The 144,179-nt window shown below is 40.0% G+C and overlaps 6 protein-coding genes, 2 long non-coding RNA genes, 2 other non-coding genes and 5 pseudogenes across 17 annotated transcripts in view; 6 read left to right on the top strand and 9 right to left on the bottom strand.

Moving 5' to 3' along the window:
- Positions 1-13,846: 13,846 nt before the first annotated feature.
- Positions 13,847-15,872, top strand: LOC149111290 (uncharacterized; annotated as a pseudogene).
- Positions 15,873-16,458: 586 nt separating this feature from the next.
- LOC149111291 (uncharacterized) lies at positions 16,459-27,298 on the bottom strand (annotated as a pseudogene). Its single transcript, XR_016208086.1, has 6 exons — positions 27,245-27,298; positions 20,125-20,297; positions 18,957-20,017; positions 17,764-18,004; positions 17,374-17,470; positions 16,459-17,059 (listed from the first exon to the last, which is right to left on the bottom strand). The product of XR_016208086.1 is annotated as an uncharacterized LOC149111291 (transcript).
- Positions 24,367-57,173, top strand: LOC110065020 (uncharacterized). Of its 2 annotated transcripts, XM_089290911.1 has the most exons (29): positions 24,367-24,429; positions 28,327-28,546; positions 31,003-31,056; positions 31,130-31,186; positions 31,654-31,899; positions 32,269-32,419; positions 32,647-32,757; positions 33,204-33,298; positions 34,858-34,914; positions 35,272-35,332; positions 35,740-35,784; positions 36,180-36,379; positions 42,823-42,879; positions 43,174-43,240; positions 44,908-44,952; positions 45,405-45,598; positions 47,028-47,084; positions 47,424-47,490; positions 48,037-48,221; positions 50,276-50,335; positions 50,707-50,773; positions 51,106-51,253; positions 51,580-51,800; positions 52,515-52,699; positions 53,036-53,257; positions 53,927-54,141; positions 54,233-54,273; positions 54,526-54,622; positions 54,960-57,173. In XM_089290911.1, exons 2-29 carry the CDS (start codon positions 28,388-28,390, stop codon positions 55,441-55,443), a joined length of 3,648 nt encoding a protein of 1,215 aa, XP_089147037.1. In that variant the 5' UTR covers positions 24,367-24,429; positions 28,327-28,387; the 3' UTR covers positions 55,444-57,173. The 2 variants fall into 2 exon arrangements, with proteins under 2 accessions (XP_089147037.1, XP_089147036.1); XM_089290910.1 differs by lacking the exon at positions 24,367-24,429 and having other exon boundaries at positions 28,290-28,546.
- On the top strand, positions 36,395-40,599 carry LOC149111292 (uncharacterized; annotated as a pseudogene). Its single transcript, XR_016207841.1, has 2 exons — positions 36,395-39,505; positions 39,899-40,599. The product of XR_016207841.1 is annotated as an uncharacterized LOC149111292 (transcript).
- A 140-nt stretch (positions 57,174-57,313) lies between the features above and the next one.
- Positions 57,314-60,200, bottom strand: LOC149111293 (uncharacterized; annotated as a pseudogene).
- A 1,882-nt stretch (positions 60,201-62,082) lies between these two features.
- On the bottom strand, positions 62,083-75,792 carry LOC149111294 (uncharacterized). The gene is made up of 2 exons (XR_016207702.1): positions 75,676-75,792; positions 62,083-62,279 (listed from the first exon to the last, which is right to left on the bottom strand). It is a non-coding gene; the product is annotated as an uncharacterized LOC149111294 (long non-coding RNA).
- On the bottom strand, positions 65,469-77,646 carry LOC110065055 (uncharacterized). Of its 2 annotated transcripts, XM_020772166.2 has the most exons (5): positions 77,533-77,646; positions 76,803-76,842; positions 70,422-70,535; positions 67,281-67,638; positions 65,469-66,781 (listed from the first exon to the last, which is right to left on the bottom strand). In XM_020772166.2, the coding sequence occupies exons 3-5, from the start codon at positions 70,490-70,492 to the stop codon at positions 65,984-65,986; spliced, it is 1,227 nt and encodes a 408-aa protein (XP_020627825.1). In that variant the 5' UTR covers positions 70,493-70,535; positions 76,803-76,842; positions 77,533-77,646; the 3' UTR covers positions 65,469-65,983. The 2 variants fall into 2 exon arrangements, with proteins under 2 accessions (XP_020627825.1, XP_020627824.1); XM_020772165.2 differs by lacking the exon at positions 77,533-77,646 and having other exon boundaries at positions 76,803-76,876.
- A 2,732-nt stretch (positions 77,647-80,378) lies between these two features.
- On the top strand, positions 80,379-83,544 carry LOC110065058 (uncharacterized). The gene is made up of 4 exons (XR_002298383.2): positions 80,379-80,468; positions 80,606-80,739; positions 80,903-80,968; positions 83,409-83,544. It is a non-coding gene; the product is annotated as an uncharacterized LOC110065058 (long non-coding RNA).
- Positions 83,545-85,123: 1,579 nt separating this feature from the next.
- Positions 85,124-95,972, top strand: LOC110064953 (uncharacterized). Of its 4 annotated transcripts, none has more exons than XM_020772058.2 (2): positions 85,124-85,425; positions 93,327-95,972. In XM_020772058.2, the coding sequence occupies exon 2, from the start codon at positions 93,395-93,397 to the stop codon at positions 94,760-94,762; it is 1,368 nt and encodes a 455-aa protein (XP_020627717.2). In that variant the 5' UTR covers positions 85,124-85,425; positions 93,327-93,394; the 3' UTR covers positions 94,763-95,972. The 4 variants fall into 4 exon arrangements, with proteins under 4 accessions (XP_020627717.2, XP_089147050.1, XP_020627718.2 ...); XM_089290924.1 differs by lacking the exon at positions 85,124-85,425 and adding an exon at positions 88,249-88,407; XM_020772059.2 differs by lacking the exon at positions 85,124-85,425 and adding an exon at positions 89,628-89,827.
- Positions 95,973-109,407: 13,435 nt separating this feature from the next.
- Trnal-uaa (transfer RNA leucine (anticodon UAA)) lies at positions 109,408-109,491 on the bottom strand. The gene has a single exon. It is a non-coding gene; the product is annotated as a tRNA-Leu (tRNA).
- Positions 109,492-111,983: 2,492 nt separating this feature from the next.
- On the bottom strand, positions 111,984-113,690 carry LOC149111295 (uncharacterized; annotated as a pseudogene).
- Positions 113,691-117,695: 4,005 nt separating this feature from the next.
- LOC110064960 (uncharacterized) overlaps positions 117,696-144,179 on the bottom strand; it is a 27,803-nt gene continuing 1,319 nt past the window's right edge. Inside the window, exons 4-5 of the mRNA XM_020772064.2 lie at positions 118,948-119,064; positions 117,696-118,412 (exon numbers count right to left, since the gene is read on the bottom strand). Of these exons, the coding sequence (XP_020627723.2) occupies positions 117,937-118,412; positions 118,948-119,064 (593 nt within the window). The 3' untranslated portion in view covers positions 117,696-117,936. The remainder of the gene's footprint in view (positions 118,413-118,947; positions 119,065-144,179) is intronic.
- Positions 119,750-120,226, bottom strand: LOC149111296 (uncharacterized). Its single transcript, XM_089290949.1, has 2 exons — positions 120,123-120,226; positions 119,750-120,046 (listed from the first exon to the last, which is right to left on the bottom strand). Exons 1-2 carry the CDS (start codon positions 120,150-120,152, stop codon positions 119,750-119,752), a joined length of 327 nt encoding a protein of 108 aa, XP_089147075.1. The 5' UTR covers positions 120,153-120,226.
- On the bottom strand, positions 121,878-121,949 carry Trnam-cau (transfer RNA methionine (anticodon CAU)). The gene has a single exon. It is a non-coding gene; the product is annotated as a tRNA-Met (tRNA).
- LOC149111298 (uncharacterized protein F54H12.2-like) lies at positions 128,983-130,907 on the top strand. The gene has a single exon (XM_089290929.1). The coding sequence runs from the start codon at positions 129,460-129,462 to the stop codon at positions 130,840-130,842; it is 1,383 nt and encodes a 460-aa protein (XP_089147055.1). The 5' UTR covers positions 128,983-129,459; the 3' UTR covers positions 130,843-130,907.

Raw genomic sequence — 144,179 nt, forward strand, 5'->3', positions numbered from 1 at the left:
ATGACTGGATTTTTTCAACGGAACTCTGGCCAACAGAAACGAAAAACCGATTAAACTCATCTGCAACAGTTTTGTTGTCCTTGCTGAAGATTCGCTGGGATTTGGATTTTCTAGGAATTATTTGGCGGATTGCTTTCAAGAATAACATGCAAGAATAACATGATTAAAAATGATTAAAACTTTCGCACGAATTGAATCTGACTGTACATTGAGAGGTTGAAACGTCGCGCGCTTTTACCGGTAGTTTTCACTTCAAACTGTTCATGTTCAGCAGCATAAACATATCAAGGTGAGTATTTGCACTAACCAGGAGTTGTTATAATAATAGAGGTCCAATCCGGTAACGGAATACCATCCGGGAACTTTGGTCTGATCTGTAGAAACAAAATGCACGGCAATAAATCAGAATTGCTTTAAACTAAAATTGGAGAATCGGGGAAAAAAGTATCTAAAGGAGTGCAAAAGCGACTGAATTTATTTTTTTTCCGGTTAACCAGGAACCAGCATTTATGGATTTACCCTAAAGAGGAGATTAATTCTATATCATTCTATTATTTTGTAGCCACTTACTTGCCGTTACTGAGAGTAAATCGTTACCAATGTTTTACGCTTCAACGGAAAATAAATTACCCTAATTTTGTAGGACGTTCCAGACAACAGATTTTTTATTGTGTCACGATTAACAACCTGCAAAAATAATAGCACATGAAATTATTAGAAAGTAACCCACTGAGATACAGACACGGTCGTAATGACTGCTTGAGCAGATGGTCCTGAGATGTACAGTAAAAAAAGGGACCCCGGTTTGACATTCTAAAAAACACTCATCATCGGCACCGTGAACGTCATCATCGTCATTGCCATCACCATCAGTATCATCATCATATCATAGTAACAATGACGTCAGTTTCCGGTTAGGTTTTAATGACATCATGTCGGTACCATTCGCGAACTCCCCTTCTTTTGTCTAATTTGAACATGGTTGTGCGTTATAACGCCCCGTTCACAATACGCGGGAGGAATTTAAAACGCAGCTTTATTTCTACGGTTAGGGCTACCGTCCACACTAGCCCCCCACGAAAACAGAGCTTTTCGAAAACGCTCTTCGAACCGGAGAAATTTGAAAAGTCTCGCTTTGCGTTAATTGTGGTTGTTGCGTTTTCAAATTTCTTCCGCGTAATGTGGACGGGGCCTAAAATAAAAATAATTTGCAACTTTTCAATTCACTTTCGATTGTGCTACATAATGTTTTTCGTAACTTAAGGTACGTACAAAATTTAGAGAGAGATTATAGCACCTATATTGTTCATTTATTTCATCAGTTTAGAGATAACATTTTCTTTAAAATGAATAAGAACAGGTATCTGAAATACCTATCACTGAAAACTTGCGGTAGAGACAACTGAGTCGCCATTGTCGCACAACAAAAGTGGTAATATATTGTGGAGGACATCTAATAAAATCTCATTGCAAGGAATCATAGTTAAAAGAGGGAAATGATTAGGAAGGCTTATGTTAGGAATTATTATGATGGAAGGTTTTCGACACTACACATCTTTTGTTTTATGCTCATAGAATATGCATGAAATACATAATCGCAATGCTTCTATTGGCCATTTGTATGGGCACACTAACCACCTTTTGTATTTTGCCAGGTTTTGTACATGGGCAATCCCCAAAATAGGCAACAAAAACATAAAACAAAGATTTTTGCAAGGTTTTCTCACCATTTCCCTATATTAACTATGGAAGAATCAAACATTTTAGATATAAATTGGTCGAGATAACGGTGTCCATCGTATTTGATCAGCATTTGGTGTTGTGACGTCATCACTTGGTTGACTGTTTTACAACATTGCCAATAAAAATGGCGGGGCGAAGTTAACTTTGCTCGCGGCGTAAGCAAAAAAGTAATGATTGTTAAATGGAAAAATATATTATGCCAAAAAAATATTTCACTTACAGACGAAAAAAGGCCAGCAAATTGGAACTCCATCGGTTTAAGGCTGTTTTCTTTGAACCATTTCACAAGGTACGAGGAGGGTGTCTTGTACGGGTAAACTGGGGGGTTCCACGTCACAGTAGCTGTAAAGTGATAGTCCTCTTGCGCTGTCATATTTCCCTCGATTCTCACATTACTGACCATTACATCTTCTGATGGGGCATAGGGAGGATCAACTGTACAAAGCCAGAGATTAAAAACGACAAGAATAAGGTTTGAATGGGAGGCTTAATCAAAGCGCGCGACTGTAAATAAAGCTGTGGGCGTATGAAAATGCCCGTAAAGAGAGCTTTGTCTCTTCGGTCAAGACATTTATATGTCAGCTGCTGGGTTTGATCAAGCATTATTCAGGACTGAGACGAAGGTTGACAATATAAAACAATTACATTTGGTGTACAAAGAATGTTCATTTGATTAAATTTGTACCAACACTTTTCAAAATGGATGATCTACTAGGCCTGGATAATTATAGCCGTCATGTGAAGTACCTCACTGACCTAGACCCAGTAATATACCCAACAGGCTCTCTCAAAGGTTCCTTCACAAAGCATCTCCTTTTGTACGTGTGAGAAAGAGGAAAGCTGAGTTTGCACATGTGGCTTCAATCTTTCAAAAGAGATTGCTTGAAAAATTGAAATAAGTTTGCATACTTACACTTATAGCATTCACTTGCAGGAAAGTTTGTGATGTTTTGACAACCTGAAAGTTTCACAGATGCACACTGTATGTATCATTAAGTTCAGCTTCTAAATTTAAGGTAAAAGCCATAGCCAAGTTATATCAAGTTATGTAATAAACCGGTATTTGTCACCCCTATCTGGGCAACCTTGCTTATGCTTAGTTAGTATATGCAATCAGCATTAACACAAAAACGTGCCTTCTTTTTTATTGTACAGTAAAGCGACAACGTCAACGGTGAGAAAAAGACGGTATTTGCTTTTGTGTAATGCCACAAGCAAGATAAATTTAATTTAACTTGTGAGCAAAATCATTCTTGGTCTTTTCCTGTTTTCAAATGTGACTAAAGTTTCTTTTTCTTTTTTACAGTTGAATACCATTACAAAAACAATGAAACCAACAGTCGTATACGGTTAGTTGTTTGAGGTGATGTTCATGTACTGTATTTTACCTGGATATGTGTAGTTGAACACTGTCGGATCACTCACACTACAGCCAACTATCGAATAAATCTAAAGACAAAGCACTCAGTGTACAAATACCTTTCAAAATTGAATAACCATAATAATACATTTTACAAATTAAATCGGAAGCAATCTAAGTGTTTAAAATTACATAGGAAGATAGTCTACCAGGAAAATGTATTGGCTTTTCCTGCCAAAGAATACCTCTTGGAGGTCAGCTGTCAACATTCATACGTCAACAAGAACATCTCGAAAACGTTTTCGTTACTTCCGACAAGTATTCATTAACGACAAACCAGATTAAATTTTATAGGAACGAATATCGGCCATACATTTTTTTTTTCTACCTTAACTCTTACCTCCACTGTGTGGATGCATTTCAAGGACTCGTGAAAAATGTGCATTGATAAAGTTGCCTCTGCCTGCCAAATAATAATAATGAGGAAAATGACCACTTTCTTGTGAGTAGTACTCCTGGAAGGGAATTCGAAATGCAGGTAAGTGAGCAATAAGGTTTTATCTATATATTATGTTATTGAATTATTGTTATGAACTGCAAGTGTGAAGGCTGTATAGGTAAAAGCATACCAAAGTAAACATATATATTTTTCAGAAATCCCAGGAGGGTGTAGAAGTTGGCAATCGTATGACTTACCGATTGTACTCAGTGGACAGCTGGCGTGCCCAAGGGGCGTTACGAATGGATGCCGTATATATTTATGCGGGAAAAACTCGTTAGAGAAGGATGACCTTGGTAATAAGGAGATTTACTCTCCATTTCCAGAAATGGAAATGTATCTGGCGATCTACTAAATTCCAAATTACCAAGTTACTATCGTCTGAGTATGAAATGTTCGAAAATAAGTAAAATTTGTATGGAAGAAGGCAACCCTTGCCATTTCCAGAATCTTTCTTCAAAATCAGTGTTTAAAACGCCACCCTGGTAATACGTGTAATGGTTGGCCAGACCGAAACAAAACGTCTTAATCACACCACCCTTTATTACAAATTGTCTATTTGCTCTCTCCTGGGCCTGGACCCACTTAATTTTAATAACTTCTTACTCAGGAAATATTTTATACTAACCCCATTGGAATCTGCTGTACGAGGCAAAGAGTTATATTTACACGACGAATCGGCATAAAAGAGTGCTCCGTAGTGTGAAATGAGATCCTTCTGATCTGAATACAGAAATTGGACAAAACAACTGGCAGTAGGTTTTATATTCCCCATTAACCTTAGCTACAAGGCACACTAAGCAATCAAACCTTATCTAGAAAATGACTCTTAGTTTTGTCTCAGCCACATATCGAAACACTCTCATAGTGTCGATATTTGATCTCTCTTATAAAAGTCACTATCGTAAGAAAGATTTACACCAAGCGTTTTTTTAATTTTTAATTATTTTTTTCAAATCTTTTTATTTCCTTTTCATCGCAACGTTTCATGTTAATATTCTTTATAGTCCTTACTCTGTTTTAGACAAATTGGCTTTCATCTAGAGTCTAGAACCAATGGTTGTATCTGGAACGAGGACCAAAGTTTAGTTGTGGATTGCGGAGCATCAGTGAGGAAAGAACTGCATCTTGGCATCTTCATGCACTCATGCTGTTTTTTTTTTTTTGTTTCTTTGTTTGTTTTGTTTTGTTTTGTTTTGTTTTGTTTTTTTTTTCGTTCTTTTTCTTGTCACCTACCTTCAGGTGGAATCCAAGAAACTGTCAACTTTATTTTATCCCCAGGACTGGCGCTGTCATATACTAGACTATGCAATGTCACATTAGTCACAGAATCCGGCTTTGTAAGGGCTGAAAGAAAATGTCAATTAATGAAGCTAAAACGGCTTAAGAAAAAAAAAAAAGAAAACTTAAACAAACCATCACGTCGACATCGAAGTGTTATAAAATTAAAGTATTGTAAAATTACTCGAGGATTTAGTTTTGAGCGGCAGTCTTAAAAAGCTAACACAGTTAAATGGATGAATTCTGATCATAATGATAATAATAATAATAGTAATAATAATAATAATAATATTATAATAAATGTAGAATTGATTTTCACTACTCACTTATTTGCGATGTTTGCGGTCCATAGCTTACAGAAGAATTTTCTGTTAATACAGCAATTCTGAATCCGAAAAATATATCTGTGTATTCCGACGGTGAAGTGTACGCACAGGGATGTTCAAAGTTGACTGTAGCTTGTGAGCTGACGTAGACCTAATTAAGAAGTAAGCAAAGTGGCGCATTAATGCAAGTAAGACAAGAACGAGACCATGGTACAGAAGAAAGCAAAAAACAATGAAAGAAACCTTAAAAAAATTAGGTGGGAAACGAAAACGTGAAACAGAAAAGGTGCTAGAACTTAGAGACGAACGCGAGTGCGAAACCAGAAAGAGAAAAGAAGTCTTCGTTAGATAGACGAAACGCTTCGGAGAAATAAACGAGTTTTACAACTGCAGTTCGTAGAGCGCTTCTCACTGTTTAGTAAAAACAAAAGTTGTTAAAAAAGTGTCTTAACGTGTCTTACTGCTAGACCAAAACAACACAATAAAGAAATACTCTTGAATGAGATATCTGGATGGTTTACCTCCGACAAGTACTTAGGAGAAAATCTAGATTGCTCTCCGGTAAACGTCATTTCGACTAAGTACACAACCGCACCACTCGTGTTCTGCACAGGATCCCACTTCAGTGAGACTGAGGTGAAATTCCTGCTTGTTACTGTTGGTATGCTAGGTTTTGGTGGAAAGGAACCATCTCCAGCTAATATGGAGTGAAAGTTCTGTAACTGCGACAAAAACGCACAACTTTCCTCACAGCTGCTTGCGTTATTCTGAAAGAGAAAACAACTCCAGTCTTTTAAAATGGCACAAGAAAGAAAAAAGGAAAGTTCAATCGCTAAAGTTCTTGGTTAGAGATGGTTTTTATATTTTATTTGTTTCTGTTATTTTGTTTTCTTAGACAAAGCAAGATTAAAAGATCGCATTGCTTAGGATTAGTAACTTGAACGACAGTTAAGGAATAAATTCTTGCCCTATCCGAGGGCTCAATTAGAAGCTTATCCAACATAAAACAGTTTCCAGTTCAATAATTAAGGAGACCGTCATTCGCCTTGATTGGGAATAGACAGATAAATTAGCTAGGGACAATTGTAAATCTACTTACACAAATTTGCTTGCATGTTTCTTCATTAATAAAAGGGGTTCCACACGGGATGAGGCACTGTAGAAAAATGGATATTTGTATCGACATCCTCACTTTTGTAAAGTAAGAGGTCCATTTCGAAGAAACCTACCTCTTGGCAGTTAAATGTGTCGCAATTCATTGCTCTGTTATTGGCAGCTGGGCTCTAAGAAAATGACAGAAACGGATAAAATTCCTAAGTTGTACTCCTTCCTGATGTCGATTAATTAGACATTCCAATTTTGCCAAAGTAGTTACACGCCTAGAATTCAAACTTACACAAAATTAACTGTTAGTAGAATAGTTGTAAACTTATTCAATTACTGCAATCTGATTGGCTCTCATAAGTGTTCAGTTTTTGAGTGGGTTTTCCCACACTTTGTCAACGCCAGCGATATCTATTAATTAATTAATTAATTTATTAATTTATTTATTTATTTTTTGTCCACGGGAGCAAAGCGTTTGTCACGTGGTTTTTACTTGGCGTGTAGACTGGGTTCCACTGGCAAAAGGTTGAGTGCTTTTATGCGGCGGCCATTAGTTTGACTACTCCTAGCGGGTGTTGTTTTTTTGGCGAATTTTGACTTGTTTTTGAGATTCGGAGGGAGTCTTAGGCCTTAGGTCCTAGTGTTTTTCAGGTACTCGCTGCCGTATTTATTTTCGACGCGCCATTTATTATAAGGTGGGTAAACATTCGCTTTCTGTATATGCGCGAAATTCTTGGATGAATAAGGAACAATCAGTCAATCATTCAACAATCATACGCAGTTCCAGTTCTCTGCAATTACATATTTGAATTATGTCGCATTGAAATTCCTTCGATCAGATGAAAATCTCGACAATTTCTGCGGAAATGAAATTCTAGTCGTATGTTCTAGTAAAGATTGTACATGTCGCGCCGCGACATGCACAAGCGGAAGAAAATTTTCGCTTGATTGATTTCATTACTTTCAACTCCCGTGTATTACTAAAATCAGCATTTTTATATCAACAACCGAAGTTTTACGGACAGATATAACATGATGACAAAGCTCAGTATTTTCCTGTGTATTTATGGTTAGCAAGTTGAGGTCCTCTCGACTGATAAACTATGATTTCTTGATACGTTGCGTGACGGTGCAGTTTCCTTAGACTCACAAGTTTAATAGGACTAAATATTTCCATTTGCCTTCAAGCTTCACGCTAAACATTTTCTGGTCATGTTTAAGCACAAAAGCTAAGAAGCTAAGAGTATAATTTACATACAGTTTTCTCAGCTGGAAGCACGAATATTAGCTGACATTTGCAATCGGAGCTGATTTCTTGTAAACAAACTCCGTGCAACCAGCGACCGATTCTAATATTTCAGCTGACGAATAAAAGTAGCCAACATTTCTGATGCCGTTCCATGTACTTTTGGTGGGGGGGGGGGGGGGGGGCGGGGGGGGGGAGGAGCGTCTGCGTAAGAGCTGAGGCTAACTGAACTATTTGTCTCCACTGGAACTAATCAACACATCCCAGGACAAATGTAGCCCATGAAATAAAGCTGTTCCCACAGTAAACATCCCCAAGCCAACGCGATTCAAAAGTTGTGTTCGTGAAACCATTCTTCCTTTTCGGTTGCATATTAATGACAAACGGAGAAACGTGATTTGCTTGTAATACCTTGGACATCAAAACATCAATGCAACTTACTACATTAAATGTCAAGGGCGCTCCATTTGATCTTTGTGATGTGTCCATGGGTATTAACCACGGGAAATTTACCTCCGGAAATGTTGGTCATACTCACTAGATGCAGTTTCCCCGTGGTGAAAGGGTCATTTACCACGGTAAAGAGTTCCGAGTAACCGAACCCTAAGGGAGCTAATTTCCTGGAAACTAAAGTCCAAACATATTTCTCATGCAACCGTTTTTTCGTCTGCAGCTTGGGATCTTATAACCAGGACTCTACAGTATCTTTGCTCGACGTTCATCACTACAAAACGACAAAATGTATAAATATTCACCGCATGTATTTGTCCCCTAAGCATCCCATAATAGCTATTTGAAACAATAGGTTCAAAATGGCGCCGTGTAGGTAAAAAGGTGTATTAGATTCCAAAGGAGGCTATAAAGGAAGGAAATGTAACGTTTCTTGAATTTAAAGCTAAAAATTGCTGAAAAGAGACGTATCAGAATTTGATCAGTGTCAAATAATACTTTAGTAACGCACGATTTTTCCAAATGGTGAAGCTTAGAACTACGTTAAAAATATTCATAGAAATATTTACAAGTCTTTATTTGAACAACATTTGTTTCGAATTCTGCTAAAACAACAAGGCTATTCGCTCTTAGTTGATAGCTCTAAGTCTGTCGTAAATTAAACTGAATCACTAAAGAATTTACAGTTTTGGATTAAATTCTTATATATTTCGTTAAGTCAAATGAACGAATTTCATTGCGTTTCAACACAAATGAAAACCCATATCCCTTCTCTAGTTAAGAGAAATAGCTCAAACTAAATAAATATTGTTCCGAATTCGCGTTATTTGCAGTTAATTTATTTTATCTTGTTTTATTTTTAACAAATGGCAGGTGTTGCAGTAAACGAGAAAAAGACCCGAGAGCTTATTCATGTACCAAACTCACAAGGGACATCCTAATCTTTGAATTTCGCTTTCTTTCATTTATTTTAGAGTTATTATGTAAAAACAGCCCAGGTTTGGAATTAGAAATGAGTGAAGCACCTAGGCACGGTTCGTGTATCACGTCCGAAAATCATCAAGATATTTCAATTTCGTTATCGCTGTGAATTTTATCAGACAGTAACAAACTTCAAAAGTACAATACCTGTACGTAATAATATCATGAACAAAAATAAATCAACAGGGAAATTCGTGAATGCTTCAATTTTGAAATAGCAACGTCAATTGCTTGTTAATGCACATGTATTGTCATATCGAATGAAACGATTGCATAAAGGTTTAACTCGAGAAAGTGCCTTAGTAATCAGTGACAACAGCTGGGAAAGAAGAAAGAAGAAAGAAGAAAAACATTTCCCGTCTGCGATTCTGCCTGGATACGGATCGATATCTAGCTATCTATCTATCTGGATATCTGGCAGGGCGATAACTGCCATAACTTGGTGACGAAATAATAACTGGTTTGGCAGCTAAAAAATTTTTTTAAATATATCCATAAGATTTAGATTCTCTGGCATTACTTTGAAAAGATTAAAGATTTTGAGATTATCTGTAATCTGTGATATTAAATTACTTAAAGATAATCTTTATTTCGTAAGTCGCCTATCGAGATAGAAATAAGAAATTAAAGTTGCTGTAGCAAATTCTCGATCTAAAACTTGATCAACATCCGAAGACTAGTTAGACTGTAATGATAATTAAAGTTACTACCTGTAAGAGTACACATTACAACTTCTCGACAAAGTATATTGGAAGGCAGTCTTACCTCTCTGAGGCAGTTTGCGTAGCATCGAGCCTTTCTGACAATTTCCGAATCGACTGGGGCTCCTTTAACGTCATAACAGAAAGTGAAAATCCATAGAATCAGCAAAAGATGGCAAGATTTTTGCCAGTAGACCTTCCAAAACATCGCGCACGATTGCATGTTCGCTACATTTTAAACTGCATACAATCCAATATATTGCACTTAAGCAGCAGCTCAATCTCTGTCAAAGAAATGCCAAGTTTGAATATTGTGGCATTATGTTAACCTACAAAGCTAATTGACACTTTCGCTAAACGGGTTCTGTTTGGCTGACGTGGTGACGTGATTATGACATTACATCAAGACTTGGTGAATGGCCTTTTAACCACAGGGAGCCCTCACATCCGTTTAGAGCACGAATAAAAGATGAACCTACCTTTATCGCGCGTGTTTTGTGTTTTGTGGCGGCCATTTTGAATTTTTAATACGCGCGCGGTATGCTAGTGTGAGGTCTGGAACCGAAATTACGGAAAATCGCTCGGAGCCTGCTGGGAGCTCTAAGTAAATGACAAGGGAAGAAACTGAAATGATAGCGTTCTAAATTTGCATTAGTTCAGAGGAGAAATTTACTTCGTAATTTAACGAAAATTACTCTGTGGGAAGAAGAAGCATTAAACTAAATATATCTACGCTCATTTAGCCCAAACATCTAAAAGGTCTGCGATAATTTGGCGTTGTTTTAAACAACTCGCTTTCGCACTATGTTTCTGCCAGGTGGGGGCCACGGAAGTGAGAAATGCGAAACGTTGATTGACAGAATCGAAGCGGAAGTGATAGTGTCGCTTGTTCTGATTGGTCAGTTCTAATTCCGGAAGTTGGATGATTTTATTCCGGAAATAGAATGCTGCCACAAGGCCAAGGCCAGATATTCCCGATTTATGACGCCACACTGGCGGGAAGAATTCGAAAGAGTTCTCATTTATTTGGAAGAATTTAGGAATTTCATGACTGTTATGTTAGGAAATTTCTTCCACCTGACAACATGAGGTAAGTATTAATAGTAGAAGAAGATTTTGCCAATGTCAATCAACTCTAAGGTAATTTTGTGATTTGAGACGGCGAGATTCACGTTAATTGGCGACCTTTTCGGTACTGCGATTCAGATCAGCTTAAAAATTATGTTGCTGTTCGTTTGCCTCTATCGGTTTGACTGACTGTCAAAAGAAAGTGCTGGATGTCGTTTTGGCTGGCCACAATACTTTTATTGCTGGGGCCGCCGGTAGTGGGAAGTCCTTCCTCATGAAGCAAATTTGTGAGCGTACGGAGAAAACGGTTTGCGTAACAAGCACGACTGGACGTGCAGCGAAGGTTTTAAAAAACAAAGCCAAAACAATCCATTCATTTGCGGGAATTGGTGACTGCCACGAACCTAAAGAGGTATGTTGTGTCTTTCATGTTTATCTGGCTGTTTTTTTTTTGTTTGTTTGTTTTTGGTTTCAGAGAAATAACTGATATGTTTGAATATATGGGTGCACGCTGCTGGTACACGAACATAACAATGCAATGCACGAAATTCGTATTATTGTAGAATTTCAATAATTTTTTTATGAAGTATAATCGGTGAAAAGAGCCTGGTAAATTGTCCTGATCAAAAGGCTAGACTGAAATCCTACTGTGTGTTTATGCTGAAAAACAGCGCGTCGCTTTTAATTGTTTGTGTGCGGCTGTTATAGTTGGGGTTACTTTTGCATTTGCTGCAAAATTATTCCTTAATTTCGTTATGTCATTGAAGCACAATATCTAAAGTTACATTGGTCACAAATTATCCGGCTGAATATGGGCTCTGAAAACAGATCATTGAAACAGTTGAAGTTAAGGAGGAATCTTAAGCCGGTCTGTCGGCTTTCCCAATGATCAAACTTTTTCATACAATGTGCACGTCATGATGGATGAAACCCGCTAAACCATTAAAGCTTCTTTTTTGCAATACACATTTAGTGTAGAATTTTTAACTCAAACATTTTCATTCAGCTTCTTGCTTTAGTGACTTCAACTGCCGAGGATGACGGATGAAAATGTTCATCGTTTAAAAGTGGCCGGTGGTTCCACGGGGCCTTGAAAAAAGATTAAACATTCACAAATACATTCATTACAAGCGATAAATCGTTCGCTCTTTCATACAAAACCCGTTTTATTCAAGTTTTCCTTGGATTAACTAGATTGGGCCGACTTTTCCGTGCAATTTTCTTTTACTGGAGTAAATCCGAATCATTTTTTTTTTCACTGTACCGCGCGCCAAATCATCTGACATGAAATGGCTCTTTATTCCACTCTACTCTTAGTCCGATTTCTATTTAAATGCTTGTGAAGCCATAAAACGTAGCCAGTCCAAATTATGATATGTCGATTTAAATCTGTTAGGTGATTCACGAGTGCTATAAACATGTACATATAGATCTCAAACACAGCCCTCTTTTTGAACTGAATACTAAGCCGTGACCTGAGGTCAAGGTCACCGCGGCCGTAGAACATACAAGGTCAACTAATATTTATGACCAGGAGTCCAAATTGTTTTAATTTTAATTTTTGTAAATCAAAACAACTTTGCCATTAAAAACCACGATATGCCGATTGAGAAGTGCTAAGCTACCTGTGGATCTCACATCTCTCTTTGTTAACACTGGGCATGGAATACAAAGCGCACTGGAGGAAAAGCCACGAGTTCGTGACATCATGCCTTGGTCACATTTAATGTTCGAGGCAAACCACAGTGTCTTAGTAGATCTTCACCGGAAAAGGCACTGCTTTTTTCAAAATACTTTTAGTTCACCATGTTCAGAAGTAGAGAGAGCTCCTAGATGCCGGTTCCACGGAAATTCGTTTACGTGACAACTCCTGCGTTACAGTATTGTCATCGGCTCTCGCTTCCGAAAATAGACTGTAAGCAGTCTCTTTTGTTTTCCTAGAGTGACACCATGAATAGTAGAAGACGCGACATCGCAAACGCGAATGTGAATCGAGATTGATCAGTTAATGAAAAAACAAAGAATTCCGAAAGAGTTTAGAGTCCTAAAAAGATCATTCAAAAAGAACTAAAACACAAGTAGTTGAACTGATTATACGAAAAAAATATTTTTATCGCGAACGCTGTGGTTATTTCGGTCCACAAAAGGCAAAAACGTGTAATTATAAGTTCCGCGCTCTGCTTGAAAATACAGTACATCGCTCAACTTCGAAACATCTACGATTGCCTTCCAGTCATGCAGTCCTAGCCTGAGAAAAAGTCAGAATACACTTCAGCCCTTGTTTCGACAGGTCTCAGCACTTGCTCTCAATTACACCGGCTGCAAAGTAATAAAAATCCTTCCACAGGATATTCTAAACTTATGACCAGATTTTGAAAAATTTTTCTAGAGCAGTTTGCAGCCAAAATTAGCTAAATGTACTACGGTTGTGATCACCAGTAGCGTGTGCCAGGCCATATCACTTTATCCACACTTTATTTAATTGTCGGAGTGTTGTCGACGTCTCAAATAACCCGTTTGGATGGTGATTCGTTTGCACAGAGGGTTCGTAAACGTTTTAATGGTTATTTTAACTTTTATCATTACTCAGGTGATCTTGGAAAAAGTCCTAAGAAGTGAGAGAGTAGTCAAGAGGTGGCGCGATACGGAAATTCTCATAATAGACGAAGTTTCAATGCTAAGTTTGCGAACCTTTGAGATAATTCATTTCATTGCTCAAGGAGTTAGAAAATCAAAGCAGGCTTTCGGGGGTGTACAAATAGTTGCGAGTGGGGACTTCAAGCAGTTACCACCTGTCTCCAGTAGTATCGATCCTGGTCGATACTGTTTCGAAAGTCTCATCTGGGAGAAATGCTTTCCCCATCTTCTCTATCTTGACAGAGTCATGAGGCAAACAGACATTAAGCATCTCGATATGCTGAATGAAATAGCAGAAGGAGAATGTTGCGCTGCAACTGAAGCGTTTATCAAAGAATTAAGCCGACCTATTGACAAAGAGAAGTTAGGTGTAACTGGGCATATTCCTGAAGTTTATTCTCATAATGAGGACGTTTACTTCGTCAACACCCAGTACCTCAACAAGATTGAGAATCAAGTTCGTGTGTTCGTTTCGCAAGATACTGGAAGTAAATGTCTGCTAGATAACCAAGTTCAGGCTACACACACCCAGCCGCTTAAAGTGGGTGCCCGTGTAATGTTAATTTGTAACATAAACGAATCGTTAACAAATGGCGAAATTGGAGAGATAATTAAGTTTGCGGCTGAGGACGGCCTTCCTATTGTCAATTTTCCGGAAGTAGGTCTAACGCAAAAGGTCGAGAAAGTTGTGTGGAAGCTATATGACAAGGATGACTTTACGAAGGTGAAGGCCGAAAGGTACCAAGTGCCGCTGAAGTTGGCGTGGGCCTTCACAGTGCACAAAGCTCAGGGCATGACCCTTGATGCTGTCAAGGTAAATGTCTCGGGTATTTTCGCTCCGGGACATCTTTATGTGGCCCTATCCAGGGTAAGGTGCCGAGAAGCGATTCAAGTCGTGGGCTTCCGTAAGAGCAAGATAATTGCACTTCCGCAGTGCGTTAAAGACTTTTCGACCCGCCTTTTAGCTTTAGACAATGGCACACACCTTGAGGTAAACAATCTCGCCTGTTGCCAGGAGGAAACAATAAATTTGATGTATTCCAAGAATGAGGAAACCCTGTTGGATGACGTTGATGACCTTTGTGATGACGTATTTTCAGAGGAGGATATCCGGGAGTTGGATCAAATTGTGAATGGATTTTTTGATCAAGAGATAGAGCAACGTGGCACCGAGGAAGAAGTAGACCTTCGTGAGGTACTTGAAAATTTAAGTTTCGAAGAAGAGCTAAGTAAGCCACCAGAAACTTTCTACTTCCTTTCGTTTATATCTGCTCTTAAAAACACTAGCTTCCTTGCAAACCAACCGCATTCGCTTGCATATCGCAAAAACACTCTATTTGATGCAATGCTAACGCCCGACTGCATTGATGCTGGAGAGTGCTTTGTCAAAATTCTCTGGAATCGACTGCATAACTGCATTAGGAAAGCTTTAGAGCCACACAGAAACGAGACTTTAAAAAGAAAGTACTTTAGAGCGCACTTTTCCGACGTGCATCTTTTAATTTTGAGTTCTGAACTGGAGAAAGAATTTCTTACTATTTTTGGAATTCCTCAAAGCCAAAAAAAGAAGGAACATTGGTCATGTTTGACGGACATCGCCTTCGCCATCAATGCTGCGATCATTCACGAAGCCTCCAAGGCAACATCAGATCACATTCCTACCCAGGCGCCAGTTTTTGTTGATGTAAATAGTTTGCCCGTCGAAATGCAAGGGAAAATTAGATACTGTGGAGGTTGGGCGCTGGCGAAAACGCGTGATAATTTCCGAAGGTACATCAAAGAAAATTTGTTTTCCAGTAAAGAATCCTTGCAAGGAAGAGTGAAGGAGTGCTATGTGAAAAAGAAAGCAGTTGATAGTCTGTCATCACCATCATCATCGATACACAGTTCTTCTGCGTTTCCAGAAACTTTAACAATTACCGACCGGAGGGAATACAGTAAAGGAGGACTTACACATATCACTGATTCTGCCCACAAGTTTTTCTTGGCTTTGGAAGAAAAAAGAATTCAACTCATGAACAGCGAGCGACTCAAACTTTGTAAGTCAAACTTGGTATCATCTGCGATGAATATCGCACAAGCCGACAGCAGACTGCTCGAAACATGGAACGGTTGCCTTAGTGTATCGTGCGACGAAGACACAACACAGGCGTTGACTGCAGACCTCAGAAAGGATATCTTTGATGACGTAGTGGAAAGATATTTTAAGATGGGTGCAGGCCAATTTCTGCGCGATTTTAGACGTGACAATCAAATACAACGCACGGAGGCACATAGAAAACGAGTGGCAGAAAAAGCAAAGAAGCTGCAGGCAAGGAAGCAGCTGCAGGCACTTTGCACAAAACACCCTAAAGTATTTGAGAGTTGACTGTACAGTAAAAATGAACTTGCACGCTTCTTCGCGGCGTACGGTATTATTTTCCGCAGCAGTTTCTCATGGATTTTAAGGGACGGGTTATTCTGGTCCCATTTGTAGGCTTCTTTGAGATGAGACCAGTACACCGGCTTTCCATGGAGCAACAAATTTCGTGATGTCCCACTTGTGGAGCTCTTCTCAATGTTATTTCGTAATTTCTTGAAGTTGTGCTATTGCAGGAGACAAGTAGTCTTCATTAAAAAGTTATAATGACTTAACTTTATGCTTCATACCCAGGGGGGGGGGGGGAGGGGGGTGAGGCACCCAGAAAAATTGGGTGAGGGTGTGCAGCACGCTTCCCAAAACCCTTACCCTATTGATGACCTAAATCAGCAATTTCCCTCCCCTATTTATGACCTGATAAAAAATCTGATACCCTGTTTGTTACCTGACCCTTACTAATCAATACCCAGTTTCAGACCTTTTTAATATACTTAGTTCCCTAGTTCAGACCAATGTTAAAGATAATTTGTGAAGGGCTTTTGTTGATGGTCTTTTCGATAATGATGAAAAGGTAGCTTCTTTTTAAAAACATACGTCCGATATCAAGACTAGATTGAAAAAGCCATGCCCTATTTAAGCCTAAGAGGGCTCAAAAACCCTACCCTTTGGGGCAGGACATTCAAGTTGTTTTGACATTTCGTAAAAAATTGATTTGAAATATTATGGCAAAGGAAAGTAATTTAATTAATAATTTGGAATTTATGAACTTGTCTCTATTAAATATTGAGTAATAAGCAAATAAAGAACATTAAACACTCTTGAATGCAGAGGTTCTTATAACTTTCATTATGTCCTTTTTCAAAGCTGTGAAGTACATACTGTAGTATATAATTGAAGATAATTTTATTATTGCAATTGTACACACTTCACAAATTAGAGCACTGCTTAATGTAAAGAATTGTTACTGTTGTTAAAACACTTTGTTAAACTTACTGAAGAACCTAGAAAAAATACAAGAGGTTGTCCAGTCTGGATATTTGTTGTGGTGTATTTCTCCTTTACAGCATCCTTTCCTTTGAAGTGCATTTGTATGAATGAACGGTTTGCCTGACCTCCATCACAGCAGCCATAGATGACACTAAATCCTGCCATTTCCAACCACCCAACAGTCTCCCAGAATTTGATGTAAAGAGTTGATGGGTCAACTTCACGAGTTGGATAATGAACAATTGGGAAACGAAAACCAGTGTTTCCCAGGTAAACAAATTGGAGAACATGCGTTGCTGTTTGCAGTTTAGTCTCACCTGCAATAGGCATAGTACTACCAATTAACACACAATAATTAATGCATCATTACAGTGTTTCCCATTCGCTGATAAATTAGAAGTATAAGAAATGTAGAAATTTTGTGATGTATAATTCTGAATCAATTTTCACTTTAATAGCTGTCTGCTGTACTTGAATTAAATTATATTGGGATACATGTAGGAACATGCATAGCTCTGAAATTATGTTCAGTGAATAGAGCGAAATTGCTTCACATACATGCTAAATTTTATTGACTTAATGCAAATGAGCAACAATAAAGTTCTGTGAAAAGGGCTATTAAATTTCTTACCTGTTTGAATCAAGTTCATGTCATCATATTCAGATCCAAGCTCAACAAGCCCAACCAACTGCCACTTGCCATTAAAAGACTTCATCTGAAGGTCCTCCTAATGACAACAGAATATGAAATGCTTAAAACTTAATAACAATACCTTTGTTTACTTATTCATAACTTCAATTAGCACTTAAGAACAACATTCTTAATTGAGTTTTGAAAGTATAATCAGGCAAATTAATACATACTTGGTGGTTTGGTTTTGGTTTTACGACACTCAATTGAAAACCACTTTTATTACTTATTTATTGCCAATAAATCATGGTTAGTAAAGAACATTTCAGTAACATCAGAAACAATATAACTGTGATCACGATAATTGCAAAAATTGCCAGGAAATAGCACCTGTATTGCCATTTCATCTAGTATAACACCTCCAGTTTTCCCTGCTGCGCCAATATTTTTCTTCTCTGCCTCATGAACCATCCACTGGAGAACATCTTCATTACAACCAGGTTCTTGACTGGTTATATTTTCGTGGTACTGCAACAGCCTTCCAGAAGGAAGCTTCAACATTCCACTTCTTTGGAGTTCTTCATAGGCTTTGGGACTTCTGCGCCATATTGAGAGACACAAACTGATGACTCTGCAAGAAAGATTAACAGCTTGCTATTTGCCAAATTATATTGAGCTACATCTAGGGTGAGTTTACAGTCAAACCTTGCTTGTTACAGTTTTGTTAAGATGGATGGGTCAAAATAATAGATTGATTAAATAAACTTAGAGGAATAGAAAAATCATTCTTATAAAATTTCCAAGGAAATAATTATGAGAAAATGGATGTTTCACTGCTTTCTAGAAGTCAAGGGAATGGATCAGGCAACCAGAAGCAGCTTTCTTTAGCTCTGTCACATGAGTTGTGACTTAATCCTCTATGTACATACTCAATGCGGAATGCAATATTTCTAACACATTATTTGGTACTTTTATAATGTGCATGTTCAGGGTTTCAGAATTCTTAGCTGCCAGTTTAATTTAAATTTGCAAAATTGAAACATCTCCTGAAAAGCCCCATTGGGGATAAGTGTTCAATTAAGATGTTTTAATTAATTTTGGTAATCACACTACGGCTGCAATTTGGAAAAATTCCAAATATCACAAGTAGTGTAATAAAATTACTTATTAATTGCTTTAGCCTTCATAACTAACAAAATTTTGATTGTATCAGAGCATTAATTTGCACTGCAGTACAAATTGAAAATTAACAATAAATTGGTCTGCTCTCAGCCAATCACAAATATATGACGTAATTTTCTCACTCGTATAATAAATCTGTTTATGTAGTAAATTATTTAATTGATTATTTCGAGCAGTTTTCAACTGAGTGTCAAAAGTAATCAGGTAATTATTCTGTTTGTGGTTTTGGTTTTACTACAGTTTGATATTCATTGTTTATTCTAATCAGTAAGTAATTATTTTGGTTTTGATTTCACAACCCTCAATTGAAAACTGCTGTATTTATTTACTTATTTATTTATTTATTTATTTATTTGTTTATTTATTTACAATATCTCAGACTTTACATATTTCAGACTTACTTTGGATGCCATCGGTGACCTGTCGGGCCTTTGTTGTGAAGAGCATCAGCTTGCGCTTCCCAAAATATGCGCATTCCCTCAGGTAACTCTTCTTTTACTACATTGTTAAACAAGGAAACAAAGTCCTTGTGGTCAGACTCTTCAAATTCTTTCATTTCTAATTCAATTCTACGATACTTCTCTCTCCTTTCCAAGTTGACACGTTTTTTCTTCTCGTCGTGGAGTTTTTCAATTAGTTCTTCCCTTGACATAAGGGTCTCAGGTTTCCTGCTCTTTTCCTTCTCTACTTGACCATGACTTTGCTCCTTAGCAGCTGCCCTAGTTGATCTCTTTAAACCATAGCATTTTTCACACATTGCACATTTGGATGTTGGAGCATAGACAAGGCTGCATTCTGGAGACCTCACCCTAAACTCCACAATCTCCCTGTTGTCCAAGATCCACTTCTCAGTTACTAGTTCTACAGAACTTCTCTTAAGAATTCCCCATTCGAGCAAGGAAATGCTTTACAAATGTCTACTTTAGAAAGCACAGAAAAAAGAATATCGAGAGAACTCTTCTTTGAAAGCTCTGATACAATGTTGTCGATATTCTCTTTGGAAACTATCTTTCCCACAACTTTCAGTTCGAAGGACCAATCTTTAAAAATAGCAACTTCTTGCAGAACTTTACGGTCATTACATAGTAAAGGAACAACTCTAATGAACTCTACTGCATTCGCACTGACATTTGATTTCAACCACTCAGGGTGACTGTAGCTGAGGGCAAAAGAAGACCACGATGGAATGTCAGGTGGACAAGAGTCGCAGACAAGGGGATAATTATTCTTCTTTAGCCCAAGATAGACACGAGTAGCTGGCTTCCCTCGTTCAGTTCTTCGTTTGATTTTCGTGACATTTGGGAAGACCTTTCTAATTACACGACCAAATGCACTCGCATCTACTGGCTTCAAATCCGGACAGTTTTCTTTCGCCTGCCAACCATTCGCCAAATATCTTTCGTACAACTCCGCACAGGGCACATAATTTCTTTCATTCGCCTCACTGTAGTTTTCAACCAGCCTAGTTTAAGTCGAGAAAAAATTTTTCACTACCTGACTGACGCGTACACCATCGATCTTCATTAAAATTCGAGTAGTGAACTAAGCCTCTTGAACTTTTGTACTCACCATTCCGTTATTTTAAGTTTGTTTCTCGGCTCAATGTTGATTCCTTCACATTCCACAGCGCTGGCTGAATTATTTTTCAAAACATTTGCAACATTAAGAGGAGGCCATTGGTCCGCCGTGTTGCAACACTTTGAACGCACGTCACGAAACTCGCGTTTTGACTTCCGGTCTCTCTTTCACATCCTATTTCCGTTCCCCCCAACTGGCAGAGACATACGACGAAAGCTAGTCAGAAGTTTCATCCCTTGTCACTTTATTATCCTCGGTGAGCGATCGGCTACCTCCGAGAATTTGCGAATTTTCCCGCCCGTCCCAGACTTCCGTAATTTCGGCTCCAGACCTCGCACTAGCACACCGCGCGCGTATTAAAAATTCAAAATGGCCGCCACAAAACACAAAACACGCGCGATAAAGGTAGGTTCATCTTTTATTCATGTTCTAAACGGATGTGAGAGCTCCCTGTGTTTAACTTGCTTTTTTCAGCACCTTCACCCATTAACTTACTTAATTAAATGATGCTATTACATCTAAATCAGTCTATTGTGGTCGTAAGTAGCATATTTTTAGTTGTTCCGTTGTCAGTAATACCGTAGGTAGTTTCGGCGGGAGAGCTCCTCGATCTCAATGTCTGCGTGGTATTAAAATAGATATTGGGAGCAAACATAAAGTAGAACTCAACAACTTTGTCACCTTAAACACATATTTACAAAAAGCTGTTTAAATAAATTTCAATTATGTTCGTTTTTAAGAATCTTTCTCGCATTTACTGCTTCAACACTTCATCTTCGGAATCAGCTGTCCAAAAGGAGGCAGGTTCACATGCAGATTTTTGAAATGTCGACAATTGAAATGTCAGTTATTTGCTTTCAAGTTGAGTATTACAACTTAATTTTTAGATTTATTCCCTTCTTTTAAGTTTACAGTACCAACAAAGAATTGTCGCCAAAATAAAGACGATAATTCGGCTTTTCTCATTGAGTTTCCTTTATTGATTAAGGATCATCACTTTGAATTATCAGACTGGGCGAACTCAGAAAGGCGATCTTGTTGTTGTCTCGACACGTCAGTTTACAGAGAACCTGATGGCCGCCTTACCACCAGTGTCTACAGGAAACCAACACATACTGATCAGTACCTAGCGAATGATTCACACCACCCTCGTTCAGTAAAGCGCGGTATTGTGAAGTGTCTGTACGACCGGGCTAAATGTCTCGTCACCAAACCATCAGTAATCGCTGGAGAGAAGAAACATCTGTCATCTGTACTTGTTTCTAACGGATATCCCTCCTCTTTTGTACAGAAGATCACAAAGGCACGAACAATCCCAAGAAGAGAGCCTGTCGCGGAATTTAAATCCACCGCCGTTTTACCTTATGTCCAAGGAGTTTCGGAGTCTCTCCGCCGCTACCTAGAACAACAAGGCATTCGCACCGTCTTTAAGTCCGACACGATACTTCGGTCACACTTAGTGCGACCAAAGGACACCGTCAACCCGGCTAAACAAGATGGTGTTGTCTACAGGATTCCCTGTGAGTGCGGCAAAGTCTACATCGGGGAAACAGGGAGATCTATGCAGGAGAGGATCAAAGAACACGACAGGGATATACGACTCGCCCGAACCCAGACCTCCGCCGTTTCTGAACACACCCACGAGACCGGCCACTATACTATCTGGAATGAGGTCAAGTTTATTGATCGAGATCCTCACTGGTACACACGTAGGGTCAAGGAAGCTATACACATAAGACTTCACCCTAACAACATCAACAGGGATAGTGGAATTGAAATTCCTGAAGCATGGATACCCACGATCAAGAAACACAACAACAGGAGAACGGTACAACAGCGGACCACTGAGGGAACAGCTACTCGCCGGAATAATGGAACAATAGGAGGATCGAAATGCACCAATCACAGCCGACCTTTGTGATATAAATGATACCGTGCAATCAGTCGACCTTATCGCCTGAAGAAGACTAGCAGTAAGCAGTCGAAACGTCGCGATCTACATCTCAAGTGACTACATCGTGAGACAAACGATAATACACTTTATTATTGCATCTACCACGATGAATAACAACAACCTTTTCCTCGACAAATATTTAATTGTTTCCATTGCTCATATTGCTCTCCTGTCAGATAATATCTTTCTGCGGAATATATTTTCCGGATACTAATAAATAGGAAAAATAAAATAAAAAAAAGTAATAAAATTAGAAAATTATTGTTGATCAGCAAAAGAGTGGTTTAGCAAAAACCACTTCATGAAATTGTGATTACTCAGCCATAGGCATGGGGGGCTGGCAGCAAGGCCTGGAACCGAGTTTTTATGATCGCCCCAGTTAAGAAATTTGACCGAGCGTGGGAAAGAAACATTTCGGGCTTCCATAAGCGGACACCGTTTGTTACGTTTTGTGAACGTTTTGCTTGTTTCACGTTCAAGCATCTAAGGAAAAGTTCCAGTTGTCCTAGAATGTTGTTTAAATAGAGGAATCACGGAAAATTAGGAAGAAGAGATCACAGGCTTGTATTTGGAATAAACTAATTGACTGATACATTACATTATTGTTTCACTTTTACATCTCAACTTCCGGGTCAACCTTTCGGAATGCTCCACTGAGGTGATTAGCGAATCTGTACTAAATGGAAATTCGTAGTCTCACCCCACAAGTTCTCTATAGTCAATGATTTAACGGTTAGATCATATATGACTCAGACGTGGCAAAAACGAGAAACGCATTGAACACAACTGTAATAGAAACAAACGTTAATAAGAGCCGAGACGACACATTTCAAGATAGAAAATTTCAGCCATGTATTATTCAGGACATGGCAAAATTATTCATTTATACTTAGAAATGTATGAGCTCCTCACATCAAAATTCTTGGTGCAAACGTTGGAGCAGAGTGTAAATTGTTGTCACCTTCTTACGGTAAAATATACACTTTTTGGAGTAAAAGTTAAAAATTGCTCAAGCAATATTATGGCGATTAAGGATTTTACAGACCAGAGCTTTAGTAAAATTATCAAAAAAGATAAGTTATTTAAAGTTTACAAAACACTTCAATTCTGGATTATGATTGACTGAAAGACAACAGGAACTTTTCTAAGAAAATGATTCACGTAAAATGATGACGAAAATTTCGTGCTGAAACTTTGAAAAAAGTTTTCTCAAATGAGAAAAAATGGCTTCAAGAAAGATCTTCCGGCACTTCCTCCGCGCGAATTTTTTCTTGTTTATATTATTAATAAATAATCATTCGGTTTTTCTCGTTAATATATGGAGTTAATTTGCACTTGAGTTTTTCGAAAAGCTGAAATTACACTCGCCGAAGCGGCTCGTGCAATTTCCAGCCTTTTGAAAAACTCACTCGTGCAAATTAATTCCAAATTGAACTCGAAATCGTATGATTACATATACTAACTGAAAAAAAAAAAAATGAATAAGTAAAAAACGTCAAGAAAAACGAATAAACCATAAACAATGAGACGAAACCAGCGAACTTATTCTAATTTCCGTCGAGATCAGCAGGCGGGCTATATAAGATTATTACTACCTTGGGTATTATATTGAAGAATGTAATTAACTTACTTTCCAAATACACACGAGCCATCTACAAAATACGTATTGGGTCAGTTTGCTTTCGTAAATGAAAGTGCCACTGCCATGAAAATAAAACCTTTCTTGTTATTGGTAAAATCATGGAAACCTCTGGCAGGATGTAATAAGAACGTGCTTAACTTGACGGAACGAGTCTTCATGGGTATGGTCTACCTGAGGCAACGCAACCGGGGAATTAAAAATTTTCGTCAGATAATTTTAAACAGACCTTTCCCGCGTGCTGGCCATTCAGTAACAACTGCGTTGGGGAAAACTCGTATAGAATTGCAGTGATACACTTCAAATTAAAGTAAACATGGAAACAATGAAATTTAATTACGACCAAATCGCAGATATTAGCGAAGACGTGGGCTAAGTGACTTTTTTGTGCAAGTAAATTAAAATACAAATGAAAATACTCAACTTTAAGTAAAGGAAAGATGGACTACGTGACATTATTACACAAATGCTCTTGTTCATGAAATTTGTTGTCTTATGAGTAAACCAAACGGGCTTGTTTAAAGACAACTATGTCAGCCACTAGCAGGTACTGAGCTGTAAGCCAAATACATAAAATATAACAGTTGACTTGTTTCCCATATATGAATAATTTAACGGTCCTCGCTCGACATCTGCACTAGAAATCATTTGACGTGGCTTGTAATTGCGAAGCGGACTTGCTGATCTCGTTCAACCCTTTCAGGTAAAAAAACATACCATTTACTTTTGTGGAATTATGAGTAATTCAGCTTAGACAACCACCCAGTCTATCTTTGTTACATGAATTAACGGACTTGAAAAATATAAGAATTTATTACGCATTATGTTCAGATTAGTTTATCATTTTATGTATAAAATTCACCGTTTATGATTTTCTGACTTATTATACAAGCTGAGCTGATCCGTTCTTATAATATGTGGATTTGGTGTTAAAAGACTTGCAATTCTTCTTGGGGAACATAAAGTACATTTTTACTTTTTGCGTGGGAGAAAAATTTCAATTTCAATATTTGTAGAACGTGGCATGTAATAAGTCAACAGTTAACACAAAATACTGGTCTTCAGATGTAAACTGTCTTATCACAGTTCAGTTGACGGTTATTCCAATTACCCATTGATACTTTGCTTTACTGCGTTGTATTTTCTTACTAGAGCTAGTAATAGACTCAAATATACGATCACGTCTAATTAGAAAGGCATTCTACGTTTCAAAAAATGATTGGGATGAAATTTAAAGGGAGGCTTATCCCCGAATGTGTTAAGGGGTATTTTAGAATACTATATATTACTTTTTTTTTTTGAAAATACAACCCGAATATGTAATTCTAAAGAAACTGTGCTGTATAGTAAGTGAACATTTTACGCCTCGAACATACTGTAACAAAATAAAATGGAAAAAAAGCCCAAAAATAACGATTTAAATATCGGAAATTGTTGGAGAGGACAAAATTACCTGCCTGTTTATCTCGTGGTGGAAAGGTTGAGGTGCACAACGGGTTTAAAATGATACACTTAAGTTTTTGCTGAATATGAAACAAAATTCAGAATTCAAAACGTTATATTCTTTAAGTTGACGTAAATATTTTAATTAAATGTTAGATTGAGATACTTATGGCAAGCTCATTTATTAGATTTCCAATCAATATTACTGCAAAAAAAAAAAAAAACAAAACAAAAAAAAAAATGGCGCCAAATTTGTGACCTCACCTCCCTAACAAAATGCTAAAGCTCTAAAACATGAAAACTATGAGGCGCCCTCTTTACTTAGGCGAAGTTCCAAGATAATTGCTGTAAAACTTAAAACGTCGCGAGTAAAGTACACCATGCATTTTTAGCTCCCACTGATCAAACCGACTATAAGACATGTATAGCACCCAAACACGGTTAAACTCTGTGAGAATCGCATACCAATCATGACTTCATGATACATCTGAACGACGTCATATGTCAGAATGCCCACCATTTTAGACCTCAGATTTCAAACATGTTTGGGAAAGATATAAAAAGCTCAAAATTTGATTTGAAAATTAAAGAACAAAAAATACATGAAGATATAAGAACTGTAAAACTTTAGAAAAAACATATAAAAGCAACCTTACGTACGGCGGCTGCGCCCGCAATACGAGCGGAGTTAAAGCTAAACTAGCCAACCGAAACGACACGATAATGGCCTTTTTCTTGGCAGCTAACAAAAGCACTGACAATGCTAACTCTTCTAATAGTTAACTTGAAAATTCCAAGTTTAATTTGAAGGAAGACAGCACTTTTTTTTTCAGAATAACACAACTGATATCTTAGGACACTGGCGACACTCGTCGAACTACGAGCGAGTTGCCGGTGACCCATTTTTGGAGCCAAATTAGAAGCTAAGCTTGGAGACACAAAATATTTCATATTTTCCACTTTTTGCAATCTGATATGTTTTTTTTTTAATTGTATATCCTTTTTGTGAATATTCAAAGCAATTCTAGCGAGAAAAGTTGCCCGATTTCAATGCCTTTCCTATTAATATACATTGACGTCAAGACAGCAAAGTTTTCCCGCCTGTCAAATGTCAGTCACTAACCGTATGCAATGAAGCGTCTCATAAAAAAAAAAACAAAAAAAAACAACAACAACAACAGAATTTTTGGTTATAAACACCAAAATTCAGTAAAAACCATTGAAAACATTCTCGCTATATAACAACGTCTGGTCATTTGAAAAATTCAGAAACACACCAAAATATTAGCTGAGAACATTACTGTTAACCCTCTAGCGTACAAGCTAGCTCCTACCCCCACCGTAGTACAGAGGGGAAGGGATTGGACTACGTCTCAGCGAAATAAATTAACATTGATTAGATAGCCCTAAGTTTGCTTCACAAAATGATACCATATTTGTTGGCTGTGACGTCATATGACGTCATTCAACCCGCCATCATGGAACCACCATCTTGGATTTAACTATTTTCTTAAAAAGTCACAAGAAATAACGGAAATTAATATAAAATCAAGCCAGAATGCTTATGAAATGCACACATTATTGAATTTCTATAATTGGATAAAGAAAATTGGAAACTTTGTTCGCCTTTGTACGTCTCAGAGTTACAAAAATCACCAAGTTTTATTACCACAGCTTAAATCCGGGAAAGAGTTTCAAATTAGCTTGGGCGCTTAAGCACCAGCTTCCTTCTCCCCTTTGTGCTAAACAGGGTTAAGTATGAAGTTTGACTACGATATATTAGTTTAACCTTTCTTTTTTTCAGTTTTAGTGATTCAGTTCAGCCCGGTATACAGTGAGACACGTAGATCCTTTTATACTAAGTTTCGTTCCTTGCCGGTATTCCTTGTCGTACTTATTATGTACAAGTTAAAGAAAAAATTAGCTCGGAAACGGATTCTGTTGCTGAAAATCACCCGGATGTGATATAAGATGCCCAAAGCCGTTTGTCAAGCAGGACATACCTGCTGTAAAAGCTATACCATGCACCGAATTACTAATCATTAGAGTGTAATTTCATAGTACTAACGCTGCACCTGAGCAAATAAGCCACAGAACGAGATGTTTCCCGATTGATCGCTATCAATCATGGCTCTCGTTCATCTCAAACGAGATCCACACAACATAGCGATTTTGATGATATTCAATTAGAATCACCAGACTCTTTTTCAAAATCCTGCAGTTTATCAGTCACAATATAATTAACGGTCAAAATAAAAGGATGTTTCAATTGCGAAACCACTCTTTTGCTGATCAACAATGATTTTACCAGTTTTTTATTATTTTTTTTTCTATTAATTAGTATCCGGAAAATATATTCCCCAAAGAGATATTGTCTGTCAGGAGATCTGTATGAGCAATGGAAACAATTATATCTAGTTTGTCTCTTTTGTCAATAAAAGTCAGTTTCTGAGACACGGTAATTTAAACTGATCACACTTTTAAATCCATAGAGGAAACTAGATGGGATAAACCGAACTATCGTCCTTATTTTGGCGACAATTCTTCGTTTTTGCTTTATCTACGAGTGTTGTCATAATACTCAACTTAAATGCAACTAACTGACATTTCATTGTCGACAAAAATCTACATATGAACCTCTTTCTTTTGGACAGTTGATTCCGAAGATAAAACGTTGAAGCAGTTAGCGCGAGCTTTTCATCAGCAGGAAAGATTCTTAAAAGCGAACATCCTTGAAATTTAATTAAATCGTTTTTTGTAAATATGTGTTTAAGGCGTTAAGTTTTATTCTAAGTTTGCTTCCATTATATATGTTAATACCAAGCAGACATTCAGACAAAGGAGCTCCCCACCGAAACTACCTATTGACAACAGAACAACTAAACATCAACAAAATATAATGTGCTATTTACGACCACGTTAGATTGATGTAGAGGCAACAGTATAACTTAAGCAGCTATCTGTTGGATTCAATAAGTTATGAGTGAAGATGCTGAAAAAAAAAGCAAGTAAAAAAGTAATTCACCAAGTCTTGACTTCATGACATTACTTCATGTCACTTCGTCAGCCAAACAGAACCCTTTTAGCGGAAGTGTCAATTAGCATTGTTGGTCAACATTTTTGCCACAATATTCAAACTCTGACGTTTCTTTAACAGAGACTGAATTGCTGCTCAACTGCAATATCTTGGATTGTGTCCAGTTTAAAATGCAGAGGACATGCGATCGTTAGTGATGTTTTGGAAGTTCTTCAGGCAAAACTCTTTCCGTCTTTTGCTGATTCTATGGATTTTCACGTTCTATTATAAAGTTAAAGGAGTCCCAATCGATTCAGCAATTGTCAGGAAGGCTCGATGCTACGCAAACTGCATCACACAGGTAAGACTGCTTTCCAATATACTTTGAGAAGAAGTGTTAACGTGTACTTTCAATAACTTATCATTACAGTGTAACTAGTCTTTGGATGTTAATCGAGTTTCAGATGGAAAATTTGCTGCAGCAATTTTAAATTGGTATTTCTTTCTCGATAGGCGACTTACGAATTAAAGATTAACTCTAGTATTTGAATGCCACGGGTTACTTATTACCGCAAAATCCTTAGTCTCTTCAAACTAATTCCACAGAATCTAAATCTTATTGATATATATAAAAAAAAGAATCATTTTTTTAGCTACCAAACCAATTATTATTTCGCCACCAAGTTATGACAGTTATCGCCCGGCTAGATAATCAAATAAGCCGATCAAATATGCGCTATTCGCCAAACGTGACGTCTCCAGGCAGAATCGAAGGCGCGGAAATATTTTATTCTTCCTGCTTTTCGCAGCTATTGTCAACGATCTTTGTGGCACTTTTTCAAGTTAAACCTTTATCCAATCGTTTAATTCAGAATGACAATGCATTTACTCGCATTTGACATTACTATTTCAAAATTGAAAGATTCACGAATTTCCCTATTGATTTATTTTTGTTCCTGATATTATTACGAACAGGTATTGTGCTTTAAAAGCTTGCTACTGGTTGATGAAATTCACAACGATAACGAAATTGAAATATCTTGATGATTTCCAGAGGTGATACACGAACCGAGCCTACGTGCCTCACTCATTTCCAAGTCCAAACCTGGGTTTTTATACATAATAACTCTACAATAAATGAAAGAAAACGAAATTGATTCAATTAAATATGTCCCGAGATAGTTTGCCACATGAATAAACTCTAGGGTTGTTTCCTCGCTTAGTGTTAACACACTGCTGCCGTAGAAAAATAAAATAAAGTAACTGCAAATAACGCGAATTTGGAAAAAAATATATTCATTTAGTTTGAGCTATTTCTCTTGAATAAACTGTCTTAAACTCGACCAAACTGCGTTACATAGAGAAGGGATACCACTTTTCAATTGCGTTGAAAGGTAATGAGATTTGTTCGTTTGGCTAAGTGTTTAAACGAAATATATAAGAACTAAAAAAACAGTAAGTTTTGTTGTGATTCAGCTTTTTGACAGACTTCACCACGCAGCAAAACACATTTTGTATGAGGTTCAAGAGTACGTGGGTGTGACTAACCATCTTTTGTTTAGTCATCATATAGAGCTTCAACTTACAACTCACTTGCCTAGATTATGAGCTCGAAATTTGACTAATATTATTAGAAAACTGATAAATATGAACCGAAGGCCCAACCAACTATCATTCTAACCAAATGTTCTTCAAATAAAGACTTTTAATTATTTTTCTGCATATTTAATTTTTTAATGTTGTACTACAGGCGGCCCAAGCGAAAGATAAGAGGAAATAATTAATGTAAATGAAACGTACGCGAACGTGACTCTTGCCTTCGAGCGGTGCGATTTACAAGGGTTTGTATGGGAACTTTACAGGTTTGCTTTAAATACCTAAAATTTAATGTTCTGTGAATAAAACTGACTTACCTTGCTTTCCTGTCGTATTCTTTGTTGTTTCACGGTGTTCGTTGAAAACGCTTCAAAACGGCCTCAAACACCGTGAAACAACAAAGATTACGACAGGAAAGCAAGGTAAGTCAGTTTCATTCACAGAACACTAAAGTTTAGGTATTTAAAGCAAACCCGTAAAGTTCCCTTACAAACCCTTGTAAATCGCATCTTAGTAACACAACACCGCTCGAAGGCAAGAGTCACGTTCGCGTACATTTCATTTACATATTTTATTTCCCCTCATCTCGCCCTTGGGCCGCCTGTGGTTGTACTAAACTTCACCCTTTGGCCAATTCGCGTGGAACTGAATTATCATTTGCAATTTATCAAGCTGAGCACGTGCACTGATCAGTTTCTTTTTCAGCAATTTTGAGTTTTATATTCAAGAAACGTTTAATGTTCTTCCTGTATAGCCTCCTTGGTAGTCTAAAACACCTTTTTACCTATACGGCAGCCATTTTAAATAAATTGTTTCAAATAGCTATTATCGGATGCTTAGGGGACAAATACATGCTAATTTGCCTCCTGAGCATCCCCATAATAGCCATTTGAAAACAATGGAATTCACAACGGCCGCCATATCGGTAAAAGAGGTTTATTGTAGCAATGTTTCTAAATCTTCCCCGAAGAGAGTCCCTGAACTTCGAAGAAACGACAAAGTCATCGCCATGCTGTGAACGATTAACTTATGAGAGATAGCTCAGCCAATCAATTGGCAGCAACTGAATAAGTGTACAAGTAGAATTCTATCCTGCTGACAATTAATTTTACATAAGTTTGAATTCTAGGCATGTGACTTCTATGGCAAAATTAAAATGTTTAATCGGCATCAGGACGGGATAGAGCTGATAAATTTTAACCGTTTCTGTCATTTTGTTAGAACCCAGCTGCCAATCACACAGCAACGAATTGCGACGCATCAAACTGCCAAGAGGTAGGTTCCTTCTAAATAGACCACTTACTTTAGAGAAGGGAGGATTTCGATACAAATATCATTCTTTTCACAGTGCCTCATCCCGTGTGGAACCCCTTTTTCTGATGAAGAAACGTGCAAGCAAAGTTGTGTAAGTAGATATACAATTGTTCCTAAATAAAATATCTGTCTATTCCCAATCAGTGCAAATGACCGTTTCCTTAATTATCCATTGACTGGAAACTGTTGGATAAGCTTATAATCGAGCCCTCGGATTCGGAAAGAATTTATCCCTTAACTGTAGTTCAAATTACTTCCTGAGCAATGCATTCTTTTAATCTTGCTTTGTCTAAGAAAAAAATAAAATAAAATAAAATAAAATAAAATAAGATAAGATAAAATAAAATAAAATAAAATAAAATAAAATAAAATAAAATAGAATAGAATAGAATAGAATAGAATAGAATAGAATAAAATAAAATAAAACAATAACAATAACAATAATAATAATAATAATAATAATAATAAATACTCTAGCCAAGGAAATTAGCAATTGAAACTTTCCTCTTTTAATTTCTCGAGCCATTTGAGAAGCCTAGAGTTGTTTTTCTCTTCCAGAATAACACAAGCAGCTGTGAGAAAAGCTGCGTGTTTTTGGCGCAGTTACAGAACGGTTCGTTCTTAATAACCGGAGATGGTTCCTTTCCACCAAAACCTGGTATACCAACAATAACAAGCAGGAATTTCACCTCAATCTCACTCAAGTGGGATCCTGTGCTTAACACGAGTGGTGCAGTTGTGTACTTAATCGAAATGACGTTTACTGGAGAGGAATCTAAAGTTTCTTATAAATACTTATCAGAGGTAAACTGTCCAGATATCACATTCAAGAGTACTTTTTTCGTTTTCGTTGTTTTGGTTTAGCACTAAGACGCGTTAAAGAGATTTTTTTTTACAATGTTTTCAACACTAAACTAGTACGCAGCATTCTACGAACTGTAGCGGTAAAACTTGTTTATTTCTCCAATGCGTTTCGTCTGTCTAGCGTAGACTTCTTCTCTTCTCTATCTCGTTTCCGTACTCGCGTTCGTCTCTAATTTCTAACAGCCTGTTTTGTTTCACGTTTTCGTTTCCCACCTCGTTTTTTTAACATTTACTTTATCCTCCTCTGCATCACGGACTGGTTCTTGTCTTACTTACATAAATGTGCCATTTTGCTTACTTCTTAATTAGGTCTACGTCAGCTCACGGGCTACAGTCAAGTTTGAACTTCCCTGTGCGAACACTACATGGTCGGAATACAAAGATATATTTTTCCGATTCAAAATTGCTGTATTAACAGGAAATTCTTCTGTAAGCTATGGACCGCAAACATCGCAAATAAGTGAGTAGTGAAAATCAATTCTACATTTATTATAATATTATTTTTTTGTTTTGTTATGATCAGAATTCATTTAACTGTGGTAGCTTCTTAAGGCTGTCGCTTAGAAGTAAATACTCGAGTAATTTTTATAATACTTTAATTGTCGATGTCGACATGATGGTTTGTTTAAATGTTCTTTTTTCATTCTTTCTTAAATGGTCTTTATTAATTGACATTCTTTCTTTCAGCCCTTACAAAGCCGGATTCTGTGACTAATGTGACATTGGATAGCCTAGTCTATGACAGCGCCAGTATTGCAGATAAAATAAAGTTGACAGTTTCTTGGAATCCACCTAAAGGTAGGTAGAAAAAAAAAAAACAAAAAGAAAAAAGAAAAAACAGCATGGGTGCATGAAGATGCCAAGGTGCAGTTCTTGTCTGACTGATGCTTCGCAATCCACCATTAAACTTTAGTCCTCGTTCCAGATACAACCATGGTTTCTAGACTCTCGATGAAAGCCAATTTTGTCTAAAAGAGTAAGGACTATGAGAAATATTACCAAAAAGGGTGCGAAGAAAAGGGAAAGATATTTAAAAGGCCATTGCCAAGTTGCCTTTTCCGTCTGTTTTCAAAAGAAAAAGTTTGGTGTAAATGTTTCTTACGATAGTGACTTTTATGAGAGAGATAAAGTTTGAAAGGTTTACCACTAAGCCTAGTGTGTAATTTCTAATAAGTAGCTATTAGGTTGCTGGGAAATATCAAGCCTACTACCTAACAGTTGTTCTGTCCAATTTCTGTATTCAGATCAGAAGGATCTCATTTCACACTACGGAGCACACTTTTCTGCCGATTCATCCTGTCAATATGAGTCTTTGCCTCGTGCAGAAGATTCTAATGGGGTTAGTAAATAATATTTACTGAGTAACAAGTTATTAAAATACGATCACCCTGGAACGAGCAAATGGACAATTTGCAACAAAGGATAATATGATGAAGACGTTTCGTTTCGTTCTGGCCAACCATTACACGTATTACCAGGGTAGCGTTTTAAAATACTGATTTTGAAGAAAATTACCAAGCTTTTCTGAAAATGGCAAGGGTTGTCTCTTTCCATACAAAGTTTACTTATTTTCGAATGTTGAAGAATTTTTAACATTTCATGCTCAAATGATAGTAACTTGGTAACTTGGAATTTAGTAGATTGCCATGCATTTCCATTTCTGGATAATCTCAGCAGAGAGAGGATGAAGGGTGGGAGTGTAAATCTCCTTACTACCAATGTGATCCTTCTCTAACGAGTTATAATTACATATAGTATTCATTCGCGACGTAGCTTGGGTACGCTGTCTGTCCATGTGAGTACAATCGGCAAGTCATATGATTGGCAACTTCTAGACCCTCCTGGACTTCTGAAGCCTATATGTGTGGGTAATTAACTCTCTTCCCTTTATCTTACCTTTTATCTTTTCCGGCAGCGTGTATCTTTTTTACTTTGAGCGGATTAATAGTACGTTTATGAAAAAGCGATGCGAAATGGGTTTCATTGCAAATCTTGTTTGCTATACGTTAGGGTACGGAATCTACTCACACGTAGGTTTCTATCAGAGATCTTGCTTGTTCACTGTGTGCCCAATTGCTCTATTTTTGACACGGCGTTATGGTAAATGACGAACAGTGAACAGCAGAGCGTCAATATTATTAGAGTTAACAACAGAGCAAATATTAAGCTGCCAGCTGCTTCCTCTGTTACTGGTCAATTTGACTTTAAGGATAGTGTACAATGTTGGGAGCTTGATATTGAAATTTATCATATATGACAAATTGGTTGTCGATGAAAAAGAGGATTCTGGTTGGTTCTCTACAGCTGAGCAGGCCCGCAGGTAGAGGAAAGAAAAAAGGCTGGCAATGGCAATGTTCATGAAAAATTATGATTAATGCAATGGGCATGGCCAAATTCTCTTCCTAAGTATTTATAGGGAGTTTATGATGACTATAAACCACAAAAATTTTTTAAAAAAGTAGTAATAAAAATGACTGAGAAAAGTGTCTCAGCATGAGTTGCCTATTGCAAGCTACGATCCTGCTGAGCGGTGCGAATTTTGTAAATGGACCGTTCAGAAATATTTTCGGGAATTGCTTTTCCAAAACATTGTACCAAAGAAGTCTGTTATAAAATATCAATCTCTTGTCCTTCATGTCTGAAGACAATTCCAGGCATACTACAAGTACTATACTATATATTAAGTAAAAAAGGCAAATAAACAGGATGAAAGAATGAAAAAAAATGTATATTCTTACTTTGGTATGCTTTTACCTATACAGCCTTTACACTTGCAGTTCATTAACAATAATTAATTAACATAATTTATAATCTTACTTACAGCTCACTTACCTGCCTTGCCCTTCCAGTAGTACTACACACAAGAAAGTGCTCATAACATTTTCCTCTTTGTTATAGGCAACTTTATCAATGCACATTTCTCACAAGTCCTTGAAATGCATCCACACACTGGAAGTAAGAGTTAAAGCAGGAATAAAAATATATATTTGCCATTGTTTCATCAAGCAAAGGAAAACTACGGCCGATTTATTTTCAATAAAATGTTAAAAGATCTTTGTTACTGAATACTTGTCGAATGTAGCGTAAACGCTGTTGAGATACTTTTGTGGACTTATGAATGTTGACAGCTGGCATTCTAAAAGTTATTCTTTGGTAGGAAAAGCCAAAACATTTTTCTGGTTGATATCTTCCTTTGTGATCTTAAACGCTGATCATGATGTTGGCTTCCGATTTAATTTGTATAGCGTATCATTACCTTGGTTACTCGATTTTGAAAGGTACTTATGATCATGCCGTGTGCTTTGTTACTAGATTTATTCTATAGTTGGCTGCAGTGTGAGTTATCCCACAGTATTTAACTACACATATCCAGGTAAATACGTCGCATATACACCACCCCAAACAATCGACTTGACTATACGAATCTTGGTTTTGTTGTCTTTGTAATGATATTCTACTGCCGGTAAGAAAAAGCTGTAGTCATATCTTAAAACTGGAAGAGACGCAGAATGATTAAATTAAATTCATCTTGTCTGTGTCATTACGCAAAAGCAAATACCGTCCTTTTTTTCACTATAGTTGCGTTGTAATAAAATAGAATGCACGTTTTTGTTTTAATGGTGATTGCAGACTAGCTGAGCGCATGGAAGTTTACCCATGTACTAGATAGAGGAGCCTAATGCCGTTTTATTACATGACATGATATATCTTGGCTGCAGCCTTTAACTTCAATTTAGGAGCTGAACTTAATGATGTAATGTATATCTGTGCAACTTTCAGGTTGTCAAAACATCACAAACTTTCCCACAAGTGAATGCTATAAGTGTAAGTATGCAAACTTATTTTCATCGGTCAAAAAAACATCTTTTGATAGTTTGAAGCCACCCGTGCAAAGCCCCGACAGATCTCGTTCTTTCACGTACAAACAGAGATGCTTTCTGAAGGAACCTTGTAAACCTTTGAGATACGATAGCCTGTTGGGTATATAACTGGGTCTAGGTTAGTGAGGTCCTTCCGCCTGACGGTTATAACTAACAAGGCCTAGTAGATCATCCATTTTGCAAAGTGTTTATACAAATTTGATCAAATGAACATTTTTTGTGTATTAAATTTAACTGTTTTATACGGACATCATACACACAGCTCTATTTACAGTCGCTTTGATTAAGCCTCACATTCAAATCTGATCGTTGTCGTTTTTAATCTTTGACTCTGTGCAGTTGACCCTCCTTACGCTCCATTAAAAGACAGAATGGTCAGTAATGTGAAAATCGAGGGCAATATGACAGGGCAACAGGACTATCGCTTTACAGCTAATGTGACGTGGAACCCCCCAGTTTACCCGTACAAGACACCGTTCCAGTACGACGTGAAATGGTCCAAGGAAGACAGCCTTGAACAAACGGGGTTCGAATTTGCTGTAAGTGAAATATTTTGTTTTTACACATAATACCTCTTTACATTTAATAATTATTATTTTTTACTCATGTCGCGTGTAAAGTCACCTTCGCCCCGCCATTTTCATTGGCGATGTTGTAAAACAGTTAATTCTACTTGTAGCTGTACACTTCATCGGGTTGTGATGCACCCCTGAAGTTTGGGGAGCACTTAAGGTGGCTGAACACAGTTTTTGATACCTGTGTTTCATTCACCTTTTTCTCTAAAACCCTTGATCCCTCGGTCGCCAAAAATGGCAGCGAGCAAGTTAACAACACAAACTTTGTTTTTTTTATGGTTAAGCCGCCGTATGTGCCGTTGCCATGGCAACATGAATAAATATAAACAGGCCTTTAAAATCGTGTTTGTTTATTTGCAGAAAATCTAGTCATTAGATTTTCTTTATAATTTGCATGTAACAAGCTTGTAACGATTCTCACAAGTTAACACCATTTTGTTAATAATTTAACAGAGAGATCTTTAATTATCCCTTGTTGAAGGTTCAATGGAATATCTAGAATTTCCTTTGTTAAAGTTCAATTATTTTCAATACTCCAGTTACTTATTTCCTAAAGTATTTTCGTGCCAAATTTCGTGAAATTCTAATGAGTGGTTCTCGAGAAATAGGCGTATTTCCGAGCGTGCAAGTTTTCATTCAATCGCAAGTTTTGACTTACTACGCATGCGCTGCATTTAATTGGGTTCTTTCGGTATCAAAGAAAAAGTTGACAATTGCTAGGTTCTTTGCATCATTACCTTTTCTAACATATCTTTGTAATAAAAGACTTAAGCCATCAATACACTGCGTTCAATTATAGAGAAGAATAACACAGATGGTGCGAGTGTTTATTGTTAAATAAAGCGATCGCTCTATTGACGGTATGTTTGTTTTTTTTGCAATCCTTGTGAGCGCGCTGAATTGCATCAGCAAAAGCGCGCGCGAAAACTGTGTTCGGCCACCTTAAAGTGCAACTATGATGAAATTCGCATTTGTCCTATCTAAGCTGTTAAAAAATAAATAAATAAATAAACATAATCAAATATCAAGCACTTTGTTCGAGGAGAAAATTGCTGTCAGGCTATCTCTTTTCGTTCCTGAGATATTCATGTATTTATAATGATTATGCAAGCTAGCCAGGTGATGACGTCATAAAATCAAGCTTTGATCAAATACGATGGACACTGTTATCTCGGGATAAAAAGTAGAGAGTAAATGTAAACTGCATTAGAATAAAGTGAGATGAAGGAAAAAAAAAATAATGCACATAACCAACAAAAACAAAATAATGTACATAATTTACAGAACTGTTTCGCTAGAATGGAGTCATTTGAGTGTTCAGAGTTGTTCTCTTTTTCCTTATTAAAAGCATCTCATAAACAAAGCAGTCAAAATTTCCGCTGCATTTCTTTAGGATGACATATTGCTCGTGAGGATTGCTCGTTTTTTGATTGTGTTCGTCGCTAAGATGTTTACTGGTGACGGAATATTTGTGGAGGTGACGGTTCGTCTAGCCTGTATAATTCGAATCACACGAATTACGTGTAAGTTCATATACAATACATTGTTGGTTTAACAGTGAGGGCTTTGTTTCCATGACTTTCAAATCTTTCAAGATTTTCCTGATAGTGAAAACTAGTTGTAATACACGATCGATTTTCTTTCCAAGGTCGCTTAGTTGTCTACGTATGGAGTCGGCGGATTTGTGGTCTTTGAAAGGCAAGATGATTAGTACAGGGTTGCCAACTGGCTCAATTCGGTTCTGGTTGGAAACGTTTGATTTTTTGCAATGATATCTTACTAGACGTGCTCCTATTGTTGTGCGACAATAGCGACTTAACATACATAACATATAACATATACTTTATTTAACCTCGAATTTACAGAGTAGCTTGTTAGCTAATATCTTCGAGAGAAATAAATATTAGAAAGAAAAAGTAAAAAGATAAAATAAAATAAAATGAAATACAATTACAATTCTATATCATTTATACACTATATATATTTACACTGTGGAAAGGCCTCATATTTAAGGATCTTTTGCTTGAATTGAAGAAAATCAGATGTCCTGTAAGTGTCCGGGAGAGAGTTCCATATTTTACTAGCTAAGTATGAAAAAGAGTGCAGACCATAAGTAATTGTTTTTGCTTTGGGAAGGTCCAGAATATAATTTAATTGACTGGTGGTTTTAACTTAATTGACTCTACCGTGAGTTTTGAGCCATAGCTATTTCAGATACCTACTATTTTTTTTTTTTTTTTTTTTTTTTTTTTCATTTGAAGAAAATGTTACCTCTAAAGGATAAAATAAATGAACGATATAAGTGATATAATCTCTGTCTAAATTTGTGTACGTACCTTAAGTTACGAGAAACATTATGTAACGAAATCGAACGTGAATTTACAAATTGTAGATTACTTGTTTTTAAGGCCCCGTCCACGCTACGCCGAAGAACGATTTGAAAACTCGAAACCACCAGTCATTTCGGATTTGTGTTTGAGGAAAACTCTGGAAGAAAAGAAAAGCACATTATTTTCGCGATGTCATCGTTTTGGAAAAGCTCCGTTTTCGATATTTTTCCGTACACAATTAACGCAGAGTCAGAGTTTTCAAATTCCTCCGGTTTGAAGAGCGTTTTCGAAAAGCCCCGTTTTCGTGGCGGACTAGCGTGGACGATAGCCCTAACCAATAGAGATAAAGCTGCGTTTTCAAATTTCTCCGGCGTAGCGTAAACAGGGCCTTATAATGCACAGCCATGCTCAAACTAGACAAAAGGAGAGTTCGCGAATGGTACTGGCATGACGTCATTAAACCCCAACCAGAAACTGACGTGATTCTTCTTATGATATAATGATGATACTGATGATGATGGCAACATAGTTATTAGAGGGGAATGGTTATGAAACTCGGAAAACTTCAAAGGGTTAAACAATGGCGCGGTCTCCGATGTTGAACAGACTCGTCACGTGACTCTGACCGTGCACAAGTTCATTCAAGATGGCAGACAGTACAGACAGTCTGTTCATGTGGGGAGACGATTTTGAGGCCATTTTGGACGTTTTGGAAGACACTGACGAGGTAGGGAAACAAGTTGCGGTCACAGCTCGAAATGTAAGTTGAAAAAATGGTAATTTTGAGTCGAAATTTCGCATTACTGTTCTTAAATTTGCTAGGCATAGTCTGCTCGACTCGTGTAAACAAACGAAATCCAACAAATGCTCACGCGAATATTAAGCTTATATATTGCTTTCCTTCGATGAAAATCTCCTGTAGGACTCTTTCGAAACAAGGAATACTTATATAAAAGCTTCGAGAAAGCTCAAAGCTCCGAGATGTAGTCATTTGTTTATATATTATTTTGAGGGGTAAACCTTGCAATTTATAGAGCTTCCTTCACAATACTCGAAAAAAGCGAACGTACAATTTCCCCATTGAATTTTTGATGTTTAAACTATTTAGTGGTCTATTTGTTATACATTTATCATTTTTTATGTCTCTGTAGAGGCACAGCTAAAAGAAGATAGAAATGAATTCTCTGCCATCAAAACAATCTATGAACGATATACAAGAAATGGAGACACAGAGAAGTTTTATGGCACATATTATGCAACAGTTGCTGCAAAGTCAACATAATTCTTCAGTGGACTTTCTAGGAATGCAGCAACACTACTGGCAACCAAAGTTGCTGACTGTTTGCTGGCATACTCTAAGCAACAAAAACACTCTACTGAAAGCAGTCATCTTTTAAAAACTGTTGTTTTATCGGAGAAGGAGAAGGCTGGGATGCAATATCTTGGTGGTTATGTTTTACACAACCTGCACCAAAAATATGTAAGAACAAATTCATTGGAGAGTGAACAAGCTATGGCATTACTGAAAGCTGAGAAACTGCAGAACATTACTGATTCTAGCCAGAAGCTTGTGTCAGCTTTGAACCGTGGTGGACTCTAGATAATCACTCAACCTACACAGCAGATATTTTTAAAGCAGAATGTCATTTCAGGCAATTTACATCAGAAACTGAGTTGCAAAGTTTGGATATTTCTGGTGTAACTCAAAAGCAACGAGTGAATTTTTAAACATGTGTAACAACATTCACATGTTACCAGTGAGGTCAATAATGAGAACTATTATGAATCTTAAACTATACTCCTTGTACCTATTTACAATGAATAAAATCACACTTAAGATACACTTAGAAACAACTATCCTTATTTCTCTGGAACCCTAAAGGGTGTCAGTTAAGAGGCTGTTTGGTATTTTTTTTTCCTGATCAGTAGACACTTAACCCCCGTGATCAACATAAAAATTCTCGCTAATGGTCTCTATGCCTTTCTTGGAGTACATGTGCATGTAAAATGCTTAAATTCATTTCGGCTTTCATGATACTGGCCCAGTGGCATATTCTGAGATAGACTTGATGTATTAATATCTGCAGCAGAAGTTTTATTTTGATCGATCTGGGACTAAGTGCTTAGTGTTTAAAATTAAAAACAAACTTTCCTGAAATGTATAAAAGCACACTGAAAATCAAGTCTTCATTAACCTCGACACAAGTTAACTCTGTTCTTACAATACCAAGTGTACACTTCACACTATGTAATTAATGGCCAACCATAAGGGGCCAAGTAAATTCATTCAAACCAAAGGTACCATTGTTTTGACGCAGTCCTTTAAATTCATACTCTTTTCGTTGTCACTAAAAACTCCTAACTATTGAAAAGTTAAATAAAACAATAAATTCAGTTACATCTTCAGTACAAATGGGTCAAATAATTTATGAATGGAATCTGGGCTGGGTTGATTGTTTGAAAGCTGACTAACACTAGATCAGGATTAAGCATTGCTTGAGGGGTCAGTTTCCCAGGAAAAAGACTGTTCTTATCAGTGAATATGTTTTATAGAATTTGAGACAAGTCAACTGGAAGTAAAAAAATGTAAACAGAAATATCTCTATTTCAGAATCAACAAGGTACATGCACATTAACTGACGAAAATACAATTATAACTGTTATCTGTATATCTTTATAAACTGAAAATATACATTGTAAAGCGGGTGAAGGCTAAAACACTGTGCAACTGGACTTCACAAAGTTCACAATATATCCTGATATAAAAACAGTCTTCAGATTAAAAAAAAATAATTTCAAATTCTGGAATGAGGAAAGGGTCCAGCATCTTTTTTACAACAAATCTGTCGCTCATTAACTTCATATTCCAGTCGTTTAAGCTCTTTAGCCCTGGGGTGCTTACCATTTACAAAAACCATCCGGTTGGAAATTTCAGGCATAAACATTAAACAATTAAATTCGACGTTGCGAGAGAGGGAATCACTATAAAGTATATCCACATCCGTTAGAGAGACTTAAAAGAGCAGAAAAATAGCATCAACTCAAATCACAGCCCATATTTTCTGAAGCTTCCCAAACGGTATGGGGCGAACCATTTGATTTTCCAACTGGAATTTCCGGTTTTCCCATGTAAATGGTAAGTACCCCTGATGTTCGTTGACACAGTTCTTTGAAGTTTTCTTGCACACGGCCTGTCGTGGCAAATGATCTTTCACTACAGAGCGTGGGGTTCTTTGTTTCGGTTTATGAGTATCGTGAGTTCTTTTCGGCATATTCAGCACAGGTAACGTGCCAAATCTTGAGTTTTTTTCGTCATTTTCTCTGAATGAACTGCAGAAGAAAACAAGGTAATTTACGTGAAGAAATACTGAAGAAAATCTGGAGCTAGCTTGCCTAAGAATGTTTCAAATGTTTATGTGTTATGCTCTACGCCTAAGACAGATCACCGTAAATTCGCAATGTATTTAACCAGAATTTGTTTTATTTTACTACTTAAATGTTCCAATATCTTCTGGATGAAAGTGTTTCTCGCATGTAAACACCTTGTCGTTTTCTACTTGTCTCTTAAAGTCGCGATCAACTTCTCTTGTCTTCGTTGGGGTCCTCGTCTTTTGCCTTCGGTAACTTCCATATTCCTACTCCTTTGGTCCTTCTACTTGTGCCACAGCCAAACACAGAACAATTATCTCCTGGTTTAACGATACTCGATTAATTAACAGCAAATTTAACAGCCAAAACCACAATTTTTGATTCGAACTTCAATTTCTACGAGACTCCGGACGCCATCTTGGCATTTCTGTTGTGCACGGTCGCGATCACGTGACCAAGCAAAAACCTAAACAAAGAGATCGTCCTTTGAAGTTTGCCGGGTTTCATAACCATTCCCCTCTACTAACTATGATGGCAATGGAAATGATGACGTTCGCAGTGACGATGATGAGTGTTTTTTAGCTTGTAAAACCGGGGGTCCCATTATTTACGGTACCTCTCAGGACTATCTGCTTAAGTAGTCATTACGACCTTGTCTGTATCTTGAGGGTCACTTTGTAATAATTGCATGTGTTATTATTTTTGCAGACTATTAATCGTCACACAATAACAAATCTACTGCCTGCAACGTCCTACAAAGTTGAGGTAATTTAATTCCGTTAGCGCGTAACACATCGGTAACGAGTTACTGTCAGTAAGGGGTGGTGAGGGACTACAAAATAAATTATTTCACATGTAGAATTAATCTCGTCTTGAGGGCAGAATGTCCGTTTCTAGTCATGGCAATAGAAACATTTTGCTCCTACACTCCATAAATGCTGGGCCCTGGTTATCCGAAAAACACCCTTTGAAATTCTGTCTACAATTTTTCCGGATTCTCTAATTTTAGTTTAAAGTACATGTGGTTCTGATTTATTGTCGTGCGTTTTAATTCTGTAGATAAAACCAACGTTCCCGGATGACAAGCCGTTTTCTGTTTGGACCTCTATTATTTTAACAACTCCTGGTTGGTGCAAATACTCACCTTGATATGAATATGCTAATGAACAGGAAGAGTGTTAAGCTACTGCATTTTTATTTGTTAATTAAAGTCTTAATTTTAAAGTACTGCCTTTTTTGTGGCCTCAACTTTTCTAGACTTTCAGACAATTACTTCCAAATTATTGTCATAGTGAATCTATGGCCCGGTTCAAACGTCGAACGTTTCATGAGCCGAACCCAATAGCCCCAATAACGTACATGACGAGATCGACATTTGAATCAATTAAGTTCGACAGATGTTATTTGGGTCGACCCGAGAATTAAGTTCGACCTGGCCAGTCGGTCAGTTCGACTACGGAGCGACTCCGATTCAAACGTCGAACTTTTCATGTACCGAACCTAATGCGTACATTACAAATACATTAAATTAATTAATTTTTACCCAGAGTTCTGCACGTTCCCTATTTTTGTCATGTGCACCCAGCTTGTTTTGATCTTTTTGGAACAAAATGGCAGGAAGAGCGGAAAGAGCGGGAAGATATGTGTTCCTCTTGTTTCGAGAGCACGAAATAAACTTGCTTGATGTGCATAAACCACTTTTGTATGCGGTGTTCCGTACTTGAAAACGATGAGAGTATAGCGGGTTGGAAAGCAAGCAGTTCGGTGGCGTACTGCGAGTCATGGTTTTGAGAGAAAGTGACAAAATAAATGAATCTTGAAGAAACCCACCACAGGAAGGAACTGGACGAGGAACTGTGATGTTCCTTTGGGAATAAGCAACAATAGAGGGCAAACCAAATTCAAAAATCGTCTTCGGCTGTGCTAACTGCATCTGGAGTCGCCTTCTTCGACTTCTGTCCTTCTTGATGGCACTTGGAAGAAAAGAAAGCTCATCCGTTTCTTCAATTTGTCTTTTGCCACATTTTCCCGCCATTTTGGTCAGCAATAACCGTCGTTTGCAATAGTGTCTCTTTTATTTTTGTAATTAAGTTCGACTAAATTAGGTTCGACGTTTGAATCAACTGCCGCACTTAATTATCTAGGTCGACCTAAATTGGTATTAGGTTCGGCACATGTAAAGTTCGACGTTTGAACCGGGCCTATATTACTCATCACAGTGCAGCAATATGGTGAAATAATTGTGCAACTTAAAGCACCAAAATGTGGCCTACAGATAGCATCTAGCTGTCCAGCTGAAAAAATATTTGATATTTACCTACTGGTCTAGCTATAAAGCTTTGGGCAATGTCTTCCGGCTTCCTATCATTTTGCTCTCTCAAATGTCAAATAAACTTTTGTCAAAGAATCGAACTGAAACAACACTGAACAAACAGTGTGACTCAATTCTAACTAAATCGTTTGTTTAGATCAGTTCTTTAAAAACATGTTAAAATTGTTTAATTGTCTTTTGGTTCCTTCTCAACTTCATAAATATTTTTATCGTTTTTCTTTACGTAATATTATTTTATTGCATTTTATCGTTCGCGACATTTTTTTTTTTTTATTTGGAATCATTCATAAACATATTTATGCCAATTTTGTATTCTTGACTCGAACTTGAAAATTACCTCAGAGAGGTCGAAACGTCGTGACTGTTTATCGTTAGTTTTCATTACGAAATCGATTTCTAAGAAATTACTAAATAAGATGAATTTATAATAATGATATGATGTACTTCTGTGGATCATTTAGGTTGTCTAAACATCCCAGACTTTCCTGCAAGCGAATGTTATCAGTGTAAGTATGAAAATTATTGTTGTAGTGAAGCAATTCTTTGATGATAGTTCGTAGCCAAAAGTGCAAATTTAGATCTTTTAATCGCTTTTCAATGACGGCGGAGGAAGACGGTCTTAGCAGTATCTTCCTTGCTAGAAAAAGGCAGAGCCCGTTAGGTATGACTGGGATAGGCCCCTCACATCCTTCAGTTGGAATGAGATCACTCATATTGCAAAGCTTTGAAGGGTTTATACAGGTTAAAATCAAGGATGATTATTTTTATGCCGAGTTAAATTGTTTTATATTGCCATTCTTTGCCTAAACAATATGCGAGCAACCTCACAGCATGCAGATTTTGACAGTGCAGTCACAGCCCTCTGGACAGGCGCTACAATACTCTGTATATACCATATTGGTTACCCTCAGTTTTTTTTTTTTTTTTTTTCTCATGTTTGATCTTTGACTCTGTACAGCTCACCCTCCTGACACCCCATTAGAGGATAGAATGGTCAGTAATGTGACACTCGAGGAACCTATGACAGCGCAACAGGACTATCGCTTTACAGTGATTGTGACGTGGAAACCTCCAGTTTACCCATACATCACACCGTTTATGTACCTTGTGAAATGGTCCAAAGAGGATAAACTCAACCTCTCTCATTCCGCTGTACGTAAAATGAGCTCTGGCTTATTATACCTCTTGACATTTAAGGGCGAAGTTGGAACCGGCTAGTTTATGAGAATTAAGAGAACCTGTCGGCCTACTGAATTAGATCAACTCTGGTCAGTCGGCCATTTTTGAAGATCCTGCCCGTTACCGTATTCCTTCCTTGTTTGGAATACCATGTTTTGTATACCTCAAGTGAGTTTGTGATTCCCTTGCAATCAACTCCGATATCGAGAGAGTTGAACTTTCCTGTTTAATTTACCAAAATGTACAAATGGAAGAATAGTTCACTTACAGTGCTTTTTCTACTCAGTCATGTATGTGACGAGATTAATAGCGGAGCTCCTGCGCGCCGAAGGCGCGCAAGCAAAGCCCCATACCTTAGAAAGTTTGGTAACCCATCGATCTGAAAAATTTTGGTTGTCACATGACTGTCCGTACGTACGTACCCGTACGCCAATACCTTGAAAGCTAAGAGAGGAGTACCGTTACTAAAGCTACATCTTTGATTTTGGGCGCCCACGCTATTCTTAATTGACAGCTGTCACAACAAGCTATCCGCTGACCAGTATTAGGTGACTATATCGCGGGCTCAGGTTTAGAGCCCATCGAGGTTTGCTGACCAGTTACTGGTCTACCGATTGAGTCGCGGGCTCAAGTCGCGTTATTTCTCTGGGGGAGAAGGAAGGAGTACTCGCAAAGGGAAAATTTCGGCGCAAATTAACCCCTGGCGCGTTGTTAACTTTTCTTCTAACATATTCCTTGTACAATCGTCTCTTGGAAAGTTCCTGATATATTGCGTACGTAATTTCTACAATTTTGGTTAGGCTTGTTAGGTATAGTTTGTTAAAATTTAACTGGAAAAAAAATAGCAGAACCAAACGCTGAACAATTACATGCTCACAATTGATCACTTTTTGAGTTTCTGATCCAAGAAGAAAATAAATCTCTTTTTCCTTTATCGTCGTTATTGCAATCAGGAGCTCCGTTTTTAGGCTTGGCTAAATCTAAATATTACACAGAGTTACAAACAGACACAAAAAAAACAACAAGAAGAAATGGTTGCGTATGATGACCAGAATACTAAATAGCTTCCAAGCCAGCACTATGGAGCTTAGCATATGTAAGCGTGGATCATGGCGTAGCAAAGTTAACTTCATTTCGCCATTTCCATTGAAAATGTTATAAAACAGTTGATTCATGTTTTTTTTTTTTTCCAGTGCATCATCGAGTTATGATGCACTTGGAAGATTTGGAGAGCACTCAAGAAGTTACAGTTGTTCTTGGCTGCGCCTCGAGCAACTCTAAAATGGACGCTTCTTAGGAGGTCTCTTAATTTGCTGTACTAGCTTGTCAGCACCATGTGCTCGAGCAGTCGTCACGACAGGGCCGATTTGTCATAATTTGATGTGTTTTTATTATTTTGCAGGATGTTAATCGTCAGAAAATAACAAACCTGCTTCCCGGGAGGTCTTACAAACTTAAGGTAATTGATTTTCCGTCGTGGACATAAAGAATCGGTAAAGGATTTAAGGAACGGTGAGGAGCTAAAAAATAAGTGTTTTTATATGGAGAAACATTACGCTCCTTCTCTCTAGAATTGCTGAGCCCTAGCAACACGAAACTTCGAATTAAACACCTTTTGCCCACTTTTGGACTTTCTGGTTCAGAAATATCAGTCGTGAAATCTTACACAGACTCTGGCATTTTCTTTTTTCGTTGGTTTGATTTTGTTTTTGTTTGTTTAGTGTTTGTTCACTTTTTTTCGGATTCTCCAATTTTAGTAAACTAGTTTTGATTTGTGTCCGTGAATTTTCCTCTATAGATCAGACCAGTGTTTCCGGATGACAAACCGTTTACAAATTGGACCTTTGTTATGTTAACTACTCCTGGTTGGTTAAAATACTCACCTAGATATGTATATCCTAATGTATACAAACAGTGTTTAATTTATGCCCCTTAATTTATTATTTAAAGCCTTCATTTTTACGTGCAGCCTTTTTCGTGGCCTTTGCTAGACCTAAAACAATTACTTTCAAATCACTATTATAATGAATTTTTATTTTTTGTTAATGATTATCGAGATTCCGCTGTAACGTGATTAGTAATTGGCAAATTATCAATTAAAAGCGGTCATGGCACACGTCCAAGCAAATTATTACCCCATTAGGTTGACTCCTTTACCTTAAGCGCTGTAGGAAACATATCTTGACTGTTGGCTTAAAACATTTTTGAAGCTAGTGTTATGTTTAATTGCCAACCATTCCAGAAAGGGTGATAAACGAGGTGAGAGCGCAGTTTTGAAACTGATAGCTTTAATTACACGAGATTAAAATATGCTTCAGTCAATTTAACTGCTTGGTGAAGCAGAGTATTATTTCAATAGTTGCGTGTACTTGCCTATAAAAATAAGTTTGTTATTTCGTTTCGTTTAACAGGTGTAGATCCAGACCAAGTAAAAGTGCGTTATTTGACATCCGGACCATTTTCTCCGTCATCTGACTGCGAGAGCTTTAGCGTGAAAATCTCGTGGGAAAAGCCAACTTTTAACTACAGCACGCTGGTTTCCTACAAGATCTCTTACCTCACTGGAAGGAGCAATGGCACGAAAGTCGAGTTACCAGTAAGCTGTACAGTCTCTATCTTATCTATAGAGTAATTAATCCTTATCTATTCATGGCGCTTATTAATAATTTAAAATTGTGGTCATTACAGGCCCTTTTACGGTGGAAGACATATTAAATAGTTTCCGCGATAACGTTAAACGTAAAATTAAAGTATCGTGTATCTTCAGTGGAAAAAAAAAACGCTTTTCATTTTTCTCCATAAAAATAACCTTTGAACTATGAGCTTTCGGAAAGAAAGGAGAAAATTCTAAAAGAGTAAGCCGTTTTTCACAAGAAGTAAAAATTTCTTATTGATTGACAGATAATTGACGTTTCTCAAAACATCATCTCTGTGTGGGGACTCTTCGATTTCAGACAAATTTTGTCAATTTTGACAACCTTTTGGGGAGCTTGGTAGTTCTAGCTAAAACTTGTTCCTTTGAAAGTCGTTTTTTTTTTTGTGGAAAACAGTTCTGTAACTTTTTACAGCAATTTTGAAAATTTTCTGTTCCTTTTTAATGCAATCGAACGAAAGAAAACCCCATCACGCTTTTTAAGCGTTTAGTTTCCTGACCTCATTGAAAATAAATAAAATACTCTCAATATAAAATCTCGTTAAGTTGGAACTTTAGAGAGATGATTTTATCTTTCCAGTTTAGATTTCGTGGAAAATTTGGTGATTCATTTTTCGGAAAACCTAATAAAATCCTTGAATAGCCATATCCGCAAAACTTAATTTGACATGGGCTTTAGGGTATTTGTGATTTGATCGTGAGGCGCTACTACTTACCGTTTCGTAAACATTTTTACCCGTCGTTGCCATCATTGGCAACCAAGCCTTTCAGAATAAACGATGTCATATCTGCTTTAATTTAGGCCTGGACAGGTTAGAAACTGGTTATAATTTGTTTATGGAGTAAAACGCACTCACCAAATGCTTAATTGTTCATATTAATACTGGTTTGCTTGCGGTTAGCTTTCATTTGATGGTTGGGGCATCTCTGCCATTAATATTTAAGAGAGTCACGTTTCATAATTAAATTTTGCGGAGTTTTGGCGAATCAACCTGGTAGTGTAGTAGTATGAGGGATATTAGGAAACACAGGTTTCGGGTTCAATACTGGGTGGTTACCCACAAATTTTCTTTTTTCTTTTATTTAGTAGAGAAAAAGTCATTAGTGTCGCGAAAATGTCATCGACCGTTTCCTAAGCGGACAACTGCTGAGGCGCTACGTCCAATGCACTGGAGACTCCGCTGAAGGGACACGGTCACCATCAAGTAGTTTGAAACTAAGTTGTATTTCTTGACAAATTAAACAATAACAAAACGTAGGTCGGTTTCAAAGTTGAAAAAATTGGGCGTGGGACGATGGTATATGAGCGTTTGTTATATTCTTCAAATCGAAGTTACTGGTTAATAGAAACACCTTAACCCCAACCAAAGAAAATGAATCAAATTGTCAAAGAAGCGAATTACAAAGACTATCAGGCACTGCAATCTTTTTTTATAAGAACAAATTTTATAAGAATATCGAGAATGAAATTTGCGGTGTTTAAAGAATAAACCCGAGGCTAAGGTTTTGAAAAAAGAATTATTTTGTGTGTGGAAAATTTGTGAATACAAAACTAAACCAGCTAACTAACTAAATTGGGTGGAATCCGTCCTCCTCTAAAAAATAGCCAAAAAACACTAAAACAACAACAACAACAACAACAACAACAACTAAAACAGTCTAGCAGGTATGTTTGATACTGATAACATTTCTTCAAGAAGTTGTGCGTGTCAAATCAGGCTTTACAAAAAATACGATATAATTTAAGAATGTGCATAAAAATAGTTTTCGTCCTAAAATCACAGGTCAATGAAAATATTCTGGCTGTGCAGAAAATAAAACCAACACTCTTATAAAAAAAAAAAAAAGAAAACGAAAGCGGCCTTTTCTTTGATGTCATGTTGTTGCTCATAATTCACAACCAAAGTCTTTTAAATTTCAGTCATAGTTATTAAGGATTATGTTATCGATCGGTTCACAGTGCAGCTTAAATATTTTACTTTATGTTTACTGCCCAGCCGTCTTCACCCCACTTCATCATATCCGGCATATTGCATGGCGAGGGAGTTGGCTATCGGGTAAGCGAGTGAGAGTACGTCTCAGAATAGTTTTGGAAACAATGGTATAGATATTACAACCTTTATCTCTTTACTAATTTTTATTTTGCCTTTAAACAGCTAATAAATTATACTTTGTTACATTCATCCTTTCCATAACATTTTGTATACGTTGTTTTATCCTTCTTTCTCGTGTTTGAATTTTTGTCTTTTCTAATTATTGCGCCCAACCGGGTACTGTCTCGCCGTCTCAATGATTTGTAATTTGCCAACATCAATCAAAAAAAATTTGAAAGTTTGTAAATATATTTCCAAATATAATTTTGCGTTGTCACAAACTTTGCTTAAAATATCTGAAAGATTAAAACCTTTCTTTTCGTGTTTCTTTCAAGGTTATTCCCATATACCAACATGACTGGATCCAAGGAATTGCAGTTCCTGGAAATGCGACTGCACCTGGTAAGGATACAAGTCAATAAAAGTAATATCACAGACAGATTGAGTAACTCGTTAACTAAGTTCATGCGTAGACTCGGTCTAATATCAACTTGGATGTCGTTTGTCAAGAGAAATTGCCCGTAAGATCTGTTTAAACAATCTTTGTTCTTATTTTAGTTTTACATTAACTTTGCGCTTCTTTTTCAGTCTTAGTAAACTAAAACATTTTCAAGCGCTTCTTCCAATTTTTATTTCACCAAAAAGAGTGAAGCGAACAAACAAACTAAGGAAATCATTATGAACAGAATATGCAAATAAGTTTTTTTCCTGATCAATCCATTTATTATTTTCAGACAAAGAGCGTCCCGCTGATCCGCTATCCACCGCAGAGTTGGCTGTGCTTGTTGCAGGAATCTTGTTAGCTGTACTGATTGTCATATGTGTTAGTTTATGGTGCTACAGAGGGAGACAAAGACAGAGGAAGGCAGAGCGTGTCTCCGGGTAAGGTGTTAATCATGATACCATTAGTACATTTGAGGTCTCCTTGATAAATGTTAAATTAATCTTTCATTCGATAAGATAACATTTTCAATATTATTCACCTTAGTAATCCTAGTAAACCATCATTGGCCCTAGGATGTACATGTGTCTCTTTTTTTTAACTATGCTGTGTACAAAATATTGGATTCGTGCTGCGGGAGTAGCCAACGTATGCAAGACTACATACACAAATAAACGCCTAAAGTAGAGCATTGTGGGAGTGTTTTTTAACTTAATTAGCAGTATCGAAGTAATAAAAACACAATTATCTACGTTACTTCCTGCAGCAAGAACGCGTTAATGATTGATCATTGGGAAGTAGATGGAGACCTACTGACTCTGGAGGAAGAGATCGGAGAGGGTGCCTTTGGTAAGGTGTATAAGGGAGTCCTCAAAGCGCTAACTACGCCCTCACGGAAAATGTTCATGAAGTTTCCAATAAATGCGATTCGTAAAAATGAAGTCAGGCAGACTGACGGATTGACTGTGGCGGTGAAAATGTTACACGGTGAGTTACATTGTTTATTCAGATTTGGGAACCTGAAGAAACGTCTCGAGTTGATGAACAAAAGTCAACCAATGCAATTTTTACTGACACTGTGAGGAGAAGAACGTGGCCGTTGGCTTTTTACGGCAAAATGCCATTATTATTCTTTTTTATAAGCAGCTACTTGTGTAGGGTTAAAAATTAAAGTAGTGTGTAGCTTGGTTCTGCAAGATCCGTATTGACCTTTGTTTAAGAAGAGAACTCTAACTGTGGAGACCTGCCGCAATTAAAAGCTACTATTTCTCCTGCAAATCGCAAACAAAGTTACACTGTCAACCAAAAAAAATTAACCATTTCTATGCCATCTGAGATGATTTCATTGCTGTAGACAAACTCAGCAAGGGAACTAATTGTTATACAAAAGAAAATAAGGTATTTTTGTGAAGGACAGATTAGCTTTTGTCAGTAAGTCGTTGCCCGTCACTTTCAAGAGAGTTTACATCAGTGGGGAACTTAAGCTTTGGACGGCTTAACAACACATAGATTGCAATGCAGGTGCTTTATTGACAGCACTCTTCTTCAATCGAACTCAGCTCTTCTTCTCCCGAGTAATTCTCAGCATGGTGTTTTACAAAAACTGTCAATTATTTCTCGAGCCAAGAAAATTAAATTAAATTTAAAAAAAAATTAAAAGTACCATGAAAGTATTTTTTATTCTTATTTTTGTTTTTGTAGATATGGCAGACGGTGACCAAAGAAGAGAATTTCTTAAGGAAATTCAACTCATGAAGAACATGAGATCACACAAGAATATTGTTAACATGCTGGGATGCTGTACTGTGCAAGAACCAATGTTCTTACTAGTTGAATATATTCCGTACGGTGATCTTTTACATTACCTCCGAAAACGACGGGGAAAGGTAAAACGTAACACATGTCTATTAAATATATTTAATTCACTTGACTAGCCCTTTTTAGAAGTTGTGTTTTGAGCCACGCTCTTTGGCAAGTCCATGGGACTCCCAATGAAATTTCAAACTGGCTTCCTTATTTGGTCTTCTTGGCAATTTTCGTTATCATAATTTAAGAAATCGGTTTTACTATTTTCAAATTTCAAGAGAAAGTGATGGCAAATATAATGAACAACAAGATACAATTAAACCGTGATTAGCGCTAAACGAAATGTTTGAAATTCAAGGTTCAAAGGTTCAAACTTTCTTAAACACGCTGAAAACAAGGTTTGCTTTTTTTTACAGGCTCGGCGAAACGACGAAATTTATGTCGATGGCACTAAGGCAGAAATCGTTCACAATCGAAATACTCAGATTGTTTCATTTGCGCAGTCTTCGGACGAATCTGGAGTACAAAACAAAGGAATGACCAAAGAAGATGAAGCTGATGACCAGGAGGATGAAAGGGAGGAGTTACTTACTCCAGGAGATCTTATGGCTTTTGCCTGGCAAATAAGTCAAGGAATGGTGAGATATTTTGAGCGTTACAGTACATTACTCTGAACATTACAGCGCAAGTCCCGTGTTTTGCCAGGTGCAGGTGCTTTAAAACTAACATCTTGAAAAAGTACGATGAACCAGTTTTTTCCAACCTTATTATTGTTGCAGTTGGTGTTGCTGGCATTTTTTTTTTTTTTAACGATTTCGATACCCTTGTGGTCTTTTTATTGCCATTAAATTTTAACTCGATTATGTAACTGTTGCAAATACCTCTGATGGCTGCCCGGTCTCTCTTTAGCCCATTACGGATATTTCGTATCTTCCAGCTGATCGGAGACGCACTATGATTAAGAGGTCCATACTTCACAGTGCGGCCCGCTAAAATGTGAAGCTGTTCTTGTTGCCAAAATTTCTCTGAATTTATCGCCAATTTTTCTAAACATGCTCCGTGTAAGTAAAAATGTAAATCGTTTCGTTTTTCTAAAATCTGCTGACGACTTAGCAATGATTTCGAATTATGGGCTGTAAATCGTAGGTATAAAGCCCAAACCGTAACATACCGTACGGCCCTCAAACTCGGTTTGTAGGCAGTATCTAATATAATGTTTTTGTGAAATGTAGTTCTTCAATAACTATGGGCGCAAATGAAGTTGTTGCAGTTGTTGTCAGTTGATGATTATCAAAATGCGTTCACAGGAGTACCTAGCAAGGAAAGGCTTCGTGCACCGTGATTTAGCAGCCCGAAACGTTCTCGTTGGTGAGCACAAGATGGCAAAAGTGGCGGATTTTGGCCTGACTCGCTATGTGTATGAAGAGAAAGTTTACCATTCAAAGAGAAACAAAAAGCTTCCACTGAAATGGATGTCAATTGAAGCCATCTTTGACCAAACGTTCACAACTCAAAGTGACGTGTAAGTAGAAACTGCTGTTGTAATTGACAGCCCTTGATTGTTTGTTAAAAATTTAAGAAGTTAACAACGCATTTTTTTGGTTACTTTATAGGTGGGCTTTCGGCGTTCTTTTATGGGAGTTGGTCACATTAGGTAAGAAAGACATTCTTCTAAAACGTCTTTTGGCGGGAACAAACGCATGTAACATACGAAGATTATTAATTTTTTGCAATTCGATTAGTTCCATGGAATCGAATCTTGCACAACAAAGATTAACCAAAGTAGCAGCTCTTCTGAAAGGCACTTGGTTACAGTATGCATTGTAAGCTGCAACATTTGTTGTTATTTTTCTCTTTCTCTCTTTTCTGCGTATCGCGAAGTAATTGGTGAATCTCTTTTATCCAGGTGGGACTCCATATCCTACAATAAACAACAGAGAGTTACTTCGTCTCCTAAAAGCTGGTTACCGAATGGAAAAACCAGATATTTGTAATGATGAAATGTAAGTCAGAGTCTATTTCTATAAGTGCTCTAGAATGCGTTAATAGCTTCTCTCAAGGAGCAAAGTAAATCTTGGTAGACATGTTAAGGCCATTTACTGTTTTTATGCTTGTGTTAACCTAATCCACGCGTGAGGAATTCCTAGTTGCGTCAATTCTTTTATGTTGTTGTTAAAAATAGGATTCGTGAAATAAAATTTGTATCATTCAAAGAAAATTTAGAACAATAAGCCCTGGTGTACCTGATCGAAAAAAATAATGCAAAAATCGAATATTAAATTACTATTACATAAAGTTTTTGCACTGATTAATAACAAACGCACATTGACATTGTATTAGGTTCAGTATGATGACGGATTGCTGGATGGAAAACCCAGACGACAGACCAGACTTCACCCAAATACGAGAGAGACTGGAGGAGATGATGCAGAAGGACAATCCGTATTTGGATTTCAGCGTTTTGGATGAATCCAGGGATTATTATAAAGTGCCTTCCTTCAACAGTTTAAATGAGGAATCTGCAGATGATGAACTGTTTGACACAGAAAGCGCTGAGCTTTTAAAGAATGGAAATGACAGCAATAGTCTTGGAGAGGGGAAAACTTCTGAAGATTCTTACAAAGATGGAACAGCTCCATTGTCAAATTCCAACCAGGGTCTAGAGATGGACCTGGAAATTGATCCTGTTGATGTGAACAAGATTGATTTTGACAACAGTTCTCCTCGTGATGAAGATTTCCGTGATCGTAAAAATGTAAAGGTGAATATTGAAGCACTTGAAATGGCTTTATACCGCCCAGGCAGAAGAGGGATTGTGCTCTAGGATGAAGCTACTGAAGCTGAATACAGAACCCAGGATAACAACTTACGAAATAGACAAACCGTGGAATGTACAAGCAGACTTGAATTAATAGCCGAACTAAACCAATTTCTCTAAATTCAGGGCAGCAAAAGCTACTCATAGAAGGTTCATTTCTCTTTTTACATTTATGGTGCAGTTTTATGATTGCTGGTTACTTGCTTATTATTTGGAATCAACTAACTTACTGATACATATACATTCTCACACACAGCTGGGAGCCATGCCAAGCCAGACCACGCAGCATGACTTTTATTAATATAACAACTATATATATAACTGTCTTACAACGGCACAAAAAAAGTGACAAGAGAAAAAATTCACTGCGATTTAAATAAATTCGCTGCAACTTAATAGACTTTTGAAATACTTCATGGGTGGGTTGGTGGGGCATGTCAGGCAATGGCGGATGGCAAAACAAAAACTGAACCTTGTACAAGCCCCGTGACCTGAACCCCCCACCCCCACCCCATACAGGTGTACTCAGACTCCCAGCTACGCGTGAGAAAAACGTTTTCCGTTTCCTTCGTTCCTCAGCCAGCAGAAGACTTTACTTTTTGTTTTACTTTTATATCTCAGCTTGTGGTCCAACCTTTCGTGAAGCTCCACTGATGTGATTAGTGAATCTATACTGAATGGAAGTTTGCAATCAAACCCCACAAGTTTTTTGTTAGTTAGTTAGTTTGTTTGTTTGTTTGGTTTGTTTGTTTCCTGTTTTGTTTTGTTTTGTTTCGTTTTATGTTTTTGGTTTGTTTGTTTTTTTATAGTCAATGGTGCAACGGTTTAACGATGTACTTACTCGATCAGATGTAATTAACACAAACAGGAAACACATGAAACACCTTTGTAACAAGATCAAATGTGCTTTGCGATTTCCACCAGAGGGAGCCCTGCTTCATTAATCATTATATACATCAAAGGGGTTATGGGCTTATAACACTAAATGTAGCTTTTATATTGAAGAAAGCGAACGAAGTCTTAATTGTATTTCATCGGAAAGAATTGTTTATTGTTTTCTCGTAGCCTGATGAACTAAGGTGTCTCGATAAAATTTTATTACTATTCAGTCTGGTTATTACATAGCATTTTCAATCAGCTTTTTACCAGCCTTTCGTCAATCGGTTGAAAATGTGAAAATTACAACGGCTAAGGAAAATCCCTTTTAAAAAAAATCGTTCGTGATCGCCATAAAGAAAATCAATAAAACTGTTAAGACATTTAAAAAACATCTTAGCTTCTAAACACATTTGGTATTATTTTGAAGCAAGTTTAGCAGAAAGTGTTCGTTTTCTTTTAGTAATTATTCGAAAGGAAAAATACATAATTTTTCTTTATTTTCTACTTGCCATTTTTATATCAAATCCATGGTCTATGGCAAATGGAAAATACCACAATAAACGGCTTTGAACCCCTTGCACAGAAAATTTTTTAGTTCATACTTTGCCATGTCTTTTGATACCATGATTGTAGCATCAACTGCTGATAAAGAGTTGTTATAATGACTCGTCAGCGACAACAGGGACGACCTTTTAGACATACCTGCAGAGTTTAGCGGCTTACGGTGAGGTTACCTCTAGCAAACTAGCGGTAAGCTGCAAAGAAGTAATTGCTGTTGGAAAAAATAAGTGAACATGGTGTTAATGAGAGTATATATCCCATAATGTAAAGTAAATAAACGAAAAAGGAACTTAAAGTACATGTAAGTTATATCATTGGTCACGACAGTTAAAACGAAGGTGAACTGACAAGAGAAATCAGCTGCTTCCGGTGTGGAAAGTTTCTTTTAACTTTGTATGGGAAGGGAACGTTGCGTAGATCGATAAGTCATACCCTATAGGCTGTACGCTGTAATCACAATTATAATAATACTCTCATGCCAATGAGTCATTATAATCGCTCACAGGCGAAGATTCTTTACAAGTCTTGCTTAACTCCGAACCAGTGCTGCATTGTCGAGTTAGGTGAGGAAGAACAGGGCTGATTAGTATTTATCTTCATACACCACCCGAAATTGTGTTCAGAACCATTTGTACCTGGAGTTCCATCAAATTGGCAGTTAAATAATCTGCTCTTGTAACTGTTTACTGTCCAAGATTGCCCAGGTAACTGTTTGGTCACAGCACTGCAGTTAGAGCACTCATTTCCCCGGATGTTTACGTATTCATACATCCGGCAAGTAAAATCCCAGCTGCCAAATATGTCGTGACCTTCCAGCTTGGCGCGTGCGTAGTCGGTATACTGCAGACCCTCCTTTGGGAAGTTACAGGTTGCTCGGAAGTGGGTTGACTGATTAGCAATGGACCGGATCTGTGGTAAGGCGCGGTGGCCTCATGGTTAGTGCGCTCGACTCCGGATCGAGCGGTCCGGGTTCGAGCCCTGGCTAAGGACATTGTGTTGTGTTCTGGGGCACGAAATTTTACTCTCACGGTGCCTCTCTCCACCCAGGTGTATAAATGGGTACCGGCGAACTTAATGCTGGGGGTAACCCTGCGATGGACTAGCATCCCATCCAGGGGGGAGTAGAAATACTCCTAGTCGCTTCATGCTACAGAAACCGGGATAAGCTCCGGCCTGATGGGCCACTTGGCTCGCATGCAGACTTTACCTTTACGTTCCAGCTTGGCGCGTGCGTAGTCGGTATACCGCAGACCCGCCGTTGGGAAGTTACAGGTTGCTTGGAAGTGGGTTGAGTGATTAGCAATGGACCGGATCTGTGGTAAGGACAGGCGGTAAGAGCTCCAGCTCACATCATTGTCTTCGTGATTTACAGGCTAATCAGCGCCAAACATTTTGTCGTTAAACAGAGCTTTATTAGCCAAGGAAAATGATTGTATCAACGCCCAAACGAATCCCGATTCTGACTCCATGTTGCAGAAAACAGAAAACGCTTGGTTCGCAGAATCAAAGATGAGGTACTTTCCTGATTTCGAAGCTCCGTTCTTGGCAATATCTTCACAGGTTCTTGGATGTTTAATCTTTTCACATCGCCGGCCTGTGTGCGTATCAAGGCAGGTACAGTTAAACCTTGCGTTGTGAGGGTCACAAATCTCCCGACATACTCCTCCGTTGACACAAGGATTGTCGCTGCAGCATTTGTTCGTACAGCCATGTTTCCAAAGGATGTATTTCCCTCCACCCTAACAGAAAAAAGTGAATTATTTTTTTGTATCTTGTAAACATATTAGAGGCAAGCTAGAAGCATATATTTTTTAACAATGAAGTGTTTCTGTCGAGGTCTGATGGTTGGCCGCGAAAATTTTGTGTTCTAGAGTATTTTCCCTGGAACGAAATATAAATGTAGATTTTAAGAACATGAAATTCGAAGAGCAAATTTTAGCCCATGCAGGCCGACAGAGACATTAAGTCCTCAATTGTCTATATTTTTTCCATTAAATTCACAGGGAGCATTGACTGTTCAGCTAAATTCACCGTGCGATACAACGCGAAGTTGATATTGTTGATTCAAATCATTGTAGGTTTACATATTAAGCAGGAATGACCGTACTACATTTGCACCTTACTCATCGCCTAAAATAATGCACACGGGAGAAGCCAAAAGTGTTTGTCGCCCGCAGAGCGACGACCTCAGGAAGCGAAGCTTGCCGGATGAGGCACGTGTTTCAGAATACGTTCGTAGGAGAAGAATTAAGATTGGGTGAAGTAGCTGCAGAATTGTTACGTTTTAAGTACTGTGCATATCACCAAGCTGGGGTCGGAAAGCAAATCCTTTTCATGGTTTCCAACCGTAAAAGAAGAAGAAATTTTGGCAGTCTATGAAGCAGTTGTCAATACTGGCGCAACAAAAACCTCAGAACTCGCCTTGGCTGTATTTACAAATAGGTTTTATTATTTTTAGATTTGAAGTTATCGGGTAACCCGACACAAAACTATTTGTTTACAATTGCAATTTTCGACAATTTACAACAACGTCGGCAAAGCGAGTCAAGTGTTTATGTTTAGAAATTAGCGAAATTAAAACAGTGAAATTCATAAAACCTATCTCAGCATGGATTCGAAACAGCAAAACTTTACTACTCCTGTTGAAGATATCTCACTGAAGCAAATGACAATTTTAGGTAACACGACGCCAGTTTCTACAACGAAGGGTCGCTATCTGTGAATCGTCCGGTCAACAACTTATAGCAAAAGTTGTGCGGACTGAACTACACTAATCTTTTCAATAGCTCAACGAATCAACCACTTTTTCCGCAATGTTTCAGACCGTTTCGTAGTTTCTCTAAACTGACATGAAACACGTCGGATTTCTCTTGTTGATCACCTAATAAATCAAGTGATTTTTCTTGCCCAAAGAATTATCAAGTGTGATAAAACGCCAAGGTTTTCTAAGTTCTGGGTGAATTTTAGAGTTAAAGGCAGCATTTAAAACTTTTTTGTTATAGTTTCACGAGATGTCTTCCTACAAGCTAATTAATAATGCGGTTCCGCTCTCTCTGTAAAATATGAGATTTACAACGCTTTTGAACTTTGCCAAATGACAAGGAGCCAGCATCAGGACACAACTACTGCTTTGAATCGCCATTACTTAAACCACTGGTTGCTAACATCATAAAATGTGGTTAATTATGGTCATCACTTACCATTGTGGCATTTTCCTCTTTCCCAATAAGTAGTTTCTCTCTTACAAGATAGCAAGATATCTCTTTGTAGAGAGGAGGGCTTTGGTCTTGTGGCCGTTTCCGGGAAGGCAACCGTTTATTCATATATTTTTTTCTTCCGAAAACTGTGTTCTGAAAAGACAAATAAGAAAAGTTATTAGATTTCGAGTTAAAGTGACATTTCGGGAACAAGTTGTCTTCAAAAGCCATATTGTTACATAGAAATGATGTTGCTATGGAAACTATTTTTAGTCACCGCTCAAATAGTAAAAGGGGAGACTTTGAAATGGGAGTGAGCCATCAGCTACATTTTCGGGGGCGATTTTTCAATGCAATCCATTTTGCAGATATGAGTAAAAACTCCAGGTCTCGGTTGGCTTTCAGCCAAAACACTCGTTATTTCAAAGCTGAGAGTTAAGAGCAGCTTCGCCTAAATATCAACTAGACTTGGAAATAGCGAAAAAATCGAATTTCTTCAAACTCGCCCAGAATGAAGCCCTACGGGCACTAGTTACAAAAATATCGTTTTAAGTTCGATAAATCAAAAATTATTTTTTTCTGCAATTTTTTCGTTTCGATGCCCCAAATCGGCCAAAATCCATCGAAAATGAGCGGCATATTCAGAGGCTCGTAAACTCAAAAGTAAAAATCTTCATTACAAACTGACTGCACGTCGTATTTGTACTTCCTTTTTTGTCTATTTAGAGCTAAATAGATCGTGATTTGATTAGAACTTAAATATTTGACGAATTTTCTAAATTAACGACCCAAGACAGCTTTACAAGAGGTCTACATTTAGCCTATTTTCAAATGCTAAAAAGGCGTTCTGGTACACGGCTTTTCCCAAAACGACTAGTTTGGTGTGAAAGAGCATTCTTTCTTCTTCAAATTAGTGAAATAAAATTTTTGGGTAAATAAAATCGCGAGCGCTGAGATAGCGAACTAAATGCAGCACTTCTTCCTGAAAACGTGACCTTTGACCCGAGCGTAACGAAACCGATTACTGCAAGAAAACCCGGAAGAAAAGCAAACGCTTCGTTATTTTGAAACAATTTCTAGTGATATCTCTCCGAAACCATGATTGCAAGAAACTATTTCCAGATATGAAATCTTACAGGGTCAAAAAAGGAGCTAAAGGGCGCATTTTGACACAATAACTTTGTTTGCTGAGAATTGAAGTCAATGACCGTTAACGAATTCCAGTGAAATTTGCAAACTTGAAGTATGTTAGTCGATACTTACCTGAATATTTGTATTAATAGAAGAGTCGTCTTCTTGGATTAACCTTCAAAAGAAGCAGGATCCAGATTTGAAAACCTCTAAAAGAAGAAATGTTTAATGTTCCGTGACCTGCCCGCTGCTATAAATTAGCTTAAATTCCATGCACATGCCGACCGCATGTTTGTCGTAAAACCAACTGAACTTCACTGACAGTTTCCACGGGCAACCCCAAAATAAACAATCCCCAAAAATGTAAAGTGAAATTGGCTGTCTTCATGAGCAGTTAGAAGCTAGAGTCAAGTTCCATTACCTTTAAAAAGTGCTTGAATTTATTTGTTTGCGTCGACTTTGTCTACTACTCTCACGTTCGAATGCCACGAATCGGTCACGCCAAAACAGTGCAGACCGTGCAGACTGCAGACTGCAGACACTTGTTTCGGCTTTTCATTGTGACTCCGTTTTTTGGGTCTAGTTACAAAATAGTGTTAAATATATCTGAAAGTTTGTCATTTATCCACAGGCTGCACAAGCGCAGTATTTGACTTTTGATTCAATAGACAAACGCGTACAAGACTTTGTATGGGAAACTTACTCAGTCTGCACGGTCTGCAGTGTTTTGGCGTGACCGATACTACGCAGTATTCGAACGTGACTGTAATTACTGAGTGAACAAAGTAGAATCAAGCACTTTTAAAAGGTAATGGAACTTGACTTTAGCTTCTAACTGTTCATGAAGACAGCCAATTTCACTTTACATTTTTGGGGATTGTTTATTTTGGGGTTGCCCGTGGAAACTGTCAGTGGAGTTAAGTGAGTTTTACGACAAACATGCGGTCGGCATGTGCATGGAATTTAAGCTAATTTATAGCAGCGGGCAGGTCACGGAACATTAAACATTTCTTCTTTTAGAGGTTTTCAAATCTGGATCCTGCTTCTTTTGAAGGTTAATCCAAGAAGACGACTCTTCTATTGATATAAATATTCAGGTAAGTATCGGCTAACATACTTCAAGTTTGCAAATTTCACTGGAATTCGTTAACGGTCATTGACTTCAATTCTCAGCAAACAAAGTTATTGTGTCAAAATGCGCCCTTTAGCTCCTTTTTTGACCCTGTAAGATTTCATATCTGGAAATAGTTTCTTGCAATCATGGTTTCGGAGAGATATCACTAGAAATTGTTTCAAAATAACGAAGCGTTTGCTTTTCTTCCGGGTTTTCTTGCAGTAATCGGTTTCGTTACGCTCGGGTCAAAGGTCACGTTTTCAGGAAGAAGTGCTGCATTTAGTTCGCTATCTCAGCGCTCGCGATTTTATTTACCCAAAAATTTTATTTCACTAATTTGAAGAAGAAAGAATGCTCTTTCACACCAAACTAGTCGTTTTGGGAAAAGCCGTGTACCAGAACGCCTTTTTAGCATTTGAAAATAGGCTAAATGTAGACCTCTTGTAAAGCTGTCTTGGGTCGTTAATTTAGAAAATTCGTCAAATATTTAAGTTCTAATCAAATCACGATCTATTTAGCTCTAAATAGACAAAAAAGGAAGTACAAATACGACGTGCAGTCAGTTTGTAATGAAGATTTTTACTTTTGAGTTTACGAGCCTCTGAATATGCCGCTCATTTCGATGGATTTTGGCCGATTTGGGGCATCGAAACGAAAAAATTGCAGAAAAAAATAATTTTTGATTTATCGAACTTAAAACGATATTTTTGTAACTAGTGCCCGTAGGGCTTCATTCTGGGCGAGTTTGAAGAAATTCGATTTTTTCGCTATTTCCAAGTCTAGTTGATATTTAGGCGAAGCTGCTCTTAAATCTTTGTCTAACTTCTCAAATGAAACTGCTAAAATAAGCAAAACAGCTTATGTCAACTGACAGATCAAGTGGAGACAACAAATTTCAAAACAGAAAATTGCAACATCTATTATTCAGGACGCGTCAAAAATTCCTCACCTATAGTTAATAATATTTCATTAGCTCCTCAAATCGACATTCCTGGTGCAATAGATGCAGCAGTGTAAATTGTTGTCATCTTCCTCCCGTAAAATACACGAGAGGTTCCTGAGCAAGAAGTAGAAATTGCCCAGGCATTATTGTGGCTGTTGAGGACTCTACTGACCAGAGCTTTGGTAAAGTAATCACAAATATAAGTTTTCAAAACGCCTCAATTATGTTGGTGGCACATAAGGTAAAAGAAGTTCATGAAAAATCAACCGATGATTTCCACGATGCGGTGTATTGTTTTCTTAATCATTATATACCTAACTAAAAAAAAAAACGTTCTCGAGAGAAAAGAAATAAACCATAAACGATACGACTCGGTGAGTTTGTGGGAAAGTTTCGATGTAATACTAATTTTCATTCTTACACACCTTTTAGATGCATTAAAACGATTTACGAGATCAGGAGAACTGTATGAATTTACTACCTTAAGAATATTGAAAAAACAGCAGGACTGTTCGCATCGTCTGTAAATGTAAATTGTCCTTTGTTTTTTACGTTGGCTACTGTAAATAACACTCCTGTACGTTTCGAATTCGTCTTTAATTCTAAAGATTCACTTAAAACCAAAATAACAAATACAGAAATTAATAAATACGAACTTAAACTTAAATAAACTGAAAATACAACAATACGAAAAACAGCAAAAAATAGAAAGGAAAAACGAGATTGCTTACAAGATCTGTACGGCACTACGGAACTGACAACGACTGAATACAACTAAAAAAGTACAACGCTTTTAAACGGAATTTTGAACTACAAGAATAAACTTAACGAGGTTACGTGATAAACAATAGACCATTACATAACACGACGTGAAAAAACTAATTTGCATTTAAAACTGCACAAAAAAAGTACGCAAAAAATTAACCTTTAACAACAAAGACAAAACAAAAAAGAAAAGGCGACCAAAAACGGAAAAATGTAACTCTCGTGGCTACAGCTACCTTTAGGAAGGCATGGGCAGTTTCCGTGTTTTTCTAAATCACAACGTCGGGCAGCTGACCTGTAATCATTTAAATGCCAGGAGGAAACAGTCTTGAATATCCATGATCTTGCACACGCTTCTTTAGTCTTAATTCGCAGGGTTCAATATTTGTTTTATCGTTCGTTCACCGAGTTCGAAAATTTAAAGTTTCTCAGCTGAACCCCGTGTACAGAATGGTTTATAGCGGAGCTCCAGTGAGCGAAGCGAGCCAGCGGAGCACCATTGATAAGGAATTTTGGTTTAAACCATCAAGGCGAGAAAACTTGGTTATGACGTCAAAGTACGAGCGGACGTCCGTTCGTACAGACTGTCTGGGGGAAGGGGAGGGGAGACTCAAGGTAACTCGAACGGGGAAGCTGAAGAGTGCAATCTTTTCTTGGCTGGAAATCGCGCGTATGTCGCTTCTGAACAGCCCGCGTTTTTCTGCCAGGAAATAGAATGAGAATAGCATTATTATTTTGGAAGAGAGAGCATTTTTTTTTAGCGAAATGGTTGTTCCCAAAAACAGAGGTTTTCCAAGATACAAAACTCATTTTCATTCAGTATGTCATCAAACGAAAGCGGAGTTGATTTTACGTTTTCAAGACAGGGTTTAACTGAAACAGAACGTGTCGAGTAGATGAGTACTATTTTTTCATTGTAGTTCGGCTTTTAGGCTTGGCTAAGTGTAGATATTACAATTTGCCAGTAGTTGCATCGTTTCCTGCTTATCAAAATTCGATAATAACATTGAATTTCACCGTGCCGTTTTTTAAATACAAGTACTTAAAGCTAAAATAAAGGGTATTTTAGTAGGTGACACTGTTGCTATGGTTACCTATTGTGTCACGTAAATGATGATAGCGTGTTCACCGATGATTGGGCAAGAGTGGTTATAATGGCCAATCAAAACATATGCTGGAAACCGTTTTGAGTCACTTTAAATCACTTTCTGACAGCTCGGAGAAGCGAACTGCCATTCTCTTTTATTTTTCACACAAGAACGTGGTTATAATTGCGCATGAGTAGTTCTTGATTTGTAGTTTTTGTGTATATTGTTTCCATTGAATTACTGATTACCCTAGCCTGTGTACATCCGCTGCTTACCCTACAAAAAATCGGGTTGGGGGGGGGGGGGGGACGCTTTACACAGGCTATAATTAATCAGAAGTAAGAAAAAATGTAAAAAAAAATAGTTTAATAGGTGTTCGAAAAACAATATAATTACCAACTGCATTGGGATAAATATATTGCGTGAATTGATTTCTCAACATAAATAAGAATGACCTTCCGGACATACCGTACCCACCGAGTCTTCAATGTGTCTACCTGGTAAACTGGCGGTATAGTGTAAGTCACAAAACAGCCTTAATTTCTGAAGGAAGAAATAGTTGAACGTAGGGTTCATGCGAGCATCCCACAATGCAAAAACTAAAAACCAAAATGGAACTTGCAGCACAGTTTATATTATTGGTCACGGCAAACAAAACGAAGGTGACTTAACAAGTGAAATCAACTGCTTCCGGCGTGGAAAGGTCGTTTGACTTTGTATGGAAATAATCGACATTACACAGAAAGTAACATAGATTGATAAGTTATGCCATATGGGCTGTATGCTATGATATCTTTTATTACTTTCACAATTGTAGTAATAAGTTAATGCTGATGGGACATTATAATCGCTAACAAACGACTATCCTTTACAAGGTATGCTTAACTCCAAACCAGTGCTGCGTTGTCGACTTAGGCGATGAAGAACAGCGGTGATTAGTATTTATGGAAATATACCGCCCGAAATTCTGTTCGTCACCGTTTGCACCTGGACTTCCGTCAAATTGGCAGCCCTTTAGCTTGCTTTGGTAACTATTCATGGTCCAAGCTTTCCCAGATTGCTGTTTTGCATGAGCGGTACAGTTCGAGCACTCATTTCCCCGGATGTTTATGTATTCAAAAGGCAAACACATAGAGCTATAGGTTCCAAATATGTTGACAACTTTCAGCTTGACGCGTGCGTAGTCGGTATACTGCAGACCCTCTGTTGGGAAGTTACAGGTTGCTCGGAAGTGTGTTGACTGATTAGCAATGGACCGCATCTGTGATAAGGACAGGCGGTACGAGCTCCAATCCACATCATTGTTAGCGTGATTCACTGGGAAATCAGCGCCAAACCCTTTGTTTTTAAACAGAGCGTTATTAGCCAAGGAAAACGATTGTATCAACGCCCAAACAAATTCTGACTCTGAATCCATGTCGCAGAAAACAGAAAACACTTGGTTCGCAGAATCAAAGATGATGTATTTTCCTGATTTCGAAGCTCCGTTCTTAGCAATATCTTTACAGGTTCTTGGATGTTTAATCTTTTCACGGGGGTAGGTACAGTTAAACCGTTTGCTGTGAGAGTCACAAATCTCCTGACATACCCCTCCGTTGACACAAGGATTGTCGCGGCAGCATCTGTTCGTACAGCCATGTTTTCCTGGAATGTATTTCCCTCCACCCTAACATACAAAACATGTATTGTTTATGTTTTTCGATACTGTTAGACTGCAAACTTCGAGGCTGCTTTTGTAACAATAGAATGTTTCTGTCGAGGGCCTACTGATGGGCTGAAGAGTTTCAGCGGAAATTTTGTTACCTCAAATATTCAGTCCGGATGCGGAGTTCAAAGGACTTTTAGAGCATGAAATATCCAAGGGCAAATTTCAGCCCATCAGGCAATATTAAATCCTCTGTTGTCTTCGTTATTCACCACTTAATTCACAGGGAGCAGAGGAGTCTTATTCGACCGTATGTCCAGCTAACTTCACCGCACGGAAGAGAGGTCGATCTTGATGAAGCACATCATTATACGTTAATAATCGTTAATAAACAAAGCCTAACGCGATCGTGTTACGTTAATCAAGTTTTGAAAATTTATCCACACAATTCTAACTCGAAGAATGCTGAGCCGAAAATGGTTGTCTCTGGCTGATAAATCGATAAACAATTACAGCTCACCTTTATAATATAGCTCCTCACTAAGTCATAATAATTAACTCCTTGTTTCCATTTCAACGCTGCTGGCTCCAATTCTTTGTTAATAGTGTTAAGTTCACAGTTATTTTCTTTAAAGACAGGAAAATAATTCATGGATATGCACAAACAGTCATCTTTACACATCATGTGGCATTGGGCGGCGCTGTGGACTGTTGACCTTCTAAACACGTGACCCTCAAGGATGTGGTTATAGACGACATCTTCATCGACAAAAAATTTGAAGTCCTGGCAAATTACGTCGCTGTGCGCTTCAGTGAAGAGAGTCAGCTGCGATACCAAAAAGATAATTTGTAGAAAACGCCTGGCTTTCATAGTGGATCTACCAGAAGAGGATACAAAATGAGTTTAAGTTATGTGAAAATGATTTCCTAACTGTATGGACGTTTTTAAATTTGCCTTCGATTAAACCCTTTAAATGGGTAAACAGTAATCAAGGTCCAACGGAATTGACCGTTACGCATCGAAAAAGAGGATGAATATTACAATGTTTTAGAGGATCATTGCAGTTTTACCTGGTGATATAATTTTAAGCTAGTAATGAAAATACTGCACTCTGATTGATTGGATTATTGTCGCACAGTATTCAATGCTTAGTCAGGTAATAGTTGATGAGGCCCTCGGTCTCATCAACTTAATAGCTCACACTCTTCTCCTTCAGACCTTTAGATGAACATAGAAAGAGGTCACCCTCCCTATGTGGATTTCAGAATCTAATACTTGGATAGATGATAGTTGATGAGGCGTTCGGCCTTATCTGAACTCATAGCTCTCACTCTTCTCCCTCAGACCTTTAGATGAAGATAAAAAGAGTTCACCCTCCCTGTATGGATTTCAGTATTTAATACTTGGATAGATGATGGTTGATGAGGCCTTCTAGAGATCGAAAATATTGTACATTCACTTCTCTAGGCACCACTAGTTGCTAATGTATCGGGCCCATGGGCTGATAGTTGCCCCTGGAACTTTTATGTTGTAAAAAGCTACATATAAGGCCTCCAACATTGTTCTTTAGCCAATACATTAAATTTCATATTTGAAGATCTAGAAATCTTGTACTCGCCTATAGCCACCAGATGTTGATGCGCCTGCGTTTGGCTTGGGAATAGCTCCTATTTTCCCCACATTCCTCCCCTCCCCTCCCCCACTTTTTGGTTTTCCTGTCAGTCAGTTGTATAATCATTAGAGCCTTATTTGCTTTGTTGCGTTTTGTTAGTGACTAGTATCTCGTTGAAGCCTGGTAACGCTACACGGATGGCATGAATATCAATAGGAACCGAAAATTTAAACTTGATCTCCAATATTATTATATTACTAACTCTCCGCCAAGAAATGTGCGCCTTATGCGCCATATATTTACATGTATGCGCATTCAGTGATAAGAGTGATGGCCTGTTGCTATCTAAACAGCAAAGTTAAGCGCGTTTTCAGTAGAATCTGGTCGTGCTCTTGTTTCAAATTACTTAAAGGTCAAATGAACCAAAACTGAGACATTTTTTCTTTTTAATTTGAGCCCAATGTGTTCAGTAAGTATAAAATAAACAGATTCTGAAGTTTCAACGAAATGGACGAAGCATTGCGGAGATATTGGAATGTTAAAATCACTGTTTTCTAGCCTTCATAATCGTGGAGCAGTCGGGTAAATTGTCGGATAATTGTCGAAAATAAAAGTTGTGACGTCACTGTTGGTGAGCTCAAGAAATGCGGCAAATTTGAAACTGTTTTGGTTTCAAGTTCACAGTGAACTTCAGAGGAAAACCACTCAAAATCCAAAGTTAGCACTTTCAAGCAAGCTCACCCAGGAACCAAAATTCAAAAGAGAATGGCTTATAAAAATGAATAGGGAATACTTCACGTCCTCGAAGCAATTGCGCGTTTGTGCAGAACATTTAACCGAAGACAACTTTGAACAAAATCTTGCGGTAAGGAGTTTGCTGGGACCCTCTTTCAAGCTTCGTCAACTTGTACTTAAGAAAGACGCGATACCGACGATTCTTAACTTCACTATGAATCGTTGCAACCCGGCAATTGGACACAAAACGACGAAAAACAAGCGAATAATGCCCGCAGAACATTGGGCGAGCACCTCGGCCATTTCGCAAGTAAAATAAGGTTTGTATTTAGATCCAAAACCTTCCCCACGAACGACTCACTGACGCAGAAACGTAGCAATTTTCAAGACAACAGTGACGTCACAAAGCAGTCCCAGCTCCATTCCTTCCGTTAGAGTGAGCGGTCATTTTGGAAACGTTTTGCGTGAAGCCATCGGCTGTCTTTGTGCTTTTAACTTTTTGACTTCTTTCCACTGCTCAGAGAGAAAATTTTCTGCATAAGTTTCATTTTTTTCATTTCATTTTTTTTTAACATTTAGTCGGTATAAAATGGCTGAAGAAAATATGTCTAAATTTTGGTTCATTTGACCTTTAACGTGTAACGTGTTAAGCCCGCTTTTTGTGTGATGGTTTTGGGATTCAAATTATTCCAAATAGGAGGATTTTTGAATTATTCAACTTTTTTTTCTTAATGACCATTTTGTGTGTCTCCAGAGCATTATTCATAATGTTGTTAGTCAAAATATAGATTGTGTTGACAAGATGCGAATTTTCAATTCGCGTCATCCCCTGCACCTCCAAATGGAATTCGCTACGCGAACTTTGTTCCTCAAATACAAAAGGAATGCTCTGAATTTTGTAATAATTTTTACTCTTACAAAAGATATATGTAAAATACACTATTGTGTTGAATTCGATAGTACAACTTCATGAACAGTACAAAATCCAAACACATAGAAATATTGTGTAAACTTCTCTACAGCTGGACCTCGCTCGCCCAAAGAAGTGTGATAAAACGCCAAGATTTTCTTTCTGGAGGCATTCAGGAGTTAAAACTAGCATTTAAACATGTTTTTGGCGTGTCGGTTTTCCAGTAGAAAAAACAATCTTTTTAGTACGGTTCGGCTCTCTCTTTAAAATATGATATTTGTAGCGTTATTGCACTTTCCGAAATGACAAGGAGTCAGCGTCAGGACTGAGCTATTGTTTTTGCTCGCCGTTAATTGCATCACTAGTTGATAACGTTATAAAAGTGGTTATCATTATCACTTACGATAGTTTTCCTAGTAAGCAGTTTCTCTTTAACAAGTAAGCTCTTTGTAGAGAATTGGGCTTCGGTTTCATAGCCGTGTCCTGAAAGGCAAACCGTTACTCTGCAACCTGTGTTCTAAAAAGACAAATAAAAAAATATTAAGTGTCAAGTTAAAGTGACGTTTGGGGGACCGTTTTCTTGAAAAGCCACATTGTTTCATAGAAGTGATGTTGCTATGGAAATTTTTTTTTTCACTGTTCAAGAGAGAGGTCCTAAATTGAGAGTGCTGAAATCCCATCTACCAGAGCAGATATATTTTCGGCGGCGATTTCTTGGTGAAGCCCATTCTCGCAGCTATGAGACCTCAAATCTCGGCAATCAGTCAAACACGCATCATTTTACCACCAACAGTTACAGCTTCGTCCAATTTTCAGATATCAGTTATGTTTATTCGATATCCAAACCCTCTTGTCGGAGTATTGCTGTTTATCCACGTAGGGGCCAAACCACCCCCTAATGTTTCATGAAGGCTACATTTGCTTGGTTTATATATTTCTGAACCAAGTTTAGCAGATGAGCTTTCTTTGTTCTCCAGTTTATTTCAATTTGGAAGTTGTGACAAAATGTCAGATTATGACGTCGTAATTGATGACGTCACCAAAACGTGCTATAATTTTTGTAAAATCTGATAAAAAAGATTATGTTATTGGAAAGGCCTTGACTTGAGGAGTAAAATGCCGGAAACTGTTTTTTGCTATGATGATTATTTTTCGAGATATGGTAAGTTAAATATTTTTTTGTTGTCCCCCCCGGAATTTGCTTAACCATACTGTCTTTCTTCAGTCAGTCTCTCTGGTTTATTTTTTTCAGTTTTATTCTAGGAGGGCTAATAATCTAGAAAAATAGAAAGCTTGATGTTGTCAACAATCGTATGGTTTTAGAAATTTGATTTTCGGCTTTGTTAGGATAGTATTAACAGTAAAAAACGGGTGACGTCACAGGTTATGACGTAACAAAACTAATTTTAACGCAATAACACTACAGGGATAATTTTTTATTCCGACTTTCTTCTTTAATTTTGCTATAGTCATCTGGCACATCATGTGCAACATAGCTGCATTCGCCTGAACAAAATTACGGCTCCAATTTGGGGATTTTTCTCAAGGGGGGACCCCATATTTTGCAGAGTTATTTTTCATATTTAAAAATGCCATATTTGATTTAATTTTTGTGATATGGACAAAATTTTTTCACGTTTCGACTCCCCTTGATGTGCTCTTTCGAACACATTGTAAAAAATATGCATATTAAAAACTTCAAAAGTGGCAAAAAACATGACGTCATCACTGTGACGTCACAACTTTGACATTTACTGACATTTTTCACGTAAATATAATTGGCAATAGGTCTCCTGTTCATCTGCCAAGTTTAGTGTAGAAAGAGTCAATACTTTTTAAGTAATGTGAAATAATGCGAAATACCCAAGAACTGACGAAACATTTGGGGGGTGGTTTGGCCCCTACGTGATCGGAAATAGCCACTTTCTAACAATACATTAATGAATAACTTAAGTTCTCAGACTGAAGGTACTATTTGCTACTGCTCACAATTACTATTCAAGCTCTGCAGATGCATTACATGGATATTGCATGACGGTTAACTTTGCCAGTTGGCATTGTTTTATGAAATGTTGACAATTTTTTTACCGTTTTGACAACGTTTTTCATGGCTTTCAATTAAACAAACAAATCAATATGCAAGAACTGTAAAAGACGGAAATGTTATTTTTTTAAAGAGAGCAAATGTGAAGGTTTGACAACTCCGCCTCCCACAGCTTTTATATTTTGATTGGCCTTTTCAAACCGGGAAGATTTCAAAAAAAAGTTGTCAACAATATGTCAACTTTCTCACGTAGCAATTAAAAGTACTGTAGTCCTCACTGTAATAAGCGAGAAAAATAAGCAAAAAAAAAAAAAAAAAAAAGCAAAACAGCTTACGCCAACTGACGTGTCAAGAAAACAGTTTCTCCAGTACACTGTAGATGCAAAGTTGTGTGGAAATGGTGTCGTTCATATGCTATGCATGACTTGTTTACTCACCTTTAAATACGTAACGGAATGGCTTAATGGTTATTTGAAAAATGATCTTTGAGGAGGCTTCAGTGAAAAATGTCCCTTGCAAACCATTGCCATTAAAACACTTTAGAAGCCGAGGGAATTTCTATGCCTGTTTTTGCTCCCATCAAATAGCCGTAAATTTTCAATACACTCGTGGCAAGGAATTTTAATTTTTTAAAATGTTTATTCGCACAACCAAACAGTATCTTACCGAAATACCTCGGGATATTATATAACATGACAAGTGTAAATCTAGTTGTAAATTAAGTGCACGTCGTCAAAGCCCGACTCAAAATTAGCCTGACATGCTAGCGTTCGAACAGGTTAAAAACAGCGCACTACTAGTCTATATTAATTTAGCTAGGCAACCTTAATACTTTGTAGTTATTTACAAGAAATTTAGGTGCATCTTCACTTCTTGTGTGTGCATTATTTTAGGGCTGTACTGTACACAAAAAGCTTAAAATTATTACTTTTTAAAATTTTCAATAACCATATCATCGACGATAAGTCAATGATTAGCTAATGAGCGTGCGATTGCGGACCATTGTAGAATACAAGGCAAAAAAAAAAGTAATGATTTTCTACGAGAGAACTGGAAGCAGATTTTCTTTACTGGTCTTTGAATACGAAAATCAATTAGTAAACAAATAAAATGGAAATCTAGGGTGCCCGTAATTTTGTACGAAGCATTTTTTGTTAACGTTGTCCTTAAGATTGCCAGTTTAAGTTCATTGTTATAGTAACTATTAACGTACAGCTCAGTGTTCTTAAGCGAAGGAAGATAGGTAAAAGATCCGCAATTCAGTTTGGTGAATTTCAAAAGCACCTTAGGCGGTCGTTTTCTTTCTTTGGAATTATTCTTGGAAAGCTCTCGTGACAAATGAATATTTTATTGGCTTCTTTTCATCTATAAAATATCAATCTGCTCATCGATGAAAAGCCAAACGGCCACATTACTAGATCAAACTGACTTTAAATGCATTCCACGTTATGTCACTATGACGAAACTCCATCAACGATTTTGTGAAAGCTTTCAGTGTAAAAAATGTGTTATATATTATCGAAACATTACATCTAATCGCATGCTAGATGTCCACTAGTTAAGCTTTTAATTTCAGTATCAACAAACCAAAATTAAGAAAACTTTTAAAACCTTCCCTTCGCTGATGGTCAAGATAAATAATAGGACTAGTTGCTGTATCAATATAGCACCTGCCTTGGGGCTAAGAGGCTGAATTTCGCTAGTTGCTTCCATTAAAAATATCAAGGTCTGAGAATCAAACATTATTTCACTTACCCGTTGATAAAACCACAGAACAGTGCTCTATAAGATCTTTCGACAAATTTCACGGACAAAATTATTTTGACTTGTCACTTGGTTTGTTGAATACCTTCAGAAACGCACGCCTTTTCACATGGATCGACACACACCTTTTACGACGATAACAAACATTATCTTTTTCTCAACACGTGAGCGGGCAGAATTCAACAAATCCAGCAATCTGATCGGTTCCTGGGGCGGGCTGAATTTTCTCAAACGGACCGCCACAGCGGGCGGAATCCGTCATGTTGATCTATTGTTGTAAACGAATTAGCGGTAATCGTCAATCGTTCGGCCTTTTTATCCTTCCTTAGACGATTGATCAACGCAAGTTTATCCCTATTCACCTTTAAATGGCAAGGAAAGTCACTGTGAGTAAATTGAGTTTTTTGAAGTTGTGAGAGGTTGTTTGGCTGTTTGTTGTAGCTTTAGTTGTCCTCAAGATTGTCGATGTAGTTGTAGTTTTTTTGTTGTTAACGAAATACGTCACGATATTATATAAATAGCAGGCGTAAATTTAGCTGTAAATGAAGTGCCGTCAAAGCCCAGCTAAAAATTATCCCGATTTTCTAGCGTTAGAACAGTTTATAAACAGTGCATTCCTAGTCTGTATTAATTTAGCTAGAAAACCGTAATACTTTGTAGTTATTTAAAAAAAAAAAAATTAGGTGCAGCTACATTTATAGCACGTGCATTATTTTAGGACTGTACTGTACACAACAAGCTAAAAATTATCACTTTTTAAAATTTTCAATATCCATATCATCGACGAAAAATCAATGATTAGCTAATGAGCGTGCGACTGACGTGACGTGACGTGACGTGAGAGTTGTAGAGTTCAAGGCAAAAAAAAAGTAATGATTTTCTACGAGGGAACTGGACGCAGATTTTCTTTACTGGTCTTTGAATACGAAAATTAATTAGTAAACAAATAAAATGGAAAGCTAGGAAGCCCGTACTTTTGTACGAAGTATTTTTTGTCGTCCTTAAGATTGCCAGTTCGAGTTCATTGCCGTACTAACTATATACGTAGAGCTGTTCTCAAATGAAGGTAGAGAGGTAAAAGATTTGCAATTCAGTGTGGTGAATTTCAAAAGCTCCTTAGGAGGTCGTTTTCTTTTCCCAAGTAGTGTAATACTCTGCTTTACAGATTACTGATGACGATGCCGGTTCTGAAATTAACTTTCGAATGCTCTCATGACAAATGAATATTTTATGAGCGTCGATATTTTCCCCTTTAAAATAGTAATCTCCTCATAGATGAAATGCCAAACGACCACATTACTAATTCAAGCTGACTTTGAATGCATTCCACGTTAATCTCACTATGGCGAAACTTTTTCCATCAACGATTTTGTGAAAGCTTTCACTGTAAAAATGTGTTACACATCATCAAAACATTACATGTAATGGCAAATCCTTATAGAATCATTCTAGTACCTTCAACATGGTAGTCACCCACTAGTTAAGCTTGTAATTTCAGTATCAACAAACTAAAATTATACTGAGAAATTTCAATCTTTACATCGCCAAGGATCAAGATAAAAGGACTAGTGTCTAAAATTTGTCTACAAGTTAAGCTAAATTTTCTGATTCCAGAAATTCAAAACTTGCCGCCTGTTCCAGAGAATATCATAACGTAGTGTTATGGTGAATTTGTAGTTCCAGCTGGTTCGTAGAAGCTGGTCAAAAGACTAAAATCAAGAGGAATAAGGAAACCCAAACAAAGCACGATAAGCAACGAAAATGCGAAGGGTTCGCACTCTCATTTCAAATACCTCTCGGGCTCGCAATTAAAGAAAAAACATTAGCCTCGCATTTGCGTTTCGCTAACCTTCTATTAATATACCTCAGATGTTAGTAACGTTATAGTTGTGTTGTAAAGTCTTCGATACAGATGTTGATCGTTTTTGACTGAATATTGGGCGGATTTTAATAAAAAAGATTGCACCCGACTACCCAAAAAAAGACCTATTTCGATTATCAGTGCAGAGAAACCTGGCTAACGAATAATATGCTCGGCAGTTTTGTATGCCCTTACAAATACTATGTCACAAGCAGCTCGTATTATTTATTGATGTTATCACATCACATTGAAGCTTGCAACGATTATAAACCAGTAGGCGTCTAACTACACTAAGCAAACAATTAAATAAAACCATAACTGGTTTTCGTTTACGAGTACAACTTGCTTTTGTATTGCTTAGCTGAAATATGTGGCTTGTAATCTTTATCTGTTCATATTCGGACATTGAAGGATATATATCGAGAAAATTGAAGAAAAAAAAGAGTCATTTTATCCCACGATCAAGCCAGGCTTTTATGCCTACCCTATTGAATCCCTTTAAGAGTTTGGAGGAAATGTTGAGCGACAGGGAAGAAAACAAAAGCTAAAATACTGGCGAGGAAAAATTGCCTGATCGCAGGCCTTCGAAACACCTGCCGTCAAATGAAAAGGAGGCATGATAGAGGGAGGTTGAATGTTGTCGTTTTATGTCCAAGTCATGAACACGTCAAGCATGTTCTAGTTTCTAAAACGAATCACGGAAAGATATATTATAAGTAATATACAGTAAGCAGTTCTAACGTTTTTTGGGGAAATATGTCGTCTACCAAAGGAAATAATAATCCTTATAATCCCTTATTCGACAGAAGCTTTTATCATGGCCAATTACTCAGGAGTAATTCCCCAGCAATGCGAGTACAGACTAATGCAAATTGGCCTGATTTAGACTTACAGCTAAATCTGCTATCTACATGCAGCACATCCTTAGCCTTTAGTTTTATGGAAGCTGTTCTCAACTGGTATTTTATCTTGATGTGTTTCGATATCTATGCTTCCCAAAATTTCGGAGATCAAGAGCAATATATTGCTGGCGGGAAACATTTAATATGTCTTATTCGTGAATAAAATAAAACCAATAAGGACATGAATTTAGAACACTGATAGTATCAACTCACCAGCTTTACAGGCAATGGAACTCTAGAATGATATTATTTGCTGAAAAATTCAATAGAGATGATGTTAGAAACTTTCCAAACACTGCCTTTCAAAATGAAACAGGTATTAACAAACAATTAACATTCCTGAATAATAAGTTGTATTATTTACAGTTTAATGTTTTCTTTACGTCGTCACCATAGATTACAATGTTTCGCGCAAGAAAAAGTAAGCTGGCCAATAGCTTTTACATTTTGAAATCAAAATATCTTCTAAATAACACCAACTTAAAATATTTATCGTGAATAGCCTCACCTAGCAGTGACTAAACTGTTTGAATCATTCCCAATAAAAAAGACCCTGGGGATAGGAACCTATTAACACAGAGCTTTGGCAGTCAAAACAAGGAATTAGGTATTTTCGTTAACGCGCTCATCTTCTAAAAGTAATTATACAAAGGTTAGTACCCGCTTTACCTCATGGCAACCGTCGTTATTTTCAGTTATTCCACTATTGCTAAATCAGTTTTGTTTGAAATCACACACGTTGCTGCAGAAGCTCATATTATAAACGAATTAAATTGGAAAGAAAAGACATCAGTTTTGTTGATGGGTTAAATCCACCGATGTAAGAAAGGAAAAATGTGTCTTATAACTAAGCAAATACTGAAGCCTTAAGTTCGTCCTCGCTCTCCAAACCAAGCTTTCACTCCGTTTGATAGAAGCGTTTTACATGCGTATTAATCCTTACCTGTTCTTACTATATTTTAAGGAAAACGACCAATTTTTTAAGTTTGCAAGACATGTTTCGACAGAGCTTCTGTCATCTTCAGTTGAATGAATGATTACAAAGCAAGTTGAATAATAAGTAGGCAAAATTGCTAATTAAGACAAATAGTAACAACAGAACGTGAAAAGGTGTAAGTTAAAAGGATAATTTTAGATTTACATGGTGTAATTGCTGATTGAGGGAAGGTAGTTCTTTTTGAAGGTAGTTCTTCTGCTTTCATATTTTAGATCACGCCACTACCAGCTTTCAACTCAAGATAAAGGAGGCTATTCATATTCAAAAAGAACTACCTTCCCTCAATCAGCAATTACACCATGTAAATCTAAAATTATCCTTTTAACTTACACCTTTTCACGTTCTGTTGTTACTATTTGTCTTAATTAGCATTTTTGCCTACTTATTATTCAACTTGCTTTGTAATCATTCATTCAACTGAAGATGACAGAAGCTCTGTCGAAACATGTCTTGCAAACTTAAAAAATTGGTCGTTTTCCTTAAAATCTTTACATGTCTGCTGCTATCTAGATCTTACTATATTTGTTTTATAGCTTGAACAAATGGATGTTAAAAGTTATATACCTGTAAAAGACCGTAAGAAAGAAGTGATTTTTACCAGTCGCATGTTCTCTGCTAATCGGCACGTGCGTCTCAATTCTTTGTATCTGACAACACGTGATTTAAATGTGGTTTACATCTAAGTAGTCAAATCTCTTGACCGTTTATCGCGCGTTTGGTTTTCGGGCCCGAAAAGCCATTTGTGAACCTACCAACCGCTTGTTCAGGAAAGCCGATCTTTTAACATGTTTTGAAAATAACAAAAAGCAAACTGACCGTAAAGTTTGACGACTGAAATCCCCTCCGTTCTTGAGATACAGAGGGAATCGTGACACCCGAAAATAGCCCGTAAAGTTTCGGGACTTTCGAGAAACGGGGCCCCTGGACGTATACATCAAATCAAATTGAAACAAACATCTATCTTGCAATAAATACGTTGCAATTTATACGTAGCACTGATGTTAACGTATATTTTGAATCCGAGAACAACTAGAGCAGCTCGCGGGGATCATTAGATTTAGTTTTATAATTCTGAATACGTCACAGGAAAGCCGTAGATGTTACTAAAATGAGAGTGTGCTCTTGCCGAAATTATCAGCGATTAGGTTATTTCGAATGATCCTATGGTTCTATTTTTATCCCGATCTCAGTTAGGCTTTTTCTGACATGTTTATCGTAATTAAGTAAAATGTAATTTCCGTAATGCATTCCACAGACTTACTCTCATTGTTTAGTTTTTGTTTTAAATGCACCTAAAGTTTAGTGGTTCTTATTTTTCCCAGTAACTCGATGCATTTCTATATAAATCGTTTTTGATGGGGTTTATTTTCTTATTTCAACTGTTAACTGCGATTTAAGACATTACGCAATGATTACGATCACTTTTACATGTCGGGACGAAATTATGAATCTACTTGGATAAAGCGAACGGCAAATGATGGATGTGGTGACTACGTTAATCGAGGATAGCTGAAACATGCAAAATAACAAAGGTAGCTAAAGCTGGTGTGCATTCCAGCTAGCTGCCTGGTAGTCCAAAGATTAAATATCGTATTGGAATAAAACAACTGTATTCAAGAGCTAATAATACGAAAAACTTACATGAAAAATAATCGTTCACCTGACTTTTCTATAGTGTTTCACGTACTTTGTACGTCTGGTTACGGTACAAGTTATCTAGCGCTAGTTCACTTTTAGTGCATAATCTTTGTTTACGCTATTGCTTTTTTCCTTCACAACTTCACTCTTAGCAGTAAGGATATTCAAGCCACGCGCTTTGGATTCCTGTTCCCATGAACTTTATATCACAATCAATTTGTGTATTTGCTTCGCTGTCCCGTCTGTGTGCATAAGAAACAGAATTGCTCTCCCCTCGCTTGTTTTGCGTTCACTCCAGGAAGTTGTGGAAGCAAACAAACCCGCGATGGTGATTCTTCGAAAACAAGCCTTGTAAAAATACCTTCTTTTTATATAATAATAATTGCTTTGACTACAAATAAAAGCTTTGTTCGTCGACTTGTACAAGATAGAACGACAACAGTTAAATTATCTTTGAACGCGAGGCCCCGTCCACACAACGGAGGAGAAATTTAAAAATGCAGCTTTATTTCTACGGTAAGACGTACCGTCCACACTAATCCGTCACGAAAACGGAGCTTTTTGAAAACGTTCTTTACACCGGAGGAATTTGATAAACCCCGGGTATGCGTCTTCCTCCAACAGGAATTATAAAACGGACCAGTAATTCCCGTGTTCTGTGGACAGAAAATTTTTAATGCGTTTTAAAATGTTCGACAATTTAATTTTAAAATTACCAGAACTTTCTCGACACGTTTTGAAGATAATTAATATTGTTAAGAATATTCAACGCCGATCAAATTATCGATCACTGTCTTGTAATTATCAATAAAAACGTTTCTCATTTGACTAAGGGGCATCTCTTTATTCCTTGCGAAATCTTTGTTACACTTTGCGGCTTTTAGAAGAAGGATCAAATATATAAGAAAATACTTGGAATAGGAAACCGGGGATTTTATAACGTCTTATCTGTTAAGAGATGTAACTTAAAATATGCTTTTGGCCTGAGGGAGATAAGAAAATATTAGCGCACCAGACATTAAATGGTTTGGTAGTCAGTGAAACCATGTTAACGCACAGGAATGTTTATAGCGTGCATTGTCATTGATAATACAAAAGACGCTGGCCTCACGGAAATCCATGAAATACACGTGACCTACTGGGAATAAATAAGAGCACCAGCCTGCAGTCTTCGTCAGTACATGAAGAAAGTACTACATATCTCGCCAGGATCCGTCCTCACAAGTTCTAAGTTCCAAGGAAAGGTAGGACATCAAACAGTGCTTTTGGATTCCAAGTTACAAGATACCACGTGGGGTTGAGTCCTCATGGACTAAATCGCAAGTATTTTGCTCATTTTCTTTTTTCCCCCTCTCCTAAGTCTCCAAAGTTTCTCTCTTAGTAAAGCAAGCTATGGAAGCAAGCTTTGTTTGTGCCTGAGGTTGTTAATTTGGGGCACTCTTACCGTACAAGGACAAATTCCAAACAAATTCAAGAAGAACATTTTGGAAGTTGCTGCCAGGCAAATTCCTGCAGGTGAGTGTTCCTTTCATCCATTGCTTGACGACTGTTTGTTCTTATCATTTATTTCTTTAACTGAGTCGTTGGACATGGCAATTCAACAAACTGAAATTCTTAGTTTTTGAGTGGGATCGACACTTTGATGGCTGACAAACAAACATTGTTTTCTTGGTTACAGCCCTCGAAGATGCGCATGCGAAGTCTTCTGAGCGCGCTGCGAAACTGCCGTCCCCCTTGAATATAGGTATGAGTTTAGGGAATATATCCTCGTAGCATTCATGTCGATGGAATTATATATAAATCCTCAGTAACATTTCCCTATCTTCTTTAGAATGTACGGGTAAGGAATGGGGACGCAAAAGTACTCTCACGCATAGACCCTTTTCAAAAATGGCTGCCAATTTAACGTTCTTTTGCTTGCATTTAAGGTATCGTGGTAGGTGGATTGACAGTGTTTGGAAATCGCGCTCTTACGCTGGCGCTTTGAAAGAAAACCCCATCAACCTATACATTTTCTGAAAGCTTAATAGTTATAGAATACAAAGATATCTTTGAAATTTTCTAAAAAGTTATTGTCGCAGTGATATTAAAAGAAATACCCAGAAACACTGCTTCGCTTAAACTGGTTCGCTTCCGCGCGTGAATTATCGGAGTGGCGCGATTTACATCGGAAATGTTCTCTCACACATCACCCTCAAAAATCGTGTCTGCGATTTTCCAGATGTGGTTTGATTTTTTTCTACACCCTCCTAAACTTTGATATTTTTAATGCAGACGTTTCCTTCTACAAAAGAGGCCATAACTTTGAAACGGAAGCGAAATTGAAGAAAGCCCGACACAGTTTTTTGAAGGAGGTATCCTAGAACATACCTGCCGATTTTCAGCCAATTCCATCGGAAGACGCGCGTAAACGAACTAAACATGTTCATCCTTATATGCAGTTTTATTTTATCGAGAAAAACACTAAAAACCTTTTATGAGATTTGTATGAATTGGTGTTAATCTCCTCCTCGCATGGGTCAGTTTACCACAACAATGGGTTATGACAACTTGAAATAAACAGACGACTAATATTCTGGGGCGGAAACCCGCATCGCAGTGAAGTCGTCCGAGAAGGGACAAACTACAAGTTAAACTGCCGTGATCTTTACTTAAAAGATTTCGTCGGCGGCATTGGTATTATATTGCTTAAGTTTAGACTCCTCCGTTCCCCAGACATTTTTTGAAACCATGCCTCGTGAAGCCAAAAAGCATGAAAAAGAGGAAATCTCGAGGTCTACATTGTCGTCATCTACATCTGCGCTTGACTCTCTAGTTGTGGAAGATTCGGAATCGCGTCCGTTCTACAACAATTTCGTGCGACTAGCACTTGTTGTGTTTTGTCCTTTAACTTCATTGGCGGGACTAGTGTCCTCGAGTTCCTTCAACCATTCTTCTTGGTTACGTGCGACCCACGGTCACTCAGAGCCAAAGATCTTGTTCGACGCTGAACCTGTGGGTTCTACCAGATTTTCGCCTCTTCGGTCTCTTCGAAGACGAAAATGAGCAAGAATTTTTCGTCCTGACATACAGAAAATTTGATAAGAACGAAAGCCAACTTACGATGAAACAATCAGATCAAGAACAGTTCGCGTGCACAAATGAAATATCACACCGCAATTCGCGTTACTTGTGACACTGGCTGGCGGTGAATTTTAATTAGAGGTATCAACGCGCTGTAAGGGGTCAATAATATTCAAAAATAGTTTTTTTGCTTTAACTTAAAAAGTAAAAAAGCCCTTTCCCCCACTCTTTTTGCAAAATATTTATCTCAGTCTTCTCAATTTGAACAGCCAAAAAAAGATTTTTCGCATATTTGGTAAAAATCCACCTACCATGATATCTTAAATTAGCCTCACTAAACTCGTTTGGGAGTAAAAATTCTTTCGAATTATCAACTCAAAAACGAGGTTAGTCAGGCTAATTTTAATACTTACAAAAGAATTTATAATTAGCAGCCATTTATGAAAAGGGTCTATACTTGACTATGTTCTTTGCTCTCACAATGAAATTAAACATATTGTAAAACTACAACAGTGGCACGATACAAGGCTTACTACTTTGCTACTCATAGTATACTGTAGGAAAAAAGACGCATTTGAATTTAAGAAAAGAAAATCGATTAATCAATATGATTAACAAGAAACTGTTTAAAATTCGGTGATCTACACCGCTTACTAATTTACATACAATTTTTTTTAAATTTTGTATCGATTTTTATCGATTGTTATCGATTATCGTTTTTATCGATTTAACACACCGGGCGTACTGATGTAAGGCTGCAATGATTCTCAATGCTAAGCATCCTCGTGAAAGAAGGAGGTTTTGCCTTTAAACATGATTGCACACCCGTACCGTGTACTGGTTGGCGTGAAAAACGTATTCAACTGGGTATACAAATGACGTAAGTGGTAGCTTATATTTTATAAGCTACCACTTTATATTTTAAGACAAAGGTCGAATTTTAAATAGCCTTGTGCTCATGTTGCCACATAAAATTGCTTGTTATGTTTATCAAGAAGCCTACGAAATCCCGCATGCATAATCAGTATGATATCAGTACGACGGGGATCCTCAACAGAGTCGATTACATCACACTGGAGTCTAACCCTGGATAATTGCAAGTTCTCTTTTTTTTCTTCTAGCGAATGATGACGGCAATGATGTCTCAAAATGATTAGTTGGCACAATAAGTACTGAATAAGTAACTGAATAAAGCGGGTAATGGGTGCGGATATTGAATGTAACAATGGAATAAATAAAGGCTGAATCATTCAGAAACATTTTTTCCTGCCTCCATCATGTATGAAAACAGCAAGTAATAAAGTAAATCAAAGGGACCCCATGGGAATTTTGGAATGCCACGTTATTGAATTCTTTCCGAAAAAGAATAAACAAGTTTGATTGCATTAGGACATTATATGAAAGTTGACAAAATTAATTTAGACTTAGGAAATGTTTGGCTCTTTTCAAGTACTAGTTCAAGTCAGAAAGAAAAAAAAAACAGAAAAACAGAAGGTTTGAGAAGGAAGAAACCTTTCTTAAATTCGCACAAGGCAGACGCTATAATAGGGGACATAAAATGCGACAAAGAAGCATTTTTATGGACGAGATAGTTCCCCTGATATAAAGTTTGCTATGTTTAAACCAAATCGCGTCATCGTGTGTGGCACGCGTGCGTATTGCTGCAAGGGCGCCGCATGGATATGAATCGAGACAGAACATCGCTTTAGTGAATCTGACACTGATGTTTTTTTATGAGAAGTTTTCATTCCAAATTTAAATCGAACTCTCGTTGATTACGTATATACAGCTGTTTCGAGAAAGATTGTAGGAAGAAAGCGTAAACGTGCACGTGACAACCCCGAGAGTTAGTATGAATAGAAGTACGTAGTTGCTACACGCACAGTCACGTTCCGAGAGCCTGCGTGACCCTTGCCCAGCAGAACGGGAAACGAAGGACTCTGGGGTAGAGTGTTTTCAATCACATGGTTCTTCTTCCTCCGGCTAAATTACGCAGGCGTGAACGTGTAGTTCAGGATGGCATCTGACTCCTCGGCTGACTCGGAGACTTTCCACAAAGCTATCAAGTTTTCCTTAGAGAAACTATGTAAACCCGAACGAGAATTGAAGAGAGGACAGTATGATGCCACAAGGGACAATCAGGGATGGACTATTGGTAGCAAGGGCAGTCATTCAATTAAATGACTCATATGACATCTCAAAAGTCTGCAAAAATATGACTGACGTAATGTCCAATCCAATCCAATGCAAGCAAAAAAATATTTTGGATTATTTTGACCTTGATGTTCCCTTTAATCAACTCCCTGATGAGATATGCTAAGGCTTTCAATGGGTAATAATAATGGTGTAATAATTCTTTAATTAGAGTGACAAACTCTACTTAGCTAAAACGCTTCGTCGCAGGAAGCCCACTATTAAAATAACATAAATATACATTGATTAATAAACAAGTAAACAAAAAAAAAATACAAACTAGTTAAAATGTAAGTGCATAAAATGAAACAAAAGATACAAAATTTAACATTCTCAATAATGTGAGTAAATTCACAAATCCAAGAGTATGATGATTTAAACAGTTATATAAAAAAAATGTGTAATTAAATTTAAATTGAAAACCTCACTTGACGAATCCTTAAACGTTCCGGCCATGGCGCGTGTTATTTCTGACAGAGAGTTCCATATATTTTTGCCGCAAAGCAACGGGAATACTTCAGGCCATGCTTGGTGCTGCCCACCCTTGGTAAATAGAGCATATTTGTGCATATTTTTTTCCATTAAGACTAGTTAACTCTAGGGATAGGTACTCTTTTCTAAAAGCATCTAATTACTGTGATTAACATATCCTGGACGCGGCGATCTCCTAAAGTACCATGTAAACCAATTCAGTGGATCAGTTTTTTTCCGAGTACTACTTCAGTTTTAGGTTTTCTGCGGGATGCCTGAGGGCGTTCCGCATGATCAGGTTGTTCCATTCTCTCGAATTCTCTGTGAACCGTGTCTTAGAATGCACGCGACGTATAATCTCTTTCCCATAGATTCTCCGGCATTTAGTCATCCAGTTTTGTCGTCCATCGAGTGAACAATTTACACCTGGAGCCGATTACGGTACTGCATATGGTCATTTCATCTGCTCACAAGGTAAACTTTTAGCAGACAGTTGTACTTTTTTCTGACTTTCTTCGCGTTTATAGCATGTTAGGTGAAGTAAATCAACTGATCAATCATTGTCCACTGTCTACAGTCTGCTTTCGTTGTTTGCGTTCTTTGTCACCTTGCTGTATACGTAAGTTATCGAATTCTCGGTGTTTATCATATCTAGTTTAATACTCTGATCAAGTCTAGTTACAATAAACTTGAAAACGACTGGTAAACTGCTCATAATCAACCAATTATTATATATATTCCACATACAAACGGTGATAATAACATGGCGTTCGCATTTTAAAGTTCCATTTTTGTTCGCCATGATATGTCTTAAAAAAGTTCAAAACAATCCCGTGCTACATTTATTTATCGGCTTAATGTTCATAATTTCTTGTGTTGTCGAATTTGGAAACGACAGCTTGCGGTCTTACTGAGAGCCTGTCTAAGTTTTATTCAGGCTGCTCCAAGGCGTTACGCCCGATCAGTTTGTTCCATTCTCAGTACACGCTACTTGTAATGCCCTCCGACGTATAGATTCCCATCAAGTCAACCAGCTTCATCGTCAATCTAGTCCACAATTTTCACCGGGAGCCGATAAAGGTAGTGTTTGTTGCTTAGTTGATTTCTCTTTAAAAATTAGCGGGAAATTGTCCTTTTTTTGCCGGTTTCTTTACGTTTATACATGTTTGAGGAGTTAATCAACTGATTAGTCAATACTTACTGTTTATAGTCTGTTTTCGATGTTGTGGCTCTTGCAGAATCATTCCTTTGTCAATCTTGTTGTAAATGTATGTTATCGAATTCTCTGTAGTTAACGTATGTAGTTTCATCAAGATTAGTGTCAAATAATTTGAAAAAGACTCAGTGCTAGCTTCACATTTACCAAACGCTGTGGAATGCATGTTTTCACTAATGATATTATGCCGTTGAGACTTCGCTGGTTTCTCCATCAGTTGTGTTGAAGCAAAATTCGAATCAACAAAGTCGCTAAACGTGAACTAAGCAACAGTTTAGTTTAACAAGATAAACTATGGAAAATTTTCTATCCATTTTATCAAGCAGTTAGTAAGGTTTTCGCTTACCAAAACACTTCCACGTTTAATTTTACATAATTGTATTATATTGTTATACTAGAAGCGCCCTCTGAGGTTCAGAGATTTGTATCGAGCCTGGCTGGTGGAAAAGGGCACAGCTCTTGGTACAGATCTTTTATTTCAGACTATTATAATACTGGTATGGCCAGTTAGAAAATGTGTATAAATTTAAGAACAGTGAAAATCGGGACAAGAAATGCATGCTCATTTATTACCTTGAACAGAGAAGAAATTTAATGTTCAGTAATGAATGTCATCTATTTCTCGTGATAATATTTTACATTTTCTCCAAGAGAGACCTTACGCACTTTGTGGTAATCTACAGAAAGTCAAGAAAGTGGAGTAAGACCGCCAATTACGAGACTTCAGAAATTACTCAAAAATTTGACAACTTTCTCTGACTCACATATTGAGCTGGGTCGACTTTTTTCTGTAGGTGTATTTAGAAGACCGTCTGTTGAACACTAAAATATACGAATATCCAGTTCTGAGGTAGCTTCCGAGTGCTTTTATAGTAACGTGGGGAATTGAATCGAATTCGAATCTAGATCACTTGAACCGCAATTCTCAGTTGTCTTGTGTCAGACCGCTACAATTATCTCGCCATGTTTGTGGGAGGCCCATTGTTTCGATGGACACAACTGCTGGAGAGTATACTGTGATGAACAAAAATCAACTCCAGACGGAATAGCAATGCTTTCAGCTGCTTAATGCTACGGAAACTGTGATTAGTACTGGCAATGTGGACCAGTTTGGTCCAAGTGCGGCTTCAGTTTTAGGTTTTAAGCAGGATGCCTCGTAATCAGTTTCTTCCATTCTTTCGAATTCTCTTTGAACCGTTTCCTAGAATGCACGCGACGCATAATCTGCTTCCCATAGATTCCCCGATATTAAGTCATCCAGTTTTATCGTCCATCGAGTGAACAATTTACACCTGGAGCAGATCAAGGTACTTCATTCGCTCAGTTGATGTCTCATCGAGGTAAATTAGCAGACAATTGTGCTTTTTCCAGGTTTCTTTAGCTTTTTCGAGTTTTTATTTCTTTTAGAAAAGTCAGCAACGAAAAAAATAAAACAAGTTTTTTACTTTGATCATCAAAATTTAAATTTTATAGATAGCCATAGTTTTTACTTTTTCAAACTCCAAAGAGAAAACCCGTGTTTTAATTAAGCGAAAGGGCGTAACTCTTTCTACCAGGAGTAAAGGAAAATTTGAAGGTAGTATTACACTGTATACTGCTCTCCTCTCGCTCTTTGCGCATTTTATAATAAAATGACCTGGGACCATTCATGATCAGCTGACAGGGCAGTTATTAAAAATAAAAAAACCCGCAAATCCATAAAACACAAGAAAAAATACAAGCATAGTCCCAACCTTATAAACTACATGCAACTGTATAATTCAAAGTTGCGTTAAATATTTAAGATGTCGTAAAAAAGGTTGTATGTGTTTATCATGGTGAATATACAGATTGTATATAGATCATACTCTTGACCTCGTGCAATTCCTTTAAAAGCTACACCACTAGATTTACATGCATTTATTCGCAACTCCCTTCACTGCTATGTATTAGCACGTTTATCAGCATGACAGAAAGAAATTTGTATCTGGAAAAGTCGTTGACATTCGCACACATTGCGTGCCTATGCTTGCTTGCTAAAATATTCGTAATCAGTTCCATGTTGACGAATTTGCAGACGACGTCTTACTGGGAGCCTAAATATGTTTTATGCGGGATACCAGAAGGCGTTACGCGTCATCAGTTTGTTCCATTCTCTGTGCACCGTTTCGTAGAATACGCAACGGCGCAAAATCTACTTCCCATAGATATCAGTTTTATCAGTCGTCGAAGAGCACAATTTTCACCTGGAGCCGATTAAGGTAGAATATCTCGCTTAGTTGATGTCTCATAAAGTTAAATTAGTAGTCGATTTCCCGGGCCTTTTCCCGGGTTTTTAGCGCTTGCAAATTTAAGAGATTCGGAGTAAATCAACTGAGCAATCAATATTTAGTGTTTGCAGTCTGATCTTTATGGCGTTCTTACTAATCAGTCTTGTTGTAAATGTATGGTGTGAATTCTCCGTAGTTTTCCTATCTAGTCTAAAACTTTCATCAAGCTTACTGACAAACTGATAACTTCATAATCAACAAATACTGTGGAATGCGGGTTTAGGAATGCTCTCCATTGCTAATATTTTCCAATGATATTTCGCAGGTTTTTAAATCCGCCTCGAAGAGTAGAATTGGAATTCATAAATCTGGCAAACGTGATTGAGCAAAGGTTTAATTCAAGAATATAAACTGAGGAAAGCTCCCATCTGTTTCTCTTACCTTAGACGCTTTCACTTTTGATTTTACATAATTAAAATACATTTTTGCAAGAATTGTGCTGTGGGATCGGCGATTTGTGTCCAGCCTGGCTGGTTCAACAGCGAATAATTTAAGCGCACGTCCAATTTCAATGTAGAATCTAGATAACTTGAACAAGGCTAAGTTGTCTAGCGTCAGGCCATTGCGCTATTCTTCTAGCCATGTTTGTGGGAGGCACACTGTTTCGCTGGACATAACTGCTTCAGGTTATACTGTGATGAACAAAAATGCCTTCCAGAGGGAATAGCAATGCTTTCAGTTGATGAATGATACGGAAACTGCATAAGTACTGGCAATGTGGATCAGTTTGGTCCGAGTGCGACTTAAGTTTTAGGTTTTATGCAGTATGCCTGAAGGCGTTACATGTAATCAGTTTGTTCCATTCTCTAGAATTCTGTTGAAGCAACCTTTGGGGAAATTAGCTGATCACTCCAACACTCTTTGTTAGGTTGCTTCTCTTTTTATTCCCACTATTGATTACTTCGGTACAATACTCACAACGTCCTCTTCTGGTACTCTTGACTGGTTACAGCAAGTACTACAACTACAAGGAGCTAACTCGTCACGTTCCTTTTAAAGGGACAACCACGTCCTCCATCAAATCAATGTCGAACTGTCAATTAGGCTAACGTAATGTCATGCGCAGTTCGAATAAGGTTCTATTGCGACTGCGCACCAAGCTACTTAGCATATTTTCCTTCGAGGTTTGTTACGGTTTTGTATTTAGTTTTCCTTTCATTCCCGGTGTTTCCTCTGTTTTTCTTTTATTTATCTATTTCGCCGCGCTATGACTCTTGGGACATGTCACGTTCTTGCTTAGTTGTCGGACTTCTGTTAGAGGATCGTCGGTGTTATGTTGTTGTAGGAATCATCGTCGAATTTTATGGACCTTTATAAGCCAGCTAGAGGCATTACTGCGCGGAAAAGATATGTAAGTGTTTCATTGTTTTGTTTATTTTAGTTATATTCCATTAGGTTCGCTTTCCATCGATTATTAAGCTTTTAGTAAGTTTCTCGAGGGACCACGTGTTTAGGTTAGGAGCATTCCAGCGTGGCAAATGCTAGGATTTCGTGCATTTATTTCAAGTGTATTGGTCCCTAGCTGTTAGAAATTATTGTTCAGCATTTATACCTTGCATATTTTGTTAGATTTTTCTGTCGTTTATCGTGCGGAGCATGTATTTTCTTGTAGTATTGTTGTTATGTAACTAGCGGGTTCCGCCTCCAAATATGAATTCAGCATGCAAGTTTAACCTTTAAAATTGTTTTAGTTTCTTTATTTATACCTTATTTTTCGGTTATAGTTAGTGTAGTTTTTGGCTTTGTACGCTCACATTAGTTTATTTAGTTATATAATCATTATGTTCAGTTTACGAGAATCAACATACGTTGTGCAGAAATAAACGAGCATTAATCGGAACTTTCATCGCCTTCTGTGGTCGCATTCTCCGTAAAATACTTCTCTCCGAAGCCCGACACTTCTCGATTCGTCTGTGATTGTCGTAGCTTCAATTACAAGGTTATCGAGGTTGACTAAAACATTTTCTACCTTGATTTTAACCGACTCTTCCTAAGTGATTGACCTAAATAAGGTAACGTGAGCAATATAAAAGTTACAATCTTCGTTCTTACCGATTAAAAGTTTAGGGTAACACCAAGTTAAAAGATAAAAGTTGTTGTTAAATATTTCATACAACATAAGTGTTACAAGGAATGGGTTTTCAAACTCCTAGCTTCGTGGGCGGGATTTCCAGCTAAAACTATCGATCTCATTAACTGGACGTGCTCTTGGTACAAACATCCTCTAATGAGGTGCCGCTGCTATTGTTAGGAATCTTTTCTTTATTTGGGTAGAAGTGTGAACTAGGAATAAATTAATTAAACATCGCTATCAAACTCCCTGAAAAGGTCAGTAAAAAGGGCAAGGTTTGACTGAAAAATTGGACAGGAGACTGAAAATAAGTTAAGGAGTCTAACGCGACTAATTCCAAAAAGAGCGCTTCCAAAATCTAGATTTCAATTTTTATTTCATTTTCTTGATCGACACCCGCGAGTAAGCAAACGAGTTGCTGGACAACGCAGCTGAACCGAAAACATGCAGCGCAGCAACGGTGCTTGCAGAACATGAATGTACCAAGGCATCCTACCAAGAATCGGCTAACAAATTATTTAAGTAGATACTACATCTTCAAAATAGTTAGATTACATGGCACCATTTCCAGTGTAACAACAGTCAAGTAATTTACACATATTTCGCTGAAGAACTAGTTCCTAGGAAACGTAGCACCTGCGTACACATCAACAACGATAAGAAAGGCAACATTTTTTAAACACCTAAAATATTCCAATATTATATTTCGAATGACCCAACACTTATTTCTCAAAACATTACCATTAACTTTTCACCCATTATTACAACGAATAAATATGGTTGGGAATTTATATCTTGCTTGCATTTTTATTGTTTTACAATTCTCTGTGCACCCTTTCTTAGGACGTACGCCGAGACATAATCTGCTTCCCATAGATTCACCGACATTAAGTCATCCAGTTTTATAGTCCACCGAGTGAATAATTTAGACTTGGAGCAGATTAAGGTATATGTCATGTCTTGTTAAGGTAAATTGGCAGAGAATTTTACATTTTTTTAGGTTTCTTTACATTTATAGCTTGTTTAAGAGATGCGGAGTTAGTTAACTGATCAATTAACATGTACTGTTTACAGTCTGTTTTCAATGTTTGCGTTCTCTATCATCTTGTTGAAAATGTATGTATATTTATAAAATTCACTGTGGTTTCCTTATGTAGTTTAATACTTAACCGTTTCTTGGAATGCTCGCCAGCGCAAAATCTTCCTACTTTATCGTCCATTGGTTGAACAATTTAAACCTGGAATGCAATTTAGGTACTTCATTCGCCCAGTTGCTGTGTCATTGAGTTTAATTAGTAGACAGTTGTACTTTTTCTGGGTTTCTTTAGCTTTCTCCAGTTTTTATTTCTTTTAGAATAATCGGCGACGAAAAAAAGAAAATGAGTTCTTTACTTTGATCGTCAAAATGTAAATTCTCTTTGCTCGCATCATCATTACGTCAACAGCTCGCACTAGTTCTGTTTCCGTCGAGTTTTAGTTTAAATGTACTAGCGTTCTATCCCGAATGCCTTTCTCTAATTGGCTGCGTTACTCGCTATCCATTCTGTGACATAGCATTGACCTTCTTCCCTTCGGAGCGCACGTATTTGTAGCTTGCGTTCCTATGATGTCTCCATGCTTTCGCACTGCTTGCTGTTGAAACTTTCGTACTGTGGGATCGTCTTGATGTAGGAGAAAGTGGCGCGAACACTACTGTCACTGTAAGTTAAGTTTCCAAACGGCACCGCATGACCTCTATGAACTTTTCTTGATTTAGTCGGTTACTAAATAGACGATTCGACTGAGGCCTTAAGCTACTGTTCTTTTAATTCCAAGCTTTCGCCGATCAGATGTGTTCATATAACTCACCATTTCCTGATTTAAAATAACAGATCAAATCGGTTCAAAATATGTTACTTGTAGTTCGTTTCGTTTTAGAGCATTGAATTCTTGGACTTGTGTTGTATGTGTTCACCGTGGTGAATATACAGATTATATATAGATTATACTCTTAACCTCGTACAATTCCTTTAAAAGCTTCATCACTAGATTTGCATGCATTTATCCGCAACTCCTCCAGCTGTTATGTATTAGCACGTTTATTAGCACGACAAAAAGGAATTTATATCTGGGAAAGTCGTTGACATTCGCACACATTGCGTGCCTATGCTTTTTTGGTAAAATATTCATAATTTTCCGTGTTGTCGAATTTGGAGACGACGTCTTACTGGGAGCCTAAATACGTTTTCTGCGAGATACTAAAAGGCGTTACGCATCGTCAGTTTGTTACGTTCCCGAGAAATTGTTGCACAGCGTAATGTTATCAAAATATAAAAACAGCGAAACACAAACTTGGAGTAATTCCATCCTCTTATGCTCGATTTTTTCTGAGCGGCTTGTAGGGGGTTTTAAGTGAATGGTTTTAAGTGGATGGTTAATGGCGTAATTTCGTCGAATAATAATGTTAATGTAATGTTGAATGTTAATAGTGGTCGATGCACTCAGGCACAAATAGCTAGTTTTCAGGCATGACACTTAAACTGAATGAAAGAAATATTGGAAATAAACATAATAGGCTTTAAAATCCCAAATGGCGGGAGCCAGACCATTTGGCTAGCTGCAAGCATGACCGAGGATTTCAAGTAGGGTCCACCGAGAAAGAGGGGGCGACACTTAAGAGAGCGGGACTTGAACCCGTGACCACCGGATTTCAAGTCCCTCGCCCTAACCACTCGGCCACGCTGCCTACAAAAATAGATGATATGTGTAGATTCTAAAGATATTTTTATTCCAATACTAGATACTGACGAATCAGCTCTCAGACGTACACGCCAACTCAAAGCCTCACCGTGGTACAAGGTGGAAAAGATGGAACAGTCCCCCTTGCAGGGTACAAAAATATCACTATCCTGGCTTTCATTGAATAAATATTTTCTGAAACTATTTTTCCTGTTCTGTGGAACTACACTGGTCATTTGCGCCTTCTATCTACAAAGAACCAGTGTTGTAGACAAAGGAAACATACAAATCTACGATCGATCACTTACTCGGCACAGGGCAACTAACCAGTCTAGTAGTTCAGTTCCCCAAACAGAGAAAGAGGAAAGTGCGTGGCGGCCCGGGAAAAAGATTTTCATCGCTTTTGATTACTGGGAGCAACTGACAATGGCAACAAATAGCTTCCTTGATCTCACAGCCCTTGCTGCGTATGGTGGACGACAAGTTGTCCTTCCATTTGTAAAAGACTCGCGTTTTTACGGCGTACCCAAAAAGAAGGGTTTTCAAACACTCGCACTGTACTATAACGTGTCTGCGCTCAATCACACGCTTCGCTCTAGCGGCCATGGTACGCTTATAAGCTGGAAAGAGTTTCAAGACGTCTGTCAAGGAAAACTGGATGTACTGGTGCATTTTGATTACACGAACCTAACTAAAAGTCAAAAATATAATCGAACCACGCGGGCATTTTTTCCCTGCAACACTCGCCACGGAAACACATTTTGGGGTTTGAAAGCTAAAAGAACAATTTGCATGAATGTGTTTGCGGTTAATTCAGTTGAAAAATTCGAGACTGACGTCATAGAGGGGTTACCATGTGTTGGCTTGGCTCAATGGAGAGGAAGTACTAGAGCAAGATCGTATCGAGCACAATTTAATTTGGAAGCAGTTGTACCACATCGTATCTGCGTTTATGACGCTGCCATTTTCTTCAGTGCAAGACTCCTTCAAGTTGCACGAGATTTTATCGCAAAAAGTCTTGGCCCATTCTTTGTCTCTGCGCACGTTCGCGCGGAAAAGATGCTAAAGTTTGGAATTACTTTTAGCAATAGTGTAGCGGTCAAGAAGTGTATATCAAATTTGACGAGGCGAGTGCTAAGGTACAAGAATGCTAGTGGAGTTCCCATACCGCTTTTCTTAGCAACCGATTTCGGAGACTATGGAAGTTTGTCTGGACTTGCAATACGTGCCCGAAAAAACGCTAAGTCATTGATGAGTATTTTAGCGCCTCTAAAACCAATTATTTTTCAGCCTTCAACTTACAATCTTACTGATCATGGTGCTGTGGCCATTGTGGAAATGAATATTGTGTCGTCTGGAAAACGCTTATTTGTAGTTGGAGGGGGCTCATTTCAAAAGTGGCTAGTTAATATGTTCCACAATAAGATCAACATTGACCAAAAAGCGAAAGCTGAATGCCAAATAAGGAATTGTGTAACTGAAGATTGTGTACAATAAATTAACTTTTCAGAAGCACCATTACCATTTTATAAAGGCAACTCGCTATCATAATCTGACAACGTGATTAATAAATATGTCTTATTAGAAAAAAAAATGAATTATTCGACAATTAGGGAAATTAGCTGCTTATCGCTCAAGTCAAAGTTAAAGTCAGTAAATTTAGATCAAAAGTATTTTTAGTAGTATCTTATTGAAAAAACTTATTATTAGAATTATTAGTTTTGTAGCATTATTTTGGATAACTTGGAGGTGATTCATTAGATTAACATTGTTTTTGTCAATCCAAACACTGTCGGCGTAATAAAATAGCGGCAGAACGAGACTGTTATAAAAAGTTAATCTAGCGTATAGATATAAAAACTGTTTAATACGGCGATTAAAAGCAAGGTGTTAGCTGACATTATACTGTTTTTAAGGGGAATATATTCCGTCCAAGTCGTATTCTTATTGATTGTAACCAGGAGCCATAGTCGGGGACGGAGACCGTAAGCGCGCCATTTCTATGATATGGGACAATTTTTCAATTTTTAGAACAAATTGCGCCATCGTGTGCAAGGTGATGACACTTAGTCATAGTTAGAGAAATTTTTCGCACAATTCTGTCCAAGGGAGAAAGGTGCAATGAGGTTAACCCTATGTAAAGCACCAACCCGTGAGACAAGGTGAGACCACAACACTTGCCTTACTCTTTTCGATAAGTGTGTAGGTTCTTTAATATTCCCTGCTAACCACGTAACACTGAAGATGCAGGAGACGGGGCGTACGGTTTATAGTCTTTATCCGTGAAGACTTGAACGTCTGACCATTTGCAGTTGTAATTACAAAGGAAGCACATGTATATTTTTGCGCCTCTGGGGTGAGAGTAGAGCTCGACGTGCTTGAAAACGGCAGCACTCGAAAGAGGTTCATCTACTCAGCTCGAGCAACTAAGGATTTACACTGCTAGTAAAATTTGAAAATTCTTTCAAACTGCACTCGCCTGAAGGCGCGCGCAATTTTGCGGGGATTTTCAAATATCACGAGCAGAGTAAATCGTTAACTCCATTCGGTATAGCGGAGCCAAAAACGTCCGGCAAGTTTAACAAATCGTATTCTTTATTTAATATCTTGCCAAGTATTTACAGCAATGCAGTTTACTATATCTCATTTGAAAAGCACAAAATGTACTTTCCAGAAAAAAAAAAAAAAAAAAAAAAAAAAAAAAATATATATATATATATATATATATATATATATATATATATATAAAACGGTTATAAAATGCCTCAAGCCAACAAAGAATGCCACTGCGTCAGGAGGATCAATGAAGATTCACAGTCCAAGCCTCACCGCAAAAATGAATTTAAAAACGTTTGATAAAGCAAGGACGGACAACTTCTGACGGTAAAAAAAGTTAAAAAGTTAAAAATTTAATAGAAAAACGTTTCGGTCTTAGACCTTCATCAGTTACAAGAGAAAAAGGACGAAAACTAAGTTTAAATACGGTTACAGTGTGGGAGATTACGTAACGAAATGAAAAATACAATATTGTGCTATTAATACATCGTGATTAATACAATACAGGAAGAAAATGCAAAACGAGAAATACAATGCTGTACTATAAATTGCGTCATAGAGGGTGATAATTAATAGACCAAACGAAAAGAATACAATACTGTGCATAAATTACATTATAGAGCGTGATAATTGCAGAACTAGGTCAAATTCAATCTAAAAACTAAAAGAGTTAAAATAGATAAAACGGACTCTTGCAATGCGGTAAATATAACGGGAAAAATAGTTTGCAAACATAAGCAGTTGAAAAAAAAAAAAAAGAAAAAAAAAAAAAAAGAAGAAACCTACGTTTACGCTGGACAAGGTTAATAACAAAATCCCAAATCGAGGCCTTTGGAGCATTAAAGGGTTGACAAACAACAAAATCCCTGGAGGGGCCCTTAAACAATAAGCTGTAATAAGATCCCAGGCAGGGCCTTTGAGCATACCTAACACCCAAAAAGCTGACAAAATCCACGGAAGGGCCTTTGAACTGCCTTATGGCGCGAACGCATATTTACACAAGAGAAAGTTAATTATAACAAATTCTGTTTTTGGAGTGAAATTCTTTTCTTTTATTTAAGCCATGGAGAGCCAAAGAGAACAGTTGAGCACTCCAATAAGCCTCTTTCGTAATTAAAAACCTATCGATCTCGTCTGAGTCATTAGGGGCCTGCACCTGATCAATGAATTGGAATTCAAAATCGTCCAAGGAGTGTGGAATTTTATTGAAATGTACTGCTACCTCACAAGTGGTTTTGTTTGTGAGCATAGCAGACTTGTGATTCTAAAAACGTGATCTATTTAGTTTCCTGCAAGAAATGTCGTTTACAATACATAGGATCAGCTACCACCGATTTTCGGGTTAGGTTTCGTAACCACAAGTGTAAAATTTGATTTTCGTAGAACAGTGCTCAATACATCAGAGTAGAGCGAAGTATACAATGTGGGAGGAAAAACACAAATAAACTACAAGTTCATCCCTACAAGCCTGTTTCGTGGTTGCCCACTCATCTGGGGATTTAATAAGAATAATCTTTACCACCGTTTATATACAATATAATTTACATGATATATGCAGCGCGAAATTTAACGGGTTAGTTGTTTCGTAGGAGGGCTTTGTTTCTGTGGCGGCAAGATGATACGAGTTCATTATGTTTGTTAAGTGTTGATAGCTCGGGTTGGCAGATGATAAGGAATTTTTCTTTAAGGCAAAGGTTACATCTTTTGCTTGAGCTGTTATACGGCGAGTGTGAGGAGAGAATGCGCCAGGAAATAAAGTGTTCCATGTCATTGTCTTTGAGGCTCCAGATGTGCTTGCTGAGTTCGGTCGAGTTTCTGTGTTTAGCGTGGCGGAATGATGCGGTGTGGTTTCTGTATCCAATGTACGTTTCTGCCGTGTTGTTGTCTTTGCGTGTTACGGTGGCTTGGTAGATCACAGATGATTGTAGGCAGTTTCCGTCGAGCGGGCATGCGTTCTTTTGTCGGCAGTTACATGACTTTTTGTTGTTGATGGTAGCGGCGGCGGCGGTGTCATCAGTCGGCATAGATGCAGTTAGGATGCGTTTGTTATGGCTGTCGATTATTTGTTTTGTGTTGTTCATGCAGCTGTAGCTGATCTTAATGGTGTTTCGGTTAAAGATCTTTCTTAGCTTGTGATCTTTCGGAAAGTGCTTATCTATTAGGGCGAGGAATTTGTGTCCGATGTTGGTGCTGGTGTTCTTGCTAAAAGGAGGGTTGTACCACACACAGGCGGCCCAAGCTCACAATGCGAGGAGTTTGTTTTTTTTTAAATCTTTATGCGAACGTTCAGCGCGCGAAACGTGACACGGTTACCGCCGACATCTACTATTACATAACGACCGACTTTCGTTACGCGAAACGTGACCTTCGCCTTGCAGTATGTGGTGGTGTTGTGTTACAACGGTTTGAATTTATAAAGGTTTGTATGGGGAAAAACGGTAATCGACATTATAGCTGAAATTTCGGTATTTTTGCAATAAAAATGACTCACCTCAATGCCTTGTTGTCTTTTCTATTGTCATCTCGCTTCTCAGCTCGATCCGAAGCTATCTAAGCAAGTTGTCGCTTTTTGGTTTTCCTCTACTAAGAAAGAGTAAAGGCTACACACTCGATTCTGGACTGACCCCCGCTCGAAGCGAAAAAAAAACACTGAAATCCCGCCAGCCGCCCCAATTCCTCCGCAGAATCATAGTACAGGTTTAAGCGCTCCCTTGCAGTTAAATTCCAAGCCAAATTCATCTCCACAGCGCACGATACAAAGCTCTGAATCGAAGAAAGCTAACCATCCGGAATCAGTGATCATGCTGCCGGCACCATTTGTGGACACATTCGAAACCCGAGCGGAATGCCGGGCTAACAAATTGACCCTGACCAGGGGAAGGGAGCGCACAGTTCTCGACAAGCCAGGTACTTTGCTCCACGGTCCTCTGGGAAGATTTTTGTCCAGGCCGCCGACGGAGCATTGTTGTGACAAGCCAATCAAAGCAACGACTAGACGTGTTTACAAATGTGAGATACTTTGATAACTCTCAGAGAAAACCCTTCACGCGATCTCGAATAGATACATTCTTCGTGGGTCACTATCATCAACAGAGCTCATCTAGTTTATGTTAAGATCTTTTGAAGATCTGAAATAGACGGTTTGTTTGTGGAGATACTGCTTTGCAAAGTGTAGAGGAATGAAGGTCGTTAGCCAACATGTAAGTATGCACTGAATATTACTGAATATTCGCGGCACATGTCATAATAGCTAAGGAAATTTGCTTTAGTTTTGTTGCATCACAGCCATATTATGTCTTACTCTAGATTTAGCAATTTTTCAGTATCAAATTTTGTCCTTTAACGGTGTACTTTTCCGTAGCAAAGAAAATATTTGAAACAGGTTTCAGGACGGACACCGGTGCCAACAGATCGCGTTTAAATTTTCGCACGTCTAAAAATCGTTCGCATCTTGATTTCGTTCAAATGCTTTACAGGATAAAACTAAACGCTGATCAGGAACGAATAGTTACATTTGCTGCCAAGGGGCACAACCTTCTGATCACCGGCCAAGCTGGAGTTGGGAAAAGTGAAGTGATTAAACGAATCCTATCAGTTGCAAAAGCACGTGGAAGAAAGATAGGTGTGATATGTTCGAGCGGTATCGCCTGCCAAGTTTACGACCGTGGAGTTGCGTCGACGGTCCATTCATTTTATGGGTTGATGACAGCCGAATTGCCTTGGCGGCAGGTTATCGACCGATCTTTGTGTAACTCTCTGGTTTGCGACCGTGTGAAGGCTATTGATGTGATTATATGGGATGAAGCTAGCATGTCCAGTAGGAAAATGTATCTATTCGAGATCGCGTGAAGGGTTTTCTCTGAGAGTTATCAAAGTATCTCACATTTGTAAACACGTCTAGTCGTTGCTTTGATTGGCTTGTCACAACAATGCTCCGTCGGCGGCCTGGACAAAAATCTTCCCAGAGGACCGTGGAGCAAAGTACCTGGCTTGTCGAGAACTGTGCGCTCCCTTCCCCTAGTCAGGGTCAATTTGTTAGCCCGGCATTCCGCTCGGGTTTCGAATGTGTCCACAAATGGTGCCGGCAGCATGATCACTGATTCCGGATGGTTAGCTTTCTTCGATTCAGAGCTTTGTATCGTGCGCTGTGGAGATGAATTTGGCTTGGAATTTAACTGCAAGGGAGCGCTTAAACCTGTACTATGATTCTGCGGAGGAATTGGGGCGGCTGGCGGGATTTCAGTGTTTTTTTTTCGCTTCGAGCGGGGGTCAGTCCAGAATCGAGTGTGTAGCCTTTACTCTTTCTTAGTAGAGGAAAACCAAAAAGCGACAACTTGCTTAAATAGCTTCGGATCGAGCTGAGAAGCGAGATGACAATAGAAAAGACAACAAGGCATTGAGGTGAGTCATTTTTATTGCAAAAATACCGACATTTCAGCTATAATGTCGATTACCGTTTTTCCCCATACAAACCTTTATAAATTCAAACCGTTGTAACACAACACCACCACATACTGCAAGGCGAAGGTCACGTTTCGCGTAACGAAAGTCGGTCGTTATGTAATAGTAGATGTCGGCGGTAACCGTGTCACGTTTCGCGCGCTGAACGTTCGCATAAAGATTAAAAAAAAAAAAAAACTCCTCGCATTGTGAGCTTGGGCCGCCTGTGTACCACAGGATGTTATTACGTTGTCGGTTTCTCCGTTTGCGTGTGTTGACTGGTTCGTACTGTAGTGTGTAGTGGTATCCACTTTCGTCGAGTGCTTTCTGGTATGGAGGGGCGGCTTGGTCAAAGGATGCTTTGTCGGATGATAGGGACGACAGTCGTTTGTTGATGCCGGCGGGAATGTTCTTAGTGGTGATCGGCGGGTGGTTGCTCTCGCGGTGGACGTATTGCAGTGAAGTGTTAGATATAAAAACTGTTTAATACGGCGAATTAAAACAAGGTGTTAGCTGATATTACTGTTTGTAAGGGGTATATGTTCCGTCCAAGTCGTATTCTTATTGATTGTAACCTGGAGCCATAATCGGGGACGGAGACCGTAAACGTGCGCCATTTCTAGTATTGGGGCTGTCCCTTTGATATGGGACAATTTTTTTCTATTTTTAGAGCAAATTGCGCCATCGTGTGCGGCACACGCGATTACATGTTGTGAGGATTTTTGCGGTTGTAGCGCGGGGAAATGGCGTCCGAAATTCCCGATATGTTTGGACTCAATACGCTTATGTCTGTAGGAATTTTGCTTCAATATTTTCGTCGGAAGCTGCCCCAGTTTGAGTGAAGTAAGACAGTGTCGAATATAGTTATGTCCCGCTTTATATCACTGAGCAAGTTGTGTTCCGCTGCTTCTTTTACAAGAGCTCCACATTAATCCACTCTAAGATTCACATATGTTAAAGGTTAACAGCTTTTCAATAACACAGCAAAAAGCCTGCTGGATATATTTGGATATAGCAGTGTTTCTTACCACACGCTTGCGAGGATTTCGCCGGAGTCTATCGCGACCGAAAAGTGAAAAAAATAATAATAGTAATTGGAAGTTTGAGTTTCCCCTGAATTGTAAGCAACGCTTGATGTTTCCTCAAGGACCAATACGTTTATGTCTGTAGATGCTGCTCAGTTTTGTTTGTGTAAAAATCCAATAAAGTGTCTGTTGTCGATGAATAAGAGCGCCTCCGGATGCGTGTTTTGTACAGTCAGTAAAACATGACAAATTGGACTTCCGCACTTTCGTGTAAAAACGTACAGCGATCTCATATTATATCTCTAGTTTTTACATATGTTTAAGTTAAGTTTGATAAATGTTTGAGCCCTCCTGGTGGAAAAACGCATAATTCTTGGCACTGGTCTATTATTTCAGACTTTTGTAACACTAGTATGGTCATTTAGAAAATGTGTGTAAATTTAAGGAATAGTGAGAATGGACAAGAAATGCATGCTCATTTAACCATGAAAAGAGAGGAGATTTAATGTTCAGTAATGAATGTCATCTATTTCTCGTGATAATATTGCACATTTTCTCCAAGAGAGACCTTAGGCACTTTGTAGTAAGCTACCAAAAGACAAGAAAGTGGAGTAAGACCGCCAATTGCGAGACTTCAGAAATTACTCAAAACTTTGACAAATTTCTCTGACTCACATATTGAGTTGGGTCGACATTTTTCTGTAGGTGTATTTAGAACACCGTCTGTTGACAACTAAAATATAAGAACGTCCAGTTCTAAGCTAGCTTCCGAGTGTTTTTATAGTAACGTGCAGAATTAAATACTTGCAGTATTGGGCAATTTCAATTTCGAATCTAGATCACTTGAACCGCAATTCCCAGTTGTCTTGTGTCAGACCGCCGCAATTATCTAGCCATGTTTGTGGGAGGCCCATTGTTTTGCTGGACATATCTGCTGGAGAGTATACTGTGATGGACAAAAATCAACTCCAGAGGGAATAGCAATGCTTTCAGTTGCTGAATGCTACGGAAACTGTGATTAGTACTGGCAATGTGGACCAGTTTGGTCCAAGTGCGACTATAGCTTTTGTTTTAGGTTTTATGCCGGATGTTTCATGATTAGTTTGTTCCATTCTATCGAATTCTCTTTGAACCGTTTTTTAGAATGCACGCCGAGACATAATCTGCTTTCCATAGATTTACCGACATTAAGTCATTCAGTTTTATCGTCCATTGAGTACACAATTTTCGCCTGAAGCCGATTAAGGTATTTCATTCGCTCAGTTGATATCTCATTGAGCTAAATTAGCAGACAATTGTACCTTTTTCCGGATTTCTTTAGCTTTTTCGAGCTTTCATTTGTTTTAGAAAATTCGGCGAGGAAAAAAAGAAAACAAGTTTTTTTACTTTGATCATCAAAATTTAACTCACACCGTCATTACGTCATCAGCTCGCAATAGTTCCGTGTTTCTATGGGATTTTAGTACACATCTACTTGCGCTCTATCACGAATGGCGCTCTGTCATTGGCCACGCTACCAACTATCTATTCTGCGAATAGAATGATCATCGCAGTAAATTTTCCAATTTAAGCAATTGGAAAGAAGAAGCCTGAAAAAATCAGGGCTTCAATGTGTGGCTCGCTCCCAATGTGTGGCTTCATAGCTCAGTTGGTAGGGCATCGCACCGGTATCGCGGAGGTCACGGGTTCGAATCCCGTTGAAGCCCTGATTTTTTCAGGCTTCTTCTTTCCAATTGCTTAAATTGGAAAATTTACTGCGATGATCATTCTTCACTATCATCTACAACCGCAGTTCATATATGAATTATTTCATATAAACTTCACATCATTTCACTCCTCACGGGAAGATTGAACTCAATAAATTGACCTCGCTCCCAATGTGTGGCTTCATAGCTCAGTTGGTAGAGCATCGCACCGGTATCGCGGAGGTCACGGGTTCGAATCCCGTTGAAGCCCTGATTTTTTCAGGCTTCTTCTTTCCAATTGCTTAAATTGGAAAATTTACTGCGATGATCATTCTTCACTATCATCTACAACCGCAGTTCATATATGAATTATTTCATATAAACTTCACATCATTTCACTCCTCACGGGAAGATTGAACTCAATAAATTGACCTCGCTCCCAATGTGTGGCTTCATAGCTCAGTTGGTAGAGCATCGCACCGGTATCGCGGAGGTCACGGGTTCGAATCCCGTTGAAGCCCTGATTTTTTCAGGCTTCTTCTTTCCAATTGCTTAAATTGGAAAATTTACTGCGATGATCATTCTTCACTATCATCTACAACCGCAGTTCATATATGAATTATTTCATATAAACTTCACATCATTTCACTCCTCACGGGAAGATTGAACTCAATAAATTGACCTCGCTCCCAATGTGTGGCTTCATAGCTCAGTTGGTAGAGCATCGCACCGGTATCGCGGAGGTCACGGGTTCGAATCCCGTTGAAGCCCTGATTTTTTCAGGCTTCTTCTTTCCAATTGCTTAAATTGGAAAATTTACTGCGATGATCATTCTTCACTATCATCTACAACCGCAGTTCATATATGAATTATTTCATATAAACTTCACATCATTTCACTCCTCACGGGAAGATTGAACTCAATAAATTGACCTCGCTCCCAATGTGTGGCTTCATAGCTCAGTTGGTAGAGCATCGCACCGGTATCGCGGAGGTCACGGGTTCGAATCCCGTTGAAGCCCTGATTTTTTCAGGCTTCTTCTTTCCAATTGCTTAAATTGGAAAATTTACTGCGATGATCATTCTTCACTATCATCTACAACCGCAGTTCATATATGAATTATTTCATATAAACTTCACATCATTTCACTCCTCACGGGAAGATTGAACTCAATAAATTGACCTCGCTCCCAATGTGTGGCTTCATAGCTCAGTTGGTAGAGCATCGCACCGGTATCGCGGAGGTCACGGGTTCGAATCCCGTTGAAGCCCTGATTTTTTCAGGCTTCTTCTTTCCAATTGCTTAAATTGGAAAATTTACTGCGATGATCATTCTTCACTATCAGACATATCCTCATTCAAAGTGCTTGTAACCAGCTGCGTTGCTGTCGGTTTTTATTGGCGCGGATTGTCAGCCACCAATAGGAACTGAAAGGACATAGACTAAACTCTTTTTTATGAGGAGTGAGGGAAAATTTGAAGGCAGTATTACAATGTATACTGCTCTCTTCTCGCTCTCTGCACATTTTATAGTAAAATGACTTGGGACCATTCATGATCAGCTGATAAGGCAGTTATTAATACACATAATAATAAAAAAACCTACGAAGCCATAAAACACAAGAAAAAATTACAAGCATAGTTCCGACCTTTAAACCAAACTACATGCAACTGTATCATTCAAAGTTGCGTTAAATATTTAAGATGTCGTAAAAAAGGTTGTACGTGTTCATCGTGGTGAACATACAGATTATATATACTCTTAACCTTAAAAGCTTCATCACTAGAGTTGCATGCATTTATTAGCAACTCCCCCAACTGCTATGTATTAGTACGTTTATTAGCACGAAAGGAAAGTCTGGGAAGGTCGTTGACATTCGCACACATTGCGTGCCTATGCTTGCAGGCTAAAATATTCCTAAATACGTTTTATGCGGGATACTAAAAGGCGTTACGCGTCATCAGTTTGTTCCATTCTCTGTGAACCATTTCTTAGAATACGTAAAGACGCAAAATCTACTTCCCATAGATTCCAGTTTTATGATCGTCGAAGTGCACAATTTTCACCTGGAGCTGATTAGCTTAGTTGATGTATCATAAAGTTAAATTAGTAGTCGATTTGCCGGCCTTTTCCCGTGTTTTTAGCGCCTGCAAGTTTAAGAGATTCGGAGTAAATCAACTGAGCAATCAATATTTATTGTTTGCAGTCTGATATTTTTGGCGTTCTTAAAATTTAAACGTCTATGGGACTGCCTCAAGTGAAGTAATAAATTTAGCTTACCTGAAATTTGCAAAGTTGCGGACTTCCGACTCTCTTCTCCTTAGATGGTAAGTGCAGGTTTTGTTCACGAAAATCGAGTACAGAATATGTTGGAATATTATCAAGCATAGTATTTGCATACATCTGAAAAATAAGCAATGAAAGTAATGGAGAAACGCTGGCAGTATTAATACGTTCGCGATTGACCTCGGGCAACGAACACGCTCACGTAAACACTCACCGGAAGTCGACTTTTGCATGGTAGTTCCAGGTATCTCGCCAATTCTATCTCGTCATCATTGCCCCAGGGATCCCATGAGATAGCTAGACGCATGCGCACAACCAGTGCTTTTCTCGCGCAAGTCAGTTTAGCATGTCGATTATTTACACAAAGAAAATCCTCTATTTCTACCTTTACGTTTGATAAATCGGGTTCGAAAGAAGATCACTAGGTAGAAAACACCTATAATGACTACCCCAGGTGTGGATCCCGATGTTCAGTGCACGAACGGTGCCGTGGATCAATCTTCACAGAATAGCATGGCGGTGATCCTCAAAGGTCTTAGCGCTACTTTGGTGCAATTGACCAAAGCTTCAGAAACGCAGACGGCGACGCTCGCCAGTCTTAAAGAAGACATCCTCCTTCGTCCTGAATCAGACGAGGAGGTGGACGACTCGAACACGAGCAATACGCAACTAAATATTTCCGCCACTTTAAATAGTGTGCTCGACCCGAGCGACTCTCACGTGGCGAAGAAATCTGCTTGCTCTGACTCAGAGAAGCAGAATGATGTCCTCGAAAGCCTGACTCAGTCATTTGTACGGGCCAAAGATAAATCTCCTGCCATAGCGGAGAAGATTGACAATCTAATTGATAGCAAAGCTACTGGAGGCCTGTCGCCAGAAACGGTGAAGGAAAGGGTTGATAAATACCCTCCACCAGAAAATTGTAAGTTCCTATGTACTACAACAATTAACGAGGAAGTTTGGGACCTGCTTCCTAGGAGGAGCAGGACAGTTGACCTTACTTTTCAGAAGGTACAAGAATTGCTTGTTCAGGGTCTAGTACCCCCGCGAGTCTTGGTTTGCCAACATGACGAGGTTACCAAGCCGATTTCAACGGTCGTTGGGTCGCGGATCAAACGACACGGAGCTCTTCCATAGTTTTATTGTTTCACTGGGGACACGAAGAGCCGCCTGGCGTCGCTCGCAGGGCTGCGATTGTGCGGCTAGAGGATTGAAATGAAAGATCAACCTTTGCCCTTGAATTCTTCGGTGGATTTTGGCCGTGGGTACATTTTAGCCTGGGATTTTTGACTTCGTTCGACAGGCTGTACCGACTGAGGTGTTTCGCCTTGTCCTCTCTTTATAAAGGGAAAATCGGAATTCAAAAAAGTCGCTTAAATCAAGTTCAATCGGTAAAATAACCACACCAGGAGCAAACAACACACGTCTGGAATAAGGTAAGCCATTTTTTATTGAGAATTTTCACTTTTAACTACCTGCATGGATATCTTGTGGAAAATCCCATATAAACCCTTATAATTCGATGCCATATTGTGTTGCTTGTGTGGTTCGTGGAGAGAGCTTGGGCTGCCTGTGGTTACACTAGCATTAACACTGCTCGGAGTGCCATATCAGCAATTACCCTTCTTAAAGATGACAATACCATTGGTTGTCACCCACTTGTTTCTACCCCCCGTTACCAGTCAACTTGGGATGTTCAACCAATGTTAACTTATCTGGCTTCCATAAGCCCTGTGGATAAGCTTGATCTCAAAATGGTGACCCTTAAGTTGGTTATGTTGATAGCTCTGGTTTCTGCACAAAGAGTACAGGGTCTTCACGTCCTTGATACTGGATCAGGCTGCATGAAACAAGTTCCTGATGGTTACGAGTTCCTGCTTACTGAACATATTAAACAGAGCAGGCCAGGCTACAAAGCACCCACAGTTGTTTTGAGAACATACCCAGCCGACCCAGCCCTTTGTGTTTGTACTTGCTTTAAAGAATATCTCAAGAGAACAAAGCCTCTCAGGGGTACAGAAACTAAACTTTTTTGTCAGTTTTACTAAGCCATACAAACGGGTGTCCAGAGAGACTCTTCCTAGGTGGATTCGCATTGTCATAACTTCTGCTGGGGTGGACACAACAACATTTAAACCACACAGTACAAGAGCTGCAGCTACGTCGAAGGCTAAAATAGCCTCTGTTCCAGTCCAGGAAATCCTGAAAACTGCTGGGTGGTCATCACCGAGATGCATGATAAGTTTTATGACAAACCTATGGAATCCTCCACCTTTGCTTCTGCTATTCTTAAGATTGTTTAGTCCAGAAATTGGACTTGTTGCGCAGTGGCCTTTATACTGTTACAATAACCAACAAAACACGAAATCATAAAACACAAGAGGAAATTACAAGCATAGTCCCAACCTTTCAAACACCATGCAAAGTGGCGTTAAATATTTAAAATGTCGTAAAAAAAAAGGTTGTAGGTTTTCATCGTGGTGAAATACAATAGAAAAAACTCAAAAACGTAACCATCTCTACTACCATGTAACTGCACGACAAAAAGAAATTTGTATCTGGAAAAGTCGTTGACATTCGCACACATTGCGTGCCTATGCTTGTATGCTAAAATATTCTTAAATTTTCCGTGTTGACGAATTTGGAGATGACGTCTTAGGCCCCGTCCTCACGTATCCGGATACTTTTGAATCCGCATTTTTTCTTTCCGGATTTGAAAATTTCTCCGTCCACATATAGCAAGAATATCCGAATTCGCTGCCGAATTCGCCGGATGCATGCGAGTGGACGGAAGCCGTATCCGGAAAGAAAAAGTTGCGGATTCAAAAATATCCGGATACGTGTGGAAGGGGCCTTACTGGGAGCCTGCAATCGAAATCCGACCAACTAAGAGATTGGCACTTTTACTAGCGATTCGTAGCGATTCGCTGAAAAAAACGTACATAAACAAGCTAAATATTCAGAACAGGAAACCAAAACGAAATATAAATAAAGCGAGCAAAAATGACAGAAAAAATAGCGAAACTTGACCAAATTTGTGTGGTGACTACGACGAATAAAACATTACGACAACGACGAATAAAAAACTAACGGCAGAAGAAGCTTTACCAAACAACAAAAACAACAGATGGAAAAATGAACACGAAAATGTGAAACGTTACCTAACCGAAAACAACTGCCGACACTAATTACAATAACAAATATACACGCTATTATTGAAAAACGAAAAACGGAGGTCAAAAAACGCAAAAGCATAACGAAATTGTGGCGCCGTGACTTCAGAGCCTAAGTACGTTTTATGCGGGATACTGAAAGGCGTTACGCGTTATCCGTTTGTTCCATTCTCTGTGTACCGTTAATAATCTAAGGGCGCAGTATAATTTTTTTTCCATGATCCTTTGGACTTTTGCAATGCTGGCATGTGTATAAATTCAGTGTGAAACAGTAGCAATGGGTTAATTGTGAACCATGAAGAAGGATGAAATTATTCAGTGAGTGCTTCCCATTTATTGTGTCGATCTTTCGCACCCTTCAGGAGAGATAGATTTTGATATGCACTCTGTTGCAAGCTAGGGAGGAGCCAAGATAGTAAATTAAACTAAAAGTAACAATAACGAAACTTTAGAATATCACTCGAAAATTTCAAATCACTCAGTTATTAACTACTTATCAACTACTTATTAACCAAGAGTGAGGTCTTTACGGGAAAACCTCAGGCCAAGGCCTAGCCTGCGAGCAGGCTCACTTTTGAGTCACGCGCGCGAGCGGCGAAGAGCAAAGCGATCCGGCGGGAAGGAGTCTGGTGAAGACGCACCAAGAAAGTCACTTTCTCGCCTCGCGGCTTCGCAGCTCGAAATCATTTTCAGGACGTGAATAGCATCTCTTAGGATATTTTTTTCTTTGTCTTGAGTGAAAAGCCTTCAAATAGTGTGTACCAACTTTACTTTCTTTCCAAAAACATCTTCACAAGAAATTTTGAGACTTCCACTCTCGTGGCTGAAATTTTTTTACGGTTGATATTTTTACGGCTAACGGTAAAAAATTTCCAGCTTTAACGCCTAACGGTTACATTTTTTGCCCGTTTTACGGCTAACGGCGAACCCCAAAGGGAACGGCTTCAGCATTATTTTGATATTTTTAAAAAAAAATCTACCAGGAGTGGGGTTCGAACCCACGCGGACAACACGTCCATTGGAACTTAAGTCCAACGCCTTAACCACTCGGCCACCCTGGTCACATTCGACATAATCTGCGTGCTTGTGCTTAAAAGCTCATGTAAATTAAAATTTTACTTGATCTCCAATACTTTCCAGGTTAGATGATAATTAAAAAGGTGCGTGTTTTTAAATACCCGACCATAGTCAATCGAACCCAATCGAACTGTATTTCAATCGACCTCAATCGAACGACATCGAACTCAATCCGTGAATTGAGTCGATTGAGTTCGATTGAGTTCGATTGAGTTCAGTTGAGTTCGGCAATCGAACCAAATCGATCTCGCACAAAATGACCGGACAATCGAACAAAATCTAGCTTTTGATTTCTGCACTGTTGATTTTTTATAGAACTGGTGTTGAAAATCAGTATCAAGTTTTCCGAGCTTCGAGTTACTTCAGTATAACACGTGTTTTTCGTGTTTTGGAGACTACGTAACATAATCTTAGATCAAGCGAATTTATTCACCGTACAATCAAACGCAATCCACGGATTGAGTTGATCTCTGAACGTTCGATTGACTATGCCGGATAGATATAGTGAGACCCAGGTTGTGTCAGTGCAACTGTTGGCAAAAATCGCACAATTGATCTAAATATATAACATAGGTACTATATATGAATCAACATTTGGATATGTTTCTCTTTCATTTTCATACCAGGAGGGCCGAGTGGTTAAGACGTTGGACTATGTCGATTGCGTTTTTCCTGCGGCTTAAAAATTTGACAGCATCGAGTACAACATCAGATGGTCACAGGAGCATTGGAAATAAGTTGGAAATTTTTGCCGTCTTGGCCGCTGCCAATAGTCTTTGCCATCTTCCTGTCGTTTTATTGCTATTGGATCGCTACAGCAAGCATCTCCACGAAAAGATGTTGAAAGCCGTCTTGCATACACCCGTTCACTTTTTTGACACCAACCCATACGGAGAAATTCAGAACAGGATTTCCAAGGACATAGCCATAATGGATGACTTTCTTCCCAGGCACTTAGCAACGGCCATGACACTTGTGGCTTTCTTTATCGGCATGCTCGTGCCGACATCCATCTCGTACCTTTGGCTTATCCTGGGGACTATCCCGTGTGTTCTGTTGACGGTCTATGTGGGACGCAAGGGTTTCAATTCAGGCAGAGAAATCAAGAGGACAGAAGCTTCTGCGCTACTCTCCTATTTTTCGCTCGTCGTTTTTGGCGCTGCGCCTCAACAACTAACTGAACGCCAGGAAGAAGCTAACTTATTCCTAGTTCCTCGTGTCTCAATTACTTTCAGACCCAATCATTTTCAGGGCCTGAATAGCATCTATTAGGATATTTTTTCTTTCTTTTCCGTTAAAAGCCTTCAAGTTGTGTGTACCAACCTTCAAGTTTATTTCCAAATTGAAATCAGTAATTTTCTACCGGGGAAGATTAAATTCCAACAGAAAAAAAAATACATGGCCGCAGTTGCACGTAGGATTGTGTGATAGCAGGTTTTTGGGCTGCTTACGGTTGTTATCCTTGTTACAACAATCCAGGAGGAAACACGCTCACAGCGACGGAGTTTGTCAGACTCCTAGAGGACTCAGCAAACAATCCAACGGGAAGACAGAAATTACACAGTTCTTGGGTCCAACATTAGAGTTTAATCCACTAACGTACTCGTATCGTAACCCGAATATAACCAATACGGGATAGTAGTATCCGGCGTCCCACCACCGGGGACGTAACCGAAGAACAATTTACAAAACACCTGTATTTATGCTAGACTCTAAACAAGTGATCTAATATTTCGTTTAGTAAACCCAAACCCCTATTGGCTGCCAGTGAGCTCATTGTTGTTCTAGGCTATTCCATCATAGGTAGTCAGTTATTCTGCTCGTAAATATTAACTACTTACAACTTCAGGTAGCTCTCACTACAAGGTGATACATGATAATACAGATAGACAGGTCGTTACCATGATTATTGGACTTTCACTTGACTGCTAACTGTCGGCTTTTCTATGGTTATGAATATCGGCAAATTCTCCCCTCACAATTGGCGAGACAAGCGGCGCTGTGCAGTTAAACGGCTTTTTTGGGAAAATATTTTACTTTTAGAATTTGTTTTCATAAAGTGCAACTTTACCTGTGTATTTACTTCTTTCTTTATTTTTCTATATTTTTTTATTTTACTATTTTTCAGCGCTGAAAATTTGTCAATCGGTTTTCCGGACAACATCTATAGACTGCCTGCAAAGTTTTGTTTAATTGGGTGATAGCCGCTTATGCAGACTTCCCAATGCAACAGAATGCTGTTGAAATTGTTATTGAAAGGAAATTGTTCCTTTCTCAGAAAATAAAGGCGTATTTAAAGGCGACAGCTCTTCACGTGACAACTTGCATGTCGGAAAGCAAGCAACGGGAAAAAAAGTATGGAAAACAGAAATGCGAATAAGAAGCGATTTTTCTAAACATTTAACTATAAAAATTGCGATAAAATATTTCTAAGCATATTGAGAAAGTTAAAAATTTTGTTGAAATGATGTGATGTGTTAAAGTGTTTAAAATTAAACCAAGAGTTTCGCACAGATGGAGTCAGTTTGCGTGTTCAAGCTTGGATTCCGTTCCTTTATGCAAAGCATCTCATAGACGAGGCAATCAGATTTCCCTTGGCACTTTCGGAGAATTAGAAACTGGCTTTCGTTGAGGAGGTTTATGTCCCCGTGGGCTTCCAAAAGGTGTTTTCCAATCGCCGAGTTTTTATGTTCAGCAATACGTTGGTGGAGGTGTCGGACTGTGTAGCCGACATAATCTGCATCGCACAGATCACATGAAAATAAATAAACCACGCATTGTCGATTTACGATCGGAGGCTTAATTTCTTTGGGCTTGAGATCTTGTTCCAGTTTCTTGCTAATAAATACTGGTTGTAGGGTAGTGCCAATCTTGTGGTTGAGATCGCGCATTTGCCTTCTAACCGCGTTAGCTGATGTTTGGTCCTTAAAGGGGAGACTAACTCGCAAGACACGGCCGTCTTCCACTTGTCTTTCACGAACACCGGATGAAAGGTTCAGGATAAATTTGTCAATGGTGGAATTAATGGTCGTTATCGGATAATCAAGTTCGAATAAAGATGGAGCGAAGTCTAGTGCATTCTTGATTAGAAGCTTCAGTTGTAGAAGATAGGGCATATACACGATGAATCATTGTTTTCAGCAAACAATGTTTGTAACGTTTATCCGTGTGGCTTTGGAAATGGAACAGCAAGCCAGTGTTAGTCGGTTTTCTGTACACTTGTGTTTCAATCTTTGTTCCGTTCTTGATTATTTTCATGCCGATAAAGGAGATCTTGTTATCAACAGGAAGCTCCATCGTAAACGACAGGCTGGGGTGAAGGCCATTAAGGGCAGTCAGAAAATCAACTGCAGCATCAGTGCTAGGCATTTTGGCCAAGGTATTATCAACATATCTCTTGTATAGCGTAGGCATCAAACCATTACGGGTAAGCTTGTCTTCAAGGTGACACATAAAAAAAATTGGCCATTAGAGGGCCAACGGGCGAACCCATTGCCACGCCGTCGACTTGCTCATACAGCCGGCCATTAAATTTGAAAAGCTGGTTAGTAGTGGCGATTTCGAGGAGTCTGGCAAGTTGATCCTTTTGTAGGTTAAGGTCATAGGTTTGGTTGAACCAATCACTGGCAAATGCTTTGTCGACTAAGATGTTGATGGTCTCATTTAAAGGTACGTTTGTGAAAAGGGAAAGAAACCAAAATGTCATCATCTCCAATGGGTGAGTTGCGGATTTCTTCAGAGAAACGAATGGCATCGGTAATGGTGTACTCGTTAACAGAGAGTGGTTTCAGTTTTTCCTCCAACCATTTAGCCAGGTTGTAATTGTAGGTTCCAGTTGCAGATAAAATAGGCCTCATACTAAGATTGGCTTTGTGGGTCTTGGGAAGACCGTAAAGGTGAGCAAGTCTGGAACTCTTGGGGCAAAGTGAATCAGCGATGTTCCTTGGTAGTGTTTCACGTAAAACTGTGTTGACATCTTTCTCTTTCTGAAGAAGCGGATGAAAGTGCTTAGGTGGTCGGCCACGAGATTTTGGTCGCTTGTCATCGACGTGCACAAACTTGGAAGTATCATCGATTGAAGCTGCACTTAGTAGGCGTGTGTACTCAGCCTCCTCTATTACTACAGCATCAGAGCCTTTGTCGGGTTTTGTGATAACGATGTCATACCGTTTCTTTAGACGATTAAGAGCTTTCACCAGTGCCTTGGGTGGATTAGGGCTTTTACGTTGAATATAATTCAGCGCGATTGAGCGTAATGTGGAGCTTGCTAATTCTTTTTTGTCGGGATCTTCCAGTAAAGGCTCAATTTTCTAGTACGCTTTCTCAAAGCTGACTAGAACATCAATCGGCGACACTCGTTGCGGTAGGGAGAATTTCAGTCCTTTGCAGACAACAAGCTTCTCGAAGAGGGAAAGGCGATAAGAAGACATGTTATTAATGTGCTCATTCACATCAAATTTCTTGGAGATCAAGCGCGAAATCTTGTTAACGTGGCTTCTCATCATTTCATCGTGTTGGTTCTTGCGAAGAGTAGTCAGTGTTGGTGAAATGGCGACCTAGCGAACCAGGGAACATTTCTCTCTGATGTCCTTGTAGGCATTGCGAACTTCTTCCTTGAGATCGTTCAGTTGAGATAGCTTCGATCTTAATTCCTCATCCAAGACTTGTTTTTGATAGTCGTCAGAAGACTTCTTCCATTTTCGTGCTTTTCTTCGATCAACTTGTGCAAAGGTTGGTGTTACACCAAAGTTCGCGCATAAGCGAAGGAACTCAATAGAACCTTCGCATTTGATGAGGCGTTTACTACACTTTTCAAGACGTCTGAAAAAGTGCAGCTGGTTATCGCGTTTAAGTATACGAATAAGAAGCGATTTTTCTAAACATTTAACTATAAAAAATTGCGATAAAATATTTCTAATTTTAAACATTTTAAAATTTAATCTAAATTTAATTTAATCTAAAAGTTTAATTTTAAACATTTTAACACATCCATTGAACTATTGTTTTACTGACTATTTATACATTTTTTATCAACTATCATTTTGACTTGATAATGACGTTAGCTCAACGTCGAAACGTCGTCGTTTTTTAACAAAATTTTTAACTTTCTCAATATGCTTAGAAATATTTTATCGCAATTTTTTATAATTAAAAACAGAAATAATGTTAGAAAAATATTTCGCTGCCTGCATTAAGTTTAGAATTTGAAGTTTTGATGCACCCAAAGTAATTGTCATTTATATATTAGAACGCAAGATTTGTTTGCATGGAATGGATGAAATGTTGCTTGTTGGCTCTAAGTATGTTAGAAGTATACAGTTGATTAGTATTTGAAGTTCTTTGGATGAGAGATGATCGTTCAAATAAAGACAATTACGCTAACACAAGTCAAGTTCAATACAAGTTTTTCTTACTAATCCGCGTTTTACTAGTCCGCGTTTTATAGTCCACATTTTACAAATCCACGTTTTACAAGTCCACGTTTTACAAGTCCACGTTTTACAGGTCCGCGTTTTACAAGTCCGCGTTTTACAAGTCCACGTTTTACCAAACCTCGTTTTACATACATAAATACATACATTACTTTATTTACCCTCGGATTTCAGAGTAGCTTATGCAGCTAACATCTCCGAGCATTTAACAATCAGATGAGAGATAGACCACCACACCGGGAACAAGTCGGCGTTTTGCAAGTCTGCGTTTTATGAGTCCGCGTTTTACAAATCCCCGTTTTACTAGTCCGCGTTTTACAAGTCCAGTCTGGTCCAGTCCAGCCCAGTTCGCGAAATACAGTATGCCGGGTGCTTGGACGTCTGCTTATTGATAACGGCGGCATTATCAGAGGAAAATATGAAACGCTTATTGGCCATGAGCGTCCCCCAAATGTGAACAGCTATTACAATAAGAAAAAGCTCCATAACGGCGATGTTAAAAGTCTTCCAAAGTTCCGGCCAGGCACCATGAAACCAATGGCTACCAAATGTCGCGGCGAAACCTATTGACCCCGCAGCATCGGTACACAAGAGAAATGATCGCCCATTAAATTCGTCTAGAAATCGAAGCCACAGCATGATATCTAACTTAGCTCCCTTAGAGGTACGAATGTGATGATGTGGCTACGTGACACCTATAGTGAGATCGATCAAGCGACGCAGAAAAGCTCTGCCAGGAACAACAACAAGACAAGCAAAATTCAATAAACCGAGCAAGGATCGTAATTCTCTCAAACAAACGGAGAGCCGGGTCTGCAAAGCTTTTAACAAGACGCGACATTTGTGAAGCGTATCTTCTGGAAGTCGCGCCTCGAGGCGAACTGAATCTAGCATTATTCCAGCAAACTGTGAACCGTATTGGGGCCAACCGTTTTCTCAGGAGCTAGAGGGACCCCAAGATGATTGCACGGTAAGACAAATTTCGCCAAGTCATGCTCGAATTGATCTCTGGTTGGAGCGATAAATAGAAAATCATCTAAAATATGTAAAACTGCGCAAGCACCGAAATGATTAATTGCTAACCGTCCCAACCATTCCAGCGCTCTGCTAAAAGATTCAAAAATAGCGCAGGAACTGGAAAGGCCCATTGTAAGACACTTATCAAAATAGTATAAATTGTCCCATTTCATACCTAGCAAGAAATAGTCAGTGGGGTGAATAGGAATAATGCAAAAAGCAGATTTCACGTCAGATTTGGCCATGAAGCAACCCCGGCCCAAACGTTTAATCTCCTTCGTCGCATCTAAGACCGAAGTGTATTTGACAGTAGAGCAGTAATCAGGAATGAAATCGTTAACCGAAGAACCTCTGGGATAAGATAAATGATGTATTAAGCGAAATTCAGGGGGATCTTTTTTAGGGACAATGCCTAATGGGGAACAGCGGAAAAGCGGAAAGGGCGGGGAGGAAAATGGGCCAACAATACGTCCCGCATCGCATTCCTTAAGGCCGATTTACAGGGTACGACTTCGTCGCCTGCGACAAGCTTACGACAGGCCTACGACAAGTCAGGACTATTTACACGCGCACGACATTTTCACTTAAAACATTAAATATGCAAAATTGTTTGTACCGGGACTTTCGGAGCGAACGTTCTAACAAACGGTAAACATTTTTTTTAGCTTTCCTGCGCATTGAAGAAACTTTCTAAGGAGATGTTTTTCGCTTTAATCTGTTCAGTACTTTTCGAGAAACGACTTCATGTGAACCAGTCAACAGCATTTTGACACACGAAAACCTCACCTTAGCCCCCTACTCAGCAGACATTGGTCACAAAATACGTCTTTTTCTATCGATTTCGGCTACGATTGTCAGAGCGTTTTAAAAAATGTTTTAAAATCCTATGACGTTTTTTGACGAACACAACGGTCGTAAGCGAGTTGTAGGTTTGATTTACAAGAAATAATTCATGTCGTAGGTCTGTCGTAGGCTTGTCGCATGCGACAAAGTCGTACCGTGTAAATCGGCCCTTACGTAACTGCTTTAAATGAGTAATGTCAGTGGCTGATCCAAAACACTTTTAAGATTAGGAGATTCACACGCGAACCGCTCACCAACAAACTGAATGCGAAAACCGTAACAAAAACCATTAACAAGAAATTCTTTTAAAATCGGATCGTACCCATGCAAGGTCGAGGTTTGAGATTTTCACGTAAAGACCGAGCGTTCTGGGTTAGTAAGTTGTTTAATATATGGCTTTTTGGTCTGTTTTTGTCAGCCCTTAATCGGCCCGTGGGTATTACGGGAGAATAATGTCCGAGAATTAGCCAATCAGAGCGCGCGTTATATCGGCTACGAGAACAAACCATATAATAATGAGTTTTACTGACTTTTTTCTCTCGGTGTATTAAGAAGCCTGTCTGTTTATTTCATACTGAAATGTGCCAACACGAATATTCTAAGCTAATTTCGAGTTCTTGCTTTTTTTAATATTAAAGTAACATAATAAAGAGTGATTTTCTTTTATTTGAACTACGATTAAGCCTTGTCGAAAATCAAGCTGGAGGAAAACATTGTTTTAAGGCTATCTGGCGACATGTGAAATTTCTGTTGCTAGGTTTCTGTTCTAGTTACTAATCTTTATTTAAATTGCTGCAATGCGCCGAGCGAACGCCCTTAATGCAGAGGTCAGAGCTTGGACCAACAGAATCAAGGGCTCCAGAGAAACTGAATGACAGTGAAGCAAAGAAGAGAGCTTTTGAGTATTTACCATGCACAATTTATTATTGTTATTTATTCGCTACATATACATGTGCATTGTGATCTTCAATTTTGACCGAAAGACTGAACTTCATTATGGTTTACTTCTTTGACTAAAATGACTAGCATATAAGTACTGTTCTAAATCAAGTTAGATCAGGAGAGCTTATGAAATCACATGTTCGAAAATTTTTCTTCCGTCTTCTTTTACGTTTCCAATGCAACGGTCGTCGTCGGTCACTTAGTGCACACGGCGCAAGTTAGCTCTCTTCCGGCGATATATGGGTTGCACGGGAGTGCGCCACACCGTCCTTCTACAGGGTAGAGTAAGGCACCATCCTTGTTAACCTGCGTACCGGGGACATTATCTGCATCCTCGTCGACACAGACGAACTCATATCCTTTCTTGTGGTTGTAGTATCCACTCATCAGGTACCCATGATACTCCTCGGTCCATCCAGATGGACAAACATTCCGTGCCGGCATCATAAGCAGTGAGCCACGTGACTTAACGAAGCAAACAACACAAGGTGCTTCACTGTCATGGAGATTTTTCTTAAATGGATTGAAAGTATTGACTTCATACTCGGTGCCATACACGAATCCCGAGTTCTGAAATCCATCCTTGTACTTGTCGTAAATTGGATTGAGCGGAAGGCAAAGATAATTTACTCCGCCGCCTGGGTGAGTGTAATGTTCACTACCAATAACACCTAGCAACAAGCATATAAAAATAATGATCTTTTTTTCTTCTTAGACACACAAGAGGAAATTATGTTGATCAGCTACTATATATGTATGTTCATCGACATACAAAACGTACAAATAGGGGGTTTTTGACCAAGCGTTAGGGTAATATCTAAACAAAGTAGGCTCGATTTGGCGCGAAATACGCAGGCATATTTTTTTTCGCTGGCATTATCTGTTACGTGAAGCCAACAGTTTTCCGAAAGCGTAGCTCGAGTAAAACTATGTGCTTTGAGGAATAGACAATGTCCAAGGACAAATACCTGAGCAGGTTTTGGGGTCAAATTGCAAATGGAGTTTGAGGCTGTTGTGTTTATTATCCTTCATCCTTCAGGCCCTGATTTCGATGACTTGTCCTGCTTTCGATATTTTGAAAGATGAAGAAAATTCCCTGATGTGAGAGTCCTTACCTTCATAAATTACTCCCACTACGCTACAAGGCGAAAAAATCCTCCTTCATAGAAAAAGTTGTTTAAATTCTGCAGATCGGCTTATCCCTACCTTTGTAAACAATTTCCGCACCACTGGGACATGTGGTCCTTCCCCAGCGAACATACTTGACCCCAGACTTCCCATCCGAGCCTTTCTCGCCCTTATCTCCCTGATCTCCTTTGGCGCCTGCAGTAGTAGTATAGGACGCTTATAGGGGCCGTAGCCAATCAGAAGGCGATGCATATCATTAAAAAAGGCTCTCGACCAATCAGATTGCAGGATTTGCTAATTTGCATAAACAAGATGGCGCCTATTTATAAATTGGGTCGCGCATGTGCAGAGAAGGTCACGTGCATGTCCAAATAGGGCGCTAGCCAATGCCTGAAATCGAGGTTCGTATAGGGGTTATAAAAAAGGGGTTTGCGGGAGTATCGAGTGAGTATTGTTTTTGTGGATCGACAAGAATGAGGTTGCCAACAAGGGATATCAAGGCGAAGGTGGAGAGTGTTGCTGAAGAGGTGTTGCCGCGCGACAAAGACTTTGCAGAGAGAGCGTTGAATGCAGTTCATGAGGGTATTCTTGGAAGGATAATGAGTACTGCCATTTCTGACGCCATGGATGTTGTCCTGAAGAAAGAAGTGACGAAGCTGGCGGATGAGGTGATGAGGTTACGAAGAATGCTGTCTGATAAGATGCTTGCGGACACGTCAAGATCGTTTAATGACCCTGTGTGTTTGGAGAATTTGCCGGATGGATTTTTGGCAGGATGGAAGGAGTGGAGGGGCGATGCTGCTGATAGAGAAGAGTTGGCGTACCAAGCATTTGTGAAGGAAATTTCACCACGACAACCCACAGAGTGAAAAAACATTTTTTAATAAAGATCATTTAACGAGAGAATATACATGGTTTGTTGTGTGATATCTTTCATCATGCCTAGGGCTTGCACGTCATGGGTTCCTAGGTGCACGAGGGATAGCATCATGGTCTGTGGGGCAATAAATTCTCCGTGAAGGCCTGAGGAGGATTCGAACACGCGTCCGAAGGGCCATAGGTCTGAGAGGTCTTTTCTCAGGTACCACGGGTAGGGAAAATGTTGGGCTAGGAAGAGGAGCGTGACATCTTCGCCTGGGTGTGGTTCATCTAATTTGATTTTACAGGCCAGGGGTCTCTAGGGAAAAAAATAAAAAATTTTTTTAAGGGCCACGACTCAATTTTTAACCGTTTTAGACCGTTGAAGCGCTTACCTCTTTAGGACTTGGTTTTGGGGAGGTCATCGTGAGGTTCACCGAAATTCACGGTTTTGCAATGAGGGCAGTGTGTTGGCGAGTGGCGTGATCTACAGGTTCCGTGATAGAATTGGTCGCAACAAATGCTCACAAAGTAGTCGTTGATACTGTGATTAGGGGTGAATCCTTCCTTACACCATAGACACTTTGGGTTAGCGAATGACATGAGTCTGAAAAATGGAACAACAACAACATTTTTATTGGACAGACACGACTTACATAGTGGGACGTGTGCAAGATCCTAGTGACCTGCGCCCTTTTATTTACAAGAACGATTTAACATGATTGACACGTGACAGGGCCTCAGCATAGTGGTTTCCCAGGAAGACGGGTTCGTAACGGTTAGTTTCCGTGTCGATGTACATGCCATAGATGGCCCCGCAACAGGTTTTCCATACACACCCTAGTCCCCAGGCTTCTCTCAACTGTCCCTTGACGGGGCGTATTGATTTGTCGTGGGTCCCATTTCTACCCAATTCGAGGATTGGTTTGCGACAGCATGGTCTTTTTTGTTTGCATACGTAGCAATGGTCGTGTTCCATGTCTGGAAAAAATAGATTCATAATAATTGCCTGTATACGTTTCGTACCCAGTCTACATGAATCACTAGATCATTTATGTCGTCCTCGTCGGCGCCCGTCAACTTCTCTTCGAGGGATAAAAGATCGACTGCGTCCAGAGCCACCCCGATGAAACCTAAAAGGTTTTCTAGGTCCCTGTACAAAGGGGTCTCTTCTTCATCCTTCATCCACTCACTCACTCGATTTCTCAAGGTGCTTAACTCGTAATTACAATGTTCTAACGCTTCCATTACTCACTTGGGACGTTGAGAAGATACAGCAATGTAACGGTCCAGAGTCTTCTATAATGGGCTCCCATACAAGTTGAATGACTTGGAGTGAACGGCCAGATCGTTTTTATAGTCACGGCAAGATAGTGCCCAGTCTACGACCGGGGGGTGTGGTTGGGGGGATACCCCCCTATCCCATGGGTCTACTCATACCACGTGACATCTACTTGAGCTGTGATTGGTTGGTGTGGGACTTTATAAAGCGGATCGACCTCGTCCGCTCTTCACTCTGAGTCATTGAACTTGTATTGAGCGCTATCATGGCCTTGAGAGAGATTGGCCTGCAAAACCACGTGCCGAGAAAACCTGATGTGACCTACGATGAGGCGATATATATGATGGACGAGCCATGGACCCGCTTTTACGAAGCGATGGATTTCCCGATCCGAGATTTGTTGTCGGGCCGTCGGTGGTTTATCCGTTTTAAGGACTCCAGTCAGCTCGAGGTGATGTTGCACCAGATCCTGTGCTTCGTGGACGAACAGCGTGAGAATTGGACGCGCAGCAGACGCCAATATCGCGTTGCGGAGAAAGTGTTTGGAAGAACTTTGTTTAATGCCATCAAGTGTATTCGTAAGAACCTTGTTTGGAACCAGACAGTGAAGCCGCCTGTAGACAGGATCACGTTTCATCGAATGATGCTGTGCTACGGTTTTGAACCGTTTCAGTCTACGTGGACTCGAAAACGAAAGAAGACGGCGAAACGCTATGTTGATGTAATTAACTTTTATTACGACACGTTTAACCAATGTGATCAAGTGACAATGAGATCTATGATAGATGCAAATGATAGTTTACTTACTTAATGTGTAGAAAAAATAAAAAACGGAGTGTTTTTTAAAAAACTGTGTCTGTGTTAAAATGGGCGGGGCGAGGTTTCGATCCTCGGACCTCTGGGTTATGAGCCCAACGCGCTTCCACTGCGCCACCCTGCCATTCTTAGTTTGGGTTCTGTCCATGAATCAGTATGTCTTGGGCTATCCCGCGTGGGTATTCGTTGATCCATTGAAAGAACTTGCAATTACGCTTGGGACACTTGAGATAGAGCCTGTCGGGGTTGGACTGGGAGTGTGAGGTGGCTAAGACCAGGGACTTGTTGCATAGACATCTGAAACGGGCTGGGTCGATGTTCCTGTAGCAGGGGTGGGTCTGTTCGTCGACGCGTTTCAGGTAGGCACTCACACCTTCGTTAACACCGCAGGTCACATAACACTTGGTGTAGAATCGTTCAGAGGGACATCGGTAATACTCAAACCAGGTACCCCCTTCTTTGGTTTTCACACACCCGTATTTCATGGGTACCATACATCGGGGACAGATGGGAACTTGGGGGGTCATTTGGTTCAGGAACTGATCGGGGTCGAATTCCTCCAACACTTGGACTTCGGTTGATTCTCCTCGGTGATCCACTTCAGGCGGTAGTTCTATGAGGTTGTCTTTCTTGAACCTATCGAGTCCCATGGGTTCAAGTACTTGCACGGTTCGAGGAGGTGATTCACTGATCACGGTCAGGCATCCACCTTGAATGGCAGGTAGCTTTTCATTGTCTATATGATGAAATATAGAGTTAGTATCCCATCAAGGTGTTTTCACGTAGCATGGTTTCTAGGATATGCTTGGTTTTTCGAATGTTTTTGAGTGTCAGTCTTTGCCTTCGCCGGGCATGGTTACTTTTCATTTGGCGTTTGACTTCTTGGCGTTGGATCGAAAAGGCGCTCAAGGGTTCCGAGAAGCCTTTGAGAGGGACGGTGGTCCAACTGACCGAGTCATGGGTGATCTCTTTGAGGAGGACGCGTTCTTTGAAACGGAGTCTGGCACGAGGTTTTTTAAATAACCATCTATCTAAAGTGGATTGTAGTTTACCTTCTCTTTCCACTCTCTTGGGTAAGTGCAGTTCCAGGTTCTTTTTGGACATTTTTTTCTTTTTCTTGACGGGTTCTGCGCGTGCATCCATGACTTATGTTGAAGAGTGACTCGTGTATGAATACGCGGTTCGCCTTTATATGCAATTTTGGTGACCCAATCGGAGTCGTGTCATGTGATTGTCTTCATTTCGATTGGTTTAAAAAATGAACGCGTGATCAGTGAAAGTACGCGTACTGAGTAAATGTGGAGGTGACGAGCGGGGTATAAAAGGAGCACGCACGACACAGTGAAAATCATTCGCGGTGATGAATCCTAGGATTTTGGATGAGAGAGACGTGCAAGAGATCCTTGAAGATCTGAGAGAGCAGCTGAATAGAGCTTATGCCGTAGTGGATTCAGTCGAAACAGAAGGCAAAAAATACCCTTTACACGCTAGGATCATTGATTTGGAGACACGTCTTGTCTCTCCTTTGTACTATAGGCTCCAGAGGCACTTGATTGACTGGGGTGTACGTGATTGCTATCCTCATTTGTCAGGCTTGGAGATCACGAAGCGAGCGGATCGAGAAGGAAAGAAGTTTAACGAGTTTGTCTGAGGGGTGCAGAGATGAATTACTATAGCAACTCGAACCAGATTCGGGACCTCGTGGATCAGATATTGGATCAGAAGGTACACACGTTAAGAGATCTCAATGCCCTTCAGGATGTCCGAGTGGACATGTACATTTTTGACAATCTCTTCGAGCCTTTAGGTCAAATACCCGATAGTCTGTGGTCTTTTGAGCTCTTGATGAGACGTCGTCCTGACTGGGGTGGTACGATTTTGGAGATGATGAAGAAGAACGAACACGTGTTTTTGTTCTGTGGTGAGTGGTGTCGCGTGATGTACAGAAGTGGTAGCGGTCAATTCAAATTCGTTCCTTGTCGGGATCCCATCGTGGACGCTGAGTGTGTCTGTTTGATCGCCACGAATCACCTCACGTTCAGGATGAGCGAGGTCATTCGTGATCTGTTTGAACCCTTGCGGTTCGCGCGCGATCTATCACGACGGGTGTTGGAGTCCGACGAGAGTCCCAGGGTGGCCGAGTTACTGACTTTCAGAAAGGGAGATTACAGGGAAACGTGTCTGAAGTTGGAAGAGTTGATCTACGACCTCATGCATCAACGTAATCTGTGGAAGGATCGGTTTTTCTTTGGTGCCATTGAAGCGGATGAGGATGACCTGTGTGGTGAGTGTAAGGAGAGTATGCGACAAGCATTCTATGTGAAGGGGAACGAGGTTGAAGCCCTGAAGTGGAGACCTGGTAAAGGGGAATGTGGTCGGAAAAATTGTAGATATTATGCCATGGATACCTACGAGGAAGACTGTGATAATGAGTACGGACGAGATCTTAATATCAATGAACACGTTGATTACTTTACAGATTCAGACTAGGTATTTTTGCCTTCTTTTTCGTGTTATCCAATCAGAGTCTATTTTTAAGTAAGAACCAATCAGGCACGACGTTTTGTACCTATATAAGAAAGTTTGAATAAAAATTGGGTTTAAAATGATCATCATGTCTCATGCTTTGAGTTTGTTCATCTCGAGAATGTGCACGACCCTAGCCGATCGATGGTGTTGGACGACCTTGTGTTACAAGTGCGCTAGTGTCTATGCACGATATGGACAGGGTGAACCCATCCCTTACGATTTAAGCGATTCTCCCTTGGAGGTGTTTGACTATACCGACGTCGAACCCAACGTGATGCGTTTTGTCGTTTATATCTTGTGGTTGAAACGCCAGTCCGATTCATTTAAGAAGTATCTCGAGGTACGGGAGCAGCGTTTCGAGTTGTGGAGACGGTGCGTGTACAAACTTTATAGACTATGAAGAAAAGTCAAAAGAAGAAGCAAAAGCCGCTTTCGACCGGAACGTTACTGGGACGGTATCGGGATCCTTCCAGACCCGGTAGTCTGGGTGGTCTGACGCGATTCGCTAAGGCCAATAAGATCTCGGTCCCCCGTGCAAGAGAGGTCCTGCAACGTGATTTGGGGTACACGTTGCACAAACCCAGACGTCGTCGGTTTCCCACAGCCCCGGTGGTAGTGTTCGGTATCGACGAGCAGTGGACGGCCGACCTGATCGAGGTGAGCAACATTGCCAGGTACAATCGAGGGTACCGTTATCTCTTGACGGTGGTGGACGTGTTTTCTAAGCATGCCTGGGTCCAACCCTTGAAGAGCAAGACGGGTAAAGCGGTGACGGAGGGCATGGCTAAGATATTGAAAGGAGATAGAAAACCCCTCAATCTCCAGACGGACGACGGGAAGGAATTCTACAATAAGACGTTTCAGGATTTGATGAAGCAGAAAGGCATTCATCATTTTTCGACTCGGGGGGATACGAAAGCCAGCGTGGTGGAACGGTTCAATCGGACCCTGAAAGAACGTTTGTACCGGTACTTCACTGTGAAGAATACGTTGAAGTTTGTGCCCGTGTTACAAGATCTAGTCCGAGGGTACAATCGATCGTATCATCGCAGTATCAAGATGGCTCCTGACAAAGTGACTTTAGACAATAGCGAGGACGTCTGGGAGACTCTTTACGGAAAGAAAAAGGGTAAAACATCGAGACGACCGACACTCAACGTCGGGGATCGTGTGAGATTGAACAAGAAGTTCCGTCAGTTCAAGAAAGGGTATTTACCTGGTTGGACCGAGGAGGTGTTTGTGATACGTCGGGTGCGTCCTGGGAAGGTCACCACGTACAAGGTGGAAGAATGGGACGGCACGACGGTCGAGGGCACGTTTTACGCGCAGGATTTGCAAAAGGTGAACGTGAAAGACGACGATCTGTTCCGCATCGAGAAGATCGTCAAACGAAAAGGGGATAAAGTCTTGGTGCGCTGGAAAGGTTGGCCAGTCAAGTACGACAGTTGGGTGGATAAAAAAGGCTTGTACGTGACCCAAAAACCCAAGACTAAGAAACAATGAGAGACTTTTACGTGCAGTTGATGAGCAATGCTAGCACCAGTGAGTTTCCTGACAACAAGGCCAGCAGTTTCAAGAACCGTCTTCCGAACCCGCTCCTGTTTGAGTCCGACAAGGAGTGGAAAGTGGGTTTGAGTAGTGTTTCTTATCCGCCTCCACCCACTCGACGTTTCCCACAGCTACCTCACCGACCCCACCTCTTCGAAGACGACGACAAGCTAATTGAATTTAAATGGAGTATGGAAACACAAACACAGGCTTCCGACGGTAGTTGGTTTCCACGACCCTTCCGTAACACTTTTACCATCAGTGGGTCTGATCTTCACGAGGACCGAGTCAAAGTCACGGGTGGTAAATCGCTCATGCGATACTTGGTGGGTCGTTACCAAGATCGTCTGACGCACTTCATGGAAAATGAAAAAGAAACTCTACGCACTGCCGACGGGAAGAAGTACTACGCGGTGTTTCGATGGGAAGGGGACGCATTAATCATCGACAATACGGATACTTTCCTCGATGAAACTCCCGGTGACACGGTACTATTGCGTCCGAAAATATGGTTTGGTCCTGAATTGGTCAAGAAACTCAAGTGGGTGGAAAAGCCTGGACTATCCGATTACAGATTGGGTCATCACGTGATTAAACTCTTCAAGGACGATGTGGTGCCCCCTTTCAAACTCGATTGGAAAGATCAAAGCAACGTGCAATCCACGAATTTTTGGAACATCACAAACGATGGGTCCTTACAGCTCAGTCCCTATTGCAATTGGCGCATTGATTATCTGGACGAGATCTACGATGAGCACTATGGGGGTGACGTCCAAGTCAGTCATAGTATTCGTCCACCCATGTACTTGTATTCGAATGTAGGTCGCAGCACGATCACAGGGAATCGCGTTACGGATCTCTTGAGAGAAGTCCCTCACGACCCTGACAAGGTCAACTTCGAACCCACCCACATACAATATAAACCCGTACGAAGCAACGTGATGGATATATTGGAGGTGCAATTGGCCGAGAACGATGGAACACTAGTGGATTTTGCCTCGGGCGTGACCTCGGTGACATTACACTTTAAGGATGGGTGAGTCTCCCAGTGAACTTTACGTGCAGGTGATGAGCAATGCCAGCACGAACGAGTTTCCGGACAACAAGGCCAACAGTTTCAAGAACCGTCTGCCGAACCCGTTGCAGTTGAGAGAACCGGGATGGAAAGTGGGTGTCAGCGACCTCTCGTTTCCGTCTGCGGTGCGTAAGCTGGACTATGAAGATAATATTCTGTTTCAATTCTGGTGGTTGGTGCTGTTAAATCCTCGACACAACCTCTACACAGAACAAACGATCCAGATTAAAGAAGGTGATTTGGACTTCACGCCTAGTACCGGTACCGAGTTCATGAACATTATACGAGATCGATACATGATGGGTTTGAGGGATCAAACGGTGCACGGACTGCAAATGTTCAAGAAAAAGAGCAATGCCAACGATCCCACCGAATTGCTGTACACGGTCATGCGTCGGGCCGAGCATGGAGAATGCGTCATCGACAACTCGAGAACGTGCACCACTCTCAAGATCAATGATAATGCTAGGTATCCACAGATGTCCATCGGCATGGAATTGGCCAAGAAGATGAAATGGATCAAGCTTGGAACGTTGCAAAACGGACAACCTGGTTACGTCATGGGACCCAACTTGAGAAAAGAATTTCCCACCGAGGTCGTACCCAATGCCACGGACTTGGTCGTGGCCACGAATAATGGGGACGAGATTTTTTACAAGATCGACTCGAGAGCCTTACATTTGAGTTGTTTCATCAATTGTGTGTTCACGAACCTGGATAGTAGTTACGAAGAGGCGTTCTGTAGGAACCGTCGTTCCTTGTTCGTGTATTCGAATGTGGGACAGAGCATGGTGACGGGGAATCAAGTCACGGATCTGTTGAAACAAGTTCATTACGACACGAACGTCGTTGACTTTCAACCGAGACACATCCTATATCTACCGGTGCGATCGTCCGTCTTGGACATTGTCGAAGTGCAAGTATCTGAGGACGACGGAAAACTGGTGGACTTTGCATCGGGCGTGACCACGATCACACTGCATTTCAAGAAAGGATGAGTTTTTACGTCAGCTTACCCAGTCACAGCAGTAAGAAAGAGTTTCCTAAAAACGTGGCGAACAATTTCAAGATCAGGTTGCCTAATCCCATACGCCTTGAGGGACTAGGATGGAAAGTGGGTCTGAGCAGCATCACCTTGCCTGATGATCAAGTGACGCTTCTTGCCTTGTCGCCGTCCGATCCTGACGATAAAAAAGTCACCTTGGCCTCTTACTTGTGGCGACGCCTCGGCAGTAGCGGATATAATCTGGGAGCCACACGATTCGATACGGAGGCTCTCAAACAAGTGTTCCAAAACGTGGATGGAGTTGGATTCATGAAATCCATGATCGCCTTTTTCCAGAGACAACGCATCTTCGCGGACAATGGACCCAAATTAGGCGCCAAATATGTCACGTCTGATGGAAAGAGAACCTACGTAGACTTCAAGTGGGAAGGCAATGAATTGGTCACAAACAATGAGGATACCTTACGAGAACCCACAGACGTGCCTGTATTACAATTCAATGTCGACCTGGCTATTAAAATGGGATGGCTCATTAGGAAGGGAAGTACGTACCCAATTACGTACGAACTGGGACCTAACTTGCAGATCGAATTCTTCAAAGATGAAATTCCCAACATTGCCACCCAAGGTGACTTACGCGACCCGAGTGGATCACCTGTTTTTTGGACAGTCTTAACGGAAGTATCGACTGAAACTTTTATGAGACTCAGCGTCTATTGCAATTGGCGTTTTCTGAACCTGAACAAGGCGTTTGAAGCTGTGGTGGGGAGCACTTCGCGTCCCCTGTTTGTGTACTCCGACGTGGGAGGTAGCAGCGTGGTGGGGAATCAAGTCACGGATTTACTGAGAGAGGTCAACTTGATTCGAAAAGGTGAAGGTACTCAGTATTTTGAACCTTACCACATTCAATATATTCCCGTGCGCAAAGACGTCCTCGACATTATAGAGGTGCAAGTGGCTGAGACAAGTGGAAAACTAGTGAAGTTTGGACCTGGCAATACGATCGTGACGTTACACTTTAAGAAAGAATGATCGGTGGAACCCTAGTACGATTTCAGCCCGATAAAATCAAGCAATCTGGAGACGGATTCGGACCCATCTGGAGAGACGTCAAGAAACGAGGTCCTAAAATGCTAAGAGACGTTTTGAGCGAGGCGGCCATTGAGGGGGTGAAAGGTTTAAATGCGGGCGGTAAAGGAAGAAAGCCCAATTGGAGAGGAGGACTCGCAGGGGTCAAGAGAGGAGCGACCAGAGCCGTGAAACGTAAAGCGACGCAAGAGATCCAACGTGCGTTATCCAAAAGAGTGAGAAAAGACCTCTTTGGACTATGATTCCCATCTACTCGAGACGCGTGAGGCGTATCCCTGTAGGGGTACGTACGTATAAAGGTGGTTCGATCCTCCGCGCACGCTCAAAACTTCCAAACTATCGTTGGGTACAGTCCGCTGTGAGAAGGAAACGACGTAGACGACGACGATGACGGACATGGTGGCTCATGCCAGGTCGGCAGGGGTTCGTAACCCTCGCCTGAACATGTTCAGTGTCCCTCCCACGGATCTGAGTATGGCATCTCGCCGTGTGGTGAGAATCAATCCGTTCAATACGGGCATCAACCCGGTAACGTTTCAAGTTGACCCTCAGGAAGACTTTATCGACTTGAACGAGAGTTTCTTTGAAGTGGAATGGGGTGTCAAGAAAAGTGACGCTTCGAATCTGCTGGCTGCGGATGTCATGGGTCTCGCCAACAATATTGCCAACACCCTCTTCAAACAGATCAACGTGAGATTGAATGGGACTCTCATCAGCCCTCAGACCGATACTTACCACTACAAAGCCTACCTAGAAGCGCTGTTGAACTACGACCGAGACGACGGTGAAACGATCCTTGCACCCAATGGGTGGTACAATTGTCTCGGCGTACCAGACGACGGAGATTCAGATCAATTGACTGCCAATAAGCTAAATCCAGCTCACAATGATTACAAAGCGCTACCACAAGATCTCAAGAACTTGGTCGATGCACGAGTCCAGTTCCTCGGTGGAAAGAGAGTGACTTTGAGGTTCAAACCTTACCTGGAAGTGTTTCATCTCAGCAAGTTGATGGTACCCGGCGTGCAGATCCAGATAGACATGTACTTCAATGACCCCGCTCTGTGGACCATCCGATGGGGTGGTGCCACTTCTCTGAGACTGACAGAACCCGACGTGAATGTGAGATTATTCCTGTCTCAAGTGAGAGTGACTCCCTCGGTGTACCGAGAAGTCATGTCTAACATGAAAAGTGGAAGAGTGGTCACTTACCCCACGGTCAGAGGAGAAATTCGTACTTACTCTCATCCCAGCGACGATCGTCATTTCGAGTGCAACAATCCTTTCCACAATCAGCTACCTAATCGGCTAGTAGTAGGGATGTTGAAACAAGCTGCCTTCAATGGAACCATCACGGAGAGTCCGTTCAATTTTGGAAGATTCAATATCTCCTCCATCAAACAATTGGTGAGAGGTGAAGAATACCCCTACGAGACCTTGGAGCTCGATCACGATGGGGACGAAAAAGATCAGAGAGGCTACTACAGATTCCTCCAAGCCTCGGGAGCCTTGTGTCGTGGAAAAGGAAACATGGTAAGAAAAGTGGACTGGGGTCACGGCAAGAGAACCAACCTGTTTGTATTTGACAACACAGCCAACGGATGTTTGGACAGTCCAGTGTTGAACCCCAAGCAGTCAGGCGAGTTGCGTGTGATGATTGATTTTGGAGCCAACCCGGGAGAAAACCTGACCGTCTTGTTATACGCTGAATTCGAGAACTTGCTGGAAGTCAACGAGAACCGAGTGGTCACCTACGACGTGTATCAATGAGAGAGAAGAAAAAATGGAGAAAGTAGCCTTGAATAATTTACAATTGGATCATTTGGCACGCACGAATCCGTCTCTACGCTGTGTCTTTTACGGGACGGTCCCTTGCGATCGTCTTCCCAGGACATTGCCTCAAGAAGGACCTACCGCTTACATCGTGAACACGGACCCTCACGACAAACCGGGCATGCATTGGATCGCTTTGTGGACCGACAAGGACAAGTGCGAGATACTGGACAGTTACGGTCTGCCGTTGGACGCGTACGGAACCGCCCAACCTCTCCAAGCGTGGTTGGACCGTCATTTCAAGTACCATATTTACAACGGCAAGAGTTTACAGTCCCTGTTCAGTCAGAGTTGCGGCGACTACGCCTTGATGTTCCTGATCGACCGAGCCGAAGGTCGTGACATGAACTCGTTCTTGAGTCGTTTTAAGAAAAACGAGTTTGTAGAGAACGATCGTAAAGTAGGACAGATGTTGAAACGTTTGATCGTGGACGAGTTGACCTGGCGCAAGATTTGTAAAACCCCGTGTCACCAGGACACGTGCGGTTCCTTTAGAGGAGTGCGTCATTTGTTATAAAAAAGATGTTTGCAATAAAAAGCGTTCATTTTCGAGTTGTAGTCATTCATGGATCTACAGTTTAGAGGGCATAGATATTTGGACGAAGTGATAGCCAATTTGGAAAAACGCTACGGAAAACCGGGTAAAAAAGCGCCTCAACCGAGTACTTTAAACATGGTACGACAAAAACAACCACGACCGGCAAGAAGAAGAGTTGCTCTTCAACCTGCTCCAATGTCTCCAAGAGCTGCACCCGCTAAGCCGATGCTTTCCGAGAAGGAAGATAGGAAAAGAAGAATGAAAAAGAGGCATTGGTACGAAGACAAGTTCGGAGACTTGAGAAAATTCGTCAAGAAACCTAGAAAGAGAGCTGCTGCCAAGAGTCGAGCCAAAAACCCCATCTGTTTCAACCGTAGAACCACCCTCTTGAGTCTATTGAAACGCATCCCAGCCGTCAAGACCCCACTGGCCACGATGTTTGGATAAAACACCGAGCGTCTATAGACCCTGGACCATTTTTTCGAGATCATGGAACGACGCAAAGCGTTTCAATTTCACACGCCATCGAGTTTGTTGATAGCGGGTCCGTCAGGCTGCGGCAAGACGGTGTTCACCACCAAACTGCTCTTGGAGAACGGTGACTTGTTCCTAGAACCGCCCCAGAGTATTCATTACTGCTACGGTTCGTGGCAAGATGGTTTCCAAAAGCTCAAGAAGGGCGGGGTCAAGTTTCACGAAGGCATCCCAGACAGCGAACAGTTACCTCGATGGTTTCCTGGAGGGGGCGTGTTGGTGCTGGACGATCTGATGGACGAGGGTGGCAACGACAAGCGCGTGTTGGATCTCTTCACTAAACACTCGCATCATCGGAACATCACAGTGATTTACTTGTGTCAGGATCTATTCCCCAACGGAAAATTCGCCAAGACCATTTCCAGAAACGCGCATTACATCGCGGCCTTCAAGAACCCTCGGGATCAGTTGGGAATACGCAATTTACTTTTGCAATCGTTTCCCACGCAATGGCAGGAGGTGTTGGACACGTTTCGAAAGGTCACGGATAGACCTTACGGTTACATGCTATTGGATCTTCATCCCGCCAGTCAGGACGATCAACGCGTCATCAGCAGAGTGTTAAAAGACGAGGGATTCGTACGATGCCATCAGTTTGCATCATGTTGAGGAGCGAGGTCGAGTGGTTTCCGCTATTCATTCACTTGTGTAAAAACAGGCTCAAATACATCATGAATCCCAATGAGCTGGACTACGAACCGATGAGACAGGTCAGCGAATGCGAGAGTTACCGTCAAGTACGATCCATCGTCAATGCATATAACGGGGAAGGTTTCGATTATTTGGTTCATAAACAACGAGAACTCGCAGAGAAGAAGATAGCAAGAGAGAGAGATGAGCTCTATCGCCAGTGACGAGTTCAACCTTTCGGCTCTGGACGATTATTCGCCTTTGGGGTCCCCATTTCGAACGAGTACTCCCGTTCCTTCACCGCGATCTGAACTGTCGACACCACCCCTACCCAATGTATCGCGAGTCGGAGTGGGCACTGCGGGTGCGTCACAGACCAACGTACCCGCGGGTGTCGGTAGCGCTGTCCCAGGACCCTCGCGCACCAACGTCACAGTGGGTGTCGGTTCAACGCGCATAACAGACGCCACACCATTGGCAAGAGCTACCCGAGGAGGGAAACGACCTAGACGCGTCCCGCGTCAAAACACACCAACGTCTTCCAGTGATGCTGGGAGTCGCAGACGAAGTAGCGCCAGTGGGAGCGGTGGTAGAGGCAGAGGAAGAGGCAGAGGCGGAGGAGGTGGAGGAGGTGGAGGAGGAGGAGGTGGAGGAGGTGGAGGTTCAAGTAGTGGCGGTGACGACTCCACACCTCCTTCTCGAGGGGGACGAAGAAGAAGAAGGCGAGGAGACCGTGTTCTCGACCAAGCCCAGATGCAGCAACAACTGGAAGAGATTTTGAACCAACAACAACAAACGGCCGCAGGGCGTCGCATTGCGGGTATCACGACCACCAACACGATCACTACCACCTATAAAAACGGACAACGTCCTACCGTCACACGCAATTCTACCAGTGTACGTAACTGAGAGAACAACCATGAGAAGAGGTAGAAATAAAAGGAGAAAGCAGTGGGGTGGTGCTATTACAAGTGCCCTGTCAACGTTAGCACCGGTCAGTAAAGGTGCTGCCTTGGCATTGGCTAAAGCAGTGGGTAAACGCGCCGCTAGAACAGGCATCCGAGTTGGAAGGGCCGCTGCCCTTGGTGCAGCCAGTGCAGCTGCGAGTCGAGGGGTACGACGCCTGTGGAGACGTAAGAAAAAACGACGCCCTAGACGATGAAAAAAAGTATCCGCACTTCGGTCTGTCTATTGGATGAACCTTTCACCACCGTGGTGGAGTTGGACTCGCTGAAACGTTTGGACGGGTTGTATGCCTTCTATCACAAGTATTGGTGGTGTCGAAGACAGATGTTTGATCATCACAAATTGTGTAACGCCATTCTCAACGGACTGTCCTTACTGTGTGTAGCCGCGAGTATCGTCTTGGGATCTGTGTGGAAAGACGGGTACGCAGCGATTGGATTGACGGCTTTTGCAACCTTACTGAAAGGGTGGAACGATTTCAAGAAGTATTCGTTCAAGATGGACATGTCCAAGTTCGCCTACACGACCTACGAAAAGACGCTGACCGAACTGAGAAACTACGCGATGGTGGGTGTGGATGAATTGGATGGGTTTTTGACCAAGATGCAAACGTTGGACGACGTGGTGACGGATTTCACACCTCCCACGTTCGACCGATACGTTCTAGACTACGACACACGATTTCATCACGTGCCGCTATAAAAGTGACACGTGATAGACGCTTGTGCTGCATAACATCATGTACGTAGGACGTAGAAGAACGTTGAAAAGGAGGAGTAAGAAGATGATGATGATGAGGGGTAAGAAGAGGAAGATGACGCGTAAGAGACAGAAGGGTGGTATTTTTCCCTTAGCCGCTCTCATACCCGCTCTGATAGCCGGAGGTAAAGCGGTGGCGTTGGGTGCTGCGTCAGGAGCGGCAGGTTTCGGTGCCAAGAAAGCACTCGAAGCCGCTACGCGAAGACGATAAAAGAGATTGTACAATCCGTCGTACACCTCACTCGTCACCATGACATACAGAAGGAGACAAAGAATGAGACATAAACAAAAGCCCAAGAAAAGACGTAAACAGAGGGGTGGAGCACTGGCACGACGCAAACGTCGCTTGGTAGACAAGATCGCCGAAGGAGCCAGTATGTTCTTATCGGGACCCTCACCTACCTTTGTGACGGCGGCATTGAAATTAGCGGGTCAAGCAGCAAAAGGAATCAGAGACAATGTGGTGGCCTCAAGACGACGATAAAAGGAGTACGTCATTCTACTCGTGTGCATAAGGATGAAGCGGTTACGACGACAACGCCGTTTCTTGACGGACATCCTGAAAGAAGCCAATCGGAACAAACGTCGACAGATGTTGCAATTCGCAGACAAAGATCAGATCAACGCCATCAGTGAGATGGTTTTCAATTTGCTGAAAAAGAGGATACCCATCGACGCCACAACTTATGGGAAACTGAAAAGACATAAAAAGGTTTTGCGCGAAGTGGGTAGACGCAAAAACTCCCTGAAGCGTCGAAGAGAGCGTCTCTTGAGTCAAAACGGTGCGGGGTTCTGGAGCGGGTTACGCGGTTGTTTCAAAGCATGTTGTGTACGGTGAAAGGACGTAGTGAAGACGGTTACCCTTTGGAAGGGATCGACGTCGTACCCAATTATCCACCTAGAAAAGACGAGACCATTCCTAAGCTTGTGCAGCTGCTGCAAGAGGCCAATCGACGCGAAGCCCGATGGAAAGACTCGTCCGAGTACTGGGGGAGAAAGTACCACGCCCTGTATCAAGAGTACATGGCTTTAAAATTCGATGACTTTTGTCAAACCTGTCAAACGAAACGAGATACCACGCCGCCCGGTGGGTGCATCGAGTTATGCAGTGAGTGCGGTAAAGGCAAGCAAACCGTTCAAAGTCTCAAACTCGAGTTGGAAAAGAAAGACGAATCCATACGGTACTGGCAAGACTGTTACGAGACGGCCTTGAGAGAATTGTCCGAGTTTCCTGATACGTCCCTGAGTCAGAAGGTATGAACGAAGTCATGATGGTACCCGTTCAAGATTTCAATCGATTGCAAGATTATTACAAGGGTCAGATTACAGAGAATGCCTTGTTGGACAAAGCGGGTCGTTTGGCCGCTGAACAACATATCATCTTGAAAGACAAGCGTATTCCAGACAGCATGGCCGTCAAGATGGCCAAACCCATCGCCTCCGAAGAAAGTAAACTGGTGAAACGCATACGGACGGGTAAAAGCGGTCCTATCTCGTACCAAGGAACGGCACAACCCGAAGGCATGGTCGACACCCCCGTCGAAAATCTGTTGAAACAGATCCTCAAGGGAGCCAACAAAGAACAAGCACCCCCCGTGATCATCAAACAAGAACCCCTTGACACGACAGGTCTTAAAAAGGAGCTGAAAACGCCCAAACCTACCATTCAATCCAAACCCCGCAAGAGTGTGAAAAAGGCAGCCCTTTCTGCAGGGAGAAAGCAGTTACTGAGTTCACTCGGTATTGAAGACGACGACGACGGTGGTTACAGTCCCAAAGGCAAGGCAAAAAAGTATAAGAAGGCCAAGAAGACAGAGGCAGAAAAGTTACGAGAAGGGTGGGAAGATTGGGACGCCCCGATAAGACGTAGACTGAGATATGACTCGGATTAAGAAGAAAAAAGCACCTCCTATGAGACGACGACGTCGTCAACGCGGGTACGGGATCGACATCCAAAAATGGTTGGGCAAGACTGGGATCGAGTTTCATTGGCCCGGTTATCAGTACATGGGACCTGGTACCAAACTGAAGAAACGTCTAGCACGCGGAGACCCCGGGATCAATCGTCTGGACAAACTGGCCAAACAACACGACATTGACTATTCACGGGCCAAGAACTTACAGGACAAATGGAAAGCCGACACCAAGATGATCAAAGCCATCGACAAATTACCCGGACGTAAAACCATGACAGAACGCGTTGTTAAGAAAATCATGCAAGCCAAGAAACGTTTGAAATTGTAAACTTTTAATTGTAAGTTACACTCTTTGTTGTCATCATTAAAAGAAAAGTTACACTCTTTGTTGTTGTTTTTTCAAGACTCACACGTCATACCATCGTGGTACAGACTATCGGAGACACGGGAGGTCACAAACAGTCGTTCGACACTTATTTGTTCCACGTACGCAGTCGAAGATATGAACAACAACCGAAACCTAAGTCTGGGTATGAAATTGTACACTCTATAAGGGGTGTTGAAATAAAACATGCGATACACTTCCATGCGTATGTGATCGAACGCAGTCACGTTGAATGGCAGGAACACGGTGCCGTGAATGTACAGGGAGCTTCGCCCCTCTGAGTTCAACACAAAGCTCACCAACTCGCGATAGTAATGGAACCACACCGTGACCGGAATGGGAAATCGCAAGTGATTCCACGAACGCGTCAATGAATTGTGCGTCTCAAAGGGTCTTCCCGTGTCTCTGAAATGCAAAATGTCATCCAGAATTCTTTGACGTAGTGCATACACTATAAAAAGAAAAAAACAGTGTCAGTTCCATAATCCGTCCTCGTTGTAAATCGACGGTCCTCCAGGAAAGGGTAATACGCATAGATGCTGAATCACAATATTCCTTAGTCCTTCCACGCCTCTAAAGAAGAGTCTGAACCTTAGAATTCGAATCAAGTTAAACGTCGAGTAAGGAGTGTTAAATATGAATAGACGGTACAAAACATTCCTGATCTCTCGTGTCGGTTCTACGGGGAGACGCACGCATCCGTGCACGTGCATGGTTTCATTCGTAAACAGAGTCACGAAATTTTCCAACATGTCATAATAACGTTGCCAAATGTCGGGGTCAATGCCATACGGCAATTCATCCCACATATACGACCCCTCGCGATGACAGCGTCTAGCTCTATCCTGATCACAATAGCGAGTCAACTCTCGCCTAAATCTAGGTAAGTCATTCGCACCTGACGGTAACACGAACGGATCGATATCATCCTCATCATCGAGTTCCTCATCGGTTTCCAGCACGATCTCAGTCTGATCATCCTCGATCACGCGTCGGCAGTTGCCACAGGTTCGCACTTGTCTTCTCATCTCCTGGTAGCAACGTCGGTGCATGAAGACATGGCAGCATGGAGTGTGTTGACATAGTGTCAAGGAACCGATGTCGATATCTCTCTGACAAATGAAGCAAACTTGCTGAATAAGCGCTTCTTCGGGTGCCAGACCTCTAAGTCGACGACTGCGTCTAGGTTCAACCGACATGTCCAAAAACTGAAATGCATTGACCCCCGCTTTTTAAACAAGTCATCCACCTATCGCAGCTCAAGTAGAAGTCACGTGGTATGAGTAGACCCAGGGGATAGGGGGGTATCCCTCCAACCACGCCCCCCGGTCGTAGACTGGACACTATCTTGCCTTGACTATAAAACGAGCGGACCGACCCGTTCACGGCACTCTGAGTGTCTTCACTTGTATTGAGCGCTGAATCATGACTGAGATCACTGACGCGGAGATGAACCAACACATGGATCAAGAAGAAGCAGTGAGTATCTAAAATGGATAATATAACGTGCACCCTATGTGATAAAGTTATCCTTAGAACTGAAACCTGCGCTCGTACCAAGTGCTGTCGTTACTACACGCATTACGATTGCTACGTCCAAGCACTCGATGAACAGTTGGTGAAGGGAGTGGTCCATGAAAAGTTGTACTGCGAGATCTGTCACACGCCTTGTTATCTAAGCACAGTCGTAGCTTCCCTAGACAACTGAGACTCACTTCATCACCTTCTTTTCATAGAGTTACTGGGATTGGCTACCTCCTGAAATCCAATCATACATCATTCACCTCAGAGAGGCACAGTATCTCTTAGACATACGCAAACGTGATAGGTGGAAAGCCCTGCGCAACGAGATACATGCCTTCGCCAATGTACGTGCAGCCTGGGGACTAGGTCCCATCAAAATCAAGCTAGAGACATGTCTGCTAAAGCATTGTCCCAAAGGGAAAGTTCCAGGAATGAAAAATAAGCACATGGTCGTGTACGGATTCTACACACACGAACAACACACATTCGAAGTATTTCTAGGGTACGGACTTAATCATGCCTATTACAGAATAAACGATGTTAAAAGACTTTTACATTCGTAGAGCCGCTGGGATATGCTTCCTCCAGAACTACAAGATTACATCATGCGCCTAACCAGGAATCAAATACTACTCGAACGTAGAAGAAACAAAAAGTTACAACGTGTTCTCAAGGAAATAGTACAATACGGCAAACTGAAAGAACAATGGGGTCTAGGACACATTAAGATTGTTCATGTTCCCTGTGATGCAGGATGTTGCATAAAAAAGAAAAAAGAAGACAGATTCAGAGATACTAAAATAATGGGCTGTTACATCGACATTTACGACAAACCTAAAGAAACGTATTTAGGTTACGATATAAAGGGTGCCAAGAGACGCGTCCCCATAGAAAAAACTTGGTGCTATCCTACCTTTTATCAAATACAACACGCGGACCATTACGAATTATAACCAATTTTTATTACAGAGTCACTGGGATAAGTTACCAGAAGAAATAAAGTGTTACGTGATTGACTTAGCAACCTGGCAGTGCATACGCGATCGAAGGAACAATAAACAACTGAGTCTACTTCACAGAATAATCTTAGATTATGGCGAACTGAAACGACAATGGGGTTACGGACACATAGAAATACGCAGGATGAAATGTCATCTAAGTGTTTGTAGAGTGTTGTACGGGCATAGCCCTTATCACGTGGCTTACTATGGGCATTATGTCGACATTCGTCAAGAGAAAAAGAGACTCTATTTAGGACGTAGTCTTAGAAACGCATTAAATCATGTATCTAACAAAAAATCGAAGTTAGACACTCATTTGCTCATGTATCATAATTGGTTACCTTAAAAAATAAAAAAGCAATGTTGAAATTTTTTTCGTATCCTTACTGTCTTCACAGAACAGACGAACCCACGACGAAGCCTTCCCATTCGACGACGACGATGAATGGATATTTGATCCAGCTCTCGACCCCATGATGATCCAAACAGGAGGTGGTGCAAGCCCACTCCTAGAATTTGAATTGAGACCCATAGGTGCACGACGTAACTGGAGAAACGTCCTCAACAAACAACGATTCGAAGCCACGCTCAGACAACACAGAGACTTGACTCGCAATGACAATCTAGGTCAAGAATTGACTCGTGCCCTTCAACGATCCATCGAGCAACAAATCGTTCAGGATCCTACCCTGACACCCGACTCCACGGTACATTTCACCATGCAGTCCCGTGCCTTCACGCACGCCTTTCAATCCACCACCTTCACCGTGCGCGAATTCGAAGAAGGGAGTGAAAGACTAAACACTTATCTCCAGTCTCTCGCGGTCAAACTCAACTCCAACGAAGAATTCACCCCCGACGACACGTTTACCATGGAAACCACTTTCATACGTACCCCAGGTCGTGGTAGCGGGAACGGAAAACGATACAAGCCGAGTTGTGCCGCCGTGCGGCACATCGTCAAACGGTCACGCGTGACCATCCAAAACAAAGACACTCTCTGCTGCGCCCGAGCCATCGTCACCATGAAAGCCTGGGTTGACGCGAACGAGAATTCGCGTGACCTAGATTACCACAATCTCAAACAGGGGCGACCCGTCCAAGAGCGATTGGCCAAAGACCTCCACCGTCGTGCCAACGTTCCCGAAGGACCTTGTGGCATTCCCGAACTGCAAAAGTTTCAGGCCGCTTTACCTGGCTACCAGCTCAAAGCCATGTCCATCGACCCACCCCACATGATCATCTACGTGGGACCCGAACCCTCGGATAAGATCATTCGTCTCATCAAAGAAGACGATCACTACGACGGATGCAATTCGTTTAAGGGATTCCTCAGCAAATCCTACTTCTGTGACGAATGCAATCGAGGCTACGATCACGACGACTTTCATCATCATCCCTGCCTCGGTCAATGGTGTCCCGCCTGCAAACGAAAAGACTGCCCCGATTTCATCGAGAAAAAACGACCCCTAGCGCCAGGCAAGTTTCCCGAACCCACCTCCATCTGTCAATCGTGTCACAGACAATTCTTCGGAGACCGATGCTACACCGACCACTTGCAACGGCAGAGTCTCAGCATCCCCTCCATCTGCAACACTTACAAAAAGTGCGAGAAGTGTTGTCACGTCTACGAGCTTAAACCCAAGAACAAGCGAGGAGGGCGTCCCCGTGGTCACAAGTGCGGATGGGGCGAATGCCGCATCTGCGAAAAACAAGTCCATCTGCCGAAGCACCAATGTTACATCCAACGCCTCCCCGAAGACGAAGACGAGCCAGAAAGGATACGTGTCCCCCGCGACCAAGTCAACGGGCGACCCTTCGAAGAACCCGGACCCAACGATCCAGACCAGACGAGCGTCTTTGTAGACAAAGACCCGCCCCTTCAAGTGTACTGCGACTACGAAGCCATCACAGACGTCGAAGGGAATCAGACCCCCATTCTACTCTGCCTGGAAAGCGACGATGACGAGATATGTCACTCCTTCTACGGCGACGATTGCACCTACGAGTTGTTCGCACACCTCGAAGGTCTCACCGTCGACCAGGACAATAAGGATCGGAACGTCATCGTCATCTTTCACAATCTCAAAGGCTACGACGGGATGTTCATCCTGCAACACTGTTACGCCGCCCATCGAGAAGTCACGGACCAAATCCCCATAGGCACCAAGATACTGTCACTAAAATCTGACAGACTGACTTTCAAAGATTCCCTCTGCTTTCTCCCGTTCCCTCTGGCCAACTTTCCTACCACCTTCGGAATCACCGAACTACACAAGGGATTCTTCCCACACAAATTCAACACCCTAGAAAACCAAGCGTACGAAGGACCCATGCCTCCGAGAGACATGTACGATCCCGACGGCATGTCCCCCAAAAAGAAAGCCGAGTTCGAACAGTGGTACCAAGAGAAAGTCGACAACGACTACCATTTCGTACTAAGGGAAGAAATGGAAGCCTACTGCGAGTCGGACGTCAAACTCCTCAAAGCGGGATGTCAAAAGTTCCGGCAAGAATTCAAACAAAAAGCCGACTTTGACCCCATGGAGAAATGCATCACCATCGCCTCCGCCTGCAACCGATTCTGGCGTAAGAAACTCGTGCCGCCCAACACCATTGCCTCCAGACCCCCGAGAGGATGGCACGGCGCCCGATCCAATCAGTCCGTCGAAGCCCTGAAATGGCTAGCCTGGCAAGAACACTCGTTGCAACGCACGGGTCAAGGCGATCGTATCCTCACGGTACGAAACGGAGGCGAAGCACGACTAGCCAATCAGCTCGTGGACGGATACGATCCGACCACTCGAACCGTCTACGAATTCCACGGATGTCTATGGCACGGGTGTCCTCGCTGTTTCCCGACTCATCGAGACCGATATCCCATCTATCACGCCGATCGCACCATGCAGGAAGTCTACGAGGCCACACTCCGCAAACACGACCTTCTCAGTCGCCAAGGTTACCAGCTCTGCGTCAAGTGGGAATGCGACTGGAACCTAGAAGTCAAAAACGACCCTGATCTACGTCGGTTCCTGGACACGTTCGAAATCGTACACCCCCTCGAACCCCGAGACGCTTTCTTCGGAGGACGCACGAATGCCATCAAACTGCATCACGTGACCAACGTGACCCAAGGGGAACAAACCAAGTACGTGGACGTGACGTCGCTCTACCCCTGGGTCAACAAGGAATGCGAATACCCCATAGGACACCCGCAAGTCATCGTCAACCCCGACGACCAAGACATCCATCACTACTTCGGTATGGCCAAAGTGGACATACTACCACCTCACGAACTTTACCATCCCGTTCTACCTTTTCGGCACGATAAAAAACTCACCTTCCCACTCTGCCGATCGTGTGTGGAACAGGAAATGAACAAACCCCTCCTCGAGAAATCACACCGATGCTCTCACACGGCCGAGCAACGCACGCTACGAGGGACCTGGTGCACACCCGAAATCCAGAAAGCCGTTGACATGGGATACACACTCACCAAGATCCACGAAGTCCACCATTTCCCACCCGAACAACGGCGAAAGGGACTCTTCGCTGATTACGTAAACACCTGGCTAAAAATCAAACAGGAATCCGCTGGCTACCCGAACTGGTGTCACACCCCCCAAGACAGGGTACAGTACGTGCAACAATACCGCCAGAAAGAAGGCATCGCTCTCGATCCGGACATGATCCAGAAAAATCCCGGACGCAAAGCCACCGCCAAACTCATGCTCAACTCCTTCTGGGGCAAGTTCGGCGAAAACCTACACAAACCCACTACTGAAGTCGCCTACACCGCAGCACAACTCTTCGCCCTCGTTTCCAATCACTTCCACGATATAAAACAAGTCAGAATCGTCAACGACGAAGCCCTAGAGGTCGTCTACTCCGAACTCAAAGACAACCAACCCGATAACGGACGAATCAACATCTTCATCGCCGCTTTCACCACCTGCTGGGCTCGGCTCAAATTATACAGCTACCTGGAACTGTTAAAGCAACAAGTCCTCTACTTTGACACCGATTCCGTCATCTACTCGCACAAACCAGGCCAACCCGACGTTCCGCTAGGCGATTACCTCGGAGAGATGACCAACGAGCTCGACGACGGCGACTTCATTACCACTTTCACCTCCGCTGGACCCAAGAATTACGGGTACAAAACTCACCAAGGCAAAGTCTGCTGCAAAGTACGAGGCTTCTCACTCAATGTACGAGGATTACACCAACTCAATTACGACGTCATGGAACAAAATCTACTCAACGAACTTAGACAACCTCTCGAGCAACGACGCAACATCCCCGTCGTTAACCCCAACTTCTTCTACAGAAACCCAGCCACCAAACATCTCAAGGTCATCACACGTACCAAACACTACGGACTTGTCTTCGACAAACGCGTCGTAGACACGAACACTTTCATGTCGTTTCCATACGGATACTCATCCATGTAATTTAAAATTGTGTCAATAAAATTTTTGAAATTCACTTCCTGTATCTCAACTTATTTCTCTGCGCATGCGCGACCCAATTTATAAATAGGCGCCATCTTGTTTATGCAAATTAGCAAATCCTGCAATCTGATTGGTCGAGAGCCTTTTTTAATGATATGCATCGCCTTCTGATTGGCTACGGCCCCTATAAGCGTCCTATACTACTTGCAGTATTAAAGAAATATTTCTTTTCTGTTGTTTATTTCAACAGCGTGTTAACTTTGAAATTCTCTAGTAATTGGTATGTGTTTTACCTTTGTGTTGTCCATCCTCGTTCGCTGTATACTACACACGGACTAAGAATTGAAGCACTCATGTAGTACCAATCACCTTAATTATGTTGATTTTTCGCCCACGGAGCCTGATATTGTGGAAGCTCTTGTTTCAGTCCTAATTGCAAATTTCCTTTCCCGGCACTTTTTTAGCAATATGTTTGTATTGAATTTAAAAGTTCAGGGAAATGTGGGACGGGTCGTGTGTGCTGCATGCTTGCTTTTTTATTTTTATTTTTTGCTGTTTCTGTTTTGT

This window comes from Orbicella faveolata, unplaced genomic scaffold (assembly GCF_042242905.1).
Source record: "Orbicella faveolata isolate gen_17 unplaced genomic scaffold, um_ofav_v1 contig_24, whole genome shotgun sequence".
NCBI lineage: Eukaryota > Metazoa > Cnidaria > Anthozoa > Scleractinia > Merulinidae > Orbicella > Orbicella faveolata.

Bases quoted from the DNA above. Each gene is read 5' to 3' on its own strand.
- LOC110064953 (XM_089290923.1), top strand. From the start codon at position 93,284: ATGATATGTGTAGATTCTAAAGATATTTTTATTCCAATACTAGATACT.
- LOC110065020 (XM_089290911.1), top strand. From the start codon at position 28,388: ATGCGATCGTTAGTGATGTTTTGGAAGTTCTTCAGGCAAAACTCTTTC. The intron at 45,599-47,027 runs GTACGTAAAATG...ATTATTTTGCAG, and splicing joins TCAACCTCTCTCATTCCGCT to GATGTTAATCGTCAGAAAAT. The intron at 54,142-54,232 runs GTAAGTAGAAAC...GTTACTTTATAG, and splicing joins TTCACAACTCAAAGTGACGT to GTGGGCTTTCGGCGTTCTTT.
- LOC110065055 (XM_020772166.2), bottom strand. From the start codon at position 70,492: ATGAAACCGAAGCCCAATTCTCTACAAAGAGCTTACTTGTTAAAGAGA. The intron at 67,639-70,421 runs GTAAGTGATAAT...CTCTTCTGGTAG, and splicing joins TGCTTACTAGGAAAACTATC to ATCCACTATGAAAGCCAGGC. The intron at 66,782-67,280 runs GTGAGCTGTAAT...TTTGTATGTTAG, and splicing joins TGAGGAGCTATATTATAAAG to GGTGGAGGGAAATACATTCC.
- LOC149111298 (XM_089290929.1), top strand. From the start codon at position 129,460: ATGACGGACATGGTGGCTCATGCCAGGTCGGCAGGGGTTCGTAACCCT.
- LOC149111296 (XM_089290949.1), bottom strand. From the start codon at position 120,152: ATGACCTCCCCAAAACCAAGTCCTAAAGAG. The intron at 120,047-120,122 runs GTAAGCGCTTCA...TTTTTTCCCTAG, and splicing joins CAAAACCAAGTCCTAAAGAG to AGACCCCTGGCCTGTAAAAT.